General features: G+C 42.8%; 2 protein-coding genes across 2 annotated transcripts; both read right to left on the bottom strand.

Annotated features, from left to right (window-relative positions):
- Nucleotides 1–8855: 8855 nt before the first annotated feature.
- On the bottom strand, nucleotides 8856–15423 carry SOX7 (SRY-box transcription factor 7). Its single transcript, XM_081136697.1, has 2 exons — nucleotides 15126–15423; nucleotides 8856–11576 (listed from the first exon to the last, which is right to left on the bottom strand). Exons 1-2 carry the CDS (start codon nucleotides 15361–15363, stop codon nucleotides 10657–10659), a joined length of 1158 nt encoding a protein of 385 aa, XP_080992823.1. The 5' UTR covers nucleotides 15364–15423; the 3' UTR covers nucleotides 8856–10656.
- Nucleotides 15424–29528: 14105 nt separating this feature from the next.
- On the bottom strand, nucleotides 29529–109321 carry PINX1 (PIN2 (TERF1) interacting telomerase inhibitor 1). Its single transcript, XM_081136698.1, has 7 exons — nucleotides 109152–109321; nucleotides 102023–102132; nucleotides 100240–100332; nucleotides 98660–98738; nucleotides 92303–92398; nucleotides 86445–86521; nucleotides 29529–34817 (listed from the first exon to the last, which is right to left on the bottom strand). The coding sequence occupies exons 1-7, from the start codon at nucleotides 109168–109170 to the stop codon at nucleotides 34344–34346; spliced, it is 948 nt and encodes a 315-aa protein (XP_080992824.1). The 5' UTR covers nucleotides 109171–109321; the 3' UTR covers nucleotides 29529–34343.
- Nucleotides 109322–144179: the final 34858 nt, after the last annotated feature.

Raw genomic sequence — 144179 nt, 5'->3', positions numbered from 1 at the left:
TGTCCCCTCAGAGAAGTTTGAGCTTCACCTTGTTGGCAGTACTGGGTAGACAAAAACTTAAGCAAAAGGGTGACATCTTCAGACCTCTGGAACCTCTAGCTGGATTGGAGGGGAGGAGGAGCAGGATGACAGCCACTGAGTGGCTGTGCTGAGGGCCTGGAGTGGACAGGGGTTGGGAGGACCTCTATGAAGTCTAAGAGTCTCCGTAGAGGCCCCGGCCTCCCTCAGGAGGCCAGGCACAACCTTTGCACCACATCCTGCCCAGCAGGGAGGGTGCTCCTGGGTGTCAAGTTCACGTGAGGACCTGCCAGGCTGGGCTCAGACAACAGAGGTCTCTTGCCCCATCCTGTCCAACCCAACACCCCATGTAGAGAGGTAGAGAGATTAGGCGATGTGGGTAAGATGGGGCAGAGTTCCAAGGAGGTGGGGCCAGGGCCTGGGTGATGCATGGGAATGGGTCCAGGCCAGGTGTCTGGGGGCCTCAGGTCATGGCCTGGTGACAGAAGCTGGGAGGCAGCCCAGAGCAGCTGAGGCAGGAGTGGGTGATGCAGTGGGAGGTGTTCAGGGCCTGGATTCAGGAGCCGAAGCTCTAACTCTGCTCAGGGGGACACTCCGCCACTTCCCAATGACACCCCACCAGTGCCACCTCCCTAGAGACCACTCCCTTGTTGAGGCCAAGAGCAGAGAGGAGGGGGCTTTCTCCATTTCCTTGCTTCCTTTCTATAGTCTCAGAAAACGAGTGTATTCTAGCCTCTGGACACTGTCGATTCTGGCCTCCTAATTCACAGAGGCCCAGAGAAGGAAAGTGACTTGCCCAAGGTTACACAGTGGCAAGTGGATGGACCAGACTTGTGGAGTATAAGATGAAAAGGCCTAGGCCCCAATCTTCCTTCCTGTCCCACCTCTCCCAAATGCAGGTCTGCCATAACCCGGAGACCCCAGCTTAGGGAGGGCTGCACAGCGGAGGCGGCTCGGGCGGCCCTGTGCCATTCGCAGGGCTGCGGGCAGTCTGGCCCAGGGAATTCCCTATCTTCCTCAGCCGCCCACTAGCTGTTCAGGCTCAGCCGTGGTGTGTGGATGCTCCCCCAAGAGCAGGCTGACAGACAGCTCCGCCTCTGGGCAGGAACAACGGAGGGGAAGCTTGTCTCCCATCGACGGGCAGGGTCCCTGTCTCTGCTTACCAGCCAGGTGATCTTACTAGGCCTCCTTGCCCCACCTGAGCATCAGGCTCCCTACCTGGGAAAGGTCATAATTGTACCTCTGTCCGGAAAGCACTTTGCGAACGGCAGTTAACCCCCACGCGTGAAGGGCAGAGGCGCTCAGGTGCCTGTCGACACCCCTGCGAACGTTCTCCCCGAGGCAAGCACGCGCTCCTCCTCTGTACTGGGCGTTAAATATTCCCTTTGTGCCCTTTTATTACCAAGAGCTGGCTCCCTGATGAGGGTGAGGGTGTGCCTTTCCCAGGCACTGGGGAGGCAGGTCTAGGCTGTGGGGAAGGAGGTGACAGCCACAGTCTGGGGGCGGAATGCCCGGGGCGGTGGGCCTGGGGGGAGCCATACTGGTGCGGAAGGGGCTCGCCTGGGTGTCGGTGGCTCACAGTTCGGGTGGGGATCCTGTCTGTGAATATGTCTCTGAGCAACCCCCCTACCCTCTCTGGGTCTACGTCTTTATTTCGGGGATGGCCACTCTCCCCGGTGCTCCTAAAAGTGTTCAAGTCCAGCACCCTAGTTTTCAAGCCTGAATGCTGGGAGGGAAGGAGGCCCTAGCTCCCATTACTGTCACCCTCCCAGTTACAGATGGGAGAGAAGCTCAGAGGGGTGGGGATCTCACCCCTGATACACAGTTCATCAGCGTGGGAGCTGGGTGTGGGGGCAGGGGAGCAGCCCCTGCCCTTCCCTCCATGACAGCATGGCATCTTGCCTTCCAAGCCCAGCCCACTCTGTACTTCGTGCCCTGGGACAAGTGGCCAGGTGGGAGGCGCTGGGACATAAACTTACCGTGAATAAAGTGACCAGTTTTCTAGGCCCAAACTGCAGGCATGAGATCTGACAAACACATAAAAGGCTTGCAGTCGCTGCCCTCCTTGGAAATGGTTGACTTTGGAGCCAGAGGGCTTCCGCACTCAAGGAGCTTGGATGGTGGGGCCCCCAGACAGGCTCCATTCCTGGGCCTGGAGCCTGAGTGCCCTGAAGGTGGGGACCTCTAGGTGGCTGGGCCCCAGCCCCGTTTCCTGTGGCCACTGCGGGGACAGGGGCGGGGGAGGAAGGCTGGGCTTGGGCGAGCTAATCTGGAGAAGTGATTTTCCTCCTCAGCGGCCCTCCCTGGGCAGGGCTGGGGCTGGAAGGTGGGCCGGCCAGGGCTCCCAGGGAGGGGCCGGCTTATCAGGCAGGAAACACTGGGCTCCGGCACATCCTCCTCCTGGTCACAGCAGCTCCCAGGGGCAGGAAAACACTCAGCAGCCCTGCTCGCCCGCCCTCTCCAGGCCTCCTGCGTGCCCCTGCCCTCCTCCTGGTCCTCCAGGGACTGGGAGGCAGAGCGTCCAGTGCTGTGGTTCCCTGCCCTGCCCTCAGCGCTCTGCCCCGCGCTCGGCTTCCCAGCCCCTCTGCCGCCCCTGGACGGCTGGGCCTTTCTCTGCAGCCTGGTCACAGGGTGGGACAGGCAGGGGTGGCAGAAACACAACAAAGGGGCACTGGATCCCAGAGATGTCCAGGTGGGCTCCTCGGGCCTCTCTGTGCCAGCCCCTGGCCCTCAGAAACCACCGCTTGGTGTCTGACCTGCCTGGGAACCCTAGAGCATGTGCTTGCCTCCCATGGGAGTACAGTGCCCCTCTCCATCCTCTGGGTGGCCCATTCCCAGCCTCACCTTCCTGGGCCAGCTCCCACCAAGACGATCTGGGCTTCAAGAAGCACAAAAAGAAACCTCATGGGAGGTCTCCTGAAGGCATCCTAATGCACAGGGCTCCTACATCCCCTCCCACCTACATTTCCACCGCCCCTTCTCCCCATCACCCCACATCTCTGTTTCTGTGCCCCTAGCTCCTGCCAGCTGCTGAGACCTGTGACCCAGCAGAGAAAGCAGTGGGGGACCCCCTCCCACAGCTCTGTCCTGCCTGCCCCCCTTGGCCATTGCTGCTAAGGAGCACTGACCACCTGTCCCTGAGGGGTCTCGTTGGCCCCCCACACCCCCATTCCCCATAGCGTACACCACCCCCAGCCCTCCACCAGCCTCTGCTCTCAGCTACTGGCTCTCAGGAGAGCCTGACCTCTCTAGGCCCCCATTTCCTTTTTCATCAACTCTGGGGGGTGACAGTGTGATAACAACAATTTTTTCCAGCTCTGACAGCCAGTGATTTTTTTCCAAGGTCTGCTGCTGGGACAAGAATCTCCTAATTCCAAGACCCATGTTCTTTCCAGCACAAATGGAACCGCTGTTTATTCGAGGACACCACCTCTAACAGCTGATGGTCTTCATCAGAGCAAGTCACTCTCTTACCCTCGCTCCTGCAGAGTTTAAGATTACACGCCTCCTCTGGCCGGTGCGGCATCCTGAAGTGTGGACTTGTCGGAGTGAAACAGAGGAGTTACGAAGTTTTCCTGGATTCTCTGACTCGGTAAGAACAGACCAGAGTGAAGAGACACAGGCAGGAGCAACTGGTGTCTTTAGCCACCTGCCCTCTTCACAGGACCTCTCACCCCTGGAAGTCGCAGCCTCACCTCTCAGGTTTCAGCATCAAACACAAACAGGAGAGCCAGCTCCTGATGCCCCTGGAGGCTGCAGGGCCATTCTATCGGTCACAGCCTGTGCCTTTTCCAGAATCCAGTGAAATTCTCCTCCTGTGTTAAGGTCCCCTCTCCCTTATCCCAGATCAGTGCTACCCCACTGCCCCTCGGATGGATGGAAGATGAGTGACTCTTTGAGCCGGTGATGTGAACGTCTGGGAGGTGACCACACCCTACACCTACATGCAGAACATGCCAAGGGTGCCCAGAGAGTCTGCTTCCCACTCCCCGGTGAAGCTGCCTGCCTTGCCCTCTCACAGTGTAGACAGGAGACCTTCCTCCCCCTGCCCCCCTATATCCATACAACATTCAGCCTCTGATTAAGGGGAATGCAGACCTGAGAGAGGTGTGGAGGGAACCACAACCCCTACTCATCCTCAAACATGGTCCCATAACAAAATGGAAAGGAACCTAACCACCAGCCATCAGGGTAAGATGGGGACGAGGTGTGTACATCTCCACAGATGACATCAAGCAGATAGGGACAAAGAATAAAGCAGGAGGGACTTCAGGGAGGTAGAGGAAAGAACTTTTGATGGTGGAACTTGTTAGATTAGCTTACAGAGAGAAAAATCCCTTTTTCTAGAGGACTCTAAAGTCAAATAGAAACCCACTGCGCAGAATGGCTGAGGCAGTCCCCAGAAGAGGTGAGAGAATGGACTAAATGACCCAAATGGTCTCTTTCCATCCCAGCTCAGCGCCCAAAGAAGAGAGCTGAGTTCCTCTGCTACCCTCTAGCCGTTGTAGGGGTCCTGTCTCCTCATTTCTCCCACACAACCAATCCCAGTATGACAATTGCTGAACACACAGCTCCAGATTTTTCTAACTAGTACCAGCCTCCAAGCCTAAGAGAAATCTACATTGTCTAAAGAAACCTAAAATAGACATTAGTTACCTTATGCATGCACATAAAGCTCCACAATTTTTCAAGTACCTACAAATTCACTAAGCACCCACTTAGGAGAAAACAGGTGCAGGGATTTACCTAAGTGCCAATCAAAATCCAATGATGGGGTAAGGGCAGACCCTGTCCCCAGGTCCTGGCTCTTTCCAGATGCTGTCCTGCTGTGTCTAGAGTTCCGAGCCCTGTGAATGCAGCCAGCAGCCCCGATGGAGTGCTCCAGGGTCACTGGGGAAGCAAACATCTTGCCTTGTAACTGATAGAACGGTCCTGTCCCCCATGGAGTAAGTTGACGCTCAGGAAAGGGCGTGCCATCCACCATGGTGTTTAGGGAAAGGAACGTTCTCCATTTGCCAGTGGAAGCCAGCAGCAAGTCTATAACAGGTCTTCAGGAAGACAACGCCGCACGAGTAAAGCCACTGTAGCTTGGTCAGAGGTACATCAGTTATAAATACTCTTCAGGGGGTTTAATTCTTCCTGTTAAGAAAGATTCAGTTCATTCTGGGTATTGAATGGAGTCATTTTGTGCCTCAACTATCAATTGAGACCCTTTGGAAACGTGTTCATGTGCTTAGACCCAGTGCTACCCTGCTGGGAATCCAGCTAAGGACATAAACAAGTAGACGTTCGCTGCAGTGTTACTTATAATGAAAAGAATTAAAATGGGACATTCAGTTATCTAATGGCAAGTGAATTAAGCTACATTAATGCACCAAAGTGTAGTGCCATTATCAAAAATGTCAACTGTGAAGACAAATACCAATGTGGCAAAACTTCTACAATAGGGTGTTGAAAGAATAAAGTCAAATGCCAATGGATCTAGATCTGCACTGTGAGCACATCAGGTCCAATTCTGAACACATACAAGACTAGGGAGCTTGGTGTGTAAAAATAAGTATGTTAAAAATAGTTATGTCAATGGAGTAGGTAATTTTTTTTCCCCAAATTCTTTCATATTGATTTTTCAACTGAAAACACTTTTTGCAGAAATATATAGCTTAAGGACATAGGAAAATGTTTATCTAATATTAAGGAATAAAATGTCAATTATAAAAGACATATGTATATGTATATGTATATGTATATGTATATGTATATGTATATGTATATGTATATGTATATGTATATGTAGAACTAGAAAAAAGACAAAAAAAAGAGACTGGACTGATGCAAAAAAATGACCAGAAGTGTCTCTAAGTTGTGGGCAATAGATGACTTAGTTTTTCTCTGTGATGTTATTTTTTCTCAACTTTCAACAAAGACTGTGTCTCTTCTGAGAATTAAAATATCAATAGATGGTAAAGGATAGATAGATGATAGATGATAGATGATAGATAGATAATAGATAGATAGATAGATAGATAGATGATAAATGATAGATAGATGATGATAGATAGATGATAGATAGATAGATAGATAGATAGATAGATAGATAGATAGATAGATAGATGATAGATGATAGATAGATAGATGATAGATAATAGAGTGGATGGATGGATGGATGGATGGATGGATGGATGGATGGATGGATGGATGGATGGATGGACGGATGGATGGAATAGATGAAAAACAAATGGGTGGGTGAGATGGATGAATGACTAGATGGCTAGATGATAGATAATGACAGAGAGAGAGATGATAGATACATAGATACATAGGTAAATACATATAGAGCTATCTTTTTTCCTTCCTTCCTTCCTTCCTTCCTTCCTTCCTTCCTTCCTTCCTTCCACCCATCCAAATCCCTTTCACTGGGATGAAATCAAGAGCACAACCTTCTCAAAAGAAAAAGTCGGCAGTTACAAATGTTACAGATCATCTGTCCTCAGCTCTATTCTGCTGCCCCAAGATAGGGTGGAAGAGAAGATTCCCGTCGGGTGCCCACCTCCTGACCCGGCTGCTCCTGGCTGCGCTCTAGCAGGTGAGGGTGAACAGCCGTGGCTGCTTCGCATCCAGCCTCAGAGCCTGAGAACTACACACACAAAGGCTGTGGGGTCTTGGTTTCCAGAGAGATGGGCCAGAAAATTAGGAACCCAAAGGTTTTAGGTTTTTCTCACTAAGATTAAACAGAATACCAACAGGGCATCTCAAGTGTTTACTTTAGTCATTTGTTCATTTACTCATTTGTTGAGCAGATACTATGTGATGGGTAAATGATTCTGACATCAGGAGGTAAGTGCCAAAATCCAGATCTGCTTAAGCCCTCCCAGCCCCCCTTCCCAGCAGGGTCGGGGACATCTGAGCTTGACAAGGACAGTGAGTAGGATGCCATTAGATAGATAATGGGAGTGAGGGTCTCCCCGGTCAGGGAAAAAGTGTGGGGAAAACAAGAAAGTATGGAAACAATGGGCTTTCTGTGCAGTAGGTACACCATGTGGAGGGGGCTGACGGGGACCATGAGGGGCTTCTGGAAAGAAGAGCATCTGCGATAGGGGCAGTCACGAGCAACTAAGCCAGGTGTTAGGGGTCCTGAAGCTTGTACAATTGGGGGGAGGGGGTTTTTAAAGGGAAGGATACAAAAAATCTTGCTTTTTGTGAATTTTATAAAAACAAATGGCTATGTGACTGCATTACCAGGGTCCTTCCCAGGAACCTGCAGAAGTGAGGGCGCGGGAGGCATGACCCCTGCTGGCTTCACACGACCCCGCCTCTGCGCCCATCCTGTGTGCCAAGCGTGACGAGCCGGCGCTGAGGATCTCAAGGAAAAGAGGTTGAAATGATAAAATCTACATTTAAGAAAAATAACTTATAAGTCTTCATATTCATCAACTCTTATCAGGCAAAGCAAAAAGTGCTCTTGTCACTAGGGCACCACTGTGTCACTCAGAGCTGAGCAAAAGTGAAAGAGAAAAAAAGTGAAAGAGCAGCCCTGTCGCCTGCCTGTTTCCTGTATTCCCAGGGGCAGGGACAACGCCCCCACTCCCACAGTGTGTCCTGGAATGAAATCCGCGCCCTTTGGCACTGTTGAGGGCCGATGTCTTAGGCAGATGCTGTTGGACAAGTCCTCCAGCCAGATGATGACCCTGCAACCCCACTGTCAGCTGTGCTGGGCCTGGGCGTCAGCGAGTTCAGATTTTGTCTATTTCTGGCCCTGTAATTTCCTCTTTGTTCGTTCTTTCTTTCCCTGGGCTGTGATAGGTATGCATTGGACGGCATGTACAATAATTCCACGTCATGGTGGAGCACAAAGCCCCTGGCTGTGGGACTGTTAGGCGGATGCTGCCAACACTATGTGATAAGCAAGAGCTGAAACCCCAGCCACCACTGGCCCAGTGCGGGGAAGCCACACGGGATCACCTCCCACCCTGGGCCTCAGTGTCCCTGGCTACGCAATGGGGTGGATGGATGACAGGGCCCACCTTGGGCTGTAGATGAGAAATAGTCCATAAAACTCGCTGTAAAACTCTCTACACCTATAAAGTGTTATTAAAGTAATGACTATAGATTATGATAAAAATAGAAGGAGGAGCATCTTGGGCCCTCCCAAGACTCACTCCTTGGCCCAGAGGGCCCAGGAGAACACAAGACTACCCTTGACTCGAACAAGTTACAACTGCTTCACAGCGGAGAGGAGCCAGACATGGGTGACCTGCACGGACTGAGTAATCATCAGTTTTTTTCCAGGCACTTTCTGGCTGGCATTTTAATCCTAAACCTCACAAGATGTTACATCCTTTAATTGATGATCCGTATGCTCCCTTGCCTTCTCACAGCATTCCATCCAATTTCGAGAGCCCACATGTCTTGTTATTGCCACATCTGTAAATGCATAGTAAAGAGGGCAATAGTCTATTTTTCTAGACTTTCAAAAAGAAGGAAAAAAAGTAGTAGCTTTAAGTAAGCAACTGAGATAACACATGGTTCGAATTTATAATTGTAAAGATAACCTGGGGAGAAAATCTGTTCTGCAGGTAGGCTATAAATTGGTCTTTTCTTCCATTAATAACAACAATTCTGTTTTCAGTGTGTAATATTAGCCTTTATCTCTTCACCATAATTCAAAAATAAAATAAGCCATCCTTACAAATAGCAACTTTTTAAAATAAAAATTAAAAGTAGGCGTGGAAAACATTTTGACCAATACTGTAAGTAGCACTGGGCATAATATCTCTGCCTCATTTGAAAAAGTTTCCTTTTTTGCACAACTAGGTTTCAAATGATAGAATGGTCATGGTAAAAAAAAGTTTATTTAAATTAAATATTTTAGACAAATTAATATCTACAACCGTTCCAAAGCATGTGTAGTTTTTAGCAAAAAAAAAAAAAAAAAAAAAAGGAACAGTTTAGCCTAATGTCTGTGACCATGTTTTACAAGATTATTGATACACATTCTGGACTGCACCAGTCAATCATATTGTCAATGGTTTACTATTTATTACCAAACATTGTATACAGTAGTAGCATAAAGATTAATCATATCTTATAAGTGATTTTACAATCGGACTCCTTGGAAGGAAAAAAAAAAAGGATCTTTCAACGATACAAAATATAAGGTGAAAATAATAGGAGAATATATAAAACACTTACATATTTCATACAGGCAATAATATGCAGACATCGAAAGACAAACAACTACCTTTTCGCTCCGTTAGGTATGTTCCTTCAAAGGAGATCTGAGAGGATAGAAATGTTCTGGGGGTAAGGTCAGGGCTCAGAAACATTTTCTGAATCACAGTGGGCTTTTCTGTTCTTTGGGAAGTGAGCACAACATAGGTGCAGTGGAGAAGTTGTTATGAAGGTTGTCTGAAGGTGTTACCTAAAGAACCAATAAATTCCCACCCATGGGAATCAGGCTTGGGATTTTTAAGTCAGGGGAATCTTTGAATTAGTGGCCAATTCAGAGGTGGAGGAAGAGCAAAGAAGAGAAAAAGAAATCCCAGGAAAGGGAGAGAGGGAGAGGGAGAGGGAGAGAGCAGGAGGAAAGCTCCCTTTGCTTCTGCAGAGGGGAGCATATGCTGAAATTTTGCTCAAGAAACGAACACATTCAAATTGGAAGAAACTCTGTTTAGGTCCCCTGCTCTTTGGGTCATTAGGAACCGGGAGTTGATAAAAAGTTGCCAATATCAACCAAAGTATCTGATTTAGGCTGCAAAGGCATGCATGCAAGGTAAAGGTGTGCATGAAGGTGTGTGTGTTGCGTGTCTCTCCTACACTGACTGTACACATTCAGGCTGTGTATACTCTCTTGAAATGTGTGTTTTATAATAATAAAAAAGAACTTATCTAAAAAATATATTTTGCAAATACAGCTTGAATTCAATCTCATTTTCAGTGATGCAGACAACCCTCGTGCTTGGAAAGGAGTCCTTTTGGACAACTAAGATCATTCTGGAAGGCAGCGCAAGTGCAGAAGGCCCTGCATCCTTGGGCTGTGCACACGGAATTATCACAGGTCACACCTTAAGGAGCTTACCGAGTCCAATAGTTTCCTTTTAGCCTTGAGAGAATCCTAAATCAGAAAACCCTGGAGCAGAAGGGACCTTACATGTTAAATCTGTCCCTCGCTTTACGGATGGGGGAAGCAGACTGGAAGGGAAGGAGAGGCCAGTCAGGGTGTCACCGGCCCTCTGAGGATCCTGGGCCTCTGGATCCCAGCCCAGGGCTCCCAGGTGTGAACGCTGCTGGGCTTTTCGCACATTTGTTTCTGAGATGGGAACAGAAAGCAGAGGTCTGTGAAGATTCTACCTGGAACCAGCGACTTTCAACAGCTCCCTCGTCTTATGCCCAGGTATAGCCAACGGAAACCCATCTGAAGGAAAGTTCTCAAAACGCAGGCTGCTGGAGAGGGGAGGGCGGGGAAGGGGAGGGAGCGGGCGCTGGGATCTGCAGCCAGTTCACCGCCCTCCCTCCCCCCGCGCGCGGCCGCACAGGGCGGTGGGCTCTGCTGGGTCCAGGACCGAGAGTGGCGCCGCGGAGGCCGGGCTGGACAGGCGGCCGGGCTGGACAGGCGGCCGGGCTGCACAGGCGGCCTCCGGCCTATGACACGCTGTAGCTGTTGTAGTACGTGGCCGTGGCGTCCGCCAGCACGGAGATGAGGCTGGTCTCTGTGGGGCCCGCGGGCGTCACCTGAGAGCCCGGGGCATGCCCACTGAGGGCCGCGGCCCCCGCAGCGGAGTCCGGGTGGCCAGCAGTGTTCAAATACTGGTCGAACTCATTTCGATCCATGTCCCCCAGGAGTTCCACCTGGCTCAGCTGATCCAGCGCATCGAAGCCGGGGTGCTCGGGAGGCGGGGAGAGCTGGCCCAGGTGCGCATGGAGGTTGGAGTGGAGGGGGTGGTAGGTGGCAGGGGAGTAATAGGCAGGAGACGGGGGACAGCCTGGCACAGTGGACATCATAGAGACGCCCGGGGACTGGCCGAGGGCCAGGGAGCCCAGGGGGTGGCGGCAGTGGAGAGGGCTGGGGGTGTACTCGGGGGAGTAGGGGGGCCGGGGCAGGTGGGGGATGCGGTGGGAGTGCGCGTGCTCCTCCTGGCAGGGGGAGGAGAAGAAGGTCTGCTCGGGCTCCAGCACGTCCAGGGGCGACATTTCCGGGGGCGTGGGCAGCCCGTAGGGGTACGCGTCCGTGCTGCCCGCGGTGCCGCCCCCTGCCGGCCCCTCGTGGTAGCAGCCCCGCAGGCCGGGCAGGGCGGCGCCCGGGGAGTACTCACCCCGGTCCTCCTTGTCGCCCAGCGCGCCCCGGCCGCCGCCGCGCTTCTCGGGCAGGGCGTTCTGGTCCCGGGAAAGGGAGCTCAGGAGGAAGCCGGGGTCCACGCGCTTGCACAGGCGCTTGGCCTGCTTCTTCCTGCGCGGGCGGTACTTGTAGTTGGGGTAGTCCTGCATGTGCTGCAGGCGCAGCCGCTCCGCCTCGTCCACGTAGGGCCGCTTCTGCGACAGCGTCAGCGCCTTCCACGACTTTCCTGCTCACACAAGGCAGAAAAGGCCACTGTCAGCATCTGGCGGCTCGGGGCGCAGGGGCGCCTGTCGCAGACGCCCGCCTCCGAGCATCCGCCGGGCACTCGCCTGCCCACGCCCTCCCCCATGCCACCCGCGGCCCTCCTCTCCGCAAAGGACACGCGCGCGCTCCTCGCGCCCTCATCCCAGCCCGGATCCTGCGCGCACAGGGAGGCCAAACCAACCTCCCCGCCTGCGTGCAGCAGAAACGCTTCATGCCCACGACAGTCGCAGTCCCATCACCTCTCATATTAAAGCCATCAGGTGACACAGCCAACATGGAAACGACGTGGGACTCACGGGCGAAAGGCCAGTGTCAGCCAGGATGCAAATACACAAGGACTACAACGTCGAGTTGGGTTCTTTGCACGCTTGGAGAGCCGATTCTAATGATTTGTGTATTTCCATGAAAACTCCCTGCCTTCGCTGATTCTTGCGGTTTCGCAGGAAGTGATACTGTAATATTTATTTATGGCATAAACCTCACAGGCCTCCGGGGGAGGGAGCCCAGGTAGAGTTAAGAGTTCCACGGATATAATTAAATGATAGGATCTCACTTAGGTAATGTCTGAAGGTCAAATAGGACTCTATGGCATGAAGACCTGACGGTGGCCAGAATGCTAGCATCTGCTTGCAACATGCACATATGCACACATGTACACGCAGACAGGCACACATGTACACACACACACACACACACACACACACACACACGCCTCAGCCTCCAGTCATCTACTTGGGACCCCTCAACCCTGGCAAGGGCACCTGTACAGCCATTGACTCTCCACACAGAAGCAAACCCCTTAACTTCCCTGGGTCTCTATTTTCCTCACTAGAAAACACACTGAGATATTACCCAACTCAAAACTCCCTTTTTAAAAAGCACAGCACACATGCAACCCAAGGGTAGTAAAATGCTGGTTTCACTTTTATTTCCTATTCCTCCCCACTCACTTGTGTGTTGTTTTGTAAAATGCTTTAGTCTTTCAAAGTACGTTGCACATCCCTCCAGCTGCAGGTGTCCTGAAGGTCATTTCTGGGCCCCTTAGGTTGTTACCACATAGAGTGAACTCAGATTCTACAACTTTGACAAGTTTCCCCATGACTCTAATGTATGCTAAAGTTTCAGTCACTAGCCTGGAGGATAGGCCCTGCTAAGTCCTATAAGGAAAGGGGCACATCTCCTACCTGGAGCCTTCTGCATAGGGCAGAGTAGAGCTGTGTGCATGGCCACCCTCTGTCAGTGCCTGTGCCCATGCTGGCTGGCTCTGTATACCAGGCCCTCAAAAGGGGCTGGAGGAGCGGAATTATTAAAGGTGTTCTACCACTGGGATGAAAGTCTATAACTATTCTGACTGTCATCAATATAATTCGCCATCACTTAAAAGGGCAACTTGAAAAGTGTTAGGAACTCTGGATTTGGAGCTGGTCTGCAGTTCCTGGCCTGGGACTGATGCCACAAAATTGTTGTAGGAGGTCCAAGATCCAGACACACACACACACACACACACACACACACCCTGCCCGTGGACTGAGTATATAAAATATGACTAATTTTAAGTGGACCTGGATGTTGCAGTATTAATAAAATGTAGGTTAATTTTAAATGTCACTAAATGTGTAACTACTTTTATGCATGTTCTCACTCATAATATACTAAAAACACCAGTGTTACTGGGTGATGTTTTTAATGTTAAAGATTAGAAAGCTTATAGTCAAAAAAGTTGGGAATCTCACATCCAGTCCTTTCCTAGGTCAGAAAGGAAAGGGCTGGGTGAGGTTCTGGGGGTGGAAATAGATCATGCTATGAACAGATTAGAAAGACCATATTTGAAAAAGCAATGCCAGGCTGGTTTCCCTCGCCCAGTGCCAGGGGCTATGTGGTTAAGCAGTAAGGACTCTGTGTCTTTCCTGCAAAAATGGACTAAGTGTAAATAGACAGCAGGGATCAGCTTACGGGAGGCATTTGTCACCCAAGTCCCTTTGCCTGCCCTTTCCCTGGGAGCAGGCAGCCTCAATCCTGTAAGGCTCCCCAAACCAAGTTCTCCTATCCCTGGCCCTGGGTCTGCTCCAGCCCTGTCAGAGCTTCTAGGAATAGCGTCTAGAGCCTACTGAAAAAACTTTTAGAAGCCCCCACACAAAGAAGTGTTCTCATTTCTTTAGCCAGAAATCTGAGGGAAAATATGAACTTTCAGGTTGAAGACAATGTTTTATTGTTGTGTATATTAATACATCTGTCTTTATGCCAACCATGTGAAATACAATTTTAAACTTTTTTTATGGAGAAAGGGGCTCACTAGTACACAGGCTTCCAAACGCACCCTGGGCAGGCTAACCAGGAGGCTGAGCTGGGCGGTGGAAGGATCTTTGACATCAGCACTCCACCAGCGGCTTTGAAAGGGTGTCTACACAGCAGGAGCCCCCTCCCCGTGGGCCTCTGGCTTTAACCAGCAGAAAGGTGGGCGTCAGTCCTCAGTCCACCGTTTAGATCCGGATGGAGCCCAAAGCTCCGGCGGAAAAAGGAAACTGTGCTCCTTTGGTTCTGGGTCTGGCGGGGTTGGGAGATCAGGGCCGGCCTCTGGTGACCACACACTGTTCCGCTCACAGGGCCTGGGGTCCCCTCCACACACAAAGCACTTTGAAAGCTTCTCACCCGTTAAAACGGATAAAAACCACATCGAAGGGGCTAAGAGGTTAGCAGTAGGGCGGAGTTGGAAAGCGCTCAGCTCCAGACAGGGGCGAGACAAGAAAGCCCGACAGGATCTCCGGTGTTGCAGACGTGCCCCGCCATCCTTTCTCTGGGCTCCTCCGGCCAGGCTTGTCCCTGTCCCCAGTCCCACCACCCCTGCTGGGACTGGCGCCATCACTAGGGAAGCCACCTGGCCAGGCTGCGGGAGGACAGACCCTCCCTCCCCGCCGCCCTAAGCGTCCGAGCGAAATTAACTAAACTGCGGGGACTGAGAGATGAAGCCTCTATTTGCGTAGACTTTTTCCCTGTTGCTTTAATAATAAAGCGAAAGCAGGGATGCGCTCCGCAAGGTCTCTCTTCACGAATATTCGTTAATAACAGTTACCACCTCCCTCTGTGATGGTGCCAGAGGTGAAGCTCAGGGAAAGACCGATTTTCCGCGCTGATCTTCCCCGCAAAGGCCAGTTCCAACCCACCTCGGCGTTTCTGTCCGGCTGCTCCGGGTCTCCGCAGCCGGGCGACCGGGGCCTGGACCCTGGGGCCCCCAATTCCGCTCCTGTCCTCCCGAGTGGACCTCCCGGGCCCCCCAGGGCCAAGCGGGTTCACTCTGGGCCTTGCCAAGGTGTCCCTACCCTGAGCCCAGTCCCTGCGCGCACACCCACGCTCGCACGGATGCCCGGCCTCGCGGCGCAGCGACGCCCGCGCTCCCCGCTCGTCCCCACTCGCCGGGTCCCGCCACGCTCGGGGCGCTCGCCCCAGGCCGGCCCTGCGCGCGCCCCCGGCCCGCGCCCTCGGGGCGCGCCCGGCCCGCCGGCCGCTCACTCACCCAGCATCTTGCTGAGCTCGGCGTTGTGCAGGTCCGGGTTCTGCACCGCCAGGCGTTTCCGCTCGTCCTTGGCCCACACCATGAAGGCGTTCATGGGCCGCCGGATACGGCTCTCGGAGCCCTTGTCCCCCGGCGGGCGGGGGGCGGCCGGCGGCGACAGCCCGTCCGACAGCTCGGCTTCCAGGGCCGGGCACTCGAGCCCCTCGGGCCACGCGTAGGTTCCCAGCAGCGAGGCCATGGCCGCACGGGGTCGTCTCGTTCCGCCTCGCGGGGCCGGCGTTGACCTGGCCCTCGAACGGGTCGGGGCGTCCAACTTGGCCCGCAGCCGCGGCCCGGCCCCTTATTTATCAGCTTCGGGCGGTCGCGTCCTCCAATGACTCTCGAAGGCGGCTCGGCCCCTCCCTCCGTCTCGGCGCGGCCCCCTCCCTGGGTCCCCGGCCGCCCAGTCCCCGCGCCGACGCGCCGGGAGCGGGAGAGGAAAGGAGGGCCGCTTCCCCGCGCCCGCCCCCAGCCCGCCCCTCCGCCCGCCGGGTCCCTCCCGGTCCTCCGGGGATCCGCGTCCCGCCGCCCCGGGGCCGCCTCCCGTGCCGCCCGCTCCGGGCACAGGTGCCGCGCGGCAGAGAGGCGGCCGCGGGCCCCTGGCCCGAGAGGAGGCGCCGCGCTCCAGCCCCCCGGCCGCGGCCTCCGCGGGCCAGACTCCACCAACTCCTCCCGGGCGTGGAATCCTGCGGAGAACCGACGCCAAACAGGTTTCCCTGGGTGTGGCCGGCGCGAGAGACAGTGACCAGAATCCCCCCAGCAGCCCGGGAACCGTTCTTAAGGGAACAAACCTACAGCCTGCTCTTCCAAAATGACGCGGGCCCCCGGCCCACTTTGGTGGCCACCAGAGGCCCACTAGGGCCGGAGGTGGATCCCGCATCGGGTTCTACGCAGTACCCACCCGAGGGCCCCCCTCGACGTCCCCGCAGCCCCCGTCTCTAGGGAGAGTGTGGCTGCGTCCTCAGTTCGCGTTCCCTCGGCCACCCGGCCTCTCTCGTCCTACAGCCCACTCCCCAACCCACCCTAGTCTCGGGGTCGGGGTCTCCAGCTCCCTCGCCTCTAGCTCTTCCCTCCAGGAATCCCCGTCTTGTATTTTTTCTTTTCTCCTCCCACCAGCTCCCGCGGAGAGAGCGGAGTCCCTCCGGCCCTCCCCCACCGCGTCCCCTGGGGCTTTGGCAGGACTTGAGAGCTCCCGAGTTCCCCGCATCCTGACACCCGCAGGGTAGACGGGGCTGCAGGTTCGGGGCCTGCGCTCCACTCGCAGGGCTGCGGGCTGGGAGCTCACCGACGTCCCGCAAGGGCGCGACCCCTTCCCTCGACGGCAGCCCCGCGCCACCCAGCTTCCTGTGAGTAGGACTGTTCCCCTGGCCCTGACGTCAGCGCTGGCACACAGTAGGCTCTCAGGCACCGCCAGATAAGTGAATGAGTAAATGAGTGAGTGCGCACGGCTGAGACACGCCCTGCTGTATCCCACGCGGCAACCCTACGGCCCGACTGGGTCCTGGAATCCGACCCACAAGCATTAGCCGAGCGCCGCCGCCGTGTACAGCTCCGGGGGGGGGGGACCCCAAAAGGAGGGAGCACTGCCGCGGGAGGACTGCGGGGTCTGGGTAGGGGCCTGTCTTCAGGGTCCGGGTAACTTAATGAGTGGCTCTGGGCAAGGGGGTCTCTCTCTCTAGCCTCCTTTCCCAGCCCTAAAAAGAGGGCGATGATAGGATTGATCTCACTGGGCTGCAGTGAAGATTCGATGAGATACGTGTGCGAAGTTCGAACTCTACACATGGTGGCAGAGGTTAAGCTAACTCTAGACACAGAGCCTGTAAATTCTAAGCCCAGCTCCAATGCCCCGGCGCGCAGGGACTGAATTCACCGGCGTCCGGTGCGCAACGGGCACTCCCCAACGGGCCCGCGAATGGATGGAGAGGTGCAACTTTTCGTTTAAGTCCCGATTTTATTTATTTATTTATTTATTTATTTATTTATTTATTTTTAATTTTTTTTTAAATATATCTTTATTGATTTCAGAGAGAGAAAGGGAGAGGGAGGGAGAGAGACAGAAACATCAATGATGAGTCATTGATCGAGCCCACAACCCGGGCATGTGCCCTGACCGGGAATCGAACCCCGATCGCCTGGATCGCAGGTCGACGCTCAACCTCTGAGCCACGCCCCTCCGGGCTAAATCCCGATTTTAATCTCTAAAGCCCCTGACCATTTTCATCCGAGAACGGGCATTCCGCATAGAATAGAAAGCTAGTTTTCCTGCTCCTTCCGGCCAGCATCCAGAAGCAGCACCTTAGGCCCGCGCGCTCCACCCGCTGCTCTTCTGGGCCGGGGCTGACCAGCCAAGGACGCCAGGCGCGGCTGGCTAGGTGGGTGCTCTGCGGCCGGAGAGCATCCAGGAACTCGAGGTGGAGCGGTGGGGCTGGCTGGCGCCGGGGGCGAGCAGGGAGGGGTGGGGCAGGTTTGCGGAAAGAATGTGTCTACGGTCTACGCCGGCTTCCCTGCCCCGGGAAGCCTAGGCCATTTCCCGTGTTGGACCCCTCGGCCAGAAATTGCTTTAGAAAAATCCCAGGCAGGAATGCTCTGGGAACCGCGGGGAGCTAGGGCCGCGCCCGTCCGGGGAAGGGCAGCTCGCTGGGGGATGGGGAGGGGAGGGGTAGAGAGGGGATGCCAGCGGGGCACTGGCGCTGCAGTGGAGGACCCCAGGAAGAATCTGACTCCGACCCTCTAACCCCACCGCCCTCCAGGACGGAGGCGATGCTCCACAGGGTCCCAGGCCTCTAGGGGACAGCGCCCCCTTCCCGGCCGTGGGCGTCCCCACTCTGGCTCCAGCCCCTGGCGCCCGCCCAGCGCGGTTCCTGAGCAGACCGCGCGCGGTGGGGCCGCGCCCAGGCACCAGGTTAGGAAGATACGCGGGCCCCGGGCAGCGCAGGAAGGTCAAGTTGGATTCCGTAGACCAAAGGCAAAAACGGAGAAAACCGCGGGGGCGGGGGCAGAAAGAATAGGTCTCGTGATTGTTGTTTCTAATTGTTTACTTTCTTGCGTTTCATCCGGACACAGCTCTCAAACCTGGGTTTTCCAGGACCCGGGCGTTAGCAGCCACCGTGCCGGCACGGGCGCGGCCCGGCTAGTGCGAGCTGCCTGCAGGGGAGAACCCGGGCCCTTCCGCTCGTTCCATTCATTCCTTCATTTCTTCATTCATTTGCGCCCATGCATCGATTCACTTGGGCAACTTCATGCGAGCGCATCCTGGCGCGGCGGCGCTGAGGGATGCGGGATCAGATGTGACTCTGACACTTCTCTGGTCACTGCGACCTTCAATCCTCCTCGGTCCTCGGGAGCTCTGCATAGAGCCCAAGCGCCCCCAAAGCACGGGGCTCAGAGGGCTGAGCGAGAGGACCCGGGCTGGCGCCCGCCAAGGCACCCCTGACGCCCGCTCGTGCCCCGGGGGCCAGGGAGGCTCAGGGGGAGGCTTGGCGCAGAGAGTCCGCAGGCGGCCGAACCAAGAAGGGCCGAGACGTAAGGGCTGCGGTGCCGGGTCCCGCAGCGGGACGGGATGGGGGTTCCCGCAGGCTAGGAGAGCAGAGGCGAAGCGGCCAGTCGGCGTGTGACGACTCGGGCGCACAGTGGACACCGGGCGGGCACCGTGCAGGGGACCTGCCCGGCCACAGACTAGAGCCTTCCTCTTCCCGCGTGTTGTGTAGACGGCGCTCTCTGCTCCTCTTGAACGACTTTTGTTTCTTTTCCCTCCCCTCCTTCCTCGCCCTCTCCTCTCCTCTCCTCTCCCCTCCCCTTTCCCTCCCTCCCATCCCTCCCATCTTTTTCTTTCCTTCTGTAGCTCGCAGAACATTGGTTTCCAGGAACACAGAACTTGAAGTCAGAAACCCTGAGTGCGAGTAGCATTTTCCTGATCTCAGGCTCAGTTTCCTCACTTGTAAATGGGGGTAATATAAGGTGACTGATAACAGTCTTTGTGAAAACACCTTGTATATTTACAGGACCATGACATGGTATAGAATAAAGAAAGGATGAAAATTTGAATAAAGTTGACAAAGTCAGGGCTCCAAAACTTTCCCCTTGAGGAGTTTTCCTTATTCTGTTACAAACAAGAATTTTAGTGACGCTAGGGCACCAGAGCTCTGGGCCAGAACAAGTTGGGCGCGGCTACGGTGGGCTGGGGAGGCACGGCTCCTGGCCCGTCTTTGCCGACGGTTTTGTGTATGTTTTGCTGGTGCTTTTTGTCCCCCACAGCAGGCTGGAGGTGGGAATGATCGCCACCATCTTCTTTGCTCACACTAACTTATCTGTACTTTGACAGTCTTTGCAAAAGTCATTCTCTGGCCCATCAGAGCCTCTACACAGCCCTTTGCAAAGTAGGAAGCCCAAGTTTTAGTGTTGAGCTGTTTCCCAGTGAGCAGCTGAGGCTGCAGTGGGCAAGTGGCAGCATAGAGGCCTGACCTTACATCTCTGTCCCTCATGCCTTTGCTTCTGGGTTCCAGGGCTGCCCGGGCTCAGCTCCCAGCTCCCAGCCCCCACCCTCACCAGAGCCCCAGACCAGAGAGCAGGGCTTCTAACAAGCCACTGGGTCTCCCCCTGCCCTTGTGCCTTCTCCAGTCCCATCTCTCCAAGTTCCATCGGATCTTTCCTCATCCAAAGGGCACTTAAATAAGTTCAAGGTAATGTGAAAAGCAAATGGGCTAACCTGTCAGCTATAGGTGAGGCACATGCTGGAGAGCCAGGAAACCAGACCCAGACCTGCCCACCATGCTATCCCCCACCCCTCATAGCTGGTCTTGCAACCAGAAGCTCTGACTTCCCTCCAAAAAGCTGTGCTCAGAGTTCCACTCTTTTAACCCACAGAAACCTCTCCATAGTCATTAAGGAAAAATTCATCAAGGTCCCTAATTCAGAATAATTTGGGGAAATTCAACCACACAGCATGGATTTAAGATGTACCTATTGGCCTGGCTGGCATGGCGCAGTGGTTGAGTGTCAACCTATGAAACACACCTGGGTCTCAGGCTTGGTCCCCAGTGTGGGGCTTGCAGGAGGCAGCTGATCAATGACTCTCTCTCATCATTGGTGTTTCTATCTCTTTCCCTCTCCCTTCGTCCCTCTAAAATCAACAGAAACATATTTTTTTAAAAAAGAGTGTACCTATTGGCTTACCTACATGGACTGAAAGTAGGCAAGACACAAGGACACCTGGACAGAGTTTCACAGCATCTTAGGTTTAACAGCTTTTCTGTTGGGGACTAGGGGGGAAGGAATAGGGTTTTCAGATGTCATTGCTCCTGAATGTGGGGAGTGTAGACCCCCTGACATCCAAACCCTTTTGTAAGAGAGACTTAATAGTACCAAATCACTGGGGTACAGAAACCCAAATTTTCCTGGGGTCCTCCAGATCAGATGTCGTGGTTACTACAGAATCCCCCCTCTCTACGTGCTTGCTCATCTATGATTAATTGCGTCTCCTAAAGAATGCTGGGAAGAACCTGGACTTGGAGCAGACACGAGTCCAGTCCCATCTGCCAGGAGTGTGGGTGCACATTTGAGCAAGTCACCTGCCTAGTGCACAGTGTGGGTAGCCTTGCGGGCCGGGGAGGTGAAGCCTTGCCTGTGTACATTCTCACAGCAGTGCCCAGCTAAGTTAAGTCTCCCTCTGGGGTTTGCGTGTGCTTCTCCCTAGCACTGAGGACTGGGAGGATTTCATGTCAAGGACAAAATTTTTATACATTAATTTTCTCCCCCTCTACTCTGGACAATGATTGGAGGAAGGATTATGGTACTGAAATGATCTTTATTTAGTTGGTCAGAAGCTGAACTTTCAAATTTAGAAAGAAAAACCAACAAATTATAAGAAAAACTAACAGTTGGCTCAAGAGGTATGTTTCTACCCCTTTACCTTTTGCCTCTTCTTTCCAAATGCCTAAAAGGAAGAAGGGAAACTGACTAGAAAATGCCTATAAATAATTCAAAAGGAAAAATAAGTGTTTTCACAGGTTACCTAGACAGTCTGATTTCTGGGTAAATAGTGTCAGGCTAAAGATGACGTTATGAAGCAGCTCCGACGTAGGTTTCATCATCGCGAACTCAGTCATCAGCCAGCAATTCTGCTGTGAGAAGTAGAGGATACTTATTTGTTCAGCATATAAGGTTGCCTTAATGGATGGATTTCAAACTACCATTATTTTTTAAATTTAAATACAGTATGCCTGCAGAGAAGCACAGACATGGTGTGTGCTGGCTGAGCTCTCACTGCGTGAGCACACCTGCAGAAGCGCTCTCAGATCATGAAACAGAATGTTACCAGTTCTACTATTTTAAGGCTCCCCTCCTCATTAAATTATAAGTTTCCTTAGGGCAGGAACTGAGTATCATTCTGTTTTAAAATACAGTATATTAATAGAAAATTTGAGGTATAGTAAGGAGACAACTGTCACTGAAAGCTAGTTATTCACAGTTCTTAAGGGGCATATCATGCTATAGGAGCCACAGGACAAGGCACTGGGAGAGGGGAAACTGTGGGCAAGAGCCTTCGGTGGTTTCCTCGGGAAGGAACAGTGAGGGAGAGAAAGTAGGCTTAAGATCAGCTAAATCTGAATAATTTGGGCACTGAGGCATAAGGGTATCCATGCGTAGTTCTCGGGTACCTGGCCTCGGGGTGATTAGGGCAGGTACACGGTGGCCCAGAGTTTGAGAGCTCTGTAAAGGAGATGGTTGGGGGTTGGATTTGTGCACTTCTGCAGGTGTGCTCACGCAGTGAGAGCTCAGCCAGCACACACCATGTCTGTGCTTCTCTGTAGGCATACTGTATTTAAATTTGTGGAAGTGCACTAGCAGGTAGGAACTGGCTAGCCTTGGGAGGGGCAGTCCCTCCAGAGTCAGTGAGGCCTGAGATCGCAAAGCATCAGCATACAGACAATAAATGACATGGTTAATACACACTCATCTCTGTACTCCAGAACCTAAAATAATGTGTTGTACATAATGGGCACTCAGTGAAAGGGGAAAGATGGAAGGAAAGAAGGAGGGAAAGGGTGAGGGCAAAAGGAACAGTGCACAGTGGATGGGCTAGTTGGGCACTAGAGGGCTGCCTTCAATAGCCTCACTTCCCACAATCAGTGAAGTGAGTTGCCTACAGCAACTGGTGAAGAGACTCCGTTCAACAGCTCCTGGATTTATATTCAGAAAGTTGGGATGTCTCAGCAGTGTTAGACATCCCTTTGTGAAGACTTCACTGGGAAACACGCTCCTCATTCAACATGGGCACTTAGACTAGCTATCTAAATTGGTCCTTGAACCATTTGCCCTGTATTTCTGCTAGTATCTGACTGCGATTCACGAAGGGATGTGTACCAGTTATTGATTGCCATGTAATAAACTACCCCAAACTTAGTAGTGCAAACAACTATTATTATGCTTGGTGTCTCTGTGGGTTAGGAATTTGGATAGTGTACAGTGAGATGTCTGCTTCATGATGTCAGATGATGTCTCAGCTGGAAAGACATGAATGACTGGAAGTAACTTGAATGATCAGAAGCTGGAACCATCTGGAAGCTTCTTCACCATATTGTCTGGCAAGAGGGCTGGGATGACTCAAAGGCTGGGCTAAGCTGAAACTGTTAACCAAAGTGTCTATCTATGACTTATATGATATATATATAATTTCAGGAATCCCACTTGGTCATGATATATAATCCTTTCAATATGCTGTTGAATTCAGTTTTCTAGTATTTTTGTGGAGGGTTTTTTGCATCTATATTCACAAAGGATATTGATCGGCTGCCTCCTGCATGGCCCCTACTGGGGATCAAGCCCACAACCCAGGCATGTGCCCTGATGGTCTATAGTTTTCCTTGAGTCTTTGGTTTTGATATCAAGATAATGCTGGCTTCACAGAATAAGTTTGGAAGTGCTCCCTCCCCTTCAGCCTTTAGAAGAGTTTGAGAAAGACTGATGTTAATTGTTCTTTATATATTTGGTAGAATTCATCTGTGAAGCCATCTGGTTCTGGGCTTTCTTTTGTTGGGAGATTTTTGGTTACTGATTCAATCCCCTTACTAGTTATACCTCTATTCAGATTTTCCATTTCTTCATGATTCAGTTTTACAAGGTTTTGTGTTTCTAGGAACTTGTCCATTTCACCTGGGTTATCCAATTTGTTGGCATACAATTGTTCATAGTGCTCTCTTATAAAATACTTATATGCTTTTTATTTCTGTAAAATTGGTAGTGCTTCCTCTTTCATTTCTGATTTTAGTTATTAGAATCTTCTCCCTCTCTTTTTTTTTTATTAGTCAATCTAGTTAAAGACCTGTCAACTTTGTTGATCTTTAATAAGAACCAACTCTTGGTTTTGTTGACATTCTATTGCTTTTCTATTCTCTATTTATCTCTGCTCCAATCTTTGGAGTTTTGGGTTTAGTTTGTTCTTTTTCATAGTTCCTTATGATGTAGAGTTAGGTTGTTGATTTGAGACCTTTATCCTTTTTAATGTAAGCATTTACAGCTATAATTGTCCTTCTTAATACTGCTTTCTGCTCAGCTGGCATGCTTCAGTGGTCAACCCATGAACCAGGAGGTCAGGGTTCGAGTCCCCATCAGGACACATGCCTGGGTTGTGGGCTTGATCCCCAGTAGGGGCCATGCAGGAGGCAGCCGATCAATGACTCTCATCATTGATGTTTCTATTTCTTTCTCCCTCCCCGTTCTTCTCTGAAATCAATAAAACATATTTAAAAAAATTCTTTCATTGCATCTGATAAATTTTGGTATATTGTGTTAAGCTTGGTAGGTTTTTGTTTGTCTTAATATTTCTAAATCCTCCTGTGATTTTTTTTCTTTCACCCATTGGTTGTTTGAGATTGTGTTGTTTAATTTCCACATATTTGTGAATTTTTCTTTTTAAAATATGTTCTTATTGATTTCAAAGAGAGGAAGGGAGACGGAGAGATAGAAACATCAATAATGAGAGTCATTGATCAGCTGCCTCCCGCACACCCCCTACTGGGGATCGACCCCCAAAACCCAGGCATGTTTCAAGACCCAAGACAGAATCGAACCAGTAACCTCTTTGTGCATGGGTCAATGCTCAACCAGTGAGGCACACTGGCCGGGCAAAAAATATATAATCCCATTGCCTTCTGTCCAGCAAAGTTTCTGCTGAGAAATCTACTGATGGTCTTATTGGAGCTCTCCTGAATGTGATGAGTCACTTTTCTCCTGATTTTTTTTTTTAATCTTTCAACAGTTTGATTATAATGTGTCTTAGTGTGAGTTTCTTTGGGTTTATTGTACTTGAAGTTTGCTAAGCTTCTTGAATTCATATCCATATATTTCATCAAATTTGATAAGTTTTCAGTCATTAGTTCTTCAAATATTCTTTCTGCTCCTTTCTTCTCCTTCTGGGACTCCCATAATGCTTATATTGGTCTACTTGTTTATGTCCCACAAATCTTTTAGGCTCTGATCATTTTTCTTCCTATTTTTTTTTCTCCTCAGACTTGATCATTTCAAACGTAGAGTCTTAGAGTTCAGTGATTTTTTTCTTCTGCCTATTTGAGTTTCCTGCTGAACCCCTCTAGTGAAAATTCAGTTATTATATATTTCAGACCAGAATGTTCTGTTAGGTTTCTTTTTATAATTTCTATCTCTTTGTTTATATTGTCATTTCGTTCATATGTAGTTTTCCTAATTTCCTTTAGTTTTTTGTGCTTTCTTTTAGCTCTTTGAGTATATAAAAGACAGTTGTTTTAAAGTCTTTGTCTAGTAAGCCAATAGTTCATTAAAGTATAAAAAATGTAGTTCTCTGTGACCCTTGTATCCTGTGAGCTGTTTAAACTCACTTATCAGTTCAAGGGTGTTTTGGGGGTAGATTCCTATGAGTTTTCTATGTAGACAATCATCTTGCAACTTAATATTAAGAGGAAAATGCAATGAAAAGCATGGGCAAAAGATTTGGACACTTTAGAAAAGGTATAAAAATGGACAATAAGCACATGAAAAAGATGCTCAACATTATTAGTTATCATGAAAAAATGCAAATTAAAGCCATAATGAGATACCATTATACATCTATTAGAATGGCTAAAATTAAAAAGATTGAGAGTAGTTTCAAGTATTGGTGAGGATATGGAGCATACAGGACTATCATAAACTGCTTGTGAGAATGTAAAGTGGTAGCCTTTGGAAAATTGGTTGGCAATACCTAAGTTAAACAAATATTTATCATATGACCTGGCCATTCCACTCCTAGGTATTTCTCCATGAGAAATGAAAGTGTATGTCCAAATAAGGACTTGTATTTGAATGTTCATTTGAATGTTCTTGTATTGAAAGTTGAAGTTTTATGCACAAGAATACACAGCTGCAAAAATCCCAAATGTTCATCTGATGAATGGATAAACTGTCGTCTATCAATATAATGTAATTTACATAGTAATAAAAATGAACAAACTACTGACAAATACAATAACACTGTTGGATCTCAAAAGCATTATTCTAAGTTAAATGATTCCACGTATATGAAATTCTAGAAACAATAAAGCTATAATGATAGAAAGAAGATCAGTAGTTGCCAAGGGGCCAGGGCATGGGGAAAGGAAACTGATAAGGAAAACAAGGTAACTTATTGGCTGATAGGAATGTCATATATTACAACAGTGGTGGTGATTGCACAGCTGTATCCACTTCTCAAAACTCACTGAATTGCACACTTAAAATTGGTGACTTTATTGTTTCTAAATTACACTTTCATTACTCTGACTTTAAAAATAAAACAGTGCTAGGCACAGATTTTTTGGGGCCACAGGTGCCCACTGCCCCAAAATACAGAGACATGTGGTAATAAGAGGAAATCACTTAATTTACTCACTCATTAATTCCATCATTTACTAAAAAAATAATAATTCTTGAACATGTATTAGAGGAAAGGCACAGTGTTAAGTGTTGGAGATATAGTGGGGAAAAGCTTCTCCAGTGGTAAGTTTGGGAAAAACCACACAATCATCTCCAAAGGAGCAAAGGAGGGGGACATGTAATCCACCCCAAGAGTGGTCAGGGAGGCAGGTGGCTGCTGAGTGAAATCTTGAATCATGAATGTATTGTTTCTTCTCAATCATGTTCACATGATAATCCTCAGGGACAGCGAGGAGGCTCTGTAGCACAGAGGAAAGAGTGGGTGCTTTGGAGTCAGGCAGATGTGGGTTCCAGTACTGGTTTGGCTACTTACTAGATGTGTGATCTTGAGAAAATTTCAATCAAGCAGAATTTCATTTTTTTTCACACCCAAAATTAGGGTAATCATAATTACCTATGGGTTGTTCTGAGAATGAGAAAATAATTACAAAGCATCCAGCTTAATAAAGGATGACATTAATAACTGATAAAGAGATACACATATCATTCATCCTCCCTGGTTACCATAAGCCTCTTTTTTTTAACTGAATAAATCTAATGTGTAAGTTTAAAGTGTACAATGTGTTACTCTGACACATTTAAATATTGTAATATGATTACCGATGTAGGGATATTTATCACATTACATTTAATTATAGTACAATATAATTACCTATATTCATTATCCTGTGCCTTAGATCTCTCTGGTTTAATCCTCTTTCTATCATCCTGGTCAAACACTAGTAATGAGAAAAGCACTGGGACCCCTGAAACTCAAAACTCACATAGTGTCACATCCAGTGGACTTGGGGTGGAGTGGTCTTTTTATTTATTTATTTATTTATTTATTTATTTATTTTTATTATTATTATTTTTTTATAAAACTTTTTTTTTTTTTTTTAATATCTTTATTGGTTTCAGAGAGAGGAAAGGAGAGGGAGAGCGACAGAAACATCAATGATGAGCGAGTCATTGATCAAGCCCGCAACCCGGGCACGTGCCCTGACCGGGAATCAAACCCTGATCACCTGGATCCCAGGTCGACGCTCAACCGCTGAGCCACGCCCAGCCGGGCTGGAGTGGTCTTTTTAGACTGAGTGCCTCTTAGGAGCCAGCCAGGAGAAGGCTCTAGCCCAGGGACTGGGATTGGACACAAGAAGTAATCTAGTCCCTTCCCTTCTGCCCAGGGTGGTTCTGCACCAAATCACTGCTCTGACTTTTATTTTTCTGGTGAAATTTCTAAGGGTCCTTCCAGTTCTAAAACTCCAAGATACACGAAGCAAAACTCAAAACACTAAAGTCTAGTTCCAGCAAAGGGATTTCAAGGTCATCACTCTTTACTGCCGTCTGAAGAGCATAAAGTACTTGGCACTAGCTCTTTCAAACTCTGAATTGTCACACTCATGCCTCCATACACAGGGGTCTTGCTGCCCATGGACACCAAATGAGCATTCGTTGGCTCGCAAAATCTTTTAAGTGGACAACTTCCTTCTGAATTTGGATACATAAAATTTTGAGTCTCCAAAGGAAGCAGATGGCTTTATTCTTCCAACTTCCAGGACACAGTTGACTAAATGGTGAGCTTCTTGAGGGCTGGAACGATGTCTTTGTCATATCTGTATCCTAGCCCTTAGTATAGCCTTAGCTACTCAAGGTTTGTGGAATGACAAAATGAGCACATCTGATGGTGCTCTTCCACATTTTGTATGCTATTCCTCTTACATGTATACCTTTCCTTTTACATTGTTACTGCTATGAAGGCACTTTACATCCCAAAATAGATTAATCACACACTGAACTGAATAAATCTAATTATTAAAAACAAAAAATCAAGCATAGTATCCTATCCAGTATCAAAAAGGGGTTGGAGCTCAGAGAGACAGCCCTACCATCTGCCATATTATGAACTGGTGACCTTGGTCTTGGCACTGAGCAACTCTGAGTCTATTTCTTCATCTATAAGTGAGGAATGTAATAATACAGCTCCTACAGGGTTGAGGTGAACAGGATGGCTTGTTTCAGGGTGGAAGGTTGGGAGGGCTTCTCTGATTTGGAAGACCCCCTGGCTTATGTGGCCATAGTACACTACTTTGCCTCTTCCAGCACAGTTGCCATCATTTGTTCAGCTCAGCTTGGCAGTACCTTGCCCCATTTCAGCAGGATTTTGTAATCCCTCCAGGCTAATTTGCAACAACTTGCTCAACTAGGGCTGCCTAGGAGTCCCAGGCAAGGGCAGGATCCTAAAGCCTGTCACCTGAGAAGTCTGAGTCAATGTGAAAACACCCCACCCTGCCCTGGGCCAGCTCACAGGTTACCTCCTTCAGTGGGGAGCTCTAAGCCCTCCTGGGACTCTGATGTCTTCAGGATGACCTGACCACACCTTCCTGTGTTTCATCCTGGAGCTTGTCAGTCAGGAGGAAGAGCCGCTGCAGCCGGCCGAGTGGTTCAGGAGTCTGGAGATAGTTCTGCAGAGCACTGGGAGGGCAGCTGCTGCCCCCCTCTGACTGGGCTCCCTGACTTTTTGTAGGGAACACTTAATTTTCATTTTCTCTTGCTCTTGGAGAAAGAGAGGGAAATGTACTGAGGGCCTTGTCCAGTATTTTGCTAGATCCTTTTTTTCATTCAGTCCTACAGCCAATACTCGAGGAAGAAAGACTTGAAAATGGGGCCCTGGGAGGGGGTCATTTGAGATCCCAGTGGCAAGGTAATAGTCATAGAGAGGGCAGGCCTAGGAGAGAAGGAGGGAGGAATTCATAATCAAGCCTCTAGTTGGGTGAGCAGGTCTCACATGTCCTGGTTATAGTGTTGAGAATTTGAAGGAACCCCGAGTGGGGGCTGTGGTCACAGCAGCGCCCCCAATTAGAGACCCTCATACTGGCTACAGTGCAGTCTTCAGAGCACAGGTTCTTGCCTAGCTGTGGTCTATTCATTTGCTGCTTCATGTAAGGGTCCTTCTCCACCTTCTGTATGTAAGGCATCGTCCTGGAGTTGTAGGGATACAGAGATTAACTTCACCTTCAGGGGCCCCAGACTTGAATGGGGAAACTGAGACATACATAAGCTCTAATACCAGGTAGATCTGGGTGAATCAGAAAGCACTGTGAAGATTTAGAAAAGGGAGAGATTGCTTCTGGGGGTTGGATGAGAAAAGGCTGGAAAGACTGCTAGTGGCATCCGAGGCAGGCCTTCAAGGCCAGTAGGCAGAGAGGGCCAGTAGGAGGGAGGGGCAGTGATACAGAAGAGGCACAGTCCTGCATTAGAGCCAGAGAGAGTGCCGACGGGGGCTGGGGCGACACTCAAGGCGGTAGGTTCAAGGGTCTGGAAAGAATTATTATGGGATGAACTGGATGAATGGAAAAGAGGGCTAGATCCAGGAGCTGTGGGGGCATGACTCACCAGGCAGAGAGATCAAGAGCGAAGGCGTGCTAAGCTGTGAGCCCTAAGAGCAAGGACAACCCAGGACACTGATGGCAGGCAGTTAGGTTGAACTGTTGTAGACAACCCTAGACGTTAAAGCCAGAGTGGAAGCACAGGGGTTCCCACAGCAAAAACGGTACAGAAGGTGCCTTGGGAAGGATGAACAAGGGTTCCTTTCAGACCCCTTGAATTTGAGGGGCACTTGGGATGGTGGCTGGAGATGTGGGAAAAAAGCTTGAGACTCACTAGTGGGGGACAGACTATAGACCTGGGAATTGTCCAGAAAGCAGAAATATTGGCCATGATTACACACACACACACACACACACACACACACACACACACAGAATGCAGAGAGAGGGAGGAGTGAGGACAGACCCTCTGACCAAAGCATTCATTCTCCTTCTCAGAGAACACTTTAGGATAGGTAAAGGAAGACTAGAGCAGTCTGGGGTGAAGCCACTCCCCTGAGGGAACCACGGAGCTTGTGAGGAGGAGGGATAAAGCGAGGACACTTCCGTAGGTGAAGGCTCTGTGGCTGGCACCCCTGGCTTTCTCACAACCTCACTTTCCCAAGTTTTGAAGGCGGAGTTGGAGTTTGCCTTCGGTAGTTTTCCACTTCTTTAACAAACCTTTGTTAATATCTGTTTTTTGTTCCATCCCAGGTCAAATGGTGTTCCTGGTCCCTAGGCGAAGTAAGGCTACCTCTCCTAGTCCTTCTATACCCAGTTCCCTGAGCAGATATGCTAGTGACAGGAGGGATTAGGGGGAGGGCGGTAGGTTAAAAGAGAGGAGCTGGGTGTCTATCTTTCTCACACTCTACACTTTGGCAAAACACATTTTTAATTCACTCTACGTGGAAAAGTGTGCATATAATTTTGCTTATTTATTACAGTTAGAAATGTTAATAAGGGAGATTTGAGTAGAAAGCCACTCCTCAGATTCAAATCAAATAATGAATTAGCAAAGAATTGCTTACAGCTTACTACCGAACTTGACTAACATTCGCATGAATGCTAAAGGTGAGGAAACACCATCTAGCCAGTGTTAGAGGGACGGGTCCTGCGTATATACCATTGGCAGTGCTCTAGGGTACAGAGACTCACTCTAAATGACACAAGTTGGTAGATCTGGAATGTGGGTAGATCCTGTAATGGATTACTCAGTCCTGAATTGGCCTGGGCTTAGTTCAAAGTTGGGGATCAGCAAATGTTTTTAGAACAAATAATGGCTTCTCAGCATCCATGCATTTTTCTCAAAGGAAAACCAACACAGGAAATAGAAACAGAAAATTTAAGATGTAACTAATTACAAAATTCTTCCTTTGGTTAAATAATTCACTGTAGTTTTCCTTAAAAGTTGGCTTCTAATGCTTATATAAAAAGTCAACTCAGGTGAGGAAAGAGGGCTCCGTGAACATGTCTGCACTGCAACCATGACAATCCTGGTGGCCATATGCAATCCTGTGCCCACCTACCTTTCTACTTGCTGTTTCTCTGCCTTTGTTCCCCCTCCTACCAGTCCCATAAAGGCTCTGTGCATGCCATTTTAGTGGATTCAATATTTCCTAACTAGATCATATACTTTTATGCAAGGAGTCTAGTCATCCGTTTTATTAGGACAGGATACTAATTTGTTCACTAACAACCAAGAGCTATAAAATCTGCACATCACAGCAGGGATCTGACCTCCTCAGCCCCAGTACAACAGGCTCCAAACTGCAATGATTGCAGAACCCATGAGATAAACAGGGCGACGGTGGGGAAGTTCTTACTCAGGTCTAAATACAGCCGCTGCTTGCTGGTCCAGGCTGAGATCACTCAGGTAGATTGTGCCGAAACATTTCTCTGATGTTGTTTCTAAAAAAAAAAAACCCAAAACAGGTCCCAGCTCGCTCCTGCAGGAGCCAGCCAGCAGGTGAGGGAGGAGAGGCAGAGATACTCACTGGGGTATAAAACCAGTGCTCATTTTGGTTTTGTCTTTCTGAAGTATCAGTATTTTCTCCAAATTAGAAGAAATTCTTTTTTTCCATAGACTGGCAAACAGGTTTTAAGAAGTTGAGTTACTTACCCAATTTCCCACCAACCTCTTGACCAAGTTGGAAAGGAAAACCTATTGAGAATTTCAAATGTGCAGGCTATCTGGAAGTACTTCCCACAGCTCATGTAAGTAATACTAACTCCAGTTCATTGTAAAACTCTACTGTTTGCCAGATGCTTCCACTAGTTCTCCAGGAACAGCAGAAATCTAATTATAAAAACTGAAAGAGGCCATTTTATAAAAACAGCATTTATCTGTAAAAGGGGATGATTAACAATAATGCCTTCTTACTGGGTTGAGGACTACATGAGCTGATTTATTTAAAGTGCTTGGAATAGGGCCAGGCACATAGGACCTCATGCAGTAATAATTATTATCTATTAAAATTAACAGCGGGGAAAGAAGGTGCTGTAACACTTAAGAACCTCTTCATTGGATAAATCTTTTCCTGGGTGCCTACTTTCCCTATTAAAACTGAAGGATGCCAAGGAAAGCATTGAGAAAGACAAATACATTTTACCAAGTGAAATAATTAAAGGCAAAAATAGAGTTCATATGTTAACAATTTAAGAAATATCATGTCTATGAAATGCAACTCTCAAGAGCATATATTTCATTGTTCTAACTTCCACTTAGATCCAGAAAACTAAGTGGCCTGAAAAAGAGACAGTTGGGGAAAATGAATACTGCAGATTTCTAGTGAAAATTAAGCTTCCGTGTCCTTCAAAGCAAAGGGCCACAACTGTCTGCTCTTTGCTGAGCATATACTTTTGTCTCAGGCTAACTTGAAATTCCTAAAACCATCCAGGAATTCTTTCTGTAGCCCATTTAAATAATAAAAATCACAGCCTACAGGTTCTATTTAGTTGTAACTAAACAATCTTGCAGTGTTTTACTCTTGCCTTGGAATTCCCAACTCCAAGAACTTCCCTTTAGCACCCCCCTACTCTGGTCTTCCGAGGCGGCCCCTTCACCCCACCTGACCCACGCATGTCACCTGCTTCCTAAATACCCATTTGGTTCCTCCTCCTGCACATGATTCAATACATTCGCCTGGCTCTCATTTTCATTGGTAAAATTAAAGAGTGTTACCTTTAGGTCTCATACATTCCCACTCCCTTCTGGGACTGATTTCATTTACAAGATAGGACAAGCAGAGATAACTTGGGCAAGTTCCCTCTGTGAAGAAAAGTGATGTTAAAAATCTTTGGTGCTTTATCAGCCTGGACCATAGCCTGGGATTCTAAATTCTGGGGGGCTATAACAAGATTCAGAAACTAGACCTCAGGCTCTGAATTCGTAAGGACTTTCTCTGTGGGTTGTATGTGTGATTTTTTAAACAATTCACACCGTTTAGAATTCTTAAGAGAACAAAACCAAACATTCTTAATGTATTTTCTCAATTTGAAGACTCTTGGGCCATGCGTCATATCTAGTGTATGACCCCCCCGCCCTCCACCCAGTTAAAATCAGGGCAAAAGGTCACCAGCCTGTGTGTGTTATCCAGCAGCAATCTATCAATCAAGTGGAAAAGAGCACTGAGCCTGCACCGCCCTGCCACACCCCTGCAGCTCCTCTGACAGGTCTGTCAGAAGCAGGCCAGCCATCAAGACTGCAAGAGCAGGACAGGGAACAGGCAACTAGAAAGGGGTTAGAAGAAACTGGAATGGAAAATAAGGGGGGGAGCAAGGATGAGGGGATAAAGGAATAAAAGGATGGAGAAGAAAAGAAGGAAGCGATAAAGAGAACAAAGAAGGGAAGACAGGAGAAACAGGCAGAGAAAACAATAGAGCTGGGCCTCTAAGTGTAAGCACGACTTTTCTTTTTCATTCAGTGTCCCAAAGAGTGTGTGAAGTTATCTGGGTAAACACACACAGGGAGACGCCAGGGTGTGGCAGAAGGCAGTGTAAACACAACGAGGTGACACCATGGGGGTTGAGCAGGACTGAACTGAGAAGTATCTTTTACATTCATGTACTATTAATACTTTCACAAGGCAGTTCCAATCTAGAGAGTGACTGATTTCCAGATAAAATTGATTTCCTAACCTTAGACTCCCAATTATTTAACCTTCTGAGGAGCATTAGAAACAAGGTAGAGCCCACGATAGGGGATTTGTCCTCCAGCACCAGCAGACTGCCTTCTCTCCCTGGGAGCTGGAAGGTTAGACTGTTCCTAGTCAGCTCACTTAACCTTCACAGTCTTGGGGAGGAGACCTCAGAACACATGGCTGCTGCTGCTTAGTGGAAGAGAGGGCATTAAAACAGTCCTCCCCCCAAAACCAAGACAGTTTCCCCACCAAAACTACACCAATCCAAAACACTCTCTGATTTGGGAATGTAATCATATAATACCTACTTGGCAAAAATGTATGGTTGGCTATAGAACAAAAAGAACTATCTGAATCTAAACTATTGCCTCTTAATCCTTTAATGAGACTAAGTCCCTCTGAAGGAAGCACAATCCATTGTTACTGAAGGAAATCAGAAGCACATATAGACTGTGGCATACCTACACGCATGTGCGCAAATACATAGCTTGATGCATTCATACACCTGTGGATGAACACTCATGGTGAAGGCTCGGAGGCTACAGAGAAATTTATTTGTTTATGAGAGCCATGATTTGGAACATTAAAAAGTCCTTCTGGGAATATGATGGAGGAAAATGTGGTGAGAGGGCGAGACCCAGCAATCTGCGGGCATGTTTAAAGATGTGAACACACTCTCTTGGGTGAACTCTGCTCTGACTCCACGCCAAGGTGTTTGCCTGGCAGCGCCCTAACTCCTGAGTGGTTGGCAAGCTCTGGCTCGAGAGAATTTATTTGGAATCTTTCTTCTTTTTCTTCTTCTTTTTCTTTGGTGTTTCATCTAGTGTAGCATCCACTGCTACCTCAACATGCTTTTGTAGCTTTTTCTTTTCTCTCTTTTTCTTGGGCTTTGGTGGTAAGTCCTGGTCACCAAGTGGCCACACACAGTTCTCTCCATCCTCAGGGGAAGCGTCCACATTCTTGTCCCCATGAAGGTCTCTGAGCTGCTGCTCAGCTTGGTCTCTCTTTTTCTTGGTCTCGGGTTGGGTATAATCCCCCATATTTTTATCTTTTGCCTCTCTCTTCCTTTTCTTTCCCCCTTTTCTTTCCATTTGGGTCTCTGGAAGGTCAGGCCCTGCAGCCATGACCTGCGGCTTGTTCTTTAGCTCTGACATCCGTTTGGCAAAGTACTCCTGGATGGTGAAGGCACTGGTTGTCGTAGTGGAGGTTTCATTCCCATCTGGAGTGGTGGAGCCGGAATCACCCTAAGATGTGGGGAAAGAGTTAAACTGGTTAAGAATTGGCTGTTTACTTCTCAGGGCACCCAGGAGGACTCCAGCTGGAACCATCAGTACTCAGCAGTTAGATGCCAGGTTGAGTACCTGGAAACTCAAGTCCCTTCCCAGCCCACCCCAGTAGAGCTGAACTGCAAAGCATAGAACAAGTGGCAGACACTTTGGTTGAATTCTATAAGGGATGACAGGTTGACTAGATTGAAGCTACCTTCAGAAGTTAGCTGGCAAGACACTCAAATGAAATTCGGAGTAAACAGCACCTTAGCAACAATGTTATAAATGGTGATTAAGTTCCCAGTCTCCTATGAAAAAGAGGGACCCCGAAGTCCTGAGCTTTGTGATTTTGTCAGACACCCATTTCAGTCCCATTATAGATTTTTCAGGTCTTTGCACTGATGTGGAAACTCAGATGCCACATTCATACGTTAATCCTTCCTTTAACAGGAGCAAATGCCAACCTGGAACGTGGTGTGTTGGGAACACTTTCTTTCTCCTCCAAAGGCAAAAAGCATGGGCCCCTGGAAGCTGTTCCAGGAGAGAAGGCACCAGGGTGGGAAATGCACACGTTCCGCCTTCCGCCCAGAAAGAACAGGTTAGCGTGGGAGCCCTTCTCCCTCGGCTGGGGATGGGGAGGAGGGAGAGGCCCCCATCCCTACTCTGACATGGACTAGATACTAATGGCTGTGTTAGTCTTGTTTCTAAATATGAGGAATTAGAGCAGTTGGGATTCTGTAAGGTTTACATTTTAATTTCAAAGAAATACATTCCACTGTGAGGCTTGAGAAGTGAGAGAAATTCCTACCTTAGTAGGTTGGGATAAAAAAAATGAAATGCTGGTATCACTATATGGGTTGTAGCTGGCTGGCAGTAAGGTGGTGAAAACCTGGGTGTCGAAAGGGAGTCCCTTCACATATATAAGGACTATGCCTTTTTAAATTTTAAATATTTTTATTGATTTTTAGCGAGAGAGGCAGAGAGAGAGAAAGAGAAACATCGATGTGAGACGTGAGAGTGAAACATTGATCAGCTGCCTCCTGCACACCCCCCACTGGGGATCAAGCCTGCAACCTGGGCAGGTGCTCTGACAAGGAATCCAACCAGCAACCTCTTGGTGTACAGGATGACACTCAACCAACTGAGCCACACTGACTAGGGCAGGACTATGTTTTAAGGAAAGCCAATGTCTAGAATAACTTTGCCCACAGAGACTTTTAAAATAATCAAGCCATTTAACAATAATGCTAAACTTAGGTTTTCATAATTACCTGGCTTCTTCCTTCATATTCCCTTATTCGCACAGGAAGAGACTGGTTGGTTGACTCTCTCATGTTGGGAGGGTGAGAAAAGAGTTTTCTGAATGATTCAGTCTCCAAATTAGGATTGTATAAATTATTCCAAACTTGGTGGGAAAAGCTCCAACTTTATTACAAACCAACATGTATAAATGGACCAGGCATTTTCTTGGTAGAGCAGCACTTAAGTAAGGGCTCAGTGGAATCAAAGTAGCATCACATTTGAAATTCTGGCAGAATCAATATCATATAAATGGACAATTGGATTTTGAGTGGCCAACGCCCCAGAGAGCTCTCACCAAAAGATACCTTACCAACAACATCACACCTCATCGAGTCAACACAAACCTTATTTTACCCAGGCCTAGAAACATAAAATCTGTGGTCAAAGTTTAAAATCTCAAAATGTAAAATGCAGAACATGTGGAATAACCAACTGGGCTTTGGGAAGAAGTTTAAATGTTACCTCTCAGCATTCCATTTTGGCTGGAATCCCACTAATTTTGAGAAAAATTTAAAAATAGCTGTCCTAGGAGACAAAAACAACATCACTTTGTCTTTTTGTTCCTCAAATGTTGAAAAAGAGCTGAAATTTTGCATAGCAGAATGGAAAAGCTGAAGACTCTTGGTGTGAACCAATCCCAATTTAATGGACAAGAAAGGTCTTGCCTTCCATTTAAGGGCACACAGCCACCCACAGTCTCTGGGAAGGTGGCCTGTTCATGTAAAATAGGTCTCATCTAGTTTCATGGCATTAAAAGGAATTTGTCTTACATGGGTCAGCTCTTCTGGAGTGTATCTGTGTCTCAGGAACTCAAATTCAAGTGATATCCTATGGCTCTCTACCTTGGTCACCTATTATTATTATTACCTTCTGAATTCCTGCTTTTCAATTAAATCATGGGAACTAATTGCTAGTGTTAATCACACTATTAATTATTAGGAAATATAAGGCCATTTTGAGTCACCTGTTGAATTCAGAGGGACTTTCTAATCCCAGAAAATAACTATGTTCATAATGACTGGTAAAGGTTTTAACAACCATGGGCCACTGCGCGCCGAGATTAGCAGGGCACGGAGACAAGCAAGAGCGGTGCCAGCACCCGGATCCTATTTATCCGAGGAAAGTGTAGGCAGAACAATGGCTTGCTGGGGAGAGCCCTTCAACGCCGGGAGCAGCCGCCCTCCCACACTGCCGCAATGTATCTGGTTTAAAAACCATAGAAACAAAGGAGGAATAGGTGGCAAATCTGATTCCAGCAGGAGCGGTGCCCAGGACTCTCATTTTACAAGCTCATAATTTATGATTTTATAAATCATAAACCCAGTTTTACTACTGCAATTGTAATTCCTATTTCTATATTCTTGGCCATGAATATGAAAAAATACATGAATACTTTTCATATCTGGTTTCAACTCCAAAGTGAACAAGCACTGAGAAAATCACCGACTACTCGTTAGTATTTTGAAACTGAGTCAACTTGCACCTTCTCATGTTTCTACTCAACACATAACACAACCTCAAAAAGTCTGTAATACCAAATATGACTTTCACTACACTTTGTAAACTTTGAGAATGTTCCCAAAACATTGCTAAGTGTTCTAAAAACGAGTAAAATAAATTTACAAATAACTTGAAAATACAAAATACTATCAAGGGAAGTGTGGTTAATGCATGAGTCATCTTACAGTTATCTAAGCAAGTCAGATCAGTAGGTTAAATTAGGTAATTCCTACGGTCCCCTGAAGGTCTCAATGTGCTCTTCTCTGCACAGACATTTGGGCTGGCCATTGCTCTATGATCAGAGAAGGGATAGTGAGGCAGGATAAGCAGGCAGCAGAGAAGAGCTTGGTGCATAGACACCTATCACCCCACCTGTCTGTCTAGTCAGGATGCAGAAGTGACAGTGATGAGCCTACAGTTTTCTACATGGAAAAGATATTTGCAACCACCTGAATGAAATCATACAGCCAAAAGCATTTGCAGTAATTCCACTTATATAGCTGAATTAGTGAATCAGTTTTAAGAATTTGTTTATATAGAAGCTAAAATCAATAAAAACAAAAAACTGGATTAACTATTCATTGGAAAATGAATTTATTTTAAACCTAAGTCCTGGAAATCATTCCAATACTTCTAAGAAAGGTGGTAAGAGCTGGAGCTTTTGAAAAATGATAATTCCCATTTTATACTTGTGGGTTTGAAGGTTCTCTTTTTATACACCTTGGCTTGAAAATCTCCACTGAGCCTTCACGGCCCCTAAATCTGTGTTCTCAATAGGCAGCACGTGGGAAAATGCTAATGGTGCTCTCCTCTCCGGCTGGAACTGAAAACATGGTGGGCTTTGGGAATGAACAACCTGGCAACATCTCCCTTGGCTTTTATGCCTAGAGTCTGAGAGTCTTCAAGTCCTGCTTGAATGCCAAGAGTTTCCATTGCTGTCTAGTAATGGTATATGCAGGCTGTGATTTGGGTACAATGAAGTTTTGATAGAGAGTCTGCATGAGCAGGAGCAAAGGCTCTGCCTGTGGAAGCCTCCAGTCTTTTTGCTGACCATGGTGTCCTGTCACTCAGCTGCGGCAGGGACATGTCACATGTAACCATGCATGTCTAGGACCAAGCAGTGTACCTAAGATGAAGATGCTTTTCAAAGAGCTCAGTGGACAAGGAGGGGAAAGGGTAAGGAAATGAGCAAAACAGTTTTTAAAATCTCCCCTTAGATTTTTAATATACCCACTGTTCTACCTCCCCTGTCATTAATTAATAAGACCTAAAGACACAGACTCCTGAAGTATTTTCCATGTATTATAGAAGCAATTCTTAAAAATACAAATAGAACCAGTTTCTTGTGTTGTTCTAAAAAATGGTCTCACAGGTTAATCTTGCCTGTTCTCAGCAAACCTCACATTCTTCTCATTTCTTTCAAAGCTGATGACTGTAACAATATGTGTTTAAAAAAAAATTGACGATCTGTTTCCCCAAGTGATAGCTAGGGCCTTAATTTCTCCCCAGTCAGTAAATATTCAGAGCTCAGGACGACCTGTTCCCCACGTCACAGACCTTCAGATTTAAAGTCAGAGGAGCCCTGCAAGATCACTCCACTCACCACATTAGGAAACTTTACCAGTGTTGCCACACCTGGGTGTGCTGAAGAGAGCAGCTGTCATTTCTTAGACGCCTTTAACATGCCAGTCAATTATCATATGTCATTTCATGCGATGCTCACGGCAGCAATCTGAGAGGCATCCTCTCCATTTTTCAGAGGCAGAAACTGAGACTTGCCCTTTCTCCCTCCATTACAGCATCCTGCCTTCCAGCATGCATCACACAGACTCACTTGTCCCTGCTTCTCTATATAATTGGTCACATAATCCAGGGACTAAGGCCCATGCCCAACTTTATGAGGGCACAAGTTAACTGATGCAAAAGTTTCGTGTAGGAAAAAAATGTCACCAGAAACAGATACTACATTCTAATAGTAGAAAAAACTGTTATTGTCGGACAACTTCCTACCTGGGCACTTCCAATACCAACAGTGATTACTCGGTGCGGCAGGCAGTCCATTCCACCGTGAACTTGCTTTGTCTCAGTTTTCTCCTTAGTAATAGGCAGAATCAAGTGGTTTAAAACTGTACACTGAGGGTCTGTGACATGGGGAACAGGTCCTCCTAAGCTCTAATCCACAGAATATTTACTGACTGGGGAGAAATTAAGGCCCTAGCTATCACTTGAGGAAATAGATCATCAAAATTTTTTTAACACATATTTTTATAGTCATCAGCTCTGAAAGAAACCAGAAGACTGTGAGTTTTGCTGAGAACAGACAAGACTAACCTGTGAGACCATTTTTTAGAACAACACAAGAAACTGGTTCTATTTGTATTTTTAATCTTGAAGCCTAAACCTATTTCTGGCAACTCTGAATTACCACTGGGATTGGGGGTGGGTTAGGGTTGTAGGGAGGAGAGTGGATGGAAAGGACACAAGACCTTGCAGAAAGAGCTCCTTAAGACATCAATTATAATATATCACAATCATTTCAGGTACCTGAAAGATGCCCCAAACTATGCATGCCTACTTTTCTCCAATGTCTATACAATTATGAATGTGTTCTTTGTTTTGTTTAGGTATTTTCTACAGAGGCTTTGCCGCTCAATGAGCTATGTGCTCAAGCTCTTCTGGGTTCCTCCGTGTCATTCAAACACGTACACTGAGATGGATTAACAACAACATGTGCAAATAGAGAGACCATTTTCCTTATTCTCATTTGAATGTTGTTAGGATCTTTTGGAGAGAGAATTCAGTGCGGTGTTTGGGGCACATGCACCATGAATATAAAATCTTACTACTTATGATAAGCATACCAGCCCAGGGATGGGGGTTTTAAAGGCAAAACCTTCATCTCACAGCCTTTGTCATATGTGACTGCTGCTCTTAAGTGACAAGATGATCGAAGCCTTTTGATTTCCATGTTAAGATACAGAGATTACATGTTGCAACAGTAATCTTTCAATGAACTTTTCTCAGGGAGAGAAAAAGGAGACACCAAGAGCTGAAGGGTAATGGATTTAGCAATTGGGGTTACTGGCTCTGAGAGTTCTTGCTTGTGATGAACACACACACGCCTCCACCCCAGCTTGTCTGTTGTCAGCTTGGACTGGATTAGTCTGTGAAAAGTTAAGAAAGCTTGGCAAGTGAGTAGTTTGAAAGAACATTTTGTGTGTTTTCCAAACTTTATAGCAGGACAGTCCTAACAAACACAAATCATATCTTGACATACTCCTGGGAGGTAGAAACTACACTCATCCACTTTGGACAGAGATGAATTCAGGTACAAAGTGATTTCATGACTCATCAAGATGAAGGGAGTGCTGGAACGTGTAGGCACTAAACCTTCGCCAAGAGAGGAGGGAAAATGGGCCGATGGAGTCACTTGCTATGCAGGACTACTCCAGACCTTTTATATGTAGTCATGTACATCACCTCCTTGAAGATCAAGCACCAAACTTTCTCCTTCAACAAGCCTGATGCTCTGGGAACATCCTTGTGTTCACTTCCTATAACTAGCAATTAGTTACTTCTATTTTCTGATTTTGTATAATTTGCTTTATAAGCATCTTCCCAAGAAAAATTTAAGTTCCTTGAGAACAGAGACCATTTCTATTTCATTTGTATTAAGCACATCCTTTCTAATGAGGAACAAATGTATGAGGAGCATTCAAGGGAAGCACAAAAACACCAAGCCCAAGCAGATCAAAGCTGGAAAGTGCTCCCACTGAACCATAAGCCTTGTATTTGTTGGCACAGATTCGTCTGTAGGCCAGGCAGGGCTAATGACTAGAAGGGGTTTGGAAGGGTAGGAAGGAAAGAGTGTCAGCGTTCTGCAGTGTATGTTCTCCCCATCCAGATAAAACCATTCTCTTCTTGTCAGATGCCACCTTGCCTCAGGGTGCAAACTGCTTCTCTAACTGCTGCAAGTACATCTAAGTGCCTTTTGGTGTGATCAGCCAATGACTCCCTATGGCCTTAGCGATGCAGAGGAATGCAGCCAGACGATCCATCCATTTCTCCTCTGGTCTATTATTCTAGGTTACCATAGTCACCTTCCTCGAGCTGAGCAAATTGGAAACAAGTGAGGTGCTGTGATGTATGGAAACCGCCATGTTCATTCTGTGGGACTAGCTGAGCACAGCAGTAAAAGAGCCTGCATGGGCTGGACTGTTCTTGCCATCAGAAGGAAAGGCTGGAGAGCAAGGGAGTTCCAGGGTAGAAGCTTGTTCTGAGAAGACAAACAGTTGGATGAAAGTTCCACGAGAAGCCTCCGGAAGCAAGATGTTAAGGTGTGGCGTACATTGTATCTTGGGCTGAAATTAAGACCTGGTAAAGCTTCTGATTCTAGGGAGTCACTAGATCGGTTTGCCTCCACAGGCTGAGCTACAGCATTGATCAACATTGTGAGTTAGAAAGCAGGGATTGTGCCACTATGAGGGCATTTCTTCTCTTGCTTTCTATGGTACCTTTTTGGTTTCCACATAATTGAAAACATTTCGTGTTTTATTGAATTATGCAGCAACTCAATTGGAAAATGCTTTATGTGTGGATGTGTTTGTGATGTGTGTGCTTCTGCGAACAGGTTCCAGGAACCCATGGCATGTACAGAAACCCACTGAGCAGGAGTTCCCGGAGGGTTCTCACTAGAGCAGGGCTGGTCAACTAGAACCCACAGGCCAACTTCAGACTGCTGACTATCTCTGTACCCCTTGTAAGCTAAGAATGGTTTTTACACTTTAAATGGTTGGGGGGGGTAGGGGGGAAGAAAATCAAAAGAATATTACATGACGTAAAAATTATGTGAATTTCAAATATCAGTGTCCATAAATAACATTTTGAATTTCATCAGTAAAAATATGGGGAAATTTGAAATTTGTGGTTTTTTTCCCTCTAGTATATAAGTAAACATGAAAGGTATTAAGTAAATATTTGCTGGATGAACAAGTGAATACATTTATTTAGAAACATGATCTCTTTTTTGGAAATGTTCAATGCACACACACGCACACAGAATTGGAGGACTTTGGGTTTTTATGCAGTCTTCCATCTCAGTATCTCGATGTCTTAATGAGTTATGCTAGTAAATGGCAGAGAGGCTTGCTTGTCACTGGACACTAGTAGAGAAATACAGACAATGCCAAATTCCTCATATGAAGGCCAATGCTAACAAAGCTGTTCATTTTTTCCCCCACTTGCCTAGTCAGCTGCTCACATTACCACTCACTAAGAAAGCCAACATAAACATGTTTTAAGAGGATGGTTCTCTATGGCAACAACTTCTCAAGTAACTGACATCAGAACTACTGACAAGAATCATACAGCCTCTGGGGAGAAGTACGGGAAAGAAAAAGGAGCAGGTTTCCTGCTTCCCTGAAAGGTCCTTCGATGTGGAAAGTTGCAGTGACTCATGTGACGACATTTCACAACACACTGGCCATTCTGAGATAAACGAGGCTCCTCCGAAGCCTGAAATGATCAATGTGACACAGGCACCAACTTCTCTGGATGATTCTAAAAATAATCCAAATTGACTCCATTTTATAATTCTAGGTCAACTGGTTCCCCTCCCTGCTTTCTGAAGGCAGGACAAATAGCTTTTATAAGTAGTTGAAGGCTAGTACCCAAATCTTAAAAAACAGAAACAGAGCTCACAGAGGGTCTATCTCTTCCACAGGAAGACTTGAAAATTCCTTAAGAATCGTGACAACTTAAATTTGGGTTCCTTATTATAGAAAGCATAGCATTTCTGGAAGATTTTAGAGAACCTCGTATTTTGAGGAATAGAGTGTGAATCTGAAATAGGACTATTTTTAAGAGAAAGATATATTAATTTAGGCAAATAAAGTTATAAACAAAAAGTCCCCTCTCTTAGTTCTTGTATACTTAGTTCTTGTAAGATTAATCTTCACATAGACTCTTTTTAACTGAGTAGAAATCAAAGCAGCAAATAAAAACATTTTAAGGAGTAAATTTGATAGGGCAAAATATTTCTATATTTAGAAGATATTTAAGTTAGTAAGAGTAAATTAAATTCTGCACTCATTGAGTCATGTAATAAAAGTAAATTATACAACAATAAGATCTTGAGATGACTGAGGTCCAAAAGGACTTGGCCACCCAGTCCTTGACTAACATCCATCAAGCAGCTACTGTTTAGCTGACTGGGGCAGGGGCCCAGACAGGAGCTCCTTTCCTGGGGGAGACAGACTATAAAAATTAAAATAAAAAATAAGATCTGGGCGGATCTCATGTAAGTATTCTTACAATAATAATAATAATAATAATGCATTAAGAGAATTTAGTTTTTAAATAGACAGAAACTAAATAAGATAACCAACTATAAAACAACTCCATTCAACAAAACCCCTAACCAATTAAGTTGAGATTACAATTCCAAAGAGCTCATAAAAAACATCATTACCGCTATTAAATATATAATCTGTTAGTTTTACACAGCTATAATATTTTATTTTATAAGCAAGAAAGATATTAAAAGCTGAAGTAAAAAAGAACAAGTAATACTGCCTCCCTACCTGCTCAGAATCCAAAAAGGTTCCCTATAGCAAGACCTGCCTCTTGTTTGTAGTCCTTAATAGGCTCATCCTCTGTGGAAACTCAAGGCCCTGTATCACAGTGCTGCTCAAATGACCAGGGAAGAAGTGCCAACTTTTTCTTTCGAATAGATCTACAATCTATTGGGGGCAAGATTTTTACAAAATATAAACTTTTTTTTAATTACTAGGAAAATAATTTAAAAAAAAGGAAACACAAGTTCCAATTTATAAAAATTAATATCAAACTACTATAAAAGTTTCTAAATGCTTACTACCAATTTCTGTCCTGGTGTGTGGACCGTACTTTGAGTGGTACTGGCATAAAATATTAGCTATTGAAGGTAAGTAAGAAAGGTATTAAATTTGGTGTAGTAGAAACGACAATGTCCCAGGTATCAAAAAATCCAACTCACATTTGACAGAATGTGTGATCTTGGACAAGTTACTGGCCTTTCTGGGCCTCAAAGTGAATCATTAGCAAAACAAGGAAGTAGGACTACACAGTGATTTTTTTCAAACATACTATAGTTTTAGCACGGCACACCTTTCTTCGAAGGAAATCTGAACCAGAAGGCAAATACGTAACACATCAGGAGAACTGTGGTTGAGGTGAGGCTGGGGGAACCCAGAGTTCATGTCCTAACCCTCCTCTCTCCTTGTAAGACCCTTGAGGAATCTCTGAGGAACTCCTAGGGCTGTGTGAAATACTGTTTGAAAAACAACAGTCATGTTTTAAAGGTCCACTGCAATTCTAACATTCACTGTAGCCTAGATAATTTCATAGCATTCATCAACTGGAGACTAAGAAGCTTTTAAGAATAAAACTGCACCTTTGCTATTATATAATACATATTATTCTTAAAGTTGTCATTAACTTCTGGAATTCCAACCATTGGTTGTCTGTCAGAACTGTCCAGTGGCCTGGCTGGCGTGGCTCAGGGGTTGAGCCTTGACCTGTGAGGTCGTGGTTTGATTCCTGACTAGGGCACCTGCCCGGGGTTGCGTGCTATCCCCAGTAGGGGGCGTGTAGGAGGCAGCCAATCAATGACTCTCTCATCACTGATGTTTCTATCTCTCTCTCCCTTCCTCTCTCTGAAATCAATAAAAATATATTTTAAAAAAATACACAAAAACTGTCCAGTGACCAATTTCTTCTGAAAATGGTAGCAAAATATCAAGCTCAATACGATAAAGTCTTAGGTTGCAAACTGGGTCCCCTGATCCAGATGACAGGATGCTATCAAGGTTGGCTGACTCTTCTGGCTTTACCTGGTGAAGCTCTGAAGAGGACCAAGACGTGAGATGGTAACACCCAAACCCACGTCACTGGCGTCCCCACCACAGGCCGCGCAGACAACAGCATGGCACACAAAGCACTGCCCTCTCACCAACCACCGGCCGCACTCTAACCTAAAGGATGGCTCCTCTTCATCCTATTTGCATTACATCACAGGATGGAAATCTGGGAGAGAATGTTATTTTTGCTTTCCTGGCAGGACAGAGGGGCAGAAAGAAAAATGAGCCAATATTTCACTCTTCTCCTCCAACACTGGGCCATCTGTGTATCAATTTCTTCTTATCACAGAAGCTATTAAAACCATGTGCTTGATCTGTCAACAAACAAAAAGCCAAATCTAATCCTTTCAGGCCAAACCTATGTCCTGGCAAAGGTCTAACCAAACAGAACAGCCCGGTGACTTGGAACTCTTAGGGGTTGTTTTGGTTGTCCTCCCACCCCCTTCTTTTTCTTCTTTTTTAATGTCTTATTATGAAGTCATGCTTGTTGATCTAGAAGACAACACATTTTTACTGGTACGAAAACAAAACGCAGTGACCCACTTTCTCCTTTTTGGCTCTTATAGAAAGTAGAGGCAGGCCCCCAAACCCTGTTTGAAGTCCTTGCTGCCAGGAGATGGTCGGTTTATGTCTCTTGTCCTAGGACAGGAAAAGGATGCACTCTCGGCACCGCGTGCTAGGGAGAGATAAGACCAGAGATTTCTGTCCTCAGGACCTTATCAGCTTTTCCTGCTACTTTCCAGAGCAGACAGCACCATGACTGGCAATAAACTAAACTAGCCGAAGGGGGGCTGGGTGTGTGAGCAGCTTGGGGATTGGAGGGAGTGATGCAGAAGGGGTGTAGAATGAGGAAAAGAGACGAGGCTTTTAATGTACCTTAAAATGGTCTGGCCCAAATAAAGCTGCCTTTAAAAAGAAAACACGTTTTATATCTCTTTTTGTTACAAATGCAGCAACAGGGATAGAAGTTTTTATAAGAATTTCCTTTCTGGTTGGAATGCACCACCACTTTCCTTGCCTTGAGCCCTGCCCATAACAGCCTTGTGCTACTGGTTCCTGTGCACGTAGCACAAAACCAGTCTGCTGTGGGAGCTCCGACGGGAGGCCTATAAACCACAGGCTGCAAAGGGAATGTTTCCTCTGGGCATATGTGCTTCCATTTACATCACCAGTGTTTGCTGGGGCCAGGGCACTCACATTTCCATTTCCATACTGCAAAGGATGAGCAAGGCTATGAGACACCCCTCAAAATTCACTGAGGACCTCTTTCATTCTGCAACAAATCACACCTGTGAATCCAAGACTTATACACTGTAGAAATTCTGGTCTTTGGGGAGGTAAGGAACAAAAGCTGCTGAAGAATCTAGGCTAAGCAGGGGAATTTAAAATTAGTTATGGCCTCAGTTATTTCCAATGAACTCATATGAAAGCAATACAAATTTGGCAGTCTTCTCTTAAAATCTTTTTTATCATGAAACTTTTTAAACATAAAAAAACAGAGAAAATAGTATAGTGAACCCATTATCCAGCTTCAACAGTTACCAACACATACCCATTACTAACTCTACTCTCATTCAAAGCAAATCAAAGATACCATATACTTTCATTATAAACATTTCAGTATGTATCTCTACAAAGATAACAGCTCTAAGAAAAATCCATAACTCTAATAATATTATCACATGAAAAGATTAACATTACTAAATATCCAGTCTCTGTTCATAATGCCTTTATTGTCTTTTAAGTTATTTCTTATTATAATTTATTTGAAGCAGATCCAAATACTGTGATTAATTGATATGTCTCGTTTCTTTTGGGCTACAGGTTTCCATCCCCTCTCTCTATTTCAATTTCCTGTTGATGCAACCAAGTCATTTGTCCTACAAAGAGCTCTCTCAGGATCTGATTTTTACTGAATGGATGGACTTATAACATACATTAACATGTTCCTTTGTCCTGTGTATGTCCTATAAAGTTTAATCTAGAGGTAGCCTTATTTTTGAATGCAGCACTTTTCTAATGCAGCATTTCTCTTTATGAAAAATTGGAATGGATTCATGGTTAAGTAAGCTTGAGAAATAAACCTGTGCTATTCCTCTCTTTGATTTACAATGCACCTTATCATCTGAGAGATATGGTAGCTGTTAAACTTCAGAATTTCCAAAACTTATTTCACTTTGAAAACTTTTTTGGCATAACAACCATTAACATCCCATGGAATTAGCATTCTGCTGAACCTACTATGAGGTCTGTTCACACAGGTGTTGCCATTACCTGGATAAAATGAGCAACTTTCTTGATTAAATCCTGTAGCTAAATCTTTGATTGACCTTGGTCTTCCTGATGGGGTGGGCTTTTACCATGGGCCACACATTTTACGCAAAAATGGAAGATACCTGGTAGGGAAGTGAAAAGAGGACTGGCAAAGCATTCTGTTATGAACAATCTGCTTGCTAGGTGACTTTGGAAGAAGAGGCTAGCTCTTCCCTAGATATCCCATTATTGAAATGGAAACATCTGTTTCTCAGCCTTAGTCAGAAAAATCACTCTTCCATCTTGGAATGGAAGGTGGCAGAAAAACAACACGTCCTAAATTATGTCAAGTATGTATGGATCAAGTTTTAAGACTTCGTACAACCTAACCATATTTTCTTTTTAGGACATGTGCAAGCAGGAAGAGCTGCACAGTCCAACCAGTCAGAAAACCAAGGTGAAGAAGAAAGTTCTTGATATTGAATTTTCCTTAAAAGTCTGTGAAAATTTCAAACTACAGAATAGTGAATAATTTAGAATATAATCAAGAGAATAAAAATGGAGAACATAACCAGGAATCAATGGACATATAACAAAATTAAAATTTAAGAAAGCAATTCATAAAAATAAAATGAAACAAGTGAATCCAATTGTGTACCCAGATAGTTGAATACCTAATTCCAAATGACTTTAAAACACCATAATTTGTACATAACCTAATGGGATATACCCTAAAGACAAAAAGAAATGGCCAACCCCCACCCCCTAAACCTTCTATTTATTTTTTATTTTTTGGATAATCAAATTATTGGTGTTATTCTGTGACTATTGTGTATATACTGGGAAATAAGCAAATGAGTAATGTGATATTTTACTGTAAAGAAAAATATTAATGAGGTTAAGTTCTTATAGTCCTGAATTTTAATTGGTAATATGCACATATACTCATTATATTTTAACATTAAAAACATTATAGTTCTATCCATAGACTAAAGCCTAGGAACAAAAAGCAACCTAGTGACAGTAAGTAATCCTACTGCTAAAACTGTGGTCTCTAAACATCATTTATCAACAAAGCTACCAGGCAGAAATGGAAGACTCTGAGTCTGTGGCAGCAAATGTAAAGGTGGGCCTGAAAAACCTTATACCAGGTATAAAGGAGTGATCAAATACCATTTAGGGTCATGTCAGAAGAATTCAGGAACTAACTTCAAGAGGCTTCTTTTGGGCAAAGATGGGAAATTTGATCCTTAATAAAGACAATAAATACAACAGATTAAAACAAAGCAAATATATTTCAACCCATGAGAGGTGAAAAAAAAGGGAAAACTCATGGTAAATAAAGGAAACAAGTAAAATATTTATTATTTATGTCTTACCTCAGGGTAATTGAATACTATGTGGAAATTTCTATTCTAAACTTCATTCTAAAAATGAAGAGGAAAAGAAAGAGATATAGAGAGGAAATCCACAGATTGAAAGAAACTTAAGAAGATATATCAGCCCAGCCGGCGTGGCTCAGCAGTTGAGCATCGACCTATGATCCAGGAGATCACTGTTCAATTCCTGGTCAGGGCACATGCCTGGGTTGTGGGTTCGATCCCCAGGAGGGGGCAAGCAGAAGGCAGCTGATCAATGACTCTCCCATCAATGATGCTTCTATTTCTCTCTCTCCCTCCCTCCTCTCTGAAATCAATAAAGACATACTTTAAAAAAATAAAAATAAATAAATAAAAAGGTATATCAACTAATTGTTACGTGTGACCCTTATTTTGACCCTCATTCAAACAAAGAAACTGTAAAGAAAATGAAAATTTAGGACACTTATGATATTTGAAACTCTGAACACTTACTGATGATAGTATGTAATAATTATCAAATTTTATATAATAATGGTCTTGGAGTTATACATTTTAAAACAGTCCTTTAATTTTACAAGATATATACTAAAGTGCTGAAGTGTTCATGGATGAAATGTTATGATTTCAGGGTAACACAGAGGGGAGAAGTATAAGGGGTACTTTGCCCCTCTCTAGCCACCTTCACAGTCTAGTCACATCCTCTGCTTATTCCCCAAAAGGCCCTTGGCTTCTTCAAGGATTTGTGCCTTTGTGGACATGGTCTTCTTTTCTCCTTGTAAGGCCTTTCAACCTGGCTGACTGCTACTCCTTTAAGGCACCACACTTACGTCACCTTTAATCTCTGCAAGCTGAATTAATCACTACATCATATACGTGTCCCAGACCTCTGGCACAGCACTTGAGGCCTTTGCTCAGCTGATTGTGTACATCACTGACTTCCCAGCTAGACTGTGAGTAGGGATTGTGTCTCACTCATTTACTCATCTGTCATGCAACAATGCCATTGGATGACAAGGACAAACATCTGAGCTAAGTAGAAAAAGGAATCGGAAGGGTTTGGATCAGGGGAACTAGATAGGAAGAAAATGATTAAAATTATATTACTTAGATCAAGAATGATGAAATAATAAGAGATTACACTAAAAGGACTCATCTTCAAGACTAGTCTTGTAAAGACACTGAGTCACCTGAGCCTGATTCTATGGTTTTCAGTCATCCTATAGCTGTCTAGAAAGCCAGCTCTGTTTTGGCTCACTCATAATTTCAATTCATAGAAGGCTGATTTTATCCATTAATTTTAAGACAGTGCCCCCATGGTATCGGCCTATAGTTCTAGATCCTTATAAGAACAAAGGAGTCTAAAATAAACTATGACCAATGATAATAATGTCCCAAGTATCATGATTAATCCAATTCCGAGTAACGGGTCCATTAAAAAACAAAATTAATATGAATGCCATGTTTTTGTTTCTCTAATAATGTATTTATCACCTTAAAAGGGAGGAAGGGATGGAATGAGTGTGAGGATGATAATCTACAATTAAATGACTGATTTAACTGAATGAATAACGTCAGTGTTTAACTTGATAAACCGTGTATATCATAAATTTTTAAAAAAAAGATTTTCTTAGGATCGCATGTTGGAAGAAACAGAAACCCCACCAAATCTAGGTTACTGAAATCAAGACATAAAATAAATTTAAGCACTAATTAAAAAGCTATTTGGAGTTCAGGCTCACAAAATACGTCAAAAAATCATATGGAGGTTTCTAAGTCAAGTAAAACTTAGAAACCTCCATGTGATTTTAAGAGTCAGAATGAGAATTACAAAAGGAGTCCTGGGCAAATGTCAGGGGACAAAAGTGACTGGAGGTTGGTTGTCATAATTGCTACTACTTTGCTTAAAACAACGCTCCCTGATGCAGAAAAGATAAATTTGTCAACAGAACAGATGACAAATCAAAACTCACACATTTTAGCCTTGTGCTCTTTGCAGAGACTGAGGGCTGTTTGAAGAAATAAAGCTCCTGAATGAACTTCCTAGAGGCTCAGTGGGGTTCAGATGAGGATTAACAGAGCCCTGACAAACAGATTTACCAGCACTCTGATACCTAATAAATAGAGAACTTATATTTTAAATCTAATGGAAGAAAAAAAAATTGGAAAATTCCTGTAAAGTTTTATTTTAAAGATTGAGGTTTTAAAATTCTTTTGGTTGTTAAAGGTGTCTCAATGGAGTTACATAAAATTACAATTTAATGACTGACAAGCATCAGAAAATATATTAAACTACACAGAGCTATTAGTGAAATCCTACTAATTTAGGGCTGGGTTTAAACTACTCATATTATTTTAGAAAAGGATTAGCCTAGTGAATTAACAAATCCGAGTCCTCAATATTTTACTTTAGAACCAAAGTTTACAAAAGACAATATTCTTAAACTCCATCCAATAGTGTTTTGGTGATAAATTATCCAAATGACTTAATTATAAAATAGTTTGAATAACAAAGAACTCCTAAGGCTAAGGGAAGTACTTATTTAAATTACTTAAAAGAAATGCTTTCAGGTAGCTTCAAGCAATTTAGTAATGCTCATTTAGATACAAACATTTGCTGTACTAATAACAATTAGTTCTTATCAAAGCAGTCCCATCGTGACAGTTCAATGTATAAGCTGGTGTTGAAGCTGTTTTTTTCCTGTGGAACGAAGAAAGTTCCTAAACCCCAATCTTAAATAAGAAATGAAAGAAAAAATCTTGAACGCAAATACTTTCACAGCACTGAACAAACAAGTGTTGAAAGATCAATTTTTAAGTACCCAATTTATGAATGTATGGTGCTTCTATATGTTTATCTACATCTATGTACCTAACATCTAACTATGAGTACACATTCCCTGTGTAAGAATGAAGTAATGCATTCTATAAAGGAACACAATTTACTGTGAATAGCTCTTTCCTCCTCAGCTAGAGAAATGTGTAGACTTGTTGCCGGGTATATCAAATTAAATATTATGGTAGGATTAGTAACCTAAAGATTCTGGGCTGGGTAGATCACTAGGAGATTAAGAGATTTTGTATGGCTATCCGGCAGAACTAGGACGTGGTGAGCAGCAAGATGAGGCTATACATTTTATCGCTGAAGGTGCCCAGGTTTATGTGACGTGAAATGTTTGAATTTTACTTAGGTAAAGTAGCTTCCCCAGGTCAGCTTTTCTGTTTGTAGAAATAGAAACCTCAGAAAATTTAGGTTGCTGAAGTCAAGAGACAATAAAGTTTAAGTACTTGTTAAAAAGCTCTTTGGAGTTCATGATTCTAGTAATTTTTCCCCACATTTTCATTAATAAAAAAATGCTTTGCAAATTACCTTCATCATTTGTTTCCTTATCAATATAGTTAAAGAGTCATTAAAAGTAATTAGCCAGCTGAGTTTCCCGATGACTAGAAAAATCTATATTTTCTCAATTTCTGTTGTTTTCTAGTAAATAACTGTGTAAATCTGTGACAATCTGGTGAGAGAGGTACAATTTATCACGTAGCACCACGTGGGGGTCCTTAAATTTTAGGTGAATTTCTTGGGGGCAATTAAACATGATAATTAACTGCCAAGGCCAAGTCTGTGAATGGCTTCAACACTTTCTGAAGTCAATGAAAAAGTGAAGAGGCCCTGATGCCACTCCTTCCTCCTCACATAGTTCTGTTTTTATAACACCAAACAGCTCATCTGTCATCGGTAAACAGGGGAACAGTGACAGTAAGATGTGGGAGCTCGGTGATTTTTCTAAGGCCAAGGGAGCCAGGATGGTGTAAGTATAATCACACCACCAGAAGAAAAGAAAAAACACCCCCAAATTTCTCAGCTTGGCTGCTGCTCAGGCAGGACCCCTTCAGCTCTATTTTCAGAAAATAAAGATGAGCACTGGTAAGACTCCGTTCCCATTCACTGTACATTCACTTGCCTAGTATTTCACTGCCATTACTGTTACCTATTTTTTTCAACATTTCACCTGATGCTGTGAAGTCCTTACTTAACCTTTTTCATGGACCCATCCACATCTGCCAAAGCTCTTTTGCGTAGTCTTGTGCCATAGTGAATGCTGTGCTGGGACCCCAGAACCACCCTTCAGAACTAAAGGGTTTGCTCCCCCAGGGGCTGGCAACTCTCAGCTCTCAGTTCCTCTCTGGGAATAGCCACCAGGCCTACGGTCACACTTCATTCCTAAGGGTGAGAGGGCTGGACCACTGGCTGGTCAATACAGGTCCATCAAGGCCCAGCCTCCTCCAAAGATCTGAGGCAGTTTTGAAGAGGTCCCTTGCAGAGTCAGCTGAGGACATGTGACTACATCATGGCAGCCCAACTTCTGCCCAATCCTGCCTCATCCCCTTATGTCCCCGCTCCCAGCCAGTAACACTGACAGCACCTCCCATGCACTTCCTACATGCTTAATGTCCCTTTTAGAGTCTGCTTCCCAAGGAACCCACCAACAACTGTACTTGCATTGGGCTCTCTCTCCAGAGCTCTCAGCTGGCAGCAGATGGCATGTGTTCACTTTAGGTGGACCCATAGCTCAGAGGTCCACTCTGGTCCTTGGTAACTCAGCACCTACAAGCCAATGTGTTCATTCTATTGTTTCTGAGCATTTTTAAGATCCCCTAAGTAGTCTCATTGGTCTGAGTGAATTATCTCATGAGGCAACAATTTGTGTGTGTGTGTGTGTGGAGAAATTTTGCAAAATGTAACATTTTTCATGAACACACATATTGTATTATAGCAGAAATGTCTATATTTGGCATTATATTTTATTATATGTACATTTTATATTTGACATTAATACTCCAGGACAGCTTACAACGTTGCCTATTGTCTTTCAGATTATGTTGTAAATTACATGAAGGCAGGAACTATTTTTGTGATAAAGAGCGAAGCAAGGGAAATTAATGATCAAAGGGGGGCAAGCAGGGACGGTAATTTATGTTATAAAAAGATTCAGTTGTAAGGCTTCTTTAAAATGTGAATGCAGGACACTATGAAAATGAAATCAATAAAATTCAGAATATGAAAAATTCAAGATTTCTTCAACAGTAATATGCAAGGGAAAAAGAAGGAATTGGAACTGTTAGGTAAAGAGTCTAAAACACATTATCAATTAACTGCAACATAGAAATCTTTTTGGATTCTAATTCAAACACACACAAACTAAAAAATTATGAAACAACTGGGGAAATTTGAACACTGACTAATTTGATATTAAGAAATTGTGGTTAATTTTTCAGGCGTGACAATAATACTGTGATTGTGTGTTTAAGAGTCCTTATCTTTTAGAGATGTAAAATGAAATGCTAAATAAGATAGATAGAATGACGGGATACCTAGGAATTGCTTGACTAACTGGGGAGAGTGTGGGTTGAGTACAACTGACACAAGACTGCCCATGAATTGGTCATTGCTGGGCTGGGAATGGGTAGGTATTCCCATTCTTATTATTCTCTCTACTTTCATTACATTTTAGGCTTTCCATAATAAAATGCTTTAACACATTAAAGTGAATGAACGTCTGCTACTACACAGTTTTTCCTGGAGTGCACTAAGTAACCCAAGGCGTTTGTACATAAGTGAAAGTGATCTTGAACTGGCCTAACTGAAGCTGACAGCTCCATTATCATAAGAAAAATCATCTTGGACTCCCACAAAAGAAACAAGGCGGAGGGGAACCCGACCAAGGCAGAAAGGTAATCCCATCTGTGCGCTGACTCAGACAGGAACAGAGAAGCCAGCAAAGCGGTGTGTTTCCCTTATGAGATCATGGATTGGCCACCAGCAGCTGCTACTAATGTTAGAACAGGGTTTTTCCCTGAAAGGGTCACAATTCCTCTCACTAGCAAAACAGGAACTGATCCTCACAGGAGTATTATGTAATACCAGGGAGCTGAGGAGATTGGGAAAAGCAGGATGAGGGGTAAGAAGAGCTACAGGATGACAGGATGAAGGTGGAGGCGGGGAATGGAAAAGCCACACTTAGGCCCTTAAAGGGGCCAAGCCAAGGGCAACTTCCTGCTAGCATCGCCCCTTCCAGCCAGTTCCTTCTTTCCCTTGATTACCAGGCAACTTTTAGGGCATCAGAACATGACAAAGGAATAAAAAAGCTCAGCCTCTCCATAGTTAACAAGTAGAACTGAGGGGATCCTAAGTAAAGAGAAGAGGGCCAGTGAGAGGGGGCAGCATACTAGACTAGCTGCCTTTCACCGTAGAGAGCAGTGGGTCACGCAACGGAGTACTATCCATCACAGGGCCCATACGCAACACACTCCACAGGCTGTGGCAGAGCTAAAAATGCTAACTCCTAAAGAGACAAACTGTGTGAATTTTTAAAAGGTTACAACACAGCATGTACATTTCATTCCTGCTTTTGAGACTGCCAGGGAACAGGAGACTATTTCTACACATCCGCATGCCTTCGAATGCCAGGGTTTTAATTATGGTTATTTCCAGGTGTCTGGATCATGGGTATTTCTTCATGCATCTCTATAGACAATAATTTTTCTACGGTGAATATTTACTGCTTTTATAATAAAAAAATCATTTGAGATTAAAACACACAGGAAAAAGCCTCCAAGCTGAAGGCAGAGTGCTCTTCTTCCAGGATAATCACACTTGGGTCATACTGCTGTTGTGCCCGAGCGGCAGGTGTGGCCTTTGTCACTGAAGTAATCACAGGAGATGGCATTTCTCAGTTCCCTCTAACGTTCCACACTCTTACCCTCACCCTTTTCACTTCCAAACAGTCCTAACACCTCTACCTCTCTCAAGGTTCTTCCTCCCACTAAACAGCCTCTGAACTGGATTACCTCTGTCAACCTGCCCCTCCCACCTTTATTCTTGTTTTCTTATCTCCAGCAGCCAAAAGGAACTTCCTTAATTACAAGGATAATCATACCCCCTCTCCTAGGCTTCAAATCCCCGAGTTGCTCCCAATGAAGGCAGAGATTACAGTCTAAGCTCCTAGCATGTGTTGTAAAAGGGCTCTCTGGGACACCCCCCCCCCCCATTCCGGGAGTGTGTGGGGTATTAGGCCCATCTTCAACACCCACCCCAAAAGTCATAACTAATTTGTAAAAAGACTTTCTTTTCTTTTGACAGCAAACTGTCCCTGAAGTATGTGAAGCCTATAGAAGTTTCCAACCCTTTTCAGTGAAGCACACACAGCAAATAATACGTATATAGCATCCAGGGGTAAATGTATTGGTGGCAGCTGCAAGTGACTAGCCCAGGGTCATCAATTGCTCCAGGCCCCACCAGGCTGCTCCAGGCCCCACCGGGCCACTCCAAGGGCTGAGGGGATCAATATCTCAGCACACTTGCAATCCATTCATGGCACTCTGGCTGCTAAACTCAGCTTTAGAAATAAAGTCAGCTGGTGAAACTTACTTGTCAAACTACCATTTGAATTTAGGCTTGAATGCAAAGTTGGAAACATACTATATTTCTTTAAAAGGAATGGTAGGGTATTTTTGTCTGGGGAGTCCCAGCCTCTGCCTTTGTGGCTGCCCCCGCTGCACTTAGGGAATCTCCTGTCTGCATATGATTTTTTAGTAGGAGTTTGAGTTCACAGCTAGAAGGCAAGAGTGGTGATGGCCTCTCTCCAGTCCTGTCCAAGACAAAAAGGCTTGGCACTGGCCTGTGCTGGTACTGTCGTAGCTGCTGGAGGCCTTGGTGGAAGTCCTCTTCCAGCCTGGCCAGAAAGAATCTAGCTGCTGGAAGGCCTGTGGCTCCCAGGATCTCCCCTTCCAATATGAATCTTTGCACAGAGGTGCCCCGGTGTAGTGAGAAACTCTCAACTACCTGTCTGGCCCGGCTTCCCCATTCTTCCCTTCCAGCACTCAGGCAGAACAAGAGGTAGCATTGAAGCCTGTTTATATTTGTACCACATCCTGAGCCTGAGCCTCTGGATAAAGGTCCAGTTATTTAGAGACCTAGACAATCAGGCTCTAATCCAAGTTGTGCAGACCCTGCACAACCATGGCTCACACCTCGTTTCCTAACACCCTCTCCCAGCACACGTACCTCTCCATACTCTTTCAATTTCATGTTTGTACATGATGCTACTTCAGCCTGAAAAACTCTCCCTGTCTCTTTCGTTACTAACCTATTTGCTCTTTACAAAAGGACACCTCCTCCAGGAAGATAAAAGCCCACGTGAGGGTTCCCATGGGGCCACATGCCCACCTCCAGTACAACAGTTACCAAACTGCATTGAAATGACGGACCATTTCTCTCCTCCATGACACTGTGAACTCCCTGGGGGGATGGACCACATCTTGCCTTCCCAGCCCACTGCTTTGAAGAGTGCCTGGCACACATACGACAGATGCTCAAGAACTATTTATGAAATGAATGAATGAAATAAAGCAAATTTACAATAAAAAAAATCTTAGTGATTGAATTCATGAGAGATTTCCAAATGACATGCCATACATATGAAGACCACAGGGACTCACATAAGGTTTAAAGCTATTTTTAGGATCTTCAGACTATTGGTTGTACTGCAGGTGAATGTAATAGAAAGCAAGAACTAGTTGAAGGACAGGATTGCTTTAATGTTGTGATATATGGCCCACAGTGTACATGACTCTGAATTAGTAACAAAAGGTATTCTATGTAATATATGTGCACGTGTGTGTGTACACACACATTTACAGGGTGGGACAATAGTAGATTTATAGTTGTTCATACAGAAAATAATACAATAATAAATAATAATACAAGAATAAACTCTGTGTTTTGCGTACTCACAACTGTAAGCCTACTTTTGCCCCACCCTATATATGTATGTATATATGATATAGCTAAAACCTGTGTTAATTACTTATACCATAAGGTGCATTATATATAGTAATATATAATATGTGTAATTAAACAAAATCATCCATTTTATTGAGAGTCTCATCTTACTATTTTATGTTACTGCTCAACCTTTTCCCCATTTAGGGCACCTCTCATTCCCATGTGGAAGCTGACTCTCCATGCTACACTCCCAGCCCACACAGACTTCTTTCCACTTCCACGTATTTGCTATGAACTTAAAAAAAAAATTTTATTGATTGACTTTTATTATTATTACTTTTAAAATATGTCTTTATTGATTTCAGAGAGAGGAAGGGAGAGGGATAGATAGAAATATCAATGATGAGACAGTCATTGATTGAATGCCTCCTGCATGCCCTCCACTGGGGATTGAGTCCGCAACCAGGGCATATGCCCTGACTGGGAATCGAAGAGTGATCTGGATCCTAGGTTGATGCTCAATTGCTGAGCCACGCCGGCCGGGCATATTGATAGATTTTTAAAGAGAGGAAGGGAGAGAGAGAGAGACATTGATTTGTTGTTCAACTTATTTATGCATTCATTGGTTGATTCTTGTATGTACCCTACTGGAGATTGAACCTGCAACCTTGTATTGGGATGATGCTCTAACCAACTGAGCTACCCGGCCAGGGACATGTATTTACCAAATCAGCTCCCCTAAGTGTGTTTCTTTTTTTTTTCTCTAAGTGTGTTTCTTATCGCACTACTCCAACCCTTGTAGAGTGCCTACTATGTGTCAATACTTTGCTAGGGATGGAGGTCTTGTCTTGAAGAGCTTCTAGAAGCATAAGCTTGAGTAGTTCCTGCCTTTAAATCTGTATCTACTAGTGTTTGCATTCTCTAAACCATTTTAATGAGCATATTATCTATATAATCCTCTAGTAGTAGGTCTATAAAACAAATATCTCAAACCAAATTATTATTTATGGCACAAGAGTTCTCTGAGCGAAGGGTTGTGTTTCTGAGCTCAGTTTGTTCAAACATTCTGATCTAAACAATTATTTTCCCAATAAAAAGCTTCAAATCAGCTAATGTTAAAGGAAGAACACACATGTTTCATGGAATAAAGGCACTTGTCTTAAGTTTTATTATGAAAGGTCATTATTCTCAATAACCAAACAAAAAGGACTCTTTTTTGAGAACTAAAAGTAGAGTGAGTTTACAAGTCATTTAGCATCAGGGATCTCTGTCAAAGCAGCAACACAAATACAGTTAATGAATGTTGTTGTAACAAATCATGAAATATGAGTCACGAGCATTTTAGCATATTCCTTATTACCTATACAGATTTAACTTAAGATAAACTTAAAACAAATATTATTGCAATGAGTATTAACAAATTCAAACAGGAGGCAAAATAAGTCAATTGGGGGGTATGAAAACCAAGCTGCTCACCGTAGCTTTTATATAAGAGGGCAACTACATTCAAAGGTTTAGAAATGGTTTTTAAAATGTTAAAAACAGCCCTGGTCTATGTGGCTCAATTGGTTGGGTGTCATCCCATGCACCAAAGGTTGCTGGTTCTATTCCAAGTCAGGGCACATGCCTGGGTTGTGGGCTCGATCCCCAGTAGGGGGCATGTAGGAGGCAGTCGATTGATGACTTGCTCTCACATAGATGTTTCTCTTTCTCTCTCAAATCAATAAAATATTCTGTAAAAAAAATGTTAAAAATGGATTTGCTAATTACTTAGCAATTTTTTGTTATTAACATAATTCTTCATTGATTTTTCCCTTCAAAGTTGATAATGTTATGAAAAGGCAGTGAAGGTGTATTTCTAGGAATGGGCTAGTAAGAACCAAAATATTCATGCTCACTCATTGGTAATTTGTCACCAATTAAAATCTGTCACTACAAATATATCTTAAACTATATAGATCCTATAAACATTCACACAAACAGTTGCTCTAGCCTACAAAGAAAAGCAACTTTTGTTTTCTCACAAAAAGCAGCTTTATTAAATATGGCTATTTGCTTAAGGCTGAAACAATATTACAAAGTAAAGAGGTTACTACTTCCAAAAGAATGGGAAGAAAATCTATGCCTTCCAATGAGACTTTTGGAACTGGAAACTAAAGTCTGAGTGCATAAATATTTTTAAGATGGCAGAGCACATCATAGATAAAAAGTGCTCTGAATTCTTCCCAGAAACACAAAGCCCATTTATCTATTGTATTTATTCAGGGCAAACTTCCCTGTCCATGTCAGATTGGGACATTTAACATTACTGAAGAAGAGGAACAGTGATAAAGGAGGTGGAAGTTAGAAATGAACACATCATACATTTCCAAATATTTAAAAAGAGGGTAAACAGTATGCACATCTAGAAAGTGGCTATTCGTTTAGAAAATCAGAAAATTCAAAAGCTTCTTGACTTTATAAATACAAAATTCTAAGATTAATTTACTCAACAACAACAAAAATCATTTCGGCTGGATGAAAGTGCTAATTATCAAAGTAAGAAAATTCACCAAACCTACATGGCTAAGGGTTATCAAACCTCCACTTCAGCCAAGTAAGTTCATAGAATTTCTCTGAGCTGGCTATGAAACAAGGACCTGGCTCACTCCCATGCTGTCTTTCTTAGCTGCCATAATCAATGGAGCAGAAAGGGTCCTTTCTAAAGGTGCCAACAAAAATTTTAAACAATCAATGTCACCTTAAATTAAAAAAGAAAGCCTTTACCTTGTAACTTTGTGACTCACTTTATAGTCACTGCTTATAAGAAAAAAATCTCAAGACTCTCAAAGCACACTATATTATCTAAATAGGTAAATTTAAAATTCAAGTGATCTCACATTTTTAAATTAAAATCTACTTGGTGGTAGGTAATTCCAAATATTATGATCATCACCCCCAAAAATCAAAAAGGCCCTTCCTTATTCTCAAACATCAGTTGAATCTTTCTCAGGCTGCCTAAGAGTCCTTCCCTTTTGACTGAACACATTAAATGGAGCAACTGCTTTAAGTCCTGAGGTGGTTTAAGAAAAACTATTAACCCCGCAGAAGAAAGGTAAAGGTATTTCATAAAGGGAATTGGTTGATTACTTTGGATGCCAAGTGGAGAAAGAGCTTAGAGGTTTGGAGAACTAGTGGACTCCAGTGAGAATTAGACAGAAGAATTCTCAGGTTGCAGATAATAATGGGGAGAAAAGCACATCCAATGACTGCTGAATGTATGGAAGTAGCTTGTTCTTAGATAAGAAAGGCTTCTAAGAAACTGTGGGCAAAAACCGAGTGGCAAGGCAGCCTGGGGTAGAGGGTTCCCATCTGAAGTCAAAGACCTCAGACAGGTGGAAGGCTCCTGGGCCACATGGAGCTTAAAGGAATTTTGCTTTGCTTAACTTCAACCAGAATGGAAATAATCTGCTGAGTTATATTTGTATTTCAGCCTCCATCATCATAGTCACTTGGGTATCAGATCACATTTCAGAGAGTAGAATGGAAAAAGGAATGACAATAAACTATTATATTGATGACCAAGCTAGCCAAGCATGCCTTCCACCTTGCTGCTTTATTTGTTTAGTTTTATTCTGGTAATATATTTTCCTTAAAACATAAAATTTTTAGGACATAGGAAGTCGTAGAAACTAGTTGGTTGACTTAAGTGTGGTCCACAGTCAAGTAAGTAACAAGTGTTGCAGATGTACCATGTTCATTACCACATAAAAGGCTCTAGAAGGATGCAATAAATAAAACAAAAAAATTTGTGTTCTATTATTATGTTTAATCTGGTATTTCCCAAATGTATTTGAACATAAACATGTGACATGACAACCATCAATCCCCTTCCCCTCCCCTTTCCCCCAACATCTATTAACACCATCCATCATTCCAGGAAACACCTTTTGGGAATCCCTGCCCTACAGCAATGCTGACAGTAAGAACCAACCAGAAGAAACAGTACCACAGCTTGAACTGAAGCTGATCCAGTCCCTGTCTCCCTGACCCCAGCACAGCTCCCCTCTACCAATCTGCAGCATAGTAAAGCAGTATGACAGCAAGAATGCTGCTGAGTTGAAGTCACAGGTGGTGACACTTCCTGGTTTGAATCTTCAACCAAGTTACTTCAACCTCTCTGAATCTTCCTCTTTTGATACCTGCCCTGCCTACCTCTCAGGTTTGGAGTGTCTAATGACCTAGGATGAAACAATGTTGAGACTGTACTCTCTAAAAGCTTCATAAAAAATAAGGGATTATTCTTGTTGAACCATTCCCTGTATAACAAGGTCCAGTTTAACAGAATGGACCTCCTGCATTTAGCTCAAACCTACCAGGTAGAGCTTGGACCAGTCAATAGGGGTGCTCTAGTAATCTCAAAGTTTTGAACACATGGTTATAGAAGGCAATATAGTTGTTACAAAAGAACAAAAACAAAATAAAACTTTCTAAAAACAAAAGGGTCTAAATCATGTCTATTATTGTAGTTTGGGGCGTATTAATAAACAATTATTTTATTCAAAATAAAAATAGAACCTTTGAATCAAAGATGTAGAAAAAAAATCTAAGCATAGATGCCTGGGACCAAGGACACCGGAAATTCGCTTCATTGCTAGTGCTTCATCATGACAAAAAGCTTCCAAATCATCTTTTGGTATTTTCTAATAATTTAAAATATGTTTTTTAAAAGGGAAAAAACAACTGATAGCATACTTTGTTACAGAAAGAAATTCATAATTTCTTTAGACATTTGGTAATTAGGAAATAGTACAATAGCAATGAATGTCCTTTCAGTTTCTGAGGGAGAGAAGAAACTTGCATTAATGTATCAATGTCAGAAAAATCTCATACTACCACTACATTACAGTATAAAGCTCCAAATGATGAATTAAGTCAAAACAATAACTGCTTCTTTACTTAATCAGAAACAAAGCAAGCAATTTTAAGTAGAAGAAATGTATTTACCTTGATTTTTCAGGAGTAAGAGCTATGCTAGATGTGACGAACAGACAATGAAGAGTCCATTCTGGATTTGTCCTACCAACAGATGTGCCTCTGAGATGATCGTGTGCCACGGGTAGGCTTTCTTTGAAGAAACTGGTCAGCCAAACTTTTGGAAAACTTAACTGAACTTCTACTAGAGTACATCTGACTTGGGTAAAGCTTAAGTGCCCGCTAAAGTGTGCCCATGAGCATGTTGTTGAAATACTGAGGGAAGCACAATCCTGGGCCTCAAGGAGTTATTTAGTTGCCTTCTAATCCCTCCCAAATCCATTTGCCTTAAAGGTAACTGAAAACAACTCAGAATGGGGTGCTGTGGCTTCATATTACTTTACCAGTTTTTAACTAGCACAAAAGTCAATACAAAGGCATACTTGCACTTGATATAGAAACCCTAAAATGGAAATTATTAAAGAGGAAAAAATATAACTTCTTGTTATGAGTCAAGCTTGCAGCTAGGACTCCTGATTAATAAAAGTCAATCAGGCAACCCAAAGTTGTATTGGTGGTTATTTAGGCAAAGTCCTTTGGCAGTAATCTGTTTAAATCTAAATCCTTGCATATCATTGTTTTTGTAACTCTCTCAAAAGGGGAAAGCTACCCACCCTTTATAACTTCAGAAAAGGTGAATTGTTACAAGCCTAATAACTGAGTGTTTCTAAAACTGAGTATCACAGTTACCTGAAGGCTTGTTAAAAACACCTATTTCTAGAGTTCAGCCAAGCCTACAATATGCATTTCAAACAAGCTCGCCAGGTGACTCTTCTGCCTCCTAAGAGCTGGGACTGAGAACTAAAGGCAGTGAATAAATTCCTGCTCAGTAGCTCCTCCTAGTGTCAGCTTTTCAGAAAATACTCAGTTTTCCCAAACAGCACAAGAGGCAATTATTTACTTACTCCAACAACCATCATCACCCAAGTCTTCATTCAGTAAGTGGTGAGAGAAAAGGCTAGCTGCCTGCTCTGATGGGGAAAATCCCTTTCTCTTCTTAGCTACATGGTTGGATGACGTATGTTTGAGTTACATATTTTGCCTACACATTTTCTGCTCTCTCCTGGTAAGAAAAGTTCCTTTCGTCACATGAATTGTAAGAAAATGAGTTTATACCCAAATACACTTTTAAAGAAATTAGAGATGAGGACCCTTCTAACTTTCTTACAAAAGTGATGAACACAGAATGATATTTAAAAATTTCAATAAAATACAACATTTACAGAAAGGTCTTTTATTTTAAAAAAATATTATTTCACTGCATTTGGAATCTATTCTACTATATTTCCACAGAAGAAAAAAGCTACAGAAAATGGTAGGCTCAGTTAAATACATGGCAGACTTGAACTTATGTTTTATGCTATTAACTATATTTGAATACGATAATCAATTTATGACAGTCTTAGTAAAACTGACAATCCTTTAAAAGGTGTGTTCACGCCTGAAGTGTTTTGATGTGGTGGCTGTTCCATTACAAGATGAACATTATCCTCCAGGCGCCAGAGGCCTGACAGAGATGATGAACTAACAGGTCTGCTGTTTCATTTTCTCCAGCTTGGCTCTCTTTCACCGTACTCTGCCTTCTACAACTGCCATAAAGAGTCCAGTTCACTCCCACCATCTTCCATAGGGTCTGAAATGTGCAAGCGAGTGGCCTAACCTGGAGGAGCTTGCAGGAAACAGCACAGTCACTTAGGCCAAAGCCCAGTGGGCACCAAACCCATAGCTGTCTAAGAGCACCCACTGCCTCGCTCTCAGTTGGGGTGCAGTGGACAAAACATGATATCTGCATGCGTGAGTGACGGGGCATGGCAAATGAGCAAGCAGCCATGGGCCACAAGATAAGAGTAAGCTGTCAGGAGACCAGAGGACAATGTTTAAGGATTATGGACTTGAACTTGGATCTTAGGAATTTTATTAGGAAAAGTAGGCTTTTCCCAAGTTAGGGTGATTTCCAACAAAGCTGAACAGGGAACCTATCTATTTTAGGTTAATCCTTAATGTACTACTTCTCAGTGGCTGACTCCAGAGCTCAAAACGGTTAAACTCCTGCCTAAGGTTGCATGACTTGTAAGGATCCAGTCAAGACTGAGACCCTCGTCTGCACAAAGCCTGTACTCTTCCCACTATCCTACACCATTTTTATATTTCTAACTTCTGTTCTTTAAAATTTCTGTCCTTAGTTTTGGTTTAAACTACATTTTTTCTATCTACACTGTCACTTTCACAAAGTAAGATCCTGGATGCAGGGATATTACCTAATGAGTCTGTTACACAGAACGTGGCACACGTCTTAGGGTTTATTTAACACTGCATATGTCTAATCAGAGCTGTCCAATTCAAGGGTGACCCTGTTAAAGCACACTGATGCAATCAGATGTTAGCGCAGAGTTTTATACAATGTCAGTGATAATTGTTTTGTGGTTCTTTTACTGTAAGTGTTATTATGACTAAATTGGGTTTCTCTTGGTCATGGTTAACTAAAACAATACAATGGAATTTATCTACATGATCTGGTTGAGGGTAAAGTACAAATTCTTAATGCTACACTAGTCTCAAAGAAAAAAAAAATATCCCACTCTCTTCTCTTTGCTTTTCCACAGCCTTTAACCAAAGCACTTGACCAGGGCATTTACTTAGCAGGACTCATGTAACTAAGGATGTGGACGAGTCTGGCCCGACTCTCCTTTCTGCACCGGCAGACTCTAAGTTAATATAAGATAATCGCCAACTTGCTAGATCTTTGGCATAGATCTCTTCAGATCTACATTTTTTTATCATAAGCACAGCAAGATAGAGACAAACACATTTTATGTACAAACTGCTACTAAAAAATGAAATCCTGGAACATAAAAAAATTTAAGTGAATTCTTCCTTGTATGACATCACGTGAGCCTCATCCTTCAGAAGAGAAAGTGGGAGTAAATAAAGGAATGAGAGGGATTTCCATTGACTGCTTGCAAAGCTGCACCTCGAACTCTATTTCTCATACATATTAGAGTAGGAGAAATGAATATGATCCAGGTATTTGCTTGTACTGACTTCCGATCATTTCAAAGACACTGACATTCTTTAAAATTGCTTTATGCCTGAGGGAGTCTCAAATGCTTGCACACATTATTTCATCCTATTTCCCAGGTGAAGAAGCAGAAGCACAGAGGAGGTATGGCCAGGTAAGTGGTCTGGTGCCCTCATCCAGAAGTTGAAAAACTATTATTCTCTCAGCCCAGGCCAGTGGTGGTCCAGCTCAACCTCTATGGAACCCTTTTTTCCTTTTCTGGTGAGAAAGTCAAGAAAAGAATTAGATGGTCTCTTTCAGTTCTAAAATTCTACAACTTTCCCAAAGTCATACCGAGAGTTATGTGACAGAACTGGGACTTGTACCTAAGTTTTCTGACTTTTAAAATAATTACTACTCATTGAACTATGCCAAACCACTTCTAATAGAACAGAACTCCTGTCATCATTCCAGCCTGAGTCCTGGACACTTTGAGCTTGTGATCAGTATCTGAAGAATCCTAACTACTAGATGAACAAGTTTGCCTAAAAGGTAAAGGCACTTCTATCATTGACCATGGAGATTGCCGTAGGCTCCTGAGAGGCTCTGCTGGTAACAGAGCGGAGGTGGTAGAGAAAACATCATATCATGCACCAGAGCTACTGCAGTGTGGCCAACTTATAGCACTGTTCCTCCAATCTGAAAGGAAAGTATAAGATATACTATATGCCTTACAAGTCATGACTGTGTCCTACCAATAAACTAAAAAATGTACAATGAAGGAAAAAACACACCCAAAGCCTTCAAAGAAATGAAGAAATAAAAAGACGGCTTGGGGGATGGAGGAACAGAGGAACAAGATTTAGAATAACCGAGATTCTCCTTGAAACAAGTCTCATAACATACATCTCCCAGGAACTCCCTCCTCCTGAAGCTCATGGAAGTGACAACACCTGGGTGACACTGGCTGGTGAGAAAAACTTCTGTGACTTACACACAGGGAGATACTCATACACTAAAGACAATTCCTTCAGAACTCCTCACTCCACATAAGAGAGGGAACTTCACTCTATGAAAACAGCTTTCACTCCTGGAACACCAATCAACTTTGGGTATTCCAGACCAGTCCTTCATCCCATGATAACACAACCACTTTCTGAACATGCTCCCATTCTGGGGCTGCTGTCTCTTTGCTAGAACCCAAATGAGGACAAAACCTATTAGTTAACCTAAACCTTCCCTCCCGCTTGCTACTCCCAGATCTAGGTTTCCCGCGCGCAGCCAGGAGTGGGCAGGTGCTGGCGGAGCCGGGAGGAATCATGCCCTCTGCCGTTTCCATACCTCACCCCCGACCTGGTGCTCAGGGTGATGAGCCGCGAGTGAGGCATGTGTAGACCTCTGGGTATGGGGGAAGAGATGCTCAAGGAACAGGGGGATTATGTTCTGTGAAAGGATCAAAATCTCTCTTCTCTGGTAGCAATTGTCTGTCATCCACCTTTATTCTCTCTCTCTATTGGCTTCCATCCCTGATTTCTATTGATACTAATACAAATGACAAGAAAACTTATTGAAAGGATCTAAGGAAGGACTAAAGTAGGACAATATTAGGACAAAAATAAACTGGGAACTTACAACTACACACTTGAAGGATGACCGTGACATTTTGAACTTGCCACACAAAATAATTAATCCACTCTCTGAGCAGAGATAATTAAAGAATATTATAATTAGTAGACTCTTCAAAAAGTTTGTATTATGAAAAGTTTCAAATATATATACAAAATTACTAAACCCTCAATATTCCTATCAATAATTAACAAGGCTTTTGCCATATTACATCATTCCTTTGTTCTTTGCTCATGTATTTTAAGGCAAACCCCAGATATCAAAGCATTTTACTCCTACTTCCTTCAGTACAGACCTATAAAAAATAAGGACATTTTCTTACACAATCACCATGCCATTAGCACACCTAATAAAGCTGAAAATAATTCCTTGAAATACACAATGGATAATCAGATTCCTTAATTATCTCATGTATATCTTCTGATGATTCAAATGAGTTCCCAAACTACGCCCACTCATTATGTCTAGTTACTTATATCTCTTAAGGTCTTTCTATCTACAGTCTCCCTCCCTTGGAAATTCTCTAACCACCACCTCCCCTTTTTTTCATGCCATGACTTATCACAGAAATTGGGTCGGCTGTCTTAAACAATTTTCCACCTGTGGATTTTTGTTTCTTTATGAAGTCATTGATCTTATATCTACACACCTGTATTTCCTGTGAATGGACATTATTTCTAGAGACTTCATTAGATTTAGGTTCAGATTTTTATAGCAAGAATACTTCATAGGTTCATACTGCATGTATCAGGTGTACACAATGTCTGACTGTTCTACTTTTAGCATTACTAAGATTCAACTGTGAGACAGTAGGTTCTTAATTAACAACTATTTCCTGTTGAAATAGATTTCCATATATTAATATGGAAGTAAGTTTTTTTTAAAGTGGATAATGTATATGGTTATTAGTAGTAACCAGAAACTTAAGAATTCTTATATACAGTTATCAATTAAAAAGCAGAGAAACTAACCTGTAATTAGGACAATACACTTGGGCCCTGGCTGGGTAGCTCAGCTGGTTGGAACGTCATCCCGATACATCAAGGCTGTGGATTCAATCCCGGTCAGGACACATACAAATGGCAACCAGTGAGTGCATAGATAAGTGGAACAACAAATCAATGTTTTTTTCTCTCTCTTTTTCCCTTCCTCTCTCTCTCTCTCTCTCTAAAATAATAATAATAAAATGACAATACACTTGATTCCCATGAGCATTAAAAAAATTCAATCCAGCCCGGACAGGCGTGGCTCAGCAGTTGAGTATCAACCTAGGATCCAGATCGAGGTTCGATTCCCAGTCAAGGCACATGCCCAGGTTTCGGGCTCGATTACCAGTAGGGGCTGTGCAGGAGGCAGCCGATCAATGACGGCTCTCTCATCATTGATGTTTCTCTCTTTCTCTCTCTCTCTCTCTCTCTTTCTCTCTCTCTCTCCCTCTCCCTTCCTCTCTCTGAAATCAATAAAGACATACTTAAAAAAAAAAAATCAATCTATCTCTCCATTTAATTCTACCAAACAACTCACAGTTAGTTATCTAGTTTCCTAGTGAGCAACTATGAAAGGTATTGAGGCACGCAAGGCCTATGACACAAACTCATAGACTCTGTCTTACCGGTAAGATATACACTATCAAAAGGATAATAAAAGAGGTAACAAGCTAAGGCAGCACACAGTGGTAGCAAATTCAAACAAACACAGAGTTTGGTGAAGGGAAAGACTGGGGTGAGGAACTTCTGTGAGGATGTTACTACAATGCAAGCTCCCCACGGGCAGTGATTCTTGTCTGTTTTGTTCACTGCTATATCACTAGTGCCTAGAACAGTGTCTGGCACAGAGGCATTCAATAAAAATCTGCTGAATACATGAACGAGCCAGGACTTTAATTAGCAATGCTTGTTCGCTTAAACAACTGTGCATTCCTTCTCTTCCTTCCTTAATGGTGGGAAGCAGGACTTGAGCTGCATTGGAAAGACTCAGACAGCCAGAGTGGATAAGGCACGGGCAGTGAAAGTGGAAGCAGTGTTGTGGGGAAACAAAACTGTGAGAAGACAACGCATGTCTGGAGTGGTTGAAACAGGCCTGGTAGAGATTCGTAATATGGATCAGTGGCAGGAGCATCGGGAACAGAGATCAGGCGAGGTGGTGAGAGCCTAGTACATGGGGCCATAGGAGTGTGCATTTGTTACACACAGGGGACGACTGAGGGAGGACAGAATACTCAGAAGGAGTTTGAGAAGGTAGGTAACAATAAGACGCTCCAAAAAAGGGAAAACCTGGAGTCAGGAGGACCACTTAGGGTCATTCAGGGGTAACAACAATTGGGAGTAGTAACGATCAGGATATTAGTAAAAATGGAAAAGTAGGATGAATGCTGTAGATAATTAAAGATATAAAATCAATAGGAGTTGGTGATGGTCTGACTGGATACGACAGTCAAAGGAAAAAAAATTGAAGATCATACTCAAGTTCATTATCCAACTACTCTGGGTAAATAAGATACACAATGAGGAAAAGGCTGCTTAGTATTTTCTCTTTCTCCCTGCTGCTCTGGATATGCGTTTGATCTACTCAGAGAGGTTAAGGCCTGGCTCAAGGTCAAAAGGTAGCTACCAACAGATCTAAGACGGAAATGGAGATATTCCTGTAACTCAGTAAATTATTCTTTCTACTTCAACATCATAACTAGTTTCCATTAATCTTTCCCAACAGTGCAATTATAATGTCTAAGAAAGGCAAACCTGCAGTAGGTGAGGCCTGTCTCTCCTGGCAGAACACCTTGCATTCTTCCTGCGGGAGAGGAAAATGAGAGCCAGGGACAAAACATATGACCTTCAGCCACCTGCAATGGGTGCTTGGAGAAAACCTACAACAAATGCAGTTTGCTGGCTATAGGCACCCAAAAGGCCTCCCTATCAGGGTAATAACAACAGTGTAGTTCTGGAGGCTCAGAGCATTTTCTGCAATCCACTCACACATTTCTATAGAGTAAATTAAGAATTACCTAGTTCTATGATATCTTAAACAACTGAGGCACTTAGCAAATTACTTGTGCTTAACTCATAGAAAGAATGAACATTAGGGCGAAAGGAAAGGAAGGATAATGACAAACATATACCACCTCCTTCACTTCAAAGTGGGGGCTTTTCAGTCTTATTCAGGCTCATATTCCAGAGATGTGAGTAGGAAAGAGTCATGAGGATGTGGAGGGAAAAGAGAAAAGAGAAAATATGTATGTGAAAAGGGTAAGTTTATCAGAGGTTATTTAAAAATTAAAAATTTTAGATGGTTTCTAGGGCAATCCTATATAAATACATCTTATAAAGAAGTAAATCTGAGTAGCAAATAGGGTAAGTTTTTTTGTTTGTTTTTTGGGTTGTCTTTTTTTTTTGGTTTAAAATGGAAATAATGCTAGGGCCAGGATTTGAAAACAACCCCCACCCCCCAAGACTTCTGAAATAAAATAGTTTACACTTGGAATTGATGGATGAGGAAAAGTGTTGTTAAATTTTTAAATAAATTTTCTTTTGATGTGAAAGGGTTTTATCTTAGTGTTCCATCTAAAAAAAAAAAAATTGTGAAGAGACAAAAGGTTTAATCTTAATCCAGTCGGACTTGAGAGGTTCTGCTGGATAAGACCTAAATTGCAGCTGGAAGGCAGGGAGAGATGCCGCCTGAGAAGAGGGAGGCCAGAGTATGTATGCAACAATCCTCCTCACTCCATCCCTTACCAGAATCTAGGCCATGTTCCCCAAGTAAGAGTGACTTTCTGGTGAAACGGAACCCCACTGAAGAACAGACCTGCAAGTTCTGACATTTGGGGTGTTTCCCAAGGAAAGGCCAACTCACTATAAACATGCTACAGCAAAACTCACTCTGTGCTGCCTGTGCAGAGCTTCCCATCGGTTAGTTATTCATTGACTCTTACATCCAAAAGAAAAAAGGAGCTCAGAGGAAAAAGACAGAAAAAAACTTGCAAATCTCCTATCACGCATTCAGAGATAAAGGAATATATTGTATTCATAAAATAAGAACAAGGTGCTTTTTAAAAATAAGTAAATATAAAGGAAAAATTAGATGATGAGAAATGGTTCTTGGAAATAAAAAATATGAGAACAAAATTAAAAATTTTAATAGAAAGTTTAGAAGATAAACTCAAGAAAATCTTCCCCAAAGCAGAACAAAGACATAGAAAAATAGAAGAAAAGATTTTAAAAATCTGAGGAATAATCCAAGTCCAGAGAGAACAGAGGGGAAAATGAACAAAGGATGAATGAAAGGTAATTTTCCAGAACTGACGAAAGGACATGAATCTTCACATCGGAAGGCCTACCAAATGTCTGATGAACGAAAACCCAACCAACTCACATTTCCACAAGATTTTAGAAATTCAAAGATAAAAGTATCTTAAAAACTCCTGAAGATAAGACAAAGAACAGATACGTGTAAAGAACTGAAATAAGAACAGCAACAACTGATAATCAGAAGACACTAGAGGAATACCTTCAAAATTCTGAAAGAAAATAATTTCCAACCCAGAATTCGTTACCCACATAGTCTGCCATGATATTAAGATAGAGGTTTTCAGACCTGCACCTCTTTTCTCAGCTGCTGAAGATGAGTGAGGTGACAAAGGATTCAGGACAGAGGACGTACAGGAGCAAGGTAGAGGACAATGTCTAGGATGACAGGAGTGGAGCAAACCAAACAGCCAGTCCAGGGTGAGCAGGAAGAAAAGGGTCCTAGGAGTGCGGTCTCCTGAGGAAAGACTGATGTGACAGAGCATCTAATACGTCTGACTCTGCAGAAAGTTTTATACTGAGGCTAGCAGAGGGTACGGGCAAAATTACATGGATAACACCTTTTGTTCCCCACCAGAAAACAATACAAACTTATAAATAAAAGGAAATGTAATTACAGTACACTACTTGGCTTAACAGGTAACAGTATTTACATAGTCATAAATATATAAACACCAAGTTAACTAATAACTATAATACATCAGTACTTTGAGTGGTAAAAGGCCTAAACCCTAATCTACCAAAATAGAAGTACAGATAATATTAAAAAATATCAAGAGAGTTAATGTAAGACAGTGAAATAAGTCAGAGAGAAAAAAGTTAAGGATTTCACTCACATGTGCGATATAAAACTGAAAGCAACAAATGAATAAGTAACAAACAAAAACTCAAAGACACAGGCAACAGTATGGTGGTTACTTTAGGGCAAGGGGGTAGTAAAGGGTACATGGGGTCAAATACATGGTGGAGGAAGATGATTTGACTTTTGGTGCTGGGCACACAATGCAATATACAGATGATGAATCATAGAATTGTACACTTGAAACCTATATAATCTTATTAACCAATATCATCCCAATAAATTTAATAAAAAAAGGAAAAAAATAAAGATAAATATCACTTAATTTAAAAAGAACTGGAGGTGCTATAGGGAGCAGGAATGGGAGGTGAGCGGTATGATTAAAGAACACCTTTTTTCATGCAGTTTAATGCAGCTCAATTTAAAAAATCTATGTGCATTTATTATTTTGATTAAAAAACAACATTGAATATTTAAAAAGTAATCATTTATGCCAGGCATTGTTCCAAATGCTTTACGGATGATATCATTTAATTTTCACAGCCATCCTATTAGGTGACACTATTATTATCCCCCTTTTAAAGATGAGGAAATTGAAGCACAGAGAGGTTAAGTAGTTTGCCCAGTATTTTAAGACTAGAAACTGATGGGGCCAAGATTCAAACTCAGGCAGTATGGAACAGAATCTGGAGATCTTAACTTTAAAGGACGCCAGGAAAATTTAATAATTTCATACATTATGTTGGAAATAGCTATTTGAATTCACCTATTGATAAATCTAGACAATCAAAACCAACAAACTGACGGACATAAATAAGCAGGAAATATTTATTTTTCTCATATCTAAAATCCTATATTTTTCTATCAACAACAAAAACACAGCCTAAAAAGCAAGAGCAGCAGAAAAGAAAAAGTTGGAAAAAAATTGCAGTCACACAAACTATAGTTAAAAAATGACTAAGTTTCCTTGATATATGAATTTGTTGGAAAACCATTTATCAACAGCCTGTTTCTCTCTAGCAGAGTCCCTCAAGCCGAGAGCCATGTCATTCCCCTTTGACTGATTAATTAGCCAATCAGGGGACATTTTTCATTGTGAGGCATGATGGTTTATTCCAGCTAATGTTTGGTCTCTAATGGCGACACATTAAAGCCAACTCGGCTATTTTAGCCCTGTGGAGTGACCAAAAGGAATGGATAGAAGATAAATCAAAAGAGCTCCCTTCAGTTTCCCTTCAGTCCTTAACAAAACCCCCAAGGAGCAAATGGCTGGAGGAAAGAGCCTCTACCAATAAAGATAAAAAACAAAGAAAAAAAAACATAGAAATGCCTTCAAGCCAAGGGGATCCTTTCCTGTTTCTGAAGAGCAATAATTTATCCTCTGTTGATTAACAGACCACTGATAGAACAGGCACCAAAAAGTCAATATCCAGCTCTTCTTCCTTTTATCAAAAGCTGTGCTCAATAGAAAATCTAGCTCTGTAATGCTTCTTACTCACTTGGAATGATTTCAGCTGCACTCTGAATTAGACGAGGCAGCCAGCAACCTGATGTCAGGCACTATTTACACACCAATCTCACTCCAGTCAGGCAGCTGCCTGCATGGTATCAGCTCTCTAAGCTACTTATCCATCCCTATGCCTTTGACAGTTACCGAAGCACAAAGAGGTAGAAGTTCAAATCAAGTTCCTACAGAGGGTAGATATGAATATTCACATATCCAGGAGATAAAAAGCACATCTTAAATATGTTCAGTATGCTGCCTGGTGCACTCAACAAGATGGTTCTAAGCAGCTAGCCTTTACTGTGCAATTCCACACTTAAGCATGTAAAACTAGCCAGCTTTCTCACCTCCAAATAAGCCAAAGATTACAAGCTAGCAGTCTGTGCCAGATGAGACCAAACATGATTCACTTGTCCTAGAGAGGATTCACCACCACCACCATTATTATTTATGAATCTCGGATAATTTCAGGCAGGATATCAATTTCCCTGACTCCCTATTGTCTTAAAGTCAGACTACTTACACATTTATAGTCACATGGCTGGACCCCACTGGCATTTGAATTTGAGACCCCAGGACAAGCTGTTGTTCATACTACATCTTTCTATTGCTGACCCACCAAGAGACTCCTGCCATCTGGGCCCAATCAACGATTCCTCTCTGTAACTTCTCCTCACAGCCCCAGGAAGAATTAACGGCTCCCCAGTCTGTGTTCCCACGATGTTTAAAGTATTCTTCAAACTGACTTCAATTCAACACAAATGTCACTGAGAACCTACTGGATGCCAGGCATGGTTCTAGGTGCTACAAGAGTACAAATATTCCTGCCCACGTGGGGGTTCCTTTCTGAGGAAGACAGTAAACAAGTAAACTACTCGGTACATCGGACAGTGATAACTGCTGTGAAGCAAAAGCAAAGAAGAGGGTAAAGGTGTCAGGATTTTGTTGTTACTGTTTGCATTTTCAATTATAAATAGGGTAATCAAGGAAGACTGACTGAAATGACAAAATGTGAGGGAGGTAGAGGGCAAGCCATTCCATGCAGAAGGACTACCAAGTACTGAAATGGAAGCAGGAGCAATCCTGAAGTGCTGGAGAAACAGCAAGGAGCCAGTGTGACCAGAGCAGAGTGGGCAAGATCAAAACAGAAGATGAGTAAAGGCAGTAACTGCGTGTGTGTGTGTGTGTGTGTGTGTGTGTGAGAGAGAGAGAGAGAGAGAGAGAGAGAGAGAGAGAGAGAGAGAGAGAGAGTGAGAGAGAGATGTGTGTGATGGGGGAGGGGGAGTGCAGGAGAGGATCATCTGCCTTTTACTCTGAGTGTGACAGGGAAACTTGGGAGGGTTTTGAACAAAGTAGTGACATGATCTCAATTATATTTTCAAAAGATCACTCAAGCTGCCGTGGAAAAAATACACTGTTAGACTCTCATAGAGAATTTATTACATTATGTTCAATACGTTTATATTTCTATCTCCTCTAGCAGAGGACCATGAATTCTGTGGAGGTCAAGTACTATTGCCTTTATAGTTGCAGCAATTAGAATAGTGACTGGGGCACACTAGGTACTCAATAAATACAGAATGCTTAAATATTTATAACCTTGAAAGTTTTTCCTGCTTTTCTATTATTAAATAAGCACCAACAAATTGTATTTACTGTGGAAGAGAAGAAAACAGAACTGTATGTAACCCATAAGAGAATATCCTTTGTGTGTGGCTTCAAGGGTGTTAATAGAAGTGAAGATCGTACTAGGTGCAAAGAATCATCTTGGCTCTATTTACTATTTTGTCTTAGTTTTCATATCTCCAAGGATGTTCTGTTGTTCAGATGGATTTCAGTGAAAGGAAAGATAGAATAATGGTCTCCTGTTGCCTCCTGAATGGACTGTCCCTCAATTCTCTTAGATGACATTTGATTTTAATAGTAAATGTCCCCAAAAGTTAAAATTTCTATGACCACTCTAGATAATTTGTACTGTCTACTTCCTCTTTAAATGGGAACATTCTTTATATCTAGTTTAGTGTCTGAAGCTTATGTTAAAATCTGTTTTCCCTTCCTATTGATATTTAAATCAGACTAATTACCAGAAAGACCACAGAAATAGCCCTACTGGGGTTCAGGGGCATAAACCAGGGACATGATCCCAAAGGTCTTTCTGTTCTTGAGACCCTATTACCTTTACATAAACAGACTCTGAAGGTATTAAAACACTGTAAATCTTTTGGGAATACAGAGAGTATAAATTTTATTAAGTTCATTACCATCATCTCCATGGATACTCAATAAATGTTAATGATGATAAAGAGCCTCTATCTCAGTTTTCTTTCATTTTTTTTAAAGCAATGAGTTCTTTAAGCTCTAAACAAATGCCTAACCTCTACAGAAATTGCACAGAAGTCATATTAGAAGATCATTGCCTTAGTCATTCCTTATCTTAAATATTAAGTAAAACAAAAGTGATATGCTAAGAGGTCTCTGTAGTTGCTGTATGGGTGACATGAAAAGCCTCTTTGCTAGAGGGCTTGGAGAAAATGGAGAAATTACTGGCAATGAGTGAGTTTAGTCAGTACATTTATATGACATATTGTGCAGCATGTGACTGCACACATGGATTAAAATTTTCTCATTTCACAATTATGTTTCAGTGGAAGTTACTCAGCATCTTAAATTTGAGTGTGTTAACAATTATGATAGTGATCTTAGCAGCAACTAAGATGCATTTGGGCAGTTATTACATGCTAGGGACTTTGCTAAGAGATTTACATGGCTTATTCCTTAATCCTAGATATTTTATCATCTTCATTTTATGAATGAAGAAGATATGGTTCATAAAGGTTAAATAACTTGCCTCAAATCACACAATCTTCAAACTACTCATGGCTTCAAATGCAAGCTTATTAAACTCTAAAGTCCCTATTCTCAACTATATTCCACTGACTGAGCCTCCCCATAGAAGAAACCAGAGAAATTGAACATTTCATTAGATGACATTCTACTGATTAAGATGATTCTACCATGTTCTCCATCAATGTAGAATCAGAGAACCATAGAATGATGGATCCTAGAGAGATATTTCAGTGATCTGGGTGACAAACCACCCAAAAATATAGCAGCTTAAAACATTAACAATCATTTCATTATTACTCACTATTTCTGTGGGTCAGCAAGTCAAAGAAGAGCTCGGCTGGGCAGTTTCAGCTCAGGGTCTCTCTAAAGTGCCTGTGGTCAAAAAGTGGTTAGAGCTGGCATAGCAGGGGGATGGCCAGACACTCCTCTCTACATGAAGTCTTGGGGCAGCTGCATAATTCTCTGAGTCACAGTTTCTCCACGTGAACTACCCTGGGCTTTCCTACAGCTTGGGGGCTCAACACAAAGGCCGAAGGTTTCCAGGGCAAGTATTTTAGCTGGCAAGGCCCCAGGAGTCACATGGCATCCCCACCGCTAGATTCTATTGGCTACAGCAAGTCATAAGCCTGCCCAGGTGGAAGGAGAAAGGACTGGGCTCCACCTCCTGGTGAAGAAGTGACAAGGGTCAGCCTAGGCGAGTATGTGCAAAGGAGCGATCACAGAGGCCATCTTTGGAAGACAGAATCTACTACTATAACATATAACTCAACTCATTTTATAGATAAGAAAACTGAGTTTACAGATAAAATAAGAACATCCAAGACAGCTCAATTCACTTTAATACTCAAAATTTCTAGTAATTCTTTTAAGTTTTAAATCGCTGACAATTTGCTATTTTACTTCAAGATGATGTGACTTCTTGTTGGAACACACCAAAGACTTTTCACATTCATCTCCTGAATGAAGAATATAAGTAGATAATGCAAAACTTCAAGTCAAGTAGCATTTCAAATGTGAGTATTTCATGTGTTCTCTTTACTCCAGAATCAGGGGACCTTAGACTTGGAAGGACTCATGCATTTCTCCTACCTCTTACAAGAATTCCTCCAGGAAACTAACCACAAGGTACTTCCTACAGCTGGCAGCTTTACCAGCCCATGCTGCTTTCTTTCTTGGAGAAGAAATTTATGAATTTCATCCATTAGCACTAGTTCTTCCTTATGAAGCATACCAAACAAATCTGTTCTTTTTCTAGAGGCCTACTGAAAGCATCCAACATTCAAAGTCAGGATCTCTCTGTAGTCCAGACAGAATTTCCCAATTGCCCATCTGCCAGTTCTTGCGCATAATATTCTTTCCAGATATCTATGTCCCTAGGGCCATTCTCTAAATGTACTCTTTTAAAATAGGGCACCTAGTCATGAATAGAACAGTTTAAATATAGTCACCAGGGCCGAAAACAAGCAAAACGCCCGTTGCTATCAGCATGTAGGCACAACCCTTCTAAAGCAGCCCAAGTCTGCATTCAGGATAGCTGGCATTCTGAATATTTTGGAATAGGTTGAACTTGTGGTCAGGTTACATGCCCTGGCCTCTAATTTAATTCTCATCTAGCTCCTACCAAATTAGATCTTTCCAAGATTAAATGAGACTTTATATAGCATCATAAAATTTCATCTATTTAGTTTTGGCTAAATGTTACATCTTAGAGAGATTATTTTGAGCCTTGATTCTGTTATCAATGGTCAAAATGATGACAAGAATTACTGAAGTCATCACTGCTGACAAAAAATAAACTTTAGACCTTAAATATATTATTTGGCCTGGTTGTGAACTTAGCTTAAATTTATCTATAACTAAAAGCTTTTTCACTAGAAGGTTACTTTAGCCAATACCAGGCTGGAAAACCTGCCCAACTTTTGAATGCTGATGTCCAGATCTGAAATAAGGAGGGGATGGCATAGTGATAGGAGTTGCAGGAATGGAGTAGATTCAAATTAAAGAGTCTACATCCTGTAAACCATTTACAAAACTCAACCCAATTCATAAATATAGGTCATTAACATGAAAATTCAGAAGTAAGGAGAAATAACAGTGTTCAATTCAAAGACATTTTAAGTAAAAATTTAAGGTCTCTTTAGTATAGACTTCAGTGGTTCTTTCTCCATGCTCGTCTTCCTAGTGCTGTGGGCTTAAACATTAACTGCCCAAAAAAAATGCCAGTTTTGCTGAAACACATGTCTTGGTGAATCCAAATCTGGTGTTCAAATCAGGAAACTGAAGATGTTATAGATTGGAAAGGAAGAAAGGGAAAAAAAGGTCTCTTTCCCAATGATCTTCCCCTATGATCTGCTTAGGGCAGTTTATAGAATTAGAATGGTTTAAAATACCCCATGAATTCAACCTACAAAAAAAGAAGCATCTGCTTAAAAGTTCATTTTCAGATTTGATGATCAGTAAGAAATAGGAAAGAAAGGGGATTTGTGATAATTGATGAGAAAGGCACGCAAAGCATAAAGAAGTCATGCTTTGGTTCAAAAAGCAAGAGCCTTAAATAAGAATTCATGCAAGTGATCATTAATTTGGTATACTGTGAGAGTATAAGAAATACTCACTAGGTTTCTAATTCAATCAGGTAAAGACACTGACAATTATTTTGCCAGGAGACTATGCCAGAAACATGCTGTTAGGAGAAACAAAGTAGAAATGCTGGTAATACATTCTAATTCCTTGATATGATTCAGGAGTATTTTCTGTAGTGATAAGGCTGAATCAGGAAACAAGTTGGATAGAGGAAGGAAACTGGTAAGGTGGGGGAGGGAAAAAAATGAGAAAATTAAAAAAAAAAAAAAAAAAAAGGAACATCAGGAAGTTCAACCAGATAGGAACTGATGAAATTTGTTTTTCAATGTCTCTGATTCCAACTTGCAAACCAAGGGAGAAAAGACACACACACACATACACACATACACACTCCCCCAACTTCTGGTAGCACTGGCCAGCACAAGTACCTTCTGCAAGTCTCAAGGGGCCCTGGTAATTTCAATTCAATATATTCGATCATTTCTTTGTCTTGGTAGAAAGTGCATACATCTCTAATTTAGGTGCACTCCAATCCAGAGTTAGTCTTCTAATTAATATAGTACAAAGATGGTAGGGAAAAGGACTTGAAAATTAAAAATCTACAGAAATATATAATCAGTCATTCCCACACTGAAGAGTGTATTAAAAGTTTTCAGGCCCAGCCCAGCGTGGCTCAGCGGCTGAGTGTCGACCTAGGATCCAGGCGATCAGGGTTTGATTCCCAGTCAGGGCACATGCCCGGGTTGCGGGCTCGATCCCCAGTCAGTGGTGTGCAGGAGGCAGCTGATCAATGACTCTCTCATCACTGATGTTTCTCTCTCTCTCTCTCCCCTTTCCTCTCTCTGAAATCAATAAAGATATATTAAAAAAAAAAAAAAAAAAAGGTTTTCGGAGTAACTGGTAGTTTATGACAGTCTTTCACTCTTTAAGCAAGCAGTTCTGAATAGCCAGACTCAGCTAGGGAAGCAATGCCCCAGAGAGCCCCATGGCTTAGGGGAACCCAAGCGCCAATAAAGGTGAGCACGGTCCCTGAAGAGATAAGACGCCTTAAACTTCTGTAGCAGTGGAAACCAGTCAAGCCTATGAAAAACTATTCCAGAGGGAAATGCAATGTCTGAAAGCTCATTTCTGGCAAACGGGATTGATTTTCAAAAACATAGAATGGCATAGCACACATTCATTCAATAGTCCTCTATCAAAAATTAACTGATGAATATTTCCTACTCTCAGAGAAGAGATAGTTATTTATTGACCACAAAATTTTAAAAGAAAAAAATATTTCAAGAATCAACTTTGAAATTATACAAACCATCAGTAATAATTAAGCCCATTTAAAAAAAAGAGAAGAACAATGAGATTTCAATTCCCTGAATCTCTACCGTGTACCAAGCACTGAATTTATCACAGGCTGGGGACCCAGGAATGAGTGTACAGGTCCTCCGTAAGTTCACTGTCCTGATGTAAAAATACAGTGGTTGGATTTCTCCATTAGACATACAAAGGTCAGATAGGATAGAAAACATAATTTAAATTTCATAAATGTGTCCTAGACATCTTAGCTTGGATTGTTTTGTTTCAGTGTTATTTTCTTTTTATATCTGTACATTACATGAAAAATTAAGAAATCTTATTCTTACCTTGGCACAGTTTGTTCCACTGCACAATATAAGGCTCACTCCTATTACCCTCACAAAGAAAATTTTCATTTCAAGTGATTGGGGTTTTTTTGACTAGGAAGAGATTTTTATGCATAGTCCTGGATTTTAAAGTTTCTTTTTTGATCAAGGACTCCTTTGAAAATCTGATGAAAGCTCTGAACTTTAGATACATACATGCACATATGTCCACATACAAATTTTCATGCAGTTTAAAGGAGTTCACTAACCTCACTACAGTGAGTGTACCCTGAGATACTGCCCAAGGAGCTCTCCTATAGACATGTTACAGATGACAAAACTGTCACATAATAATGATAGAACTTTGTATTTATATATCACTTTACAGTTTGATACATTTCCAAAATAACTAAAGTAAATGACTTAATCAATAGGTTTGGACCTTTAAAGACATCAAATGATCGATTTGATTTCTACAAGGCTTTCTCCTCCAAAGACCCATATGATAGAAGACATAAAATCTAGCATGAATAAGAGTGGGAGGTAGGTCAGGGAAACTACAGTCGGCCCTTAAAACCTGTGTATTGATCATTACTGATAGGAGCAGACGCAGCATCAAACTGAGAGAGATCAGATTGTTCACATATATTCTATTTCAAATTAGACAATTCTGTTGGTAGCAGTGCTTGTTGGGGTCAGGGATGGTGGTGGAGGGGGTGTGACTATAACTGGGGTTGCATGAGGGAGATCTCCGTGGTGGGAGGATAGTCTGCATCTTAATCGAGACCGTGGTTACAGGACCCACCAGTGTGATAAGTGGCACAGAACTCCACACAAAGACTGCAGCAGTGTGAATTTCTGGTTTTCACCTGCACTGTAGTTATATAAGATGTAATCACTGGAATAACTGGGTGAAGGGCACATGGGACCTCTCAACTTCTGATATATCTTTGTAACTTCCTGTGTGTCTAAGATTATTTCAAATAAAAAGTTAAAAAAACTCTCATGTTATTAATCAAGAGCTGCTGTCTTTTTAAATAAAAATATATTCAGATCACTCATTTCATTTGAGAGACCAGAAAATGCACAAGTAACACAGTATCTATGCTCCAGAAACTCAAGCTAGCTCTTTCTGAATTCAGCCCACAGCTCCAATGGCAAAGTAAAATCGTTCCCAAAGCTGGCCCAGCGGTTTGTAATATGAGCTAAACCCAAAACAGTTCAACTCTGACTGAAGGCAAGGCAGAAGTTTTAAAAGTCAAATATTATTTTCAGCAAAATGAGAATAACAGCCAATCATTTCTCCACAAAGTTACAATAAAGTTTAACTACTTACGTCTTTGATAAAATCTAAAAAAAACTTCTAAAGCACAACTAAAATCATTTAGATGTAGATTTTTTTTTTTTTAATGCAATGGCAGTACTGTGGTAGAGGGAAAAGGACACTGACTTTGGAGTCAGGGGGACCTGGATTTAAATCCCATTTGTGCCACTTCGAAGGTTTATAACAAATATTTCTGAGCCTCCGTTTCCTCATTGCTAAAAAGGACTGTTATGAGGGTTAAATGAGATACTACCTTAAGTGTCTAACATAATACCTGGCACACAGATGATTAATAAAGTTGTAATTTTTGTTATTATAACAGTCAGGGGTTGTAGAAATTAGTAAGCCTGGGTTATTGTGGGAGAGATGATGTTGCCCCCAGCCAGACGTGGACAATGTCTAAGGTTCTCTAAATGTAAACGTGGGGACAACATCAGTATCAGCACACTATCCAGAGCACCAAGGATGTCTTACTGCTTTAACAGTCAGTACTGTCATGTGTCTGAGATTCCCCAGGTACTTGACCTGCAGCAGCACCTTTGCCTTGGCAATGCCGAATATAAATTCAGGCCAATGTTGCTATGGGGGTCAAGGGAGTAAAAACAAAGCAATATTCTTTCCAACTGAGAACTGGAGCCAAAAGAAGTTGTATTTTCAAACAGATCTGATCAAAGGCCTCCGCCCTTGGCTCTAAGGGCTGTTTTAACTAACAGGTAAGGTTTCTTAGCAACACTTTTTTCAGGTGTGCCTCAATAAAAGCAAACTCTCTATACGAAAATCCTAGTGTATGTAAAATTTAAATTTAAAAGTAACTCTGACTTTTGATTTGTTGTCTGAAAATGTAACTAGATTTAAATACATTCTATCTTATATATACATGCAGTATGTCAAATGTAAACTGCAGTGGCCCCACCTACTAAGCGAGGTGCATTCCATGCAGAATGACCATGACCACCACCACCACCACCACCACCATCATCACTACCATCATTACCTGGAAGCTCCCAGAAAAGCAGAATCTTGGGTCCCTCCCCACCCTCACAAACCAGAATCTGCAGCTTAACAAAATCCCCAGATAAAGTGTGTACATATTAAGATTTGAGAATCCCTGTCCTAGGCAATACTTGTGATCCTAAAGCCAGCAGCTCTACAAATACAGGGTGGGGCAAAAGTAAATTTACAGTTGTGAGTATGGGAAACAGAGTTTATTCCTATATTATTACTTATTAATTATTGCATTATTTTTCCATACGAAAAACTGTAAAGCTACTTTTGCCCCACCCTGTAATAGTTACACATCACGGCTTCTACTAGTGGTTCTCAATCCTTACTCCTTATTACACATTAGGATAATCATCTCAATCACCTGGGCAGGCTTTTATTTTTATTTATTTATTTTTAAAAAATATATCTTTCTTGATTTCAGAGAGAAGAAAGGAGAGGGAGAGAGAGATAGAAACATCAATGATGAGGGAGTCATTGATCAGCCGCCTCCTGCACGCCCCCAACTGGGGATTGAGCCCGCAACCCGGGCATGTGCCCTGGCCGGGAATCGAACCCTGATCGACTAGATCCTAGGTCGAAGCTCAACCATTGAGCCACGCCCAGCTGGGCTAGGCTTTTATTTTTAATTAAATTTTTTTTTCTTCTTATTTTTAATACTTACATATGAACCCTACCCCAAGATTTGGATTTGACCGGCCTGGGGTAGAACCCTGGCATTAGCATTTTTTTAAAAGCTGCTTAGGCGATTCAAGTGCAAGTGTTGTTGAGAACCAGGGCTACAGATCAAGGGCTGCACCGTGACGTAAATCCACCTCGCCAAGCAATTAGGATTTCAGAAGGATTTCTCAGAAGAAAACATTAAACTAGAATGAAGACTGAGATGCACCTGGATATAAATCTTGCACTAAATACAGTGATATTATTCTATCAAGGTGGGTCTTCTTTGCACCAATTGCACTGAAACAGGCTTCCCCTGGGTGGGTAGTGGGCAACTATTTCTGAAGCTCCTGGAATACAGGCTCACTTTACCATGATCACAAATGACTACACCACCAAAAGTCAAGTAACACCAAACAGTGTTGAGGGCCTCGCAGCACCTAACGCCAGTAAGTCCTCAAGGAGATGTCTGAGGAGAATTAGAATTCTCTGATTTCTATAACAAAAAACTTTCTTGTGCTTACCACATAAATTCTTTTAAAGTTCTGCCAAAAGCCCATAACTAATATCTCCTTCCCTGATCTGCTCAACTGTAAAATTGCAAAGAGCATGCTGGAGAAGAGGAGGGCAGGGGACATAAGGGTTGGCAGCAGGGGGCAAAGGGGGAATCAAGGGATCCAGGAACGCAAGGACTTGGAAAAGCCCGTGCAGCAGGAACGCTAGCCTGAGAGTGGGAGCAGAAAGGTGGTATCCGGCTCCAGCGGGGATGTGGGGCTGAAGCAAAGGTGCACGATGTGGCCACAGGAGGGGGCTGTCAGGGAAGAGCAGAGGTAACAGTTTCCCTGGGGATCCCGAAATTACTGATCATGATGATGGTCAAAGGAGGGGTTCGAGAGGAAGACTGAGATAAGGCAGATGCAAAGTCCTCAGTGAACAGGCAGAGGGCCTGATCCAGGCCAGACACTAACCACTGAGGGGTAGAGGTGTGACCGGAAGCAGGGCTGTCTGGTGACCGCAGCTCTTTTTAGCAGCCTCTTGAGGATGAAGCATCCCGTATGACCTGATATTAGAACCTCCTCCCTACTGACCCACCTGCCTTTGATATGACTCAGCAGACCTACAGGCACCACTCTTCAGCAAGCCACAGGGCCTGGGTTTCCTTTCTGGGGCCTGCTTCATCTGTCCTTGCTGCTAAAAGCACAGGGTCAGAAAAGTGCTAAAAGACTAAAAATTTAGTCCCAACCTGCAAAGAAAATTGCCAAATAAAATTTCTAACAACTGGTCACTCCAAAGTCTTTGAAAATAATGTTAGTAACAAATAGCTATTATCCAGGGGAAATCTCTCAGTCTTGAGAAATATGAAAAATAAATGAAACAACTCTGTTTTGTTCTACAGTCACCAAGGGCCTTCCTTGGCTAGGAAGCAGTGCAGGGATGTAAGTATGACACACCAGATCAGCTGAGTAACAGCTGCAGTAACCATATATTCCAGATTTTCATGGACAATATCAATGTTAAATATTTTGATCCCATTATCTCTAAAAACCCATATTTAAAAAATTCTAATACTGACATCCAAACTACACCCAGGGCTGTCTCTTACAGCTGGAACTGGCACAAAAAGATGTTGTGCTATATTGCACAGACCAATTTAATAGTTAGGATTATGAATTATGGATTCATCCCATTTAGGATGTAGTTCAGTCACACTATTCTTCTAATTCTGAAACAAACAGTATTACACAGTGGAAGAAATACTGCACCTAAATTCCTTCCAGACTCTCAGTGCTGATTCAACACTGTTTCAGATGTTTTAAAAATGGACTAGACCAGAATGGGACTACACATATGATATTTTTCCTCCCCAAGCCATATTCCAAATAGAGTGATGCAGTCTGAGCAAAGCAAATGAAATCGCTGTAATAGCCTCCCTCTTTCCTGGAGACGGGAGAGATACTTTCTTCTTCAATAAATCAGCCACAGGATTCATCCCCGACTTTAGTCCAGTCCTCATATGACAAAAACAAAACCCAGATAACACACATCCTTTTTGGAGATTCCTTATAAAACATATTATCTACCAACTATTAAGAGGCTCATGTTTAGCCTTTGTTAAGAAGCCTCTAAAAGGTTTTTTTTGGTAACTTTGAAAACTACTATTCATAATAAACAGTTCTATACACAGTAGAAAATCAAACTGTGGAAAGAGAACATATCAGCTATATGTGACTTAATACCTCAAGAGTCTTCTTACTCTGTCTTTTCCCAAAAACGCAGTCAAGATCTGTTCTGCTCCGAGATGATAGATCCTTCCCTAGAAAAACAACATGATGCCTTTTAGTCATACCAATCTTTCTAAAAGACAGAGAATACACATAAGCTATGAAACGCCTGAAAGCAAAATGAGTTTCAAAAAAGAAACAATTCTTTCTGTCTCCCCTGCACAGATGAAAATTCTTTAGTTAGCTAATAATATTAAACTTTAAAATTACTTAAAAATCAAGTAAGTGTTTGAGAACCAGAACCACTTACATTCTCTTTATGGTAGAAACAACCAAGAGCGCATAGAATGAGAGGAAAACTGAATTCCAAAGCCAGCCCCACCACTGGCACGCCTTCAAGGTACCATTTCTGTGCCTCTGGGTTCCCCGTTTATAAAATATTTATTTACTTCACGGAGACACGAGATATGTAGGATCATGAAATGCAGAATAGAAAATGCCACTGGACATAGAGCTTCAGAGACGCCCCCCTCCACACACACACACACACAAATGAGAACACACTACAGTTGACACAGAGGAGCTCAATAATTGATTGAATAAATGAAAATTTTAAAATAATAAATGCAAATAAAAAGTATTGGATTAGGGTGAAAGAGTTTGCTTATCAGCTTTAAATGATAGGATACATGATAAAAGCAGGAAATTAAATGGCTTCTCACAAAAGCAGTGGCCAAAAGACCCATGATTCTTATTAAAAACACTAACTCTTTAACTTAATTTCAAACCACAAACCAAGTCATTTAAAATTCACTTTTTGGAATTTCCACTTCTACCAAAAATACTCTGTGAGCAGTCAACTAAATCCATTCCTATTTGTCAACTTGAGGATAAATTCCTTTTAAAATGTAACTGCTACATGTAAAGACTCGAGGCTCTGGGGGAGTACAGATCTGGGTTGGACACAAGAATTTTCGTTTTGAGTTGGAAGCCCGAGTTCCACTGTCATGGACTCACTTCTTGGTTTCCTGCAGCAAAACTGACTTGGCAAAGTAATGTCATGACCCAGAAGGTTCTAGTTCACTGCCTATCACTGGGGCATTCAAATATGATATTGCTCAGTGACTCCATGAAATTAAAAAACAAAACACCCTTCGATTTAATGCAAAGCCAGGTGCCAAAACCAGTTTCATAGGCAGCAGTTTCACTGGTCCAGTCAGTATGACCAGTTCCTGTCAGGAAGGACACGCTCCTCTGTGGTTCTACGCTGCTCTCTTCTGTCTTCCTGAGCTAGAAATAAAGGTTTCCTGGTTCTGATTATTGAGTAGAACCCAGAAAAATACCCCAAAGGAAATCGACTTAAGAACAAAATGAAGCATGTCCCAGATAGGATCTTAGAGAATGAACCAGAAGAGTGGGGAATAAAATTGGCCATGGTGGGGAGAAGTGGACAACCCCTCAGGAGGTTCTTATCTTTGTCATCAGTCTGTCATTTTGCACCGCAGAGCACATTCAGGGTGGCGGTTTCTATTTCAGAACAAGGAGTTGTACTTAGTTCAAAATAGGTATTAGTCATCTATCCTAAACTATCTTCTGAAATGGAACAGGTACTCCAAAAGAAATGCAAATAAAGATCTCTTTTATAGCAATTCAACTAAAAGGAATGCTGGAGGGATTAAGAAAAAGAGGGTGCATGCAAGATTACAGTTTTAACACAGTATGACAAAATATGACCCCACAGAGATGAAAAGCAAATCTCAAAATCAAAGGGAAACTGCCAGGCTGGTAGAGACAGTGAACGCTATACCAGGGAGGGTGCAAGTATTTCTAGTGTTGGTGATGGAGTCTTGTATCAGACATTTTTATCCTTTAGCAAAGTTCGCTTAAGTAAATGTAGAAACCAGGATTGTTACAGGCCTTGCTGAGGATTTGATCTGGAAAACAAAACACAGAGAAGAATTAAGAATCAGGGACTAAGGGTAAGAAACTTCAAGGTAGATAAAAAAGGAAGATGGAAGAGATATTGAAATAGTTATTAGTTAATGGTCCTGGTTGAATAGCTTATAAATGTTATAAAATTATGGCCACTTTTAAATAAAATATACATATTAAAAAAGAGTTTAAAAGCATATTGGTCTCAATTCTGAATGGTAGTCAAATCACAGCAAATACTGCTGATAAACTTAGATCTTAGAGAAAATGGCAATAAAAAAATTGAACAGACCACGAAATATGTTATCTGTCTGGATTTTTTCATGTATCTATTAACCTTCAATTGGCCAGAATGTTTCAAGAACCAGGAACCAATGCTTCCAGTAGTCAAGCTGATGTAACAAAGGTCCATGAAAGGATGAGTAGACGAAAAAGCAGTGTATGATCATTTTAGCTGTTTTTCTAACAATCGTGAGTATGGGGTTTTCTAGTCTATCAGTAAAAACTGGAAGGGAGCAATGTTACTGCTATAGGCAGGCACACATACAACACCAAGAAGTCCACAAGGAAGCAAAGGACACTATGAAAAATAAACATAAGGACTTAAGAATCAGAGATTTGGAGCCTTTTAGTTTAAGGGCAAAAGTCATGTAAAACCCAACAAGGTCTAAAGAGAAAATTGTATTATAGCACTGTATTATAACTAAGACTCAAAAAGCCTGAGTTTCTCTACTCAGAGTAAAGGGGCAAGGACAAGAAAATGCAGGTTTGAGAAATATGTTTATTATAATAAAAAGTAAAACTTAAAGTAGGTAGCTTCCCTTGCTTAGAAAAATTATTTGCATTCCCCAGTCGAGAAGGATAAAACAAACAATATTATTTTTTGATTAAAAAAAAAAAAAATGAGAACGCATGGGACCGATAAGCCTAGGACAGAAGATTATGGCAACTTCCTTGCAAGGGTAATGTCAGAAAACCAGGAAATGAGGAGAATCAGAGTAGAGGTGAAATAATAACAAGATAGCCAGAATATTTTAAAGGCCTGCAATAGTGCTACTTTATATTTAAATGTCAAAAGAATTAGAAGAGGAAATTTAACACCCATCACTAGCAGAGTCCGACTGCGGGAGGAGGGGGAGGAGTTAACCATGCTAGATATACTACCATCTGTGTTTCCAGACTAGCAAGCCATCTACCAGGGCCTGTGCTGTGTGTGCAGTTTCCTTGTTTAAGAAGCAAAATACTACAAATTGTCATAGGGATAAGAAATCTGAGTAAATTACCACGATGAAGTTGCACAACTATAGTTTAAGCAGCTTTTTATCTACCCATTGCACAACTGGGGGGAGAAAGCAATGCTCTTAACAACTTCTCACTGCATATAGAAAATGGTTTTGTAGAAAATGATATTTTCCCTATTGTTTCCTCTCTGTAGATATGGCATTGCCAAACAATTTTCAAATTAAAAGAAACCATGTTGAAGTTAGGCTTGCAAACAAATACGGAGGAAATTAACTTTTTAAGTTATCTAATAAATTTTTCAAATTGAAATTATAAATTTGGGACTAGAGAAAGAAATAATAATGTATCAGAACTAAAACGATGGCCAATATTGAGGCAATAGCAAATTTTACAATGCTGTTTGCTACTGTCATCTCACTAAAACAGAATTTTTATCTTCACTCTTCACACTAAGCTATGTAAAATGCCACCTTCCCACGTTTTAATTTCCTGGACTATAGATGAAGTTACAATATGACCCATCCTCATCAGCAAGTGAATTAGTTACTTTCATTATAAGTGTACCTCCAGGCTGAAATCATTATTATCTATAATGCTGAACAATCAAAAGTTCCATATAATGGGGTCATTGCAAATAAATCAAAGCAGAACCTATTTTAGAACTCAATGTCTTAAAAATCTTTCCTCACTTTACAAAAGAGGAAACTGAGTCTGAAAGAAGGAAAGTGGTTAAGTGATTTGTCTAAGAGAGTGATGGTCAGCACCCAGGTTTCCTGGGACCTAAAACAGCCTACCTTAGAGGAAATAGTCTATCATTCATATCCAGTGACAATAGTAGCACTACAAGAAAAAATTTATTTTATGCAACTAAAGAACTTTAAAATAATCTTTCCCTGTGGATTGTTAAGATGGGTGGTAAATAATTATTTTCTTCACTACCTGAATTTCTGCCTCCTTCTCCCATCTTTCTACTTATTCCCAATCTGCAATTCCTGTTTTCCCACTCAATCTCCTCTACTTTCTCAAAATGTATCTGGAACTCTCTTCTCTGCATAGCAATGCCCCAGCTCCCCAAGCAAGGCTAATAAATAAGTACACCTCATTTTAAATAAGAATGAAGGCACAACACACCAAGCAGGTTGACAGGGTCACCTGGCGAGAAATAGAAAGCAGATATTCCAGGCATCCATTAGATTAAAGTAGATTAAAGAGGTTTATCCTGGCTTCAGAAAAATGCTTCAGGTGAACTCATGCATGTAGTCAGGTACTAAAAGAAAATCAGAAGGTTTTATTTGCAAAAGTGAAAGCTTAAAAGGATGCCATACCACCGAAAAGTTATAGGCCACTTTTAATATCATTAATTTGCTCAGTACCCTCCTGCTATATCAAGTTTTTTTCTATAAGGTCCAATGAGAAAAGGAGGCACATTTGAGGGCTTGGGTATGAAGTGACCATTTAGCCTCCTCTCAAAAGGACTGAAGGGGCAACAAGGACTGCAGCAGGTCTGGGGGAAAGAAACCTTGATCAGAAGCCATATAATGAAACAACAAAGGTTCTAACCTGGGAGAAAGGGGGATGACAGGAATAGCCGTGCAAACCACACCTGCTGGGAAGGCATGGGGAAGCACCAGTCTCTCCTTGCGCACATTCTGGAAGCTAGTCAGCTCCCCACTCCATTCAGCTCTGCCACTGGCTCTCATTTACACCAAACTCATTCCTACCTTTTAGGGTCCTGTGTCCCAATAAGAACCACCATTAATAGTTTAAAGTGGTGGGAATTTCAGCTCCCACTGCTATTCAGGTGGGTTCTAGGAGTTAGGGAATTCCCAATCATGCCAATGAGACTAAAGCAAAGAGACAGGCATGTACATCCTATAGAAGAACCATCAAATGGTGACTAGGTATCACAATATAAATTATCACCACACTTATATTTTAAGTATATTATGCAAGAAATAGGCTTTTGCGCCTGGTAAGTGCCTTTAATGCAGAATACTGTTCTTTGGAAAAACTTGGGGAGTTGGTAAGTTCAAGTTGTTTCTTAACCAACACAAGACCGCCACCTAGTGGTTAAAACGGACAACTGCACTCACAATTGACTATTGGGAAGGGAGTGAGGATGGGAGGTCTGATGGAGGAAGACAGGATTTACCACCTACTTCTCAAACATGTTTCGTAACTCTATCTTCGCAATGACCATGGAATGCCTAAGTTTACACTCCATGAAATGAAGAAATGGTGTGGAATAATACAAGAATCAACTGGGGAGTGAGATTTCTCATACTGGAGATCTCATTACAGAGCATAATTCTCCAAATTGAAAAATTTTAGGAGCTATTCAACACCAGCATTAAACTCTGAAAAATAATAAAATGTAACTAGAAATGTTGAGCAATTAATTAGAATTATTTTCTGACCTAGCCATTTAAAGTCCCTTTTCAACTCTAATTAGCAAGTTGACTGCCGCTTTGCCCCACCTCAGAGCTAATGAATCTGAACCTTCACTCTAACCAGATCCCCAATGGACTAACAATACTGAAACTTTAGCACTGCTTCAGATCCACCCAGTCAGGCCACCCCTAATTCCCCATTTTGAACGTAAAACAAGATGTGACACTGGTGAAGAGCTAAAAATGCTTTAAGAAACCCAGTGTGAACAAAGAGGTATCAAGAACAAATAAATAAATGCTTAATTTTACCTTTCGTGAATTTCTTATAATGAACACGGTTTTTGGAGACTTTGGACTTTTCTTCAAGGCTGAAAGATTTCTTTTCCTTGTTGTCCGAGGAGGAGTCTTAAAAAATTGGAAAGCATCACGTTAAACTCTCTGTAATCCATTCTCATTTATTCTCTTACAGTGACATGGTCTTATTTAAATAAAATATTTTGAAACCCTACCATTTATTATTGAACTCTAACCAAATGGTTGGAAATATTCTTCTTAAACTATGTACTACAATCAGGAGGGACTATTTTCCAGAAATGTATACAGTCTTTGAGGAAGAGAAATGAAAACTTGTGTTCACACAAAAACCGACATAGCAATGTACAGAATACCCTTATTCATAATAGTAAAATACGGGGAAATAACCCAAAATTCCTTCAATGGGTGAATGGCTGAGCAAACTCTGGTACACCCTTATTTTGGAACACTACTCCGTAATAATGAGCAATAAGCTCTGATACACACAACATCCTGGATGGAACTAAGGGGCATTATGCTTAGTGAAAAAGGTCAATCTACATACTATATGACTCAATTTATATGACATTCTTGAAATGCCAAAACTACAGATTGGGGGGGGGAGCTAATGAATGGCTTCCAGGGGACAGAGATGAAAGTGGGGTATTGGAGGTTAGAGGGGTGGAAGGTGGGTGTGAATAAAAATAGATAGCATGAGGCAGCTTTTCTGTGGTGGTGAAATAATACTGTATCTTTTTTTTGAACAGGAATCAAACCCACAGCCTTTCGGGGTATGAGATGATACTCCAACCATCTGAACCATACCAGCCAGGGCAATCCTATATCTTGATTGTGGCAGTGGCGATATGAATCTATACATGTGATAAAATTGCACAGAAACACACACACACACAAATGAGGCTAAAAAATGGTGAAAACTGAATGAGGCCTGTTGGTCCAGTTAACAGACAACACCAGTGTCAATTTCCTGATTTTGATATTACACTACAGCTACTTTGGGGGAAACTGGGTGGTGGGTACTCAGGGCTCTTTGTAGTACTATTTTTGCAACTTCCTATAAATCTGTAATTATTTCAAAATAAAAAGTTCTTTAAAAAATGAATAAAGGTGGGGGGGGGCAGGGCCAGGTGGAAGCAGGCAAAGCAGGGGAAATGGAGACATCTGTAATAATGTCAACAATAAAAATAAAGAAAACTAAGTGAATAAAGGTAAGACAGGTTAACGATCATCAAAAACCAGATCAGAGATGAGAATCAGGCAGAGTGTAAAGGAGCAGAGCTGCACCGAGCTCCTGCCTCAAATACTAGGTTTCACTGGAGGCTCACCTTTAAGGGCAAAAACAACAACAAAAAGAAATCATTGAGGAACAAAGTCATGTGGTTATTTCTTTGACAAAACAAGAAAATGTGAGCCATAAAGAAGTCCCTCGGTTGAAATATCAGAGCAAGGAGATCTGGAGGGTAGAGTCAATTATAGGATAGTAACAAGCTGCATATATTCCCTCATCGATATCTATTCATCAAGTTCAGTTAACAGAGTAATAGAAACAGAACATCATAGGTAGGAAAGACACTGAATCTTCCTGTAGTTATGTTGAAAGGAAATAAAAATATGAAGTTAGATATAGCAGAAAAAGGAAAATTCTGCCTTAATACTGGAGCAAAACAAGCTCATGTCCGTCGAACAACATGTTAACTATAATTCCTCCCAGGAATTGGTAATTTCAAAAGCAAAGTATAAATTATAGAGTAAGACTCTAACAATGCAAAGATAGATGTGTAAAGCTTTCAGACAATGCCTCACATGAGCTAATTATATCAGCAACCTGAAACAGGCTCTTCTACAGTCACTTCCCAAGAAGAGTTTGTGATTTTTTAAAAAAAGACTTCCCACTAGTAAGTTTTTCTTCTCTTTTTGTGGCCAAACACTTCATATGGCACATAACACTCTCAATTTTGATGTTCCAGACACAAATCACCTAGCAAGTTATCAGCATAGCTACTGTCAATTGAAGGCTTATGAAGTACTAGGCACTAGACTAAGAGCTTTCTATGCATTTTTTTATTTCATTTTATAGCCACCCTATCAGGTAGTTGCTATGATTATTAAACTTACTTCACAGAAAGACACAGAAGCACAGATGGGTTAAATAAGGCACACCTAGGAGGGGGCTATGATGGGATTCAAACCCAGGCAGATATGAGTGAGCCTGTACATTCTTGACCACTACACTGTGCCCTAGCGGAGTTGCTCTCTCACTTTGGAGGATGTAAGAACCACCTGGGGATCTATTTTCTCCATCTTCCCAGGACACAGACTTCCCAAAACATATCTGAACAAGGACAGACCTTTGGGGAATCAGTTTCTATCTACTTGTCCATGTGCACTCTTTCCTAAATCCGCTCTGATTCGGAGTGGATGCATCAGTCTGCTTCTCCTTCTCCACTTCTCCCACATGTCTCCCACCCACTTGACAAAAGAAAGGCACAACTCTCTTCTTAGCAGAGACAAAAAGGAACAAGCCAAAGTACTGGTGTCAGGGAAGCATCCTTTAATCAAAGTGGGAAAAGCAGTCCCCCCCCCACACCAATTCATCTCACCGAGAGATATACTTCCAAAAAGATTTTACTATTCTAATAATTATTTAACAAAATTTATAATATATTTTCTGGTTTTAGTAATTATAATATACTAATTGAAATAACAACTTAATCCAAAGGAAAAATATTTACACTTAAAGCCTTGAGGTTACTAGAAACAAACCAAAACTTTATGTGTTTACTTTGTGGCAGGGTGATAAATTTTTAAAAATCTATTAATATAAAATACTATGGGGTACATGCAATAGAAATATTATTTCACAGGAAAAGGAACTAGGAATATAATATTCCTGACTATTAAGGGCTTGTTTGCATATTTCTAAACAGATGACAATGGGTATCAAATTGCTCTGGTATCTATCTACTGAATACATTCGGGATTAACATAATGGTTTTATTTTAAAATGCCAGTATTTCCTAATAGGCCAGAAATTATAGTACTTTGCAACTATTTCAAGCTATGATTAAAAGCATAATAGATGTTGATATAAAAATGTGAAATAAGGTATACAGCATTTTGAAATTCCCTTAGAGGATATGTGAGCAAAACATTTGAAGATCCCTATCCTAAACCACACCTCTGTGGATGACAGGTCATCAGCACCCCACTTTAAAATCATAAGGAACAAAATATCTGGTGGAAGTAACTAACATTTCCTAAAACCATGAGATTAAGTCCACCAAAAAGATAAGTTGAGTCTGATAGAGAGTAACTAATAAGACAAGACAATTTTTAAAAAATTAAAATTTAAAGAATATACTGATCTTTCTGTCCCATAAGAGATAAGGGTTATTTCTAGAATCTTTGCAAGATTCTAGGAAGAGTCCTCTTCATATGGTCCAGTATGCAACCTGTTTAATTAAAAGGTAATTTGTGTGAATTTGGTAAGTAATCTTAAGAAAGTAAAAATATTATTATAGCAAAAAATATGTTATTGGGTTATATTGTGTCATCCACTTTTCAGCTTTAATGCAATAATTTCAGCTTTACTGTGACCAAAAATTCACTTAGGTAAAGATACTGTATTTACCATAGATGACATGGCAGCAAAATAATCTATTAGCTCTCCAGGTCCATGTCTTTGATAGGTTTTCCCTTAAAGGAATATCCTAAAGGCTTTTCAGTACTGGTACTGGCACTTAGCAAGGCCTGGTTCAGACAGTACTGAACAAGATAGGAAGCAGGCCACCAACTGCAGGATCGCTATCACAGGGCTACCAGCACCCTCTAGTGGTCTTGAGGTGGAACTTAATCTACAGATTGGTAACTATTCTGCCAATGTCTCAAGATACTTACTTCTAAGTCTTATGCAGAAAAGAAAGAATCAGCCTGCACAGATGAACCTGTGGAAGGGCTGCCCAAGAACAAGGCACCACTGCTTGGAATCTGTCATGCAAGTTACTACCTTCCTGACAAATAATAGAGTTTCCTGGGTCACATTAAGCATTTCACTGACTGCACTTCAGTAATACATCAGGGATAAATCTCAGAAGCATGCTGAGAAAAATTTGCCAGATCGAATAGAAAATATAAACCTATATTTCTACTGGTTTCAAATGTGATCCTAAATATAAAGATTTTTTGTTTATAATTAGTAAGGGCTAATGTCCTTGAATTTTACTGCTGCATAGATCCTGCATTTCCTAATACCAGTCCAGTCAGTTTTCACAAAACATTTTCCTTTGGCTAACAAATTACCATCTTTTATGTAGGACCACACATAGGATAGTTCTAATAGTTATGCCATGGATAAGGAAAATTGTCCAAGTTATAGATTCCAACAAGAAGTCCAAATTGATAAGCAAAAGTACAGAGTACCTCTCCCTTGATGCTTTTGGGCTTGCACCCATCCATAGCACTGCAATATATCTTCCTACATGCTTAGATGCATGCTGTAATTTTACCAATTACTTGTATATCCTGCTAGCTACTTTCCAAGCAGGGATTATGTCTCATACATCTGCATATCCTCAAGTCTAACTTCATATCCAGCACAAAGCTCAATAAATGTTTGCTGAATTCAAGCCTAAATTTTAAATTTTATTCCACAAAGTTCTTTCTCCTTCAACTTAACAAACACCCTTTGACTTCACTACATGCCAAACACTGTGTACAGGGAATAGAAATTCCTTATATAAATGTTTGCAGAATATAACTCAAGAAACAAAGCAAAACAAAATACCTGATTCAAAAATGGGCAAAAGACTCAATAAGACATTTCTCCAAAGAAGACACATGAATGGCCAACAGTACATGAAAGGTGCTCAAGCTGAATAATCACTAGGAAAATGCAAATCAAAAGCATAATGAGGTATCATACCAGGTAGGATGGCCACCAAAACAACCCCCAGAAAATAACAAGTGTTGGTGAGGATGTGGGGAAATTGGAACCCATATGCACTGTTGATGGGAATGTAAAATGGTACAGCCACTATGGAAAACATGGCAGTTCCTCAAAAATTTACACACAGAACTATTGTATGATCCAGCAATTCCACTTCTAAGTATATACCCAAAAGAACTGAAAACAGGAACTTGAAGAGACATTTACATTCCCATGTTTGTAGCATTATTCACAAGAGCCAAGAAGATGTGTCCATTGATGAATGAATGGATAAACAGAATGGGGTAAGTACATAAAATGGAACATTATTCAGCCTTAAAAGGAAGGGAATGGTACATCAGATACTACAACATGGAAGATATTATGTTAAGTAAAAATAATCCAGACACAAAAGGACACACACTATGATTCCACTTACATGAAGTACCTAGACTAGTCAAATTCACAGAGACAGAAAGTAGAGTGGTGGCTGCCAAGGGCTGGAGGGAGGGAGGAATGGGCAGTTAATGTTAAATGGGGGCAGTTTCAGTTTTACAAGATGAAGAGTTCTGTGGATGGATGGATGGTGATGATAGTAGCACAACAATGTGAATGTACTTAATGTCACTGAACTGCACACTTAAAAATGGTTAAGATGGTAAATTTTATGTTATGTGTATTTTACGACAATTAAAAAAATGTCTGCAGGAGAATAGTCTAGATTCTTCAATGAATATCCAGCAGAATTAACTGAAGTTACATCCTTGCCTTCCAAATAGCCATGTGATAAAAAACTTCCTTTAAATTCTACAATCATTCCAAAGGCCCACAAGTTTGGCCCATCCATGCCCTTCCCCCAATAGTACTCTTTCTGTTAATTTAACATGGAAAGCCCAATATTCAACTGTTTCATTTCTACTTCCCACAGCCTGGAAGTACAATTTCTAGTACCGAGCCCCTTGCAACAAATTCTACTATACGCCAGAAATCTGAATTTCTTACATACATTAAAAGGGAAAACAATTTCATTAAGTAGAATAAATGCAAAAAAAGGTTTTCTATTAAGCCTTTGCTGGCTGCTAATTTATGGTCCCAATTGATATTTCTTGCTTTGTATTTTAGAAATATGTTTTTAGATACACTCAAGGATCTCTTCATTTTGCTATTTGAGGTTGCAAACTGATGGATTTATCTTGCCATTCTCAAACTCTTAAATCAGAAAAAAGTGTTTGCTTTTTTCATGCAATGAGAAAGGTTCATGCAGTGAAAGCACTATTAAAATATAAACAAAAAAGACTGCTTCTAAGAGTTTCAGTTAACTTTCGGATATGTAATGCTTACAGTAAAAATAGCAGATAAAATATTTTAAAATGAGAGATTATGTCTTTTATAAATCTAATGGCTAGCAAAGCAAAGATTTCCCCTACCTGCTGTTTCTGGACCATGGCAATTGTTCAGTTCAGCCAGAAGCTGGTTAAAGTCATCCTGATGAGCAATCCAGTTGTCCTGAAAATACAAAAAAGAAAAAAAAATCAATTAGAGGCAAGTCTGTAGTTTACCTACAGACTGGTTGAGATAAGATATATTTTGGGATCAAGAAAATCTGGTGGCTAACATGAAATTTTAAATGTTTCATCAAAATGTTATTGTATAAATTCAAATAATATAATGTAAATTTTAAATGCAATGTATTTATTTTGGTATTAAAAATGAGCTTCTTGGAAGCTTCAGTCCTGATTTCAAGTGTGGATAATTTATCAATAGTCAATTTATAGTCAAATAATCAACAGGCAACCTGTGTGCTAAATATTAAAATAAAGCAAAATAAATTTTTTTTTCTCACTAAGGGAAAATTATGTAAGTTAAAGGAATAAAGCAGTGATGGACTTGGGGACTCTCTCCTTTGCTCATTTGAACTTCAAATATTTTACCCAATTCTATTTGCTGGCACGGACCCCAATTTTACAAAATAACACTGAGGAAGGGAGGAGAAAGAACTCCAAGTTCCTTGAATCAGTCAGCATCCATTTGTAAGGCGATAAGTTCATTATAACAAAGAGAATCTGGCTTTAAGAGAGAATGAACATCTCCAAAACAATCTAAACCAGTGGGAAGCAAGGTGTCAATGTTGGCATTTGCCTCATACACACTATTTTAAGACTGTTTAAGGTTAAGGCACATTAAATAGGTTTATTGGGCAATGTTTCTCCTAAAAAATTAAGTACATCTGTATATCTACCTCTCAACAGCTACCTTCAAAAGTAACCTTACATAAACTCCTTCTTTAGTAATTTAAAATTTTAGTTGTTAGTCCAGAAATTTTTAGCTGATCTAGTCTACTACTCGTTGTTGCCGAACTAACCAAAGTAACTCAGTTTACCTAAAGAAATTCTCAAGGTTTTCTACCAGATTCTGTCGGTTGTAAAAATTTAAGAACAAAGCTTTCTAAAGAAAATAATACTGAAATGAAAAGCATGGTAGGATAGGCCATTAATTTTAAATTACAGTGTCATATTTACAAAGTATCAGTGTTTAAAAGGAAATGTGAATAAATTTAACTGCTGTATGCCAACAGTTAGAAACACAACAGTACAGGAAAAGAACACCATTTCCTTGCAGAAGAATCTTTTAATTTCTTTCTGAAACTAAATGTCAGCAACTTTTAATAATATAAGCTAATATTAGAACACAGGTAAAGAGAAAAATTCTTGTCTGTCCTGAAATGAGTATTTCTATAAAAAGAATAGTTTTTGCAAAGTTGAGCAATAAAACTACTTGTAGTTTGTATCTCTTACTCATAAGCAAGTAAAGGACCCAATGAAGACAATAAGAAAAAGAGGACAGGGCTCATGATAAAGAGCCAGCTCAGCTATGGGCTAAAACTTAACCAAAACACGGGGGATACACACTGGAATAGTTAAAATCTGATCAACTGGATTGACTTAAAATTTATATATTTGCAAAAACGTCTATGCAAGGAAAACCCCCAGCACACACTGTCACTCACTTCATTATTGATTGTAGCTCCAAGTCCCAGGTGGTTGTTTTTAACTTGAACCTTAATATGATCTGTGGCTCCTTGCTCTTGAGCCCCTAAACCCTGTGAAGATTAAACACAAAAAGAGTTAGTTTTTTTTTATCAGGTATAAAGAATGATTATCTCTATCTTCCCTCATCAATCATTCAATTAATTACTAAATGTCTAGAAGCAAGGCATTACCTGCGCCCTCAAAGAGAATACAGTCTAATGAGTTCTCGTAAGACATGTCTGTATTACAAAAAATGCACTTACAATAATGAATACTGACTCTTCAACCTGAGACCTAATTGAAGGCTCACGTAAACACTATGGAGAACATGCCTTTTTCTAATGGTCTGAATCAGAGTTCTGACACAAAACTATTAGAAGCCCGTCGGAGGTCTTATGAGTCTATGGCTCTGCCCATTAACTAATTTTACAAAACAACACTGAGAAAGGGGAAGAAGGGACTCCAAATCCCCTGTGTTAATTAACACTCCTTAACACACAGAGAGCTCGGTGTACTGCAGAACCTAAAGGCTGGCTTTAGCACAGTGAATAAAGAGGAAATCAAGGGGCTGGACCTCACAGGACCTTGGAAGCTATGGTAGAAATTTGGATCTTAGTCTTTAAAACAGTGGGAAACCACTGAACATGGTCTAACTTCTGTACTGTATTTTAAAAGTTCATTCTGGATGTCATATGGCAAATGGCCCTGAGGAGGCAACAAAGGGAGGCAGGGAAGCAGGAGATAGCCTGCTGTGGTGATCAGAGCAAGCAATGGCGGTGGCTGGACCAGGACGATGCCCTGGAGAGAGGGGCGCAGAAAGGGAGAGATGCAGGAACCAAGCATGACTCCCAGGTTTCTGGCACGAGTAAGTAGGTAGACAGGGTACCATTCGCAAAAATGGAGAAAGTTAAGAAGAAAAAGATCCGGGGTATCAAGGGTTTTATAATAAAAGTGATAAACTTGAGACAACTACTCCAGTGGAAATGTCAAGCAGGCTGATTCATTTATAAATCTGGAGCTGTGGACAGATCTGGACTAGCTACAGAAAAGAAACAGAAGTAGATAATCTCAACATTTAGATAATTCAAGCATGGTATGGCATAAATGAGTTCACCTGAGCAGAGTATAGAAAAGGGCCTGAGGCTCCAAAGCTCAAGTCTGGAGGGGAAAGAGCCAGCAACAAATTTAGGAGTGGCTGGTGAGGTAGAAGGAAAAAGACAAGAGAGAAAACAGTACTGAGGAAGTCAAGACAGAGGTATTTCAAGAAGAAAGTAGTCGATTATGTCCAATGCTGCTAAGGGATTAATTAACATGAGGACAAAGAAGGGTCCATTGGATTTGGCAACAAGTCATTAAAGACCTTGACAAGAACCAGTAAGTGTAGAGATATCAGTAGAAGTTCTATCTGGGTCAGGAATAACAGGAATGTGAGGAACAGTAGAAAATGTGTAGTCTAGCTATAAAGGGGAATAAAATATTACTCTTAGCAACATAAAACTCTGATGGTTAAGTATGATTCCAAGTACAACTAATTAAAAGGCACTGTGTATGAAAAATGAAAGATGCTAATCATGCAGTTTAAATGATAAAGAGAGCTCACATTTCTAACTTTATAATCACAGGTCACTACAGTTTAGTTATTTCTCCAAAATCACTTATTGAACCAAAACATAATTTTTTCTGCCTCCTAAGAAAGATGCATTCTCCTAACTTGTAATCTCTTTGCATGGTTCTGATTTCCTTTGCTCTTCTCCAAAATACCTTTCCTTTAGACCACCCCATCTTCTCCAGCATCCTCTGGCCAAACTTCGAATCATCATTACTCCACGCAGTGTTTCGTGGATCCACAGCCCACTTCTGCTTCCGCCGACCTGCAAATGACAAAGGATCTCCTTAGCAACTTGGAAAATACTGCACAGATACACACACACCTAATGCATACACGCATACCTGCATAAAATATGACATATATCATGTTTTATTAGATACAGGTACCAGATTCAGCATCAGATTGGATCATTTACCCTGGTTTCCCCAATAACTATGTATTCTCAACATGCAAACTGACCTTCTAAGACAAAAATAAAGATATTCTCTCCAAAGGTGACAAACCGAAATGCCTAGGTGCACTAGCAGTTGGGCCTTCGCAGCCAGCTAAAGGCAGCAGCTTATGAAAGCCGTTAACGCCGGCAGCAGGGGCGCAGCGGCGGCGCAGCGGGGCAGCCATTACAGCTTTCGTGGCCATACATTATGTGCCAAATGCTGCCCACACACTATTAGATTCAATTTTCACAGTAACCCAAGGAAGGTAGATACTCTTATCTCCCTCCGCTTTTCAGATGAGAAAATCTGAGGCTTAGAGACAGAAGTGTGCCTGCCTAATGTCCCTAAGCAAAATCCAGAGCCTCTGTACAAGCGGGGTCCTCCTGATGACAAAGCTTATATTCTTCGTCCACAATATACAGCAGTCATCATGATCCTGGGGAGAGAGTAAACCGTGCCCTCCACACCGTGATCTACAAATACTAACGATATCTTCTCTTCTCACTGAAATGCCCTAAAGTCATATGACTCCTTCTATAAATTTCCAGAATAAATTATTTGCTTCTTTTTTGGCATTTAATTAACATTTTTCTGTATTGTGATTGTTTTTTGTCCATCTCTTATGTTTCTTGTTAGACCATAATCTCCTACGGCTCACATTTGTGTCTTATTTTTTCTTATGATTTACTACAAGAAGTAAAAAGCAAAGCCCAGAGTAGACACTCAATAAATATGTGAATGAATGTGCAAATGAATGAGAAGGAAGGAAGGAAGGAAGGAAGGAAGGAAGGAAGGGAGGGAGGGAGGGAGGGAGGGAGGGAGGGAGGGAGGGAGGGAGGGAGGGAGGGGACACGAAAAGGGAAAGGAAGAAAGGACCATAACTGAATTAAGGGACTGCTTTGAGCCTCTTCAAAGTAAGTTTTTTTGTTTTTTTAATGTATATAAATAACTGACCATTAGAAACTCAAATTTATCACTGTAGTTTTAAGGAAAATTGTGCCAGAGATATAGAACCTCAAAAGTTCAAAGAACAAGAATATGAAACCCAAAAGTAAGTTGGGGCTAAGTGAGAAATCTGGAGGTCAAGGGTCATTATCATTCACCTACTACACCAGTTGACGCCCAGAACCTCACTATCAGCAGCAACCTTATGCTTTGGCAGTCTCATAACAGAATTAAAAAAAAAATAACACAACCTCCAGTCAGAGAGGCTCACTGTAATGCATGTAAAATCAACACAGAGACCCAAAGCTATACATACCCTAGCAAAAATAAGTAAACCTTTTACAAGTATGCAGAGAAAGGCTACTTAGAAAGCAACACAAGTTGTGCTCAAATATATAGTGTTTTCCAGGAAAGTGGTAACCCAAAAATGCTACACGTGACTAAGTTACCATTTTACTTTTCTTAGTAAATATTCAGTATAACATTGCCTCTACTAATGAACAACATACCAGAGACGAACCCTGTTAACCAATGTTCTCTCTGTAGAGTTCATGTCTCTACACATAGTGCTCGGCAGGATCTCTGACTAGGGCTTGTACAAAGGAGAGAGTTTTGAAAATGACTGAGCCCACACTCTGCAATAAGAACTGCATACAGTTTATGTCACATACATATATGTGACATATAATGCTCACACAAGAGATTGGATGGCTAGCAGAGGTCCGTTCTCTTTCCCAGGGAAATGGCAGGTATCCTCAACCAATGGGGTAGGGTAGTGTTTCCCAAACGAGGATGTAAGGGGAGAGGGGCTTCCCACTAAATTTAAGAAGAGTAACACTGAGTTAAACAAAATTTAAGTGTTCCATATTAGAGACTTTCTCATACTTCTAATATGCAAATGTATAGATCCTCTCAGAGGAGGGCAGAGCAAGCACACCACATTTCTCAAACTTATTTGACCAGAACTCTACTTCCCTGGAACACTTTCTGGGTCTAGAGTTGTAGAAGTTTCCAGGTTTTGGGAATCCTGGCAAGAAATCTGGTCTGTTCAGACTGGATCCACTATTCCATGTGCTTTGTTATTCCTATTCCACAGCCTGTTCTATGCTTAAATGGCAGTTTTGTTAATACCTGTGTGCAGAAAAGAGTTAATCTAGCAGGCCTGACTGCTAGCTATCCTTACAAAGTCTTGCTTACAAGGCTGGCCCTTGGCTGGGTACTCGGGTTCAGGAGGCTTCCTACTGTTCTCAGAAATGATAAGAGTGGTTCATTATGCCTAACTGTTTACACAAATCATATGGTTTATGCCGAATACCTGTTTTCCTTCAGGGAGTCTGGAATTTTGGTACATGCCGGACACAGGCTGCCTATGTGACCAGCCCCCAGAAAAACCCTGGACACCGAGTGTCTTAAATTAGATGGATTTAATTGATATCTTCAGAACATTTCACTCCAAAGCAGCAGATTATATTCTTTTCAAGTGCACATAGTACATTTTTTTGGATAGACCACATGTTAGGACACAAAACAAGTCTCAATAAATTTAAAAAGACTGAGATTGTATCAAGCATCTTCTCCAAGCACAATGGTATGAAACTACAAATCAATCACAAGAAAAAAAATGAACAACACACACACACATGGAGGCTAAACAACATGTTACTAAACAATGAATGGGTCAACAATGACATCAAGGAAGAAATCAAAAGTTACCTTAAGACAAATGAAAATGAACACACAACAACCTAAAATCTATGGGACACAGAGAAAGCAGTCCTAAAAGGGAAATTCATAGCAATACAGGCCTACTTCAAGAAGTAAGAAAAATCTCAAATAAACAATCTAACTTTACACCTAAAGGAACTAGAAAAAGAGCAACAAATGAAGCCCAAAGTGAGTACAAGGAAGGAAATAATAAAGATTAGCATGAAAATAAATGACATAGAGACTGAAAAAAACAATACAAAAGATTAATAAAACCAAACGCTGTTTCTTTGAAAAGATAAATAAGACTGACCAACCTTTAATCAGACCCATCAAGAAAAAAGAGATAAATAAATAAATAAAATCAGAAATGAAAGAGAAGTAACAACTGACACCAAAGAAATACAAAGGGTCGTAAGAAAATATTATGAACTATATGACAACAAATTGGACAATATGGACAAAAGGGATAAATTCCTGAAAACATATAATCTTCCAAAACTAAATCATGACAAATCAGAAAATCTGAATAGACTGATTACAACTAATGAAATTGAAACAGTAATCAAAACACTCCCAACAAACAAAAGTCCTGGACCAGATGGCTTCACAGGTGAACTTTACCAAATATTCAAAGAAGAAATAACACCTATCCTTTCAAACTATTCCAAAAATTCAAGAGAAGGGAAGACTCCCAAGCACATTTTACGAGGCCAGCATAGTCCTAATTCCAAAACCAGATAGAGACACTACAAGGAAAGAAATTATAGGCTACTATCCCTGATGAACATAGATGCAAAAATTCTCAAGAAAATATCAGCAAATTGGATCCAGCAATACTTTAAAAAGATCATATGCCACGATCAAATGGGATTTATTCTGGGGATGCAAGGTTGGTACAATATCCAAAAATCAATAAATGTGATATATCACATGAAAATAAAGGGTAAGAATCACATAATCATATCAACAGATGCAGAAAAAATTCAGCACTCATTTGACAAAATCCAGCACCCATTTATAATAAAGATTCTCAGCAAAGTGGGAACAGAGGAAACGTATCTCAACATAATAAAGGCCATATACAACAAACCCACAGCCAACATCATATTCAACTGGCAAAAACTAAAAGTGTTTCCCTTAAGATCAGAAGCAAGACAGGGATGTCTGTATTCACTTTATTCAACATAGTACTGGAAATCCTATCCATAGCTATCATACAAGAAGAATAAATAAAAGGCATCCAAATTGGAAAGGAAGAAGAAAAACTGTCATTATTTGTAGATGATATGATACTACATAGAGAACCCTAAAGATTCCACCAAAAAACTACTAGAACTGATAAATGAATTCAGTAAAGTAGCAGGATGCAAAATAAATATCCAGAAATCTACTGCATTTTTATATATAATAATGAACTATTAGAAAGGGAGACAATACCATTTATAATTGCATCAAAAATTTAATAAAATACCTAGGAATAAATTTAACCAAAGATATAAAAAACCTGTACTCGAAAAGTTGTAAAACACTGAAGAAAAAAACTGAAGAAGATACAAATAAGTGGAAGCATATACCATGGATTGGAAGAATTAACACCTGTTCATGGATTGGAAGAATTAACATCATTAAAATGTCCATAGTACCTCAAGCAATCTACAGATTCAATGCAATTCCTATCAAGATACAAATGGAGTATATCACAAAACTAGAACAAATATTCCAAAAATTTATATGGAACCACAAAAGATCATAAATAAGCACAGTAATCTTGAGAACTGTATGATACATCTGATAAGGGGTTAATATCCAAAATTTATAAAGAACTTAAAAAACTCAACAGCAAAAAAACCAAATAATCCAATTAAAAATGGGCAATGGACCTGACTAGACACTTCTCCAAAGAGGACATACAGATGATCCACAGATATATGAAAAGATGCTCACCATCACTAATCATCAGAGAAATGCAAATTAAAACCACTATGAGATATCATCTCGCACTTGTCAGAATGACTGTCATCAATAAATCAACAAACGAGTGTTGGCAAGGATGTGGAGAAAAGGGAACCCTCATATACTATTGGTAGGAATGCAGACTGGTGAAGCCATTGTGGAAAGCAGTATGGCGTTTCTTCAAAAAATTAAAAATGGAACTGCTTTATGATCCAGAGCAGTGATTCACTTCTGGGAATATATCTCAAGAAACTAAAAACACTAATTTGAAAAAATATATGCACCCTTATGTTCACTGCAGCATTATTTACAATAGCCAAAATTTGGAAGCAGCCCAAGTGTCCTCTAGTAGACGAGTAGATAAAAAAGCTGTACTATATTTATACAACGGAATACCACTAGGCCATAAAAAAGAAGGAAATCTTACCTTTTGTGACAACATGAATGGACCTGAAGAGTATTATGTTAAGTGAAATAAGCCATTCAGAGAAAGACAAATACCATGTGATTTCACTTATATGTGGAATCTAAGGAACAAAATAAACTAAAAAACAAAACAGAAACAGACTCATAAATACAGAGAACAGACTGAAAGCTGTCAGAGGGGAGAGAGATTGTGGGGCTGGGTGAAAAAGGTGAAGGGATTAAGCCAAAAAACAAACAAACAAAAATTCATAGACACAGACAACAGTATGGTGATTGCCAGAGGGAAAGGGAGGTCAGGGGAGGTAGAAGGTAAAGGGGGGATAATGGTGACAGAAGGAGACTTGACTTTGGGCAGTGAACTCACAATACGATATATAGATGATGTATCGTAGAATTGTATACTTAAAACCTGTATAATTTAAAAAAATAATTTAGCAAAAATTTTAAAAGACAACATATTATCATGACAAAGATTTGAAAATTTGGAGTCATGGTGCAGAGGGAACTGAAAATATTCCCCTAAAATCATGCAATTTTAATTACTGATGTCTACAATAGACTTTACACCAGTATACCACTTCATACTTTTGACTATTTTCACATTCACCATCTCTTTGATTTTTTAAACCAACCTAGTGATGAAGATAATAAATGAAGTTTTTAAAAGCCCCACAGAACCTAATCACAGAAAGAGATATAAATGAATAGCAGAGCCAGGGCCAATGTTCCCCAGTGCGTACTGAATTAAGCACATATCAAAGAATATTCAAACCAGAAGAGACCTCAGAGATCTATCTAGACTCTAAGGTCACCATCTAAAACATATTCAACACGATGAGTCCCTATTTAAAAACAGAAAACTGCTAGTCCTAGTAGCGAGAATGTAAAGATACAGAGATAACTAGATCAATTTTGTTAATTTCTAGCTCAATGACTTGGGGTGAATTATTTTTCTCTGAACCTTAATTCCTATTTCTGTAAGCTGGAGTGGAGCCTAACCCATTTCGTTTTGTGCTCACATTCCTCCATCCCCTTAGATAGGATGCTGACAGCATTTACTTCACAAAATCCCGGGGTCGTTGCTATTGGTCTATTAAGTAAGCTGCTTTCTATTCATTGCTCACTGTACACTTCCAAAGTTACTACCAAAGCACGACTGCCCTCTGGTGGCAGGCCACCTTAGCTACAGGTACCATTCCGAAGTTACACATCTATTAATGAATTTCACAAAATGACGGTAAATGTCAAAGGCAAACTGAGGCAGGATGAGGCATCTCGGCTAACACTCCTGTCATGGAAGAGTGCTAATTACAACAAAGTCAAAGCTGCCAGTCTTACTTAGCCCTGCACCCCCTAAAAAGGGATACTTGACGTCTTTGATACTTCTAATCCCTTTGCTTTTAAATTTCTGGGTTCAATACATCTTCGAGAATGGGATGCCAATGCCTGAGGAGATTCTGCCGGCCTAGCCTCCTCTTTCTAACCCGAGGAAGCTGAGGCTCAGGGCAGTGAAAAGAACCAGTTCGGTGTCCTGATTCTCATTCACACCCACCGCGCGCGTGCCCAGCTCTGAACGGGACCCTCGCGGGCTCTTTCACTAGCAGACGGGTAGCTAACTTTGGGGGAGAGCCTGGGCTGGGAAATCTCCGCGGCAGGCAGGGCAAACCGACCCGGACTTCCCAGTGCTCGGGCCCCGGCATCCTCCACCTCATTGAGCGCCAGTGACCCGCACCCCCTGCTACTGGGTCCGGTTCCGGCGCGTCACCCGGAGCCTTCACCCTGGCGCCCTAGTCGGGCCTCCGCGCCCAACACTCACGCTCAGCCAGCATCGACATGTCGCAGAGCCTGTGACGCCGTAGGCCTCGGGACCCGAGCAACCGGAGGTACCGGGCAGACGGCTAGCGGAGAAGTTGGGACCTCCGGACTCACGTGTCTGGAGGGCAGCAGCGGAGAGGGCGCGCGCTGGTGACGTCACTGGGCGCGACCCGCTTCTTGACGGCGCGTAATGAGTGGGCGGGGCGCGGTTTGAGCGGAGGCGGGGCTTCAGGGCGGGGCGGGGCTTCAGGGCGGGGCGGGGCTTCAGGGCGGGGCGGGGCTTCAGGGCGGGGCGGGGCGGGGCACCTCTGGCCGCTGGGAGAGTGCGGACCCCGGGTGGGGAGAGGTCCCAGGTCTCCGGACCTAACGGAGGTGTAGACTGGAGCACCGACTCCTTCGCTTGAACAAGCAGTTCCTGGACATACGTCAAGCCTTTATAGGAGCGTCTGCCGCAGAGCGAGCGCTCTCACCATTAATTACTCAAGGTCAAGCGTGGTGCCTTCTGGAAATAAGAAATGAACTGTGCCCTCAAGCAGCTGTCAATCTAATGCCGAAAAGAAATGTGTAAATAATAGTCCTCAGTACCCTCAGCGTTATTTAAAACTGTGTGGGCTTGGGGTTTGAGAAAGTCGCCTGGAGGGGAAGGCGAGAGAGAGAAAAAGAGAGAGAGAGAAGCCCAAGTTAAGCAAATAACTAAATGTGGGGAAAATGTTCTCTATCTTTAAATAATACCATGCCTTCAATAAGACAAAGTTGTGGGGGGGTTTTCTCCATTGCAATGTGCACTCTGGAACTTTGCTTTTATCGCATTCCTGTCTGTATCCATACCGGCCACATCCTTTGTGAATTTTAACTAAAGTGCCTCTGTCTCCAGAAGCATTAGCGTGAGATCCTGGCAGTGAGAATCTCAGACAGACCGTCAGGTGACGCTCAAGTAAACTTTGAGTGACAGTACAGACAGAAGCCTTCCCTTCCTAGAACATAAAGAGAGCAGCTGGGTGCAAGAGAGGCTCTGCAAAGGATTAGGTTACTGTCCTAGATGAACTCACCCTTTAACTAGGAGTCTAGACAAACAAGGTAAACTTCCCTGGTTCTATAAAAATCAGAGAAAAGAATCACAAAAGAATAGTTGCTGCTATTGGTGAGTACCCAGGAGCTGAGGGGAATGAGGTGATGCAAAAATCAATGGCATTTTCCCAGCCAAAGCAGGGAGCAGGTAAGCTGTGACAGAGGGAACAGGATTAAAGTAGAGGGTTGGACTTGCCCAGAATTAGGAAGGCAGGATCATCCTCGTTTTAGGATGACTGGCTGATCTGTTTGATTAGAACAGAGAAAATGAAAGGTAGTTACATAGAGTGGACGATTGTGAACTGATCAGGAAGTGAGCATTTTTTCAAGCACCACATATGTTGGTTTATAATTTCGGGAAGATAATTTTTTCTCTAGGATGGTCAGAAGGATTGAGGCAGAAGTTTACAACACTATTGCCATGGTCCAAGTGATAGATGGTCAGAACTAAACCAAGGTATTGAGTGTGACAGTGGATGGCAAGGAATGGTTGTATCTTGAGACTGGGCGAGCTTTCTTTCCTGTAAATGTTCAGTCGGAGGCTACAAAGGATGTGAGTCTAATTAAGGTGGGGCACTGGGGGAATATTCACAGCTCCTGCTGAGGCCCTGGAGCTGCTCTGGGTCTAAACGAGCTTGCTTTCTGACCCTGACGGCAATCTCAATCCCTCACCTCCTACAAGTTCCAATCATTTGTTTTTCTTTCCCCCCTGGGCTTAGCTGAGATTCCTATTACCTTATTACCTAGTGGTCTCCTTATAATATACTTCCTATTATTTGAGGTAACTCAAGTAAGCGTAGGTTCTTAAAACCAAAAATAGGTGGAATAAAACACATAGGAAAGTGCTTAAGATTGTAAAGGCAGAAAATCAGAATACCAAGTTTTGCCTACGTTTGATCATCCATAGTTAATGTAATTTTTAAAACAATGTATTGAATAAAAGTCTAAAAGGCAATACCTGAATCATTAACTCAGGTCATTTCTGGTTGGTAAGGTTATGGTTATTTTTTAATCTTCCTACTACTTTAAAATGTTTCTCCTGATTATGGTTCATATGTCCCTGCTTCCTTACACGCCTGGTAAGTTTATGCCATGCCAGGCGTTCTATGTTACACTGTTGGGTGCTGGAGGCTTTTTTACTCCTTTAAATACTTTGCTCTGGGATCCAATTAAGTCCCTTGGGAACAATAGATGTTTTCGAGAGTTTCTTTTAAGCTTTGTTAGGTGAGTCCCCAACAGTCTTTTAGTTTAGGTATAATCTGCCCCCACTACTGAGGCAGCCCTCGTCTGGGGATTCGATTTGATGCTCCATGTGTTCAGAGTTCTTTCTGCTCAGGGGACACAGTTATTCTTGGCCCTGCATGTAAGCTTGGGGATCTTCCTTTCTCTCAGTGGTTCTTTCCCAGTAGTTTCTGTACATGTGTCCCTTACTCAGCAATCCCTGGAAAACCGGAGGGGACCCTCTGCAAGTATGTGGAGGACTCCCTCCCTATGGTTCTCTTCTCCCTGACCCACAGCCCTACAGGTCCTAGCTACCTTGATTTTTGTCTCCTCAGTCCATGGAGACCTCTGGGTTCTGTTCAGAATCCTCCTCCCAGTGCTGCCACCTGGAAACCCTCTCCAGGAAGGAAAGGAGAGTAAGAGTTCATCTCATTTACATCCCATCTCTCAGGGGTCACAGCTCTTCACTGCCTACTACTAAATGTCTGACCGTCAATGTTTTGTATATTTTGTCCAGTTTCATAGTTGTTTAAGATGGATGGGTAAATCCAATTCATTATTCCATCATGGCCAGAAGCAGATGTTCCTAATACTTTCTGAATGTTTCCAGTTTTCTACAACTTGTGTACCAGCTGTGTATACCTACAAAAGTCAAGTCTTTAAAAAGTAAAATTGTCCTATACAGTAACTCGCAAGTTAGAAACATGAAAGTTTTAAGCCAACAAACCAGATTTCACCTTCAAATCAATTTTTCACTAGTGAAGACAGATAAACCTGAAATGACATAAAGTAGAAAATTAAACAAACAAACAAACAAACAAAACCCCACCAGCACCACCACCAAAAACAACCGTAAATATTTCAAAGAGCATTTTGAATTTTGGTAGAACCATTTATAGTGTGGTGGTTGGGAGAGGGGAGCCTGAAAGCAGACAGAAGGGAAGGGAAAGCTTTGCTTTCTCATTTATTTAAAGCTAATTCTGCCATGGCTGTTTGCTGTTGGCCTCTGTTCCACCCTTCCCCATCAACCTTTGCAGATATTTCTCTAATTTGCCTGAGGAAAACAGTCATAACCCTTGGAGTCTGCTTTTGTCGGTTCTCAGGGGACCTGTGTCTATCATAAACTCCCCAAACGTGCCAATGTAGTTGCTGTTACCCAAAGAATGGAAGACTCATCGCTCAGCATTCCCTGCGGAAGCCTTTGTCAGGCCCCAGGAGGGGAACACACACTGAGAAGGGCCTGCCCACTCTGAGATGAAATCCGCTGGAAATGGATGCCTGATCAGATGCTTTGCTCAGATTTATCTACCCAGTCCCTGGGGGGAAAGTATCCGAATTTGCTAGGTTGTTTCCTCTGCAATCTGCTTTAAACTTGACCCGGTTTCTGCTGCTTATGTCTCTGAGTCAGGAGAACTTTCAGTGATACTCTTTTTTCAAGTTGACATACCCCGTTAATACTACTTAGGACTCTTATCTTCTAGGCCTCTTTAATATTTTTTCTTGTCCTTGCTTTTTATATTATAGAAGCTTCAATGGGAAGACAAAACCTAGCCAAGAGCAGTATGAAGTGAGGCTCTCTGTTGACCCCAGTCCAGAAATGCCTTCTGGCTTCCCTGCAGCAGGCCTGGCCTGAGATTCCTCCTGTTTACACTGCCTATCCAGACGGTATGACTTCAAGCTTCAGCTTTCACAAAATCTGTCAAGCTCTACAATGGAAAATCACGTCTAGAGATCTAATACACAGAATGACATCAAAGGGAAAAAAAAAGTGATTTCTACTCTGCCTTAAAATGTTTTTCTTTAGTCTTAGACTATTAGCCTCTTTAGGTTTTGAGCAAGGTGGTGAAACTTTAGTTGCTTCTATCTTGAGATGTTTTGGGGGCAGCAGGTGGTAAAGGGGAGGGTAGAGGAAGATGGGGACAGGGAGGTGACTGCAAAGGGAACGGACAAAAACAGGGTGCAAGTCGGGGTGACGAAAGGAGGACCAGGTGGGGGCTGACTTAGCCTTCCAAGGGGAGGGTTTCCAGACCTGAGCTGCTGGCTGAGGACCCCTGTCCTGAGAGTGGGAAAGCATCATGTCAGGAAGGGACTCTACCTTGGAGGTTATGAGTGGACTTTCTGGAATCACCTGTGGAAGTTTCCCAAGCTTCACTGTTGGCTCTTCCTGACCCCTTCTAGAATCTTTCCTGCTCCTGCTGCTCTCTAGGTGAGCAGCCCACAGCCCGCGGAGCTCTGTTGATGTAGTCTCTTCTCCCTATGGTGATTTTCCCTGGTGCAGTAATCAACAGAGTGAGCTCCAAAGTGAGAGGACTCAAATCTGGCTCTGACACCTGCAGGTTATGTCCCCTCTCTGACTCCTTTCCACTGTCCCAAGGGGTTGCTGTGAGGATTAAGTAGAAATGTACAGGGATGCATAGTGTAATGGTCATAGTGCTGTAACACATCGAGGGGCCACTCCTGTTTGTCCCAGGAATACAGATAGCTCTTGGGCTGAATCTGCCCCATCCTTAATTCATGTCCCTCTTTCATCTTCTGCCACTTACCAGTTGTTGACATCAGGCAGCCTATTAAACATTCTATGCCTCACCTTCCACATCTGTCTGGTAAGGGTAACAATGGTACCTGCCTCAAAGGGTCGTGGAGCTGGTTAAATGGAGCCATCTAATGAACATTCTAGATGAAGCCCTAATGTATTTTAGGACAATGCCTGGCATGGAGAAGGAACTCAAAAGTGGCTGTTGATATTTGAGCGCACACAGTTTTGTTTTTTAACTGCCTGATGGCCACCACCTTGATCTTCCAGGAGTGAGCTCAGTGTAGGTAACAGACGAGAGAGCTTCCTGGGGAGACTGCTTCAGACATCAAACCTCTTGGAATTGTAGACCAGTAAGCCACTAGCTGGGGTCATTGCTGATTGAGAAGGTAGTGAAGAGGAGGCCCTGGTCATGGAGCCCAAATACTCACATCAGGGGATGTTTTAAGGAAACCTCTGTAAGTTCTTTAGGACAGCTTTGACTTACACAGAATTCATTCATATTTAGTCCCTTTAAAAAACCGTTATGAGGGATATTGTTAAATAATAATACCATTTGCAAAACTGTAGGTGCCCCAGTTTTAAAATCCCACTTTCAAAAATAAAAAGTATATGTAATAGTTTACATATACATAACATATACGGTTAGCATATGCATGGAAAAATTGGGGGCGACTATATTACAAACTGTTAATACTGGCATTTTCAGTGGATTGGGTAAAGGAATTACAAAAGACTTTATTTAGTACAGTATATTTTTCTATATTATCAGAATGTTAAAATCATAATAACATGTTACTTCTTTATTATATTAGAATAGTTAAAACATATATTCTATTTATTAATATGTGAAAGGGGCACACATGCTCCTTTTAAAAGTATGGTCTATGTGTGGAGCAGACATAAGTATCTGGCCTGGAAGCTTAGCTCCATCTCATCCACTCAACCCAAGGCATGCTGGGAACCTGCGATAGGCACAGATGACAGACATCTGTCAACACTTTGGAAAACACTTGACACTTTAGCATGCTCATGAGGCAGAAACGTATGAATGGGAAACCAGCTGACTGTGGTTGGGGGTCCCCTGTAGACAACCTTGCTCCTCACATGTGCTGCCTGTTTGCAGCAACTCCATGTTACTTCAGGCTCCCCTCAGCTTTGATTCTCTCTGACTTTCTAGCTTCTGCATCGGAACTTGTGCCTTTTAGAGGTCTCCAAGCTCCCACTTCTTGATTCTGGTTTGACTTTCTTTCGTTTTCTGGCCCCTGATTTCTTGATTAGCTCTCCTGCCCCAGGCTTTCAGGAACCAGGACCACCTTTCTAGCTTTATACGAGCAGCCCTACTTGGCACTGACCTATGACACAACTCTATGGAAGCTTTTAGATATCCAAAAGGGGAGCTCTGAAGAACTTAGTGCTATGGCTTGGAAACTCCCTTCTGATTAGAATGACAACTACAGTATTTGCAGGCAGACCAGCCATCTATGGCCTTGGTTTTTGTAGATTCATCCAAGTTGTTGCATGTGTTGACAGTTTGTACCTTTTTTATTGCCAAGTAGTATTCCAAGGTAGAGATGTATCACTGTTTAACCATTCACCTATTGAAGGATATCTGGGCTGTTTCCATTTTTTTACTATTACTACACATTCTTGTACAGGTTTTTGTGTGAACATAAATATCCATCTCCTGGGATAAATGCTCAATAGTGCAATTGCTGAGTCATTAGGTAATTGCATGTTTAGATTTGTAAGAAACTAAAGAAATGTTTCCTAGAGTAGCTATACCTTTTCCCTTTCCCTTCCACAATGTATGAGTGGTCTATATTCTCACATCTTCTCTAGCACTTGGTGTTGTCACAATTTTTTAGTTGTATAGTGATATTGTGGTTTTAATGTGCATTTCCCTGATGACTAATGATGCTGAACATCTTTTCACATGTTTATTTGCCATACTTTCACTTTCCTCGTTTCAGTTATCCATTGTCAACCATGGCCTGAAAATATTAAATGGGAAATTCCAGAAAAAAAAATTTATAAGTTTTAAATTGTGTGCCATTCTGAAATCTTGCGTTGTCCTGCTCCACTGCACCCGGGACGTGAATCATCACTTTGTCCAGTGTCTGCATGCTGTATATGCTCATGTCTGTTAGTCATTTAGTAGCCACTGGGGTTGTCAGATTGACTGTAGCAGTATCACAGTGCTGGTGTTCAAGTAACCCTTGTTTTACTTAATAATGGCCCCAAAGTGCATGGGTAGTGATGCTGGCAATTTGGATATGCCAAAGAAGCCATACAGTGCTTAGAGAGAGAAAGTTGAAAGTTCTTGACTTAATAAGGGAAAAGAAAACATCATATGCTGAGGTTGCTAGGATCTATACAGTAAGCACAAATCTTCTATTGATGAAATTGCCTAAATTATCAATTAAACTCTATCATAGGTATGTATGTATAGGAAAAAATTATAATATATATATATAGGGTTTGATACTATCCTCAGTTTCAGGCATCCACTGGGGGCCTTGGAACATATCTCTCTCGGGTAAGTGAGGATTACTGTATCCTCTTTGGGGAAATGTCTGTTCGGGGCTTTTGTTCATACTTAACCATTTTAAAAAAGTTAACTCTGTCTGTAGAAAGTTCAGCCATATGACTCACAAAGCCATAGAAAGCACAATTTTACATATGTTTGCAGCTTGTTGGGGGGCTGGAGTAGGGGTCAAGAAGATATATGTTGTGCCCTGCCCTCCAGCTTATTTCTATATCAAACAATTAAAGGTGTACTGAACTGATGGGGGCCATGTTTCAAGATACCAATTGGACCACATTTTCTAGTGGTCAAGGTCACCGTTTGTGTGGTGAAAGTCATGTCATACACTTGAACGTGGCTTTCTCTCTGGCAGCAGAAGGAACAGGATGAGCCAGGGGTTATCATTTTGGGGTAGGCTTGCCCATCTCGCTTTCTCTCCCTTCCTCTCTGCATGTACCCATGTGGCAATCCTGTAGATCTTCAGCCAGCTGGGGAAGGAATTAGACTTAAGGCAGAGAAGAAGCCTCACTTAGGTTGTGAGCATGGGTTCCAATCTGTTTACCAGACAGTGTGCACTGGGGTAAACACCACATGCCCAGATAATGATAAAGTGCAATCAGAAGAGCTTCATTCATTGATATCAGGATCTTGCTTGGGGCTGCTTCCTTCTTCATGGAACTACTGATTCTTTAAAGTCAAACTTATCATGGGGAAGCCAAAGCCAGTAATAAAGGGGATGTCTACTGACTCCAAGATTTGGCTCCAAATGAGGGACAAGGTTTACAAAACCTTATTCCCTTTTGCACCCAAGTCTGGGTAAGACCTAACACTTCCAGGGTCCTCACAGGGTGAGGATGTTGTTATGGGTACCTTCCAAATGTCTTCAGTAACAGCCTTCCAACCCTAAAGCTTTCCCAGCTCTTACTGCATTCACTCTCTGTCACTGCCTGACATTCACTAAGTGCTTTCTTTTTGTCATATTCTGCTTTCCCTACATTTTATTTTCTCCCCCTTTGATATCATTTCTTCCTTCTCCAGATGTCTAACTCTAGCTATCACCTAAGCTTCTTGTTTGGTCTTCTGCTCTTCTCCATAAGCCTCACTCCCTTCTAGGGCTCTTTCTGTTTCATCATTTCAGCCACCCCTCCCAAGAGGATTCCCCTCCTGAACTTCTGGGCCTGGACTGTGGCTTCTTCCACGTCTGCAGTGGCTCTTTGCTTTGCCTTCAATAAGGCTTCATTGCTCTTTCTGACCCCGGAGCTCTTCTTCCTGGTTTCCTATTCCTAGTACTGGCAAATCCATCATTAACTAGATCCAACAGGGTTCCACTTATACCCCTGTTACAGTCAATGAGTCCCTCTTTTATTCCTTGATAGAGGATAGAGGTGTTGTTTTGGGGAGTGAATGTTTGTGCTATGAGGTGGTATAGTGATGTGTGAGATGGTGGGAAGAGCACAGGTTTGGGGGCAGAAAGTTTTAGGAATGAGGCATAGGTCTGCTACTTTTGAGTAGGGAGTTCAACAGGCCTCCTGATGCTTGGTTCCCACATCTATAAAATGGAGCAGGTAATGATACCTAGCTAAATGAGACAATATGCTTGTAAGTGAATCATAAATGATAAAGTAGTTGTAGACATAATAGCTGTGATGATTCTGTGTTTAACCAAGTCATTCACCAAAACACAGCTGACTACAACCCGCATATTTTTCGTCTTAAACTTTCCTTTTCCCTGGGCCAGGAATCCTTATGGATCCTCCTCTATATGACAAAGCATAGGTGAATGTTGAGTTTGAAAACAAGAGGGCATGTGGGAATTTTCCATTTGGACAAGAACTTCCTTTGGCATAGCTCGAAGTGCTGTCTCCCGCTTTTTAAAGAATAAAGGCTAAGGGGATTGCCTAGGGGGTGGGTGTCAGGAAACCTAGGCTGAGTGGAATTGGTGGGCTTGGTGTTTCTGAATCATCAGTTATTGAATCTTGCTGAGTAAATTTCCTTATCTCTAAAATGGGGTAATAAAATTTACTTTGGGGTTGGCTGAAGGATTATTATTATTTTTTTAAAAAATATATCTTTATTGATTTCAGAGAGAGGAAAGGAGAGGGAGAGAGAGAGAAACATCAATGATGAGAGAGTCATTGATCGAGCCCGCAACCCGGGCATGTGCCCTGACCGGGAATTGAACCCAGATCACCTGGATCCTCGGTAGATGCTCAACTGCTGAGCCACGCCCGGCCAAGCTGAAGGATTATTAACTGACATAATTTACATTATAAATCTAATGGTGAACTGGGTATATTTTTACACTCATATAATGCAGGGAAGAGGACTGGAGGGTAGGGAAGGGGGGTGGGGAAGAAAGCTCCATGGTACAAGAAAGAGATATGCCAGCCAACATAGGTGTTCCACTGTTCCTGCTTTTTGTAATTTTTCACTTCCCTGACCACTGAGCTTTCACTCACCCCATCCCTATTCTTTCATTTCCCTTTAAAATGCCCCTCGCCCAATTCCAACTGCCAGGGAGCCCAACCAAAGCAGATTGAACTTCTCTAAGAGTTACAGAGAAGAGGGTCCAGAATCGCAAATCCCCAAGCACAAATATACAGGAGAAGAACCTGAAATTCTGGACTCATATTCCCCAAGAGCAAATTACCCATTTAAGGGTCTTCCATGTGGTTTCATTGCCTTCGATGAAACCATTTAGCAAAGCAGATAAACTCAATTTAGGAAGGATTTTAGTTTAAGAAAATAAGCCTTCCACAGCTTTTCCTCAGAACCCAAACTCTCTTTAAACAGCTGAATCCTTTGCAAGCTAAAGATTACCCATCAGCTTAATAGGAGTTTTGGAAAAGACATTTGGAAAGGGGTAGGTGGGAGGGGGCTTTCTCCATCTTCTTTGGTAGATGAGTCTCCAAACTTGCCCCTTTGTGGAGCTGAAGAGCCATTTACACTGATTTGTTTCTATAGTATTGGCTTAAGACTTGAAAGAATCCATGAGTGAGTCTCCTCTCCAGAGCACACAAACATTCTCAAAAGAAGAAACTGAAGATTAAAGAAGTAAAGGGAGGCCCCTTGACACACCATCCAGAGCTGCCATCCTCTGATGTGTACTCCTTGTTGCCTGAGACAAGCCTGCATTTGGGGGCCTAGACCAGAGGGGCGGTACCTGAGAAGGGCAGGTGTAGAAAGTTATGTGTTCAAAAGTTGGGAGGAGGGAAGAGGAGGGAATGGAGCAAAGGGGGATGTTGAAAGAGATCGATCAAATGGCTGATTGTTGAGAATGTGCCATCTCTTTCCCCAGAGTCTTAGATAGACCCCCATCTGATGCCATCTCAATTTCTGTCTCTCTTCCCTCAGAGGAGTCCCACGTTGGGCCAAACTTCTGGGAAGAAAGGGCTGATGGATTCCTTTCAAGTAGTGCTCCTCTCTCTCCTCCCAGATGTTTTAAAAATGGACCATGTCCAAACATGCAGAGAAGAGCAGAAGTGAATGTTATGAGGCTTATGGAATCACTACCAGGTATGCCAAATATGCTTGGAAAGTTTTCACTAAAACCCTCTGATGTAGCTGCATTTGATACCTCCTGCCTCTTTCTCTAAGTTCCCCCTCTCTTGCTTCCACCTGTGCCCACCTTCCTACCTTTCTGCCCACACTCCAGTAAAGAGCCTGGATGAGTTTGACTATATTCTATTTCGTGTTTATCCTAGTAGAGCAATAAGAAATTATGCCAATGGAGCAATAAAAACACCTTTGTGCTGATTGTCAGTGGGCTTCCTTTGAAGGCAACTTGCCCAATTTAATTGCAGAATATCTAGCATAAGCTATCAGGGAAGAAAGTGTTGTATCTAGAAAATACAACCCAGAATTTTTCTGTCTCCCACTGCCCGACCCCCCCCCCCCCGCCCGCCCATTTTTAACACTGAGTTTTCCCTCTAGCTTTGGGTTTTCCCCTACCTGGCCCCTATCCCAGCATTTGATTGCATTCAGGCTCCATGGGTACATAGCCTCCTCTCCATGGCTGTTCCTACCTGTGTTGTCAGTACATCCAGCCCCGCCCTGAAGGGCCCACCCACTTACCTCCTCATTCCCCCTGTACCATCTCTTCCTCTCCTGGGACTCACCAGCTGCCCCTGAAAAGCCTTTGGTCCAGTCAGAGGCCATGCTTTGCTCACATTGATGCCAAGAAGCATCCAGAATTGTCCACGCCAGGATTATCTGCCCCTCCCCCACCATGTTAAAGGAAAAGGCACACACACAAACATGTTATTAAAATGAACTGTTTATATTATCTCAGTTGAGTCAATACATTATAATGTATTAAAATGGAAAGGTACAAAATTGAAATAAATACTTTCTGATTCATGTATAAATCTTTTTTTTTTTTCGTCAAGATGACTTTTATCGTCAGTACATGTCACAAGAAAACATTTAAAATGACACTGAAACAATCATTTAAATCATGGTGCATGGAGGAAAAAGGTAAAGAAAATAACTTTTGGCTTGTTTTGGCATGAGACCTTGATACGATTTGGGTTCCCCAAAACCATGTGAAGGGTGGTAAAATAGAAATGCTCAAAACTGACTTAAAAAAATAAACAGGCTTTACAAAAACCCTCTTTGTGATTAACCCAGCCACTTCTCTACATGGTCTGCGCTTACAGTAGATACATTCATATTGTCCATGGGAAGACAGCAACTGCCTTTTGTTTTAAAGAGCTTGGTGGAGAGGCTGAAGAAATACGCTGCAGCTGAAGATGGGGAGAATGCTCAGGAGAACAGAAAGTCTAGGTGGTCCTCAGGAACGGCACCGAGAATCACGGGGTGTGGAGGGTCTCTGGAACAAGGGGTGGAAAGGAGGGAGTGTGAGGAGTCCAGATCTGAAGCAAAGCAAGTCTGAAGGATGGAAACGTTGTCAGGAGTGACAATGTGGTGTGGGAATCTCTCCATCTGAGCAGTTCTGGGTTTGTCCTCAGCCTGGAAACGTTTTCGTTTCAGCAAGAGGCTAACCCAGCGCTTTGGAGACAGGGCTGGGACTCTTTTCAGGCACAGCAGCAGAGGGGAGACTGGGAAAGGTATAGCGCTTCACAATGAATGCCACCGAAGGGGCTTTCTCTTCTGGTTCTGACTGCTTATTAGGTGGCTGTTAAGGCAATAAGGACTTTAGCAAACTAGAAGTTAAGGGCAGCTAAATTCAGCCAGATTGAAGGTAAACAAAAGGTGAGGAGTCCCTTTCTCCTCAGCTACCTTTCCCCCCAAGCACAGGAGGCCTTGGCTCCTGAAGCTCAGAATTTACAGTACACAGTAGCAGAGGGCTTGCCCTTTGGAAGGCTCCATGGAAAAGAAGGCTCATCCCTGACTTGGGGCAACTTGACCAAAGTTTCTACTCTCCAGACTCTCTTTTCTGAGGTCCTCTCAGGGGGGCAGTCTGTGGGCACCCAGCTGTCGAGTCAAAAGTGGAAGCACCAAGGTTTGTATGGAGTTGGGACAAGTCCTTTGCTACAGACTGTCTGGCCCATCTCAACAGCCTTGAACAGCACATGTCCTAGAAAACCAGGCCTGGTGCCCACACATCCCAATGAAACCTGCTCAGCTGGAGACAGGGCTAGCCTTTTAGGGCTCAGGAATGTTCTCCCTACATCAGATAGAATGACAGCTGCAAAGTGCATGGGAATGTGAGGTCCTTGCAAGGCTTGTGAGCCCCTGGGGGGGGGGTTCCTTAAGGGAATGAAAGAAGCTCCTTTGACATGAATCCACTCACAGGACATACAGAAGACTGAACAGAACAGATGGAAGAAAATTTTCCTCTCTCTTTGTACTGGAGTGAAGGAGACAGACCTCTAAATTCTATGGGAAGGATAAACCTTGAGAGTTGCCTGCCATTCTGGGTAAATTTCTGACAACATCCTGGGTGATATGACTGCTGAGGTCCTGCATTTGAAGAACTGGCTCTGAAGCAGTTGTTAAAGTTGCTAAAGTTACTTACTCCAGCAAATGAACCACATATGAGCTCAATAAGCAAGATAGACGGCCCCTCCATCCTGTAGTCTGGATAGCAGTCCTCTCTGTGAGATGCCCAGGGCCCGATGCAATGGCTGTGCTCTAATTACTCAAGACCACCTCAAAAGGGGGCATTCATGGGGACAATACTGAAGCAGAAATGCCAGTTGTAATGGCCAGCTGTCTGGGACCAGTGCCCTACTTGACCTTTCTCTGATAGAAGCTGTCTTGTTTTAGTCCTAAGAGAAGTGAGCAACATTTCATCCAGGAATCTAAGGATTATAATAATAATCCACAATGAAGCAAATATGATTATAAAGCTGTGGGCATATAGATGAAACAAGATAGACCATGAGCTGAAGTTGATTGGTGGGACTTTATTGTACAATTCTAGTAAAATATGTGTTCAAATATATGGTTTGAAATCATCCACAGTACAGACAAGCTTCCTTGGATATTATGTAGCTTAATCCCTTATTTTACAGACAGACCCCAATGGCTAATGCAGAGCCAGTACTGGAACACAAAACTCTTTCTGCAGGGATTAGGATATTTTGGTTGGATTTATGTTCTTAAATCAATGTCAAGTTCTTCAGCTCTGCTCTTCCCGTTGGAAAGCAGGTGGCTGAGAGACATGCATTTAGAAAAGGAGAAGCAGAAATTTATGGTAAAAATTATGAAGACCTGCTTTGATTAAAAAGTTGTGGGCTTCTTGAAACAGATAGTTAGAAGGAGCTGTGGAATGTTCTTCTGGAGAGACCCGATGCCTTGGGACTGGAAGACACCCAAGAAAGTTGGAATGGCTGACTGGGAGACGGGGTGGCTGGGGGGATGGACCGACCACTCAGATTATTTAGAAAAATCTGTTCTAGCAAGAGACTTGGTAAGGGCAGATTATAGATTTAGATTTTGCTGCTGATGATTCTAATTGTTCTTCCTTGTTCCTCAAAAATATAGGTAAATAAGACAGCAGCCCATTTCTTATTCAGAATCTTAACCCTCTTAACTTGGCTTCCAGAGAGCTGGGCTTGGAGGGGAAGTATATGTGTGTGTTTACATTAAGAAAATAAACTCTTCTCTTTCCCAGGGACTTCTATAAAACATGACGGTTTGGGAAATATCTGAATTTCACAGATTAGAAGAGGGACTCTCTGTGCCCTTGGTCCTAAGTCGGGAGAGGAATGAAACAGCACTGCAATGTGGGATCAGATTCTGGCTCTGCTAATTTCTAGCTGTGTTTCTTTGGGAAAAGTACTTCATTTCTCTCTGGGCTTCAGTTTTCTCATCTCTGAAGCGAGGAGATTGGGCCACATGAGCCTAAGAGCCTCTCTGACATTCAGAATCTGTGGTTCTAGAGAAGTGATCATCAGTCTGGAATAGACAAGAGGTAGGGGCTGGATTTTAGGATTACAGTCTCTACTAACCTTGCATCCAAAAAGAATAAATCTTGCTCCTGGGGATGATAAGTACATTTTCTAAGGGGTTCTTTGGGACTGCTGACTAATGTCACTGTGGGAAGGGGTTGGGGAGAGGCTCAACCCCCAACAAGATCATGTTCATGCTGCTTCATCTGGTAAATTCTGGCCTTGGAAGAGCCAGGCAGGAGAGGAGCAGTACCTGCCATGTCTCTGGAATCCTGTCCCTTTGCAGCCAGCCTTGACTCTGAGAAAAAGTAGTAAGTGCTATCAAACCTAATGAAAATTTCAGTATATTTTGAAAGGCGTCCACTAGCAATGGTCAGTAGATCAATGCTATGGTCACCTACGCCCCGGAAGAAAGAAGGGCCCATGACAATGTTCTTGTGAAGCGTTTGAGCCCTGAGGTCTTCCCTCGGAAGAGTGAGAAAGGCAGGACTTGCCCCACCTGGGTGGCTGTCAGGATGGGCCTTTCAGCTGGAACCGAGAAGCCCGCAGACCCTGAAGGGCTACCTATGCCTCCAGATCTGAGGAGGAAGCAAAGACCTATTTGGAGACAGGCACACTTTTCTGCCAGAAGACCAGTGTCTGCAAAACCACGAATACTGGGAATACAGGTGCCTCTAACACCAACTGTGTATGTTGGTTCTCAGCAAGGGAGGTGGGGGGAACCTATAAGAGTTTTTGGTGGGAAAATATAAAACAGACAACTTCATGTGTCCAAGCCCATGGATTCTGACTCCAGGGGGACAGAAACTCAAGTCTATTCACCAGAGATATCGCCTACCAGTCCCACCTCCTTCCCAGCTGTGCAGAAGCTACCTAGAAAAAGAGACAATTTTGGATTCCAGGGTAATCTCACACCAGAATAGCTCGTGCCTCTTTAGATACATCTTTCCCCTGAGCAGGCCCAGATGTCCTGAGGAGGAGGGAGGATGCCGCCAGCATGGTCTGCAAACACACAGCAATGAAATCTCTTAGGTAATTAAAGACCCACTCTTGCTCTAAGTGGACTGAAGACTCAAGAAAGCGTAGTTGCCCCCTCCCAAAAAACATTTGACTTTTTCATCTTACATATGGTGAAACGGAGGCACAAGGAAGGACAAATAATTTTTCTGCAGCCCTCATATTGACCTACTGACACACCTGGGAGGAAAACTCTCTCTCTCTCTCTCTCTCTCTCTCTCTCTCTCCTTCAATATCTTCCATTGCCTTTATGCTTAATTCACATTTAAAGTCTTTCTGCCTGTCTATCTATAATATATGTACTATTATGTATAAAATATAAATAATTCTTAGATTTCTGCTTAACTTCCTGTCCTTTTCTCGTCCTTTATATAACTAGGTTTAAAAAAAAAAAAAAAAAAGTTCTGTGGCAAAGGAAAACCACAGTACTGCTCAAAGGAATTGACCTTTGGAAGGAGAGATGACAGCCTTTGTCTATGGGGCAGGGGTGCTTCAGATCTGGACTGTACAGAAAATTAAATGGAACACAACTCAACGGAAATTGGCAATGGAGACATCTGTGCCAGATGAAGTGAACTTCCACAACCTGGTTTTAAGGAACAGTCAGTACAATAGAGATAGATAGATACACTATGCTGAATCTGGAGTAATAAAACAAGTTGTAAATAGAATTATGCCAACATAATAAAGACGGACATTATAGGGAATAGTCTGGTCAACAACCAATCACCATTAGAATTAAAAAGTAAACCGGCCTTTTCACTGAGCACCTCCACGACGTTTCTCAATGCACTAAGTACATTTTAACCATGCAAAAATACACAAACATCTTAACTAGGTTGTTTTGTGTGTTTTTTTGTAAAAAAAAAAAAAATCAAACACCAACATTATGCATTTTTGTTAATTATATTGGTTAAAGTAACAGCCAGTGGCTGCCAAATATCAGATACATCATATACATATTTTTATACAGAATCCGGACAACACAACATTACACATCAGAGAGAGAAAGAGAGAAAAAGAGAAAGATATTATTTGTTCCTTTGTGGGTTTGTTGTTGTTGTTGTTGTTCAGTAAAAAAATAAAATATGAGAAGCAATGCTAAGAAGAAAAACACTTCAACGAGTTAGGAATACATAGGGAGAATTGCTAACCAGAAATACAGGAGGAAAAGAGTTCATAGTTAGGTCTCTGTCTAGAATTTCTTCACTAAGAAACAAAAGAGCACAGCAGGTGTACTGGTTTGGAAAAGCAGAAAGAGCGGTGACATCATGCTGTCTCGTTCCCAGCACGTTTCCACCAAGAAGAAAAAATCATAATCACAAATTAATTTCACAAGTTTTGTTTTCAAAAATGTCCTCCCTTACCCAGGAAGCCGGGTAGTGCAGGGGTGGGGCAGCTCAGTTTTGAGAGTCCTTGGCAAAGGTTTGGCCAAAACCGTTGGCCTCAAATTAGTTGGAGATATGAGCTGTCTGTGGGAATTCACGCAATGAAATGCGGCGTCGGCTTGCTCCAGTCTAGGCAAGTTTTCCCGTTGCCAGCCAGTGATCTGGTGGAGGAAGGACACAACCCCCGTGACAGGTTCTGCTAGCCAGGCCCCAGTCCTGCCCCTTAAACATTTGGCATCAACACAATCCTAAGAATTCGACCTGGAAAGAAACAAGACCTTGAACACAAGCTATGGAAGCACTACCGTGGTCACGGTTAGATACAAAAATGTGAAAATTCAGATGTAATCAAAAATACAAAATCAGTTTCAATAAGATTTGCTTTTTTGTTAACCATTACAGTGCAAGGTTTTTCAAATTACAGTAAAAGTTATGTGTCTGCTTACAGTAACTAGAGTAAGTAGCTGATTTTGTTCTGCTAGAGTCAGAGGTACCTGATAAGTGAGAATGCACCAATCTGAAATCAACCCAGCACGAGAAATGGATATCTGAACAGAAACACAGTTCACTGCGGTCTTTAAACCTCAAATAGCAACAAAAAAATGGTGTTTGGATGACACATTAGCATAAGTTTCTTCCTCTATTTAAAAAAAAAAAAAAGGATGGTATTAAAATTCCAACAAGAAAAGGACTGGAAACCTGGGCTGAAGGGTAGAGTATCTGAAGGGAGTTTTCCCACATCACTGAGCTTTCCCATCGTTCTTAGAAATAAAGGCAGTGTTTCGATGTGCGTCCCTTTGGGCAATGCTGCCTTGTGCTTCAGCTCCCCTATCCCAGGAAGCTGGGAAAGGGAGTGGCACCACCTCGCAGGATCAAAGGAAACCGTGATAAAGCTCACACCCCATTGTGCCAGCAAGAATCACCCCCAGGAGGGGAAATGGAACCCCTAAACCAGAACCCGGAGCCCGGAGTGGGTGGGGACTGGGAAGCCCTCATCTGGCAAAAGGATGGCCCTTGTCAAGGCCATTGTGTCTCTCAGAGCCTCGGGTTCCAGAAAGGATGGAGAGAGCAGAGTCAGGAAGCCCAAACTACATCTGAGAAAAAGCGCCCTCATTCCTTCAGAGCCTTTGTTTTGGGAGTGGGCAAGTGGCCAAAAGAGAGCAATGTGGCTAAATGAAGTAACCAGGTGACAGTCTTCCCGTTCATGCTGTGGGACATGAGGAGAAAGCAAGGGTGACTGAGGAGTCATCCTACTTTGAGGTTTGTAAGGCCAACCAGTCCGGGGTGGGTTAGGAGGTGGGCAAGACGCACTGGAAAGCCTCAGGAGTCTTGCTCTCCAGGGTGGGGTGGGGGCTGGCAACCTCGACATCAGGCCAGAGCTTGAGGAGGCCACACGGAGCCCCTGTCCCTCACACAGCCTCTCTCTAGCCTCCTCCTGGTGCCCAAACCCATGAAAGCCACTCTTTGACTCAGTTCACCGCCCTCCTATTTAGCCCCTCTGGATCCCTCCTAACGGCGTGGGGCAAACTTTGATGAAATGGAAAGGGGGCTGTTTGCTAAAAGAGTCAGAGCTCGTTATCTAGAGCCTGGAACCTGCTAGTCCTATGTAAGTGCGGGTGGCACCCTTTCCCATTCCCCTGGGATGTGGCCGGGTGGTTGGATCCACCTGCCTTGCACAAGGGACCTGCATAGGTGAACAAAGCCTTCACTCACACCTACACCCCGAGAAAGGGAAGAAACACAAACTCCTCTGCCATGTTAGAAAGTCCTCCTGCCTTGGAATTAGAGTGAGGTGCTGTGAGCCCGGGAAGCCCTCAGTTATTTGGTTAGAGTCTGGCCATTGGGGGAAATTTGGGCTGCCTCTGCAACTTTCGCTACACTCCTCAGGAGGAAAAGAAACCCCACCAAACCTGCAGGCTTGGTGCTTCCACACTGCTCTGGTTTGCTCTCGTGGGCAGAGGTGACAGCCTGCTCAGCTGTAGCCCATGGCTTCCAACAGCAGGTGTCCCATGGTCTGTCCTGCCCCGAGGAGTTGTGGGATCAGACAGAACCTGTGGACTCACCCCTCGCTTTTTTCATAAGGTGCTCATACAGGTCATAAGAGATCCTGCATCAGTCTCATTTCCTACCTAGGTTCCCTAGAGCTCAGCACCCATGTCCGACCTATTATAGCAAAGTGGTTGCCCCGGAAAAATTCTCTCTGCTCCTCACTCAGCTCTGACTCAAAATACAGCTCGAGACCTGGTCTTCTGGGGTACATAGGTGGTGGGGGCCCCAAACAAGCCCTGTCCTTATTGCTCTGGGTGCTATGTGGTTAGTCACTTCTGAGCCAGCTGAGGTCTACAGGGGCCGCCCACTCACCATGGGTCTTCCTCTGCATGGAGGATTTTCAAAAGGTGCAAGCTGCTTCGCTCGGATGGCCGGAACAAACACCGATGTCCTTCCTGAGATAAAGCCCAAGAGCTCTGCCTAGTTCCATCTGCTCTCTTCAAATGATGTGTTTCTAATCTGGCGGTTGATGATTGAAATAACACTTGAGGATCTGTGATCACAAATGTAGTCACATGAGCAAAAGGACAGAATGAGGTTTGGAATGAGCTGATATGAGATGCATATTGAAGGCTAAAGAAATGCTCCAAGATTCCTCTACGCTAAAGTCTTATTGCTGCCCGCAGGCCAATGTGAACATTGGTGAAAATTCCCCAGAACTGGGCTGTGCTGTCCCACTTTTGGTCCCTGGGACTATTTAGTGCTGTTTACTACTAATTATGAAGCTGTCTCTGCCTGAAAGAGATTCCCAGGAATGCATTGTGAAGAATGGACACTGTCAGAGGCATTGGTGGGAAGTGGACTGCCTGTCTTCTACCACCCAGGAGAATGGGGCCAATCACTGGCTGGGGCATTAGATTCTCAGGTTGGACCTTTACTCCTTTGAAACCAGAGAGGCAGGCTTACCTCTCTGAACCTTAGTTTCCTCATTTGTATGTTGGCTGTGATGCCAACTCAGAGTTGTTGAGATCAAATGAGATGCCACCTGTGAATGGACTCCACAGATTCAGGAGATGCTGATGGACAACCTCATTCACCTCTGTGGAAAGGACCACACCTTCCTCATGAACCAAAGATAGATAGTTATCTGCATCCAAAGACTGTAGCCTGCTCTAAGTGGAGCTCCAAAAGAGAATAGGACTTCTGGGGGCATTTTTTTTTTCTTTGCTGACTTTTGTTTTTTTTCTTTTTTGGTCAAAACTCTCTGTACATCCAATATGATTGATTCTCATCTCACAATGAGCAGATACTCTGGTCTTTATCCCAATACACTTAAACTGCTTAACACTGACAACATAAAAGGAATCAGAAAAAAGTAATTTTTTTTTTTTTTTACCTTAGATGTATGTATTTTGAGTTTGCTTATTAGGATGGTAAGAAGTTGGCTTCATCTTTTCTTTTAAAGAAAGAACAAAATATAGTTGAATTGATTTAGATGTTCACCTTTGATTTAAGGAAGATCTCCCTGGGTTCTTAGGCTCATAAACATTAGGATGGCTTCAAAGGAGAGGAGATAAGTTCTTTCCTCTTAGGGTTTCTTAGAAAAAGTTCATAGTCTGGAGACAATTCAGAGCTCCATAGGCATTTTGTTGGATGAGTGGGTGTACTGATGACAGAATTTTAGGACAGGAAGGGACCTTGGGGAGTGTCATCTTCATGTTGCAGAAGAATTAACTGTGTTTGAGCTAGTGTATAGGTTGGTGATGAACCAGTGTTCCTGCTGCTGCATCTGGATTTCAGGGGGATGTGACCTGGCTTGGAAGGGAGGCAGGGCTAGAGGACAGCTCTTTGTAGCCCTGTGATGCAACAGCACAGCTTCCTAAACCTGCTCTCACCCAGCCATACTTAGAGAAAAGTGCTGGATAAACCACTGGTTAACTTTTAGTAGTCCAGTTTGCTGAACTGAACTAGGAGATTAAGGGATTAACAATAACTATTTCTTAAAGGTTAAAGACCCCACTATTTCTCATCACTGTTTTTTAAAAGCTACCACCTATTGACATAATCTGTAGCTATAAAATTGACTTACTTGGAGATTAACATGTAGTGTTTTAGAAATGGGCACCTGTTAAGTGATGAAGGGAATAGATGTGATATGTCTTGACTTCAGAAACTCTTTTGATAATGCACCTCAAGACATATCTCATTATTCAACATGAGAACAGAATAGAGCCAAAGAAAGAATTATTCTTAAGGGGAATTAAAAATTCACTGTTGGCCTATAGGGGCCTTGTGAGAGTGTTCTGCAGGGATTGGTGCAGGAATTCTCACTTTGTAGGGAACCTTTGAAGGTTTGTTGACTAATACAAGGCTTGTGTTTACCCCATGTCATACTATCATGCCCCATTTCTCTCTTGGTTGTTCCTAAGAGAATATCCCTATCTCTCATTCTCTGTAACTTATATACATGTGCATGGCTTATTGCTTAACCTAAACTCTGTAAGTCCATAAACTCAGGATGGAAGCATGTGCTCTGTGGACATGAAGAATGATAGCTAAAAACAATAGCCAGGAAGGTTGTAGAGATCCTGGGCTTTAGGTCTTCTGTGTCTCTTAGAGACAAGGCAGTAAAAGGGTCTGCTATGTTTGTGTCCCCCCAAATCCATATGTAGAAGCCTCAATCTCCAATGTGATGGCATTTAGAGGTGAGGTCTTTGAGAGAGAATTGGGATTAGATAAAATCACGAGGGTGTAGACCCCATAATGGGATTAATGCCCTTATAAGAAGAGATCAGAGCTCTCTCTTTTCACATGTGAGGATATAACAAGAAGGCTCTACCAGCCAGAAAGGGGCATCTCATTAGACACTAAATCTGGTGCCACCTTGATCTTGAACTTCCCAGCCTTCAGACTGTGAGAAAAAAATGTTTGTTGTTTAAATCACCCAGTCTATAGTATTTTGTTATAGAAGCCTGAACTGACTAAGACAGTACATTCCTAAATTCCTGATCTGCATCACTTTCATTTCCAGATTAAGGCCACCATGCTTTCTTTCTAAAGCAATCTATTTGAAGGAAAGAGGAATCTGCTGATTACCCTCCTTCCCCTCTGTCCCTTCTTTCTGGTTAAGCCATTTTTCCTAAGAGAACATTGCTTTGGAGAAGGGCTCCTGGCCACCTTGCAAGAAGTATCTGCTAAAAATGGCTGTCGAGGGAGCTAATATATTGGTGCACACTGGGGGTCACTTTTAGGGAAAAGCAGGGACATTCTTGTAGGGGACACAATGTGTTAAGGTCCTAAAATGAGGATATGCCATCCATGAAGAATGCTCAGCAGTCCTTCAGAAAGACAGGCGAAGACAGAGAGCTCACAATGCCCCATGTCATCTCCCCTTCCTTTGACCTCTAAGACCTGTATCTGAACTCATCACTTTCAGCCCTTGATGTACAGGTTTTAGCTCCCCTACCAGACTGTGAATTGCTTGAGGACAGAGTCTAGTCAAGTGCCTGGGTGAATAATGAGTCGGTAAGACGATTAAAGGAACAGAGTGAATAGACTGGGCATGAGTTCAAGAGTCTGACAGCCTTTGGTTCTCAAGGGAGGAGATCTCCTTTAACATCAGGAGAGATTGCCTCAGCTTTGACAGATGTCATGAGGCAAAGCAAAGTCTTTACAAGCCTCCTGGGGCAAAATTAGAGCCAGGGTTCTCCCAGTTCTTCAGGTGAGTCAATGTGGGGTCAGTGATTCTTGTTAGATGCAGAGCCTTGCTGTTTGATTTCTTTTTAGCGCCTTGGGCTCCAAAAAATAATGGTGTCAATCAATGCCCTGACTCCTTCTCTACTACATAGATGGGTCCTACCCAAAAAGCCTCCTAGTACAAATCAGAGAAACACCAGTTGACTTAAAAATTAAGCTCTCATGGGATATATTTTAGGTGTGTGTGCGTTTTCCACACACACAAAAATCACTGGAAATCAGGGAAAGAGTTTCTTTTCTATTTGTTGGACTCAAGCTGATGCTTCAAGGCTCCTGTTCTTAGTCCACCTCAATGTGAGCAGTTTATACACAGGTCAAACTTTTTGGGGCTACTGAAAGGTTAGATAAATGTACCAATTTTAGGAGTGAATTCTCAACTAGGCAGCAGGAAGAAAAGAAAGGTAAGATGCCTCCACCAATTTAAATGAGGGAAGGATGCAAGGTCAGGTATAATGGCAAAGGCAGGGTACTTTCAAGCAAGACACCTAAGCCCACATCATGGTTTTATCTTTCATTAATCAGGGATGTTGGGCAAATCATTCAACCCCTTAAGTCTCACTTTCCTCCTCTGTGAAATAAAGTTCTACGTTAAATCCCATAGAAAGTAAAGTCACTATAAAGAATACATTAGATAATCAAAACAAGAAATTATACAGAAAAGCACTGAGCAAACTGCCTGGCCTGAAGCAAGTGCTGAATAGTTATGAGCTAAGTCTGAGATGAATGACAAATTGGGCAACACATCCTTGAACAGACGAGGTGGAGTATGAGGAATACGGGAGCCAGTGAGTGTCTGGGCATCACTCTCAGCCTGGGGTGACCAGGTGGTCAGGCTCAGTAGAGCCACAGCTGGTGGGCGGTAAAGGGAATGCTCAAAATTTAATAACGTGAAGCTTGGAGTTAAAAATGACTTGCGTGAAACAGAAGCCCACCTTTTCTGAACGGATGCTAGGCTGACATGGTTAGTTTGTTGGCATCAGTGATGCAGGCACTAACCATCCCTCCCATTCTGAAAAGGTTCCATGACATGAATTGGCAACAACAGACTCATTTTATGGAGGTTAAAGAGAGAATGACTAACAAAACAGATCGAGGTAACTGGGGAATTCCAATTGGGAGGCCAAGCCTGTTGTATTAATAGGTTCTAATTAATAGGTTCTAGGCAGTTCTCAGAACTGCCCCTCCCTGCATTTCCACTAAGACATGCTGAGAATGTGAGTCTATATCAAAGGCCAGGCCACACTTTAAATGGGAAATACCAATTCTAGGGATAGACCCATCTGTGTGTAGGTTCTTGTGCTTGCCTTGCTTCTTTGTGCCTTGCATCAAATTAAACTGAAGAAAGTGTGGGACAATGTGTATGTAGGGTTGAGGGAATTGGGGGGCAGCACTGGGGAAAGGATCAGAAAAAAAAATTCACCCTCCATTTCTATATACTTTTTTCAAAGTATCTGGAAAGGCCCGGGACCACTGCACTAATTACAGGAGAAATTGGTACTTCCTCCATATCCCAAAGACAGTGCCTGTTAGCATATGCTGTGTCCATAGTGACCAGCTTCTAGGCTGCTATGGTGAGCACCCAGAGCTGATTGAGGTCTGCAGGGCGTGACTTGCTCTGAGAGGCTGCAGTGGTCTCAAATATTCATGAAGATTGGCCTTACCAAGGTTGAACTAAAACCTTTTTAAGAAACAGAGAATGGGCTCCTTTGTGTCTCTTAGGCAGCTCTGGGCTCTAAGAAATCCCATTCATTATTCAAGCCTTCCTCCCCTTTGTCCTTGAGAACTCAGTGGTCCCTGAAATCAAACCTGGAATGGTAAGTTGGCACCTGCCACTCCTCTGCTTTACCCTTACTGATGGAGATATATGCAAATCACCACTACTTTAAGGCCTCCTTCCTCCTGGCTTCCATGGTGCTGGGAGGACCAGGAGAATGAGAGTGAGCCCTTAAAGTTCCCAAAGCTTCAGGGAACTGAACTTAGAGCCAATACATGCCCACGAACACCAGTGCCCACCGCTCAGCTCTGGTGGTCTGCGAAGCCTGTGAAGAGGGAGAGTGGTTATCCACAAGGGGGAGCCATTCTCTGGATCACATTACCAAAGAAGAGAAGCTGACTGTAGCTTGAAAGACTATTCTTTCAACAAGGTTGAGTGAACGTTAACTGAAAGTGAAAGACAGAGTATGGCTTAAGTATGTGATGCTGGAAATTGCCTTGCTTTCTTATCAAGAAGCAATCAACATCTTACGTGAATGAGTGATGTGACATGACTGAGGCATGGCCAACCCAATTCACCCATTCTAATGCATCCTTTGCATTCTTCAGAACCCAGCTTGAATGCCAGTCTTTTCAAACTCTTTCCTTATACCTCCACTGAAAAGTATTGCTTCCTGTTTTGGATACCCAGAGCATCTTGCACCTCTCTTAGGGCTCTATTTTTCACTCTATTATAGTTATTTGTGTACATTTCTCACCTCTCATATTTAATGCCTTCAGGTTTGTGTCATCTTTAGAGCCCCTACAGTTTCTGGCCCTGCACTTGACGTAGTAAGTGTTCAATAAATATCCGATAGCCAAGTGACTACTGAATTTGAAGTGGGAATACTGTTCTGGCAGGAAAACTCCAGTAGGGAAAAAATAATTCATTATCTGCTACCTTGTTCCTCCAAGGAGGGTGAGGGCATGGCAGACCTGGCCTGAGACATCCAAGGTCAAAAGTCTCTACAATTGCTGTACCAGAGTTCAAATTCAGGGTAAGAGAAATTCTTGTATTATTTGTCACATCCTATTGAAATGCATCTCCTGCCTCTGACCTCAAAGTTCCCCAGGCATAAAAGTTGTTCTTGTCTTGAAGCAGGGCACCTAGAAAGCAGCTAGGGAGTCAGAAATGGATTCCAAATTGGAGGATCCCCCCAGAAGTTCAAGAGCAATTAACAGTGAACGGGACTGAGAGCATCTCTATCTAGAATGAGCACATACCAGGACAGTGCCTTCACCCTTCAAAGGAGACAAAGAAATGTCCAGATTAGTAACAAGAAATCCCACAGCTTCCTCACAGCAGTGCAAAAACTTCCCAAGACAACTCAACAACATTTAAGCCCAAAGGCCAATCTACTCCGAGTATACATGGTCTCTGGATGGAAAAGAAAGAAGATAGAAAAAATATTTTTCATGATGAGATGAGGCCCAACGCTCTTTCCCCTGTTTCATGCTTTCTCTGACAAGCCAGGGACTCCCTCTCAGCCAAAGGAGCTTTGCTTGTGAGCCAGCAAGCAGTAGGTCACCACATGGACAAAACTGGCTGGCCTGGGTCAGAAGTTGTATCATGCCTACTATTATGGTTACATTTAAAGATTGCTCTATTCAGTCCTTCCAGTATAAGAAACAGATTAAACCTAGTGCTTGGGCTACCAGCACATACACCTAAAATGTCTCTATCACAGATGCAGCAAGAAGTTCCTTCTGTTCACCCTAAAATCTCCTAGTTGTCTGTGCCTTTGTGATTTGGGGGTGCAATGGGTGTGGTCATCCAGGGAGGGTGGTACCAAGTGTGGAAATGGCCCAGAGCTTGCATGGAGAGAGAAGTCAGCCCAGTATTTAAGCTTCAGAAGCGTCCCCAGTAAACCAAGCCTCCCTGTGGGAAAATCGGGCTGAGATCAACGGAGAGATGAAGCAAAGATACAAGAGTGTAGATGGCTCTGTAACTAATTTTCCTTTGCATTGGGTGGGCTGGAAGGTGGTGGTACAAGCAAGAATCCCATAAAAACCCACTTAAAAACAGGCTCCTCTGAATCTATAGTAGTTATGTCACCCAAAGAACAGGGACTACTAAGAATTGTGCTTTCTAGTACCTAAAAAAAAAAAAAAGCGAAACATTTCTTAAGCATATAATTATTTCAAAAGAAATTTTGGGATCTGGGGAAGCTCAGTGAGGTGACAAATTCCTCAGAATCAAAAACCAGTGTTGGAAGCATATTGTCATTGTGCGTGCGTGCGTGTGTGTGACTTTATCATATATTCCCACTCACCTACTTACAAGTCTCTCTCTATATATAAATATATATTTATCATTAGATTTCCCCCTTCAAATCAACACCAGTGTGTTCCACCTTTGGTATACATTTTATCTTCATTTTAATTCATAGACAGACCTTTATACCATAAAAAGAGAGAAAGAGCTGAGAACAGGCAAAGTAGAACCTATGCAGAGTTGTCTGAAATGCCAGTTTAGCCTTGTTAAAGAGCAAAGCAAACCTCTCAAATACAAGTCAAAATGTCTGTTATTAATACACACTAGCAATTCTTTATGATCAGAGGAAGAAAAGGGAGGGGAAAAACGGAAATATTATGAAATTGAATCTTAAGCATTTTTCTTTTTTGTAGCCATGGCAGGTATTCTGAGGGAAAGCTTGCCAGCTGGAGAAGTGACCCCCCTCCCTTTGATTACTACTAGCTCCCCGGAGCTGGGCAGGAAAAACACACATACAGAGTTTCTCTAAAGTATCATTTTCAAAGATCTTTAACTTACAGACCTTTAAAAATCCCATTTAAAACATATTTAATGAGTTTGAGAAATGTCTTACATATTTTGGCAAAAGACACAGCAAAATAAGGGTTGCCGAATCAAACCAAGTATCTAGGAGTCACAACCGAGCTGTGCTCAGCTAAAGGGAAGTAACTCTGTTCAAATACACAGAAGAAAGGAATCAGTTGCGGACAATCCACCTTGTAACTTCTATTCAAGATTCCCTTCACCCGGTACCGTCATTGTCCAGGATTCTTCTGAAAACCTTGAGTCTTTATGGCATTGCTGTCTTGGAGACTACAAATATTTCCAAATCACCATCCCTCTTAGCACATGGTGTGGAAGAGAGTTCCAGAAGGTTTAGAGAAGATGTGGGCGCTGGGCACAGAGTAGTTCACCACCAAATAGCAAAACACGTAAAATCAACCTGGAGAAAACAGCAAAGTCAACAAATCGAAAGCAGCCCAAATCAGAGGAGAATGCTATGGAGTCAGTGAGTACCATATTCCATGCCAAGAAGTTGAAATTGGAAAAAAAAAAAAGAATGAAAGTCGGACATAAATCAATATCAAAAGCTTAAAAAAGTCAAAGCCAAACCAATGTTTCCTTTTTCCCCCTACGCACACACCTTTTGTTCTAAACCCAAATCCCAAAGGCATTGAGATCAATCATTTTATCTGGAAGATTCAAGTCTGCAGAGACACTTCCATTTGATCACTTGAGTCCACAGAAATAAAGCACCTTTGGAACCAAGAGTTGTTCAAGAATCCTAGTGTCTTATTCAATGTGTTGAAAAAGTACAGTTAAAAGAATTAGAATAATTCATCGAATGACAAACACAATAATATTGACTCCGGTGAACAGGCAAAAGGGCTCCCCAGGACAACTCACAACCAAGAAGATAGAGCACAATAAAAGGCTATGACGTTTCATGAATATTCTGTGTTATAGCTTTGAACTTTATTGCAAAGCAAAAATATATATTTTATATATATATATTTTTTATCTACATTTCACCTCTGACATTGTACACAACACGAAAGCACAGGAAACCAAAAAAATCATAATGAGGTAGATACATAACACTTACAGATGGAGGAGACTAAAGAGTTTAAATTTGGCTTAATACTGTGGTCACCAATGTATGCATTTCAACACAGCAGCAAGCATTGATTCACAGGGCAAGAAGCCCAGTGATCTCAAATCCAAAAATAAGCCCCATTAAAAATATACTGGCTTCAAAATAAATTTTTTTTTTCTTTGAAAAGTCAGGGAATCAGATGTGTTCAATTGCAAACCCTGGTGAAATAAAGTTTTTGTTTTTGCTTTTGTACCCAGGGGGGGAAAAATATAATATTCACCTATCTAATTTGGAGTAACCTATCCCATGGAGTTCCTCTATGAATTCCTGCTGGTGGGGTTGGGGCAGCCTTAGGAGCTCCATGGCCAGGTGTTTGTAAAGGAGCAGGGTTTCTTAGTTTTGCTAGAGTAACCTTTACCTCTGCAGCCAGTGTAACAGGGACCACTAGCCTTCGGGGCCCTCTAAACATGCCTGGAAATGACTGCAAATCAATTTAGCTGTGAAGCCCTTGGCACGGATTTACCTTTCTAGGACCATCTGCTCTCCCAGTGGGTGAGGCAAGGAGCACCTTACTGGTTTGGAACACTGGAATCATCCCTTTCCCTTCATCATTTCCACTTACAGCCTTTCCAACGGAGAGCTGAAAAGGCCATCTTCAGCCTCAGTTTTAACTATAAATGCACTTTCACTGTAAAATGCAGTGTCAGGCAGTGGTCGCTGCCACAGAGACCGACATCCCCCCCATCTGATGCGGTGGATGAAAGGAGAATGAGATGAGAGGGGACCAGGAGAGCAACTTGGCTGGTGAACAGAGCCGTGAAATGATCAACCAAGGAAGGCTCAGCTCCGGCAAGTGCCGCTGGCCCGTGGAAACCCAAGGGTCTCCAACCAGAAAGCCAAGGAGTAACTTGGGTTTGTCACCAGTGACTAGAAGATCCTGGAGACCCTAGAGAAAAATCTGGAGGAAATAGGGCTCAGAGACATTGATGGAGCTAAAAGTGGAATTGAATCAAACTCCCTTGGACTGTTTAATGGTTACTCTTACTCTGGACGTGGTCCTGCTTTTGGTAGGATTTGCTCCACTGGGAAAGGGCTGGGATCAGCTTCAGGCCAGGTCATCCTCAGGCAAGAAGGAAGACAGAGGAGTCCTGGTGGAATGCTTGGTGAGTCTGCGATAATGGCAGGATGGGGGAGGGGACTGACAGGCAACCGCTTGGGCGAGAAGACTGGTACAGGAGCAGAGTGCACATCAGGGAAGCTTGAAGTGGGCCTGTGCTGGGTGGGGCCAAGCCCTGCTCTCCAGAAGCCAGGCTGCTGGCTGTCCTGTTTGTGCACTGTCTCCCCTGTGGGACTGTGAATGCCCTAAGAGAACGTCTTTCCTCTTTGTCTTCCCAGTGCCTAGCAGAGCGCCTGGCATGCGCAGGACACCGTCGAGGATGAATTGTATTTGTAGAAAATTCAACAAGAGTGTGGTTTAGAGGAAGAAAGGAAGGTGTACACAGTGTAATAAGAGCTTTGAAGACCCTAGATCCCCCAGCCCAAACCAATAATCATGGGCTTCCCCCTGCCTTCCTAGATGTATTGTGAGTCAAGACTCCCATTTGAATTTTGAGCATAAACCATTAAAGCGAGAGAGAATACACAGAAGTAGAGCCTAGTGGGAAAGGAACTAAAACCAATTCATCTGAGTGCGTGCAAACAGGTCACAGCAAAGCTGGGCAGCTGCCTGAAGCCTGGCTGGGCCATAAGGTCAGGGTCAGGCTTGTGATCAGTCTTGAGCACTTAATTTCAGGAGAAGTCAAGGTGAGCGTGTGACCCTCACCCTCGCCTTGTGGCAGTTCCTGGACAAGGCAAGGCCGGGGGCACTTGGAGTGTCCCAAAGCTCACTAGTCCAGAGACTAGATCTCTGTCCCCTCGGAGGCCCAGAGCAAAAGGAATGAGTCTGGACTGCAACAGGCGGCATTCAGGTGTTGTAAGGGAGGGCTCTCTGACTGCAGCACATGGAATAGTGAGGGCAGGCAGGGAGCTTTTCCCCCGGAGGCCTTGGAGAATAAGTTTGCTGTCTTTTTGTCTATGCCTGTGAGAATGAGCAGAACTTAGGTGGTGTCTGAGTCTCCTTCAGACTCTGAGATTCCATCATTCCTTGTGCTCAGAAGCAGCCCCAGCTCTGCTCAAGGATGGGGGTGTTCTCGTGGATAACTGCTGCGACTGTGGCAGGCGGAGGGGAGCGGGCGAGTGCGCGCATGCGCGTGCTCCACAGAGGCTGCCCAGGAGGCATTAAGCTGGCATGATTGTTGCAAACGTGTAAAGCATGAGGCTGACTGTGGAGAAAGAAACTGTCAGGTTCATCATGGCCCTCCCCCACCTCTCTCCAACCTGCCTTTTCCCACTTCCATTCTCTGTTAGTCTCTCATTTCTAGTGGGTGTTTTCCCCCCCTTTAACTAGTTCGCATAACAGTGAATATCACTTTCTTAAGCCTAATATTTTGATGTTGGTCATTTCATTCCCCGGCTTAGGAATTTGTTTTTAAGTGGCTTTCAATGGTTTATCATCCCAAATCCAAATTTATCAGTTTAGTTGTCAAGACTTTCATCAAATGCATTTTCCTGTCTGGCTATTTTATTACCTCTCTGGTATGGGTTAGTCACAGAGGTCACCAGGATCACCCCTCTGATTTAGAGATGGGGAAACTGAGGCTCACAGAGGGCAAGCGACTGGCCCAGGAATGGTGGGGACAGGAGCAGGATGCAGGTTCCCAGGCTGCCTCTCTCTCCGGCCCAGCATGGGGGTTTCCTGCCTCGCCCCGCCTAGAGTCATTCCTTCTCTCTACCGTGTCATCGCCATTATCTTCAGAATCCTACTCAAAACTTACCCTGTAAAGCATCAGTTTTTTAATTTGCCCTAACTCTAATTTTCAACTCTTTTAAGGGATCCTTAGAGAAATAACCAACTTATCTAAAGTCCTCTCACCTTTCAAGACCACACATAACACACCCTCAGTAAGGAGACACAGAGTTCTCAGGACAACCAAAACAGACTCTTAAGTGCTTAGAGAAAGGTTCTGCGGAGCTCTCCAAGAATTCATACTGAACAGGTCATGGTCAGAGTAACCTGTGGGAAACAGGTGTCTTCTGCCATGGGACACCTAATTGCATAAACTGCCACTAAACTTTTAGTCTCCTACAACCTCTCACTCCTCTCTTAGCATGCACGGCCATCTGCAAGGAAACAAACATGCCAAGGCTTCCACAGTCCAAGCAGTCCCTGCCAGGCACTCGGAGCTCCCTGAGCTACCTGGCTACTGTGAGCCTTTGGGGGAGGGTGTGGGCAGAGCCTGAACCCTGAAGAAGAGTGAGACCAAATATCCAGGTCTGGCCCCCAGCTGTACTCGACTGACCACAGGACCCTGTGAGATCACAGAGGCTCCCTGAGCCTCAGCTTTGGGGCTCCAGGGTCTACATTTAAAATGGGATGAGATTTCTCATCTTGCAAGGTTACTGAAAGGTTTTAGATGAGATAATTTGTATGAAGGCAGCCGGGACAGAGCCTTACACATCACTGGCACTCAATTGACGTCAGCTGAATCTGAGTTCTCCTGTCCTCCCAAAAGGGTCTGCTGTACTGTGGCTGATGTCACCTGCTTGGGTCATGTTGGACTTACTCTGACACCTGACATTTCTGACACTTTAGTAATCCTAAGTACTTCTTTCCTCTAAAGGAACTGTCCCTCTCACTCATAGAAGGAAACACAGCATCTCTGGTGGGACTCCTTCTTCAGAAGCAGTACCTGACTTCTCTGGCCCTGGTATTCATAGCTGTACACCCATGAGCCCGAAGGGGTCTCAGGTGCCAATGGATGGCAAGAAGTCATCTGACAAAGCCACCACAACAGGACTCACCCATTCTGATGATGGGGAAGACTTTGCTCAGCAAAGGCTGTTTACGCTGCTGATGAACCGTCAGGCCTCAGGAAGACAACTTCCCTGAATCTAGATTTGTTGTGAAACTCCATAATGCCATGGCCCCCACAGGTGGGCATGTCCCCTCCCAGAGGAGCAGGTTGTCACAGCCCCAGAGTTAGTATCAAACACTCTAATTCAGCCCTGGTGGGAGAGCAGAGGATCTGGGCCACTTCCACCCTTTGGTCCCTCTTCATTTTGCCCTGAACTCTGAATCTCACAGCTACCTGGAGGCCCTGGAGACCCAAAGCTGTCTGAGGGCTTGAGCATTGATGGGCAGGCCAGAAAAGAGTGGGGTCACGGGGCTGGAACTTGCCATCCGCTGAGAGGACACCTCTGGCTCCCCACCCACTTTTTAAAGACAAGTTGGCTTCTGGAAAAGACTCCTGGGTTTGTACATGCAGGACCAGACCCCATGAAGGCCCAAAGTCTCCAAAACTACCTCCAAGGGCAAGAGGACCTCCTTTACAGGAGGAGAAAGAAATAATGAGTGATCAATTCCTGGGATGGCTCTGCTCAGGCAAGACCTATGGGAGAGGAAGGAAGCAAATGAACAGCACGACATGAAGATCCCCTGAGTAGCTGAGAGTCTGTGCAGGACGGGGGAGGCAGGAAGGAGGCCCACAGAGAAAATGCATTCTCGTCAAAGGACTACTTCCTCTTCACCCCAGAGGAATTCCATCTAAGCTCCCACCAGCCATGGAGTGGAAGCATATTGTGCTGGAGCAGTTCGGCAGTGTCTGAATTTTAAAAACTGTCTCGGATGGCTGGGCCACCTTGTGCAAGATTTGTATGCCGTGTGCAAAACTCAGACTTGTGCAGACAACCAGAGAAGTTGAGAAGCTGCCTTCTGCGCGCAGGGCTTCCCCTGCCTAATTTGTGCTTTGTCTAACCCCATGATCTCTCTTCTTCCCAGCGACTACTTTCTAAAACCCTGTGAAGGCGTGCTCGGCCACCCTGGTTCCAGGGCAGTTTATAAATGCACTAGAATCCTGTGTTCTGCTCTCGAGCCAAAAGTGTATTTTCAAATACCTCCAAATGGAGTGCAACCTGAGGGCTGACTTCCTGAGCACTTTTGATGTAGTCTCTTGAGGATTCGCTTTATATCTAACTTCCAAAATAAAAGCAGATGCAGTAACCCCACTCAGGCAAGTTGCCGTTAGCGGCTGGCAGGGAAGGAGGCGTATTAGCAGGAAGCTGTGCAAAGGTAGGGAACTAGGATTTGGCACTGGGCAGAGCAGGGAGGATAGGTGGGAAGGATGGACTTGGCATAAAGATATTAATTCACCCTCTGGGGATAGGTTACTCCATATAGACGACCACGAATATGGAAATAAACACCTGGGTCAAATCCTTCCCAGAGCATACCAGGTCCCCGCCAGGGTCTTTACTCAGGACCAGGGCGTAGGCGCTAATTTAGTAGCAGGGCAGGTCCACATTCTTGCCCAACCCCGAATCCCAGAGGTCACATGCTCACTGTTCCACTTAAGCCAAATTTTTTGTTCTTGCCTTAAGTCAACACATCCCCAAAACATATCATATAAAAGTAAACTTTATAAAGAAAATAAATATTTTGAATCAAAGAGATGAAAACAAACTGTAAACATGTAACCGAAACGTAGAAATACACATCAGTTCACTTAGGGAACCAAACAGGGTTACGTCGAATCAGTTTCATTAAAATGAAAGAAAAGGAAAAGCTTTTCTCGGGAGCTCTTACGTTCAGGAAAAGAATCACTGTAGCATGCTCACCTTGAACCAGGGGTTGGATATTGTGGTTCTTGTACAAAGGAAAATCTGTGAGGGGGATGGAGATCTGAGGTGAAGGGGGAGGGAAGAGAAACTGGAAGATTGCATAGTTGTGAAACAGTGGCTTCTATCAAGGTGAACAAGTGCGTCATCTGATAAAATAGCATTTGATATATATATTTTCTGTTCATTTCTGTTTACGATCTTTTCTCTGTCCACCGAACATTTCAGACACGGAAGCGTATATACAGAACACACACACACACACATGCCAGCACTGAGCCCGAGTGACACAGCCAGGCTTCAAAAAGGACCCCTCGCCTCACTTGTGTCAGGCAAAGTTTGGGTTCCCCGATACACTTTTGCTACAGCCTCGCCCCATTTCTTGTCAAAACCCATATCTTGGACGATTTCCTTCTTTAGTAATGAAAGGGGGCAGGTGAGAATGGGGGCGTCGAGGAAAGCACCGGAAATGGTTCTGTTTTCTTATTGAACTGCGGTGGAAATGCCTCACATTTTGGTTGGAGGGGGTTCACAATTTTGGAGAGATGGGGGGAAAACAATTGCGTCTTTTTTTTTTTTTTTTTTTAAGCGTTCTTGAGGTAAACAGTATTGGTTAACACCTTAGGCAGCAGACACACGTACAGCGCTGCTGAGAAACCTTAGAGTTGGGGGCGGGTGGAAAACACCACCAAATGTAACACCGACGCTCGGAACATTCAGAAAGCACATCCACGTTTTAATTTACTTCCCTTTCCTCTCATTCAGCCAACTCCTTTGAATAACATAGAACAGAACAGGAATAGGAATAATTTCCTACATCATACTGGGCATCCCTTACCCCATCCCACCGCAGAGCT

This window comes from Miniopterus schreibersii (genome assembly GCF_964146895.1).
Source record: "Miniopterus schreibersii genome assembly, chromosome: 4".
NCBI lineage: Eukaryota > Metazoa > Chordata > Mammalia > Chiroptera > Miniopteridae > Miniopterus > Miniopterus schreibersii.
Note: the sequence above shows the minus strand (reverse complement) of the source record. Positions and strands in the feature narration are given on the sequence as shown.

Coding starts and splice junctions, on each gene's coding strand:
- SOX7 (XM_081136697.1), bottom strand. CDS start 15,363: ATGGCCTCGCTGCTGGGAACCTACGCGTGGCCCGAGGGGCTCGAGTGC. Junction 11,577..15,125: donor CGAGCTCAGCAAGATGCTGG/GTGAGTGAGCGG, acceptor TTGTGTGAGCAG/GAAAGTCGTGGAAGGCGCTG.
- PINX1 (XM_081136698.1), bottom strand. Junction 86,522..92,302: donor TTATAAGAAATTCACGAAAG/GTAAAATTAAGC, acceptor TTGTTTTTCTAG/GGAAGGATCTATCATCTCGG. Junction 34,818..86,444: donor AGAGTAAGAAGACTCTTGAG/GTATTAAGTCAC, acceptor CCCACATCTTAG/GGTGATTCCGGCTCCACCAC.